Source organism: Papaver somniferum, chromosome 9, assembly GCF_003573695.1.
Source record: "Papaver somniferum cultivar HN1 chromosome 9, ASM357369v1, whole genome shotgun sequence".
Lineage (NCBI taxonomy): Eukaryota > Viridiplantae > Streptophyta > Magnoliopsida > Ranunculales > Papaveraceae > Papaver > Papaver somniferum.
This window is the reverse complement of record NC_039366.1, coordinates 26,279,650-26,423,828: the sequence shown is the minus strand read 5'-3', so window position 1 is coordinate 26,423,828 and position 144,179 is coordinate 26,279,650. Positions and strand designations below refer to the sequence as shown.

Here is a 144,179-nt window from a genome sequence, read left to right as displayed (position 1 = left end):
GAGGTTTAATGCAAGATGATCCGCTCTCGTCCTTCCTTTTTCTAATTGTTTCCGAAGCCTTGAACCTCCTTTTCCATGCAGGACACGAATCAGGTCACCTAGGGGGTTTTAGTATGAGCGTCAGCGGGAACAAAGTGATTCATCTTCAATTCGTGGATGATACTCTAGTATTTTTAGATGACTTGATCGAGCAGATAAATTACCTAAGGTATTATCTTGTGTGTTTTGAGATGGTATTGGGTCTAAGAATCAATTTTTCCAAGTGTGGGCTCTTTGGGGTGGAAGATGCAACTAATCTCGAAGTAATGTCGGCAATGATGGACTGTAAAACTGATTATCTTCTTTCTAATTAACTGGGTATGCCTCTGGGGGATAATACAACCAACACGCAAAAATGATAAAAAATAATTGAGAGATGCAAAAGGAGACTTTTTTCTTGGAAGAGATCTTCTCTTACAAAAGCTGGTAAGTTAACTCTAGCAAAGAGTGTTTTATCGAGTATTCCTATTTATATGCTCTCTCTCTTTATTGTTCTCAAAAGGTCTTCAAAGCGATTGAGAAGGTTATTCGTGACTTCTTATGGGACTCCTCTGATTCTAAAAAAGGGCATCATTATGTGAAATGGAAAATCTGTTGTACTCATTTGAAAAATGGGGGGCTTGGTTTCAAATCTTTGAAAAGCATGAATAGAGCCTTAGTTTCCAAATAGTGGTGACGTTTCAACAAAGAGAAAAGTGTAATGTGGAGAAATGCCATTGTTTCAAAACATAATCAGCAAACTTTGACAGAGAAACAAAGAAGCCTAAGCCACCAAACAAATGCGGAATCTGGAAAAGTATTTATTCGCTTTTAAACTCTTTCAATCTCTGTGCAAAGTTGAAAGTAGGGAATGAAAGTACTATTAGGTTTTGGGAAGACATGTGGGTGAGCGATGAAGTCTTTTTTTCAACATACCCCTCTCATTTTACGCCATCATTTCAGCAAAGAATTGGACAGTGATGAAATGCGCTACAACCATTTCAAATCGGGGTGCTTGGATTCTCGGCTTCGATAGAAGACTATCCTAGAATCAGATTACGGAAGTATCTTCCTTACTTTCAGTCATTGAAGAAATCGTGTTGGATACAAGTGAAGACTCAATTTTTTGGTCGATAGACAAGTCATGGAATTTCACCGTAAAGTCAGCATACTCTTGGTTTAATAAAGACCATGAATTGGAAATTTAAAACCTTAGTGTGTGGTCAAGGACTTGGCCACATAATATTGGATATAAGTACTATGGATTCGCTTCGTAAGAAAGGTACTTTAATCATTAACGGTTGTCCTTTATGTTGCAAAACGGGTGAATCTTCCACTCATTTACTTTTTCACTGCCCTACCTCTTCCAGTATTTGGTGTTACTTCCAGATGCGGTTGTTTCTTCACCTTCTGTTCTTGTTTCTGTAACTTATGTTGCAACATCAGCTCCTCCACAGATCTGTGATTGTAAATGTATTTATAGAGAATTTCTGCTAATTCTTCATCCTCATCAATTTCATCCAATCTCAGCTCTTGGTCTATTCCCAAGTTTGCTAGATGCCGAACAACTTGAGCTCTTGATAATCCAGTATAAGACAGATGAAAATATGGAGGGTCTCCTTGGCGTTCCAACTCCAAAGCATCATAGAACATTTCATCGAGTGGTAGATTTTTGTCTGCATTCTTTCCTTCACTAATTTGATCTAATCCACTCTTGAAACATTGGACACAATAATTCTTTTTCTCTTTAGGATTTTTGGGATTATCTCTTGGTGGACAACCACAATCTGAAAATGCAGGGGTCTAACAACCACACCCAACAATTCGTTTGGCAATCTGAGATGACTTACTCCAATACACTTTCTAGAGAATCAACTAGACAGTCAGACTCAATCTAGAATAAAGTATATCAAGGAGTTTAATATCTCTAACTCTTAATTCAATCCGCAATCAGCAAATAGAAATCTGCGAGCCCAATTGAATACAAGAGGAGTTACTACTTGAACGGTACCAAAGACCAATCTTCAAGTGTCAATCAATGTAAATCAACAACCAAAGGTTGGCTATTCTAATTGATTGATCTTAACGCACAACCTGTGATATTTCAATTATATAACAAAATATAATGCGGAAAAGAAATAACACAGACACCAGAATTTCGTTAACAAGGAAACCGCAAATGCAGAAAAACCCCGGGACCTAGTCCAGATTGAACACCACACTGAACTAATCCGCTACAGACACTAGCCTACTACCAATTAACTTCGGATTGGACTGTAGTTGAACCCTAATAAATCTCACACTGATTCAAGGTACAGTTGCGCTCCTTACGCCTCTGATCCCAGAAGTATGTTACGCACTTGATTCCCTTAGCTGATCTCACCCACAACCAAGAGTTACTACGACCCAAAGTCGAAGACTTGATAAACAAATCTGTCTCCCATAGAAAAGTCTATAGGATTGAATAAATCTGTCTCCCACATAAATACCCAAGAGTTTTTGTTCCGTCTTTTGATAATACAAGGTGAACATAAACCAATTGATAAACCGGTCTTATATTCCTGAAGAACATCCTAATATTATCAATCACCTCACAATAATCTAAATCGTATAATGGTGAAACTAGATATTGTGGAATCACAAACGATTAGATGAAGATGTTTGTGATTACTTTTTATCTTGCCTATCGGAGATATAAAATCTCAAGCCAATTTTATAATTATACTCGTACGATAGAAACATCAAGATCAGATCACACAACGACAAGAGAAGTAGTTTCGGCCTGGCTTCACAATACCAATGAAGTTTTTAAGTCGTTAACCTACAGGGTCTCGAGAATAAACCTAAGGTTAAAGGAGAATTAACTCTAGCAATACAACTAGTATCACACATGAGGTGTGGGTATTAGGTTTCCCAGTTGTTAGAGTTCTCCTTTATATAGTTTTCAAATCAGGATTTGCAATCTAAGTTACCTTGGTAACAAAGAATCCAATATTCACCGTTAGATGAAAACCTGATTCAACCAAGCTAATATCTTTTAACCGTTAGATCGAACTTAGCTTGTTACTGAAAAAGCGGGGGTCTAACAACCACACCCAATATTTCGCTTAGCAATCTGAATGGACTAACTCCAATATACTTTTAAGAGAATCAACTAGACTCAATCTTATTAATAGTATATCAAAGAGTTATGTTATCTCGATCTCTCGATTTAATTCTTACTCAAGCAAATGGAAATCTGCGAGTCTAATTAAATACAAGAGAGATAACTTGGATGGTACCAAAGACCAATATCCAAGTGTAAATCAATGTAAGTCAACAACCAAAGGTTGGATATTCTAATTGATTGATCTTAATGCACAACCTGTGATATTTCAATTGTATAACAAAATATAACGCGGAATAGAAATAACACACACACCAGAAGTTTTGTTAACGAGGAAACTGCAAATGCATAAAAACCATGGGACCTAGTCCAGATTGCACAACTAAGAGTTGTTACGACCCAAAGTCGAAGACTTTAATAAAAAAATCTGTATCACACAGAAAAGTCTATCGTAATAGATAAATCTGTCTCCCACAGAAATACCTACGAGTTTTATTCCGTCTTTTGATAAATCAAGGTGAACATGAACCAATTGATAACCCGGACTTATATTCCCGGAGAACAGCCTAGAATTATCAATCACCTCACAATAATCTTAATCGACGCGAAGAAAGAAGATATTGTGGAATCACAAACGATGAGAGGAATATGTTTTTAGCTACTTTTATATCTTGCCTATCGGAGATATCAATCTCAAGCCAATCGTTACGATTGTACTCAATATGATAGAATCAGCAAGATCAGGTCACAAAACTACAAAAAAGTAGTATCGGTCTGGCTTCACAATCCCAATGAAGTCTTCAAGTCGTTAACCTACAGGGTCTTGAGAAGAAACCTAAGGTTAAAGGAGAATCAACTCTAGCTATGCAACTAGTATCACACAGGAGGTGTGGGGATTAGGTTTCCCCGTTGCTAGAGTTCTCCCTTATATAGTCTTTCAAATCAGGGTTTGCAATCAATGTTAGCTTAGTAACAAAGCATTCAATTTTTACCGTTAGATGAAAACCTGATTAGATTCAAGATAATATCTTTCAACCGTTGGATCGAAAACTTAGCTTGTTACACACAAATGAAATGCACGTTTTTTAGGCTTGTATAACCGTACCCAAACATGTACATTTGTTGGTTCAACAGTAGTTAACCAAATGGTTAGCCATATGAGCACTTTCATATCAACCATGTTCTTCTTCACCATAACTAGTTCAAATGACTCAAATGAACTAGTTAGAGAGTTGTTCAATTGCTTAGATCTTATAGAAGTATACAAGACACAATCGAAGTAAAAACGATTTGATTCACTCGAATCGATTCATGAACTTTATAGCCACGGTTTGTAAACTTGCATTCCTTAGTTAATATAAGTATAAGTTCACGAATAATCGTTTTTAGATATAACCAACCTAAGTACGCGGACTGAGTACGCGGACTTAAGTACCAGAAATAAGTTTGTAAAAGTTTACAAACTCCAGCACATTTTCTCGGGAAGAGAACCTCCGACAGTAAGCGTGGGTTCGCGGACTCTTGTTCCGGTTTCCTGAGCATCAAAGTAAACAGACTTCGGTTCAAGGAATAAAGACTTATACATGTATGTGTTTCCACACAATGCTTATATCCAACAACGGTTATGTAATGTAAACTCTCATTTCAATCATTGAAACATTCTTAGAGGACGTTATATAGTTGTTATTCACAAACCATTTTTCATCAAAGCCATTTTCAAGTGATTGAAACATAACATGACTTTCGTCACTAGGTAAAGATGAACTTGGCCAAAACGAAAGCTTACCAACACATATTTCGAGAAATAGATACGCGAGATAAACTTGGCTCGAAATAGCAAATGTGTATAATCAAAATCTATATAGCAAAACGACTTTTGTCTCAAGATAGGAGATAGAGTATATAGACTTTTGAGTGATAGATAAGTTCAAGTCTCCACATACCTTTTAGTCGATGAAGTTCCACCAGTTCCTTGAGTAGTTCTTCGTCTTGTATGATGATCGCCATGGAGTTCTTGAGATCAACTACACTTTCTATCCTAGTCCGAGACTTAGCTATAGTAGACTAGAAATCAAGACTTATAGTTTTGATCACTAACATTGACAAACATGCTTGAGATAGCAACGCATGCAAGTTCGACCGAGCAGTGCTCTAACAATCTCCCCTTTTGTCAATTTTAGTGACAAAACTATCAATACATATGAAATACAAAAATAAATAAATAAATAAACTTTTGTAGCTCCTATTCCACATGCCTAATCTTCAACATTACTCGAAATCTTCGTCACTTCCAAGTACTCCAATGATCCCAAAGGTTGTAAGTTTAGCATCATCGTTTTTGGAAATCCGTAGCTATAACAATAAGAAAACAATAATTCTCAATCATTGTTATACAATATCATAGTATTATTATACAACATCAAAGTTCAATTGTATCACAACTTCGACAACAATACTGTGGTGATATGTATCACTCCCCCTTAGTCAATACTCCATCTCACATGGAAACCACTCACCCTTACATAATGATCCGAAAACCATATGTATTTGTAGTGCGAACTACATATTAATTCTCCCCCTTTTTTCCAATGAAATTGGCAAAGGTACGAAAACGGGATCCTAATGAAGATTTTCATAGAGACATTTCATGACAAAAAGTAAGCACATATCAACTTATTTAGATGCAATCATATAGCCGAATATAAATGCTTTCATCAAGGAGTTTATAAAGATACAAGATAACCCCTATAATATTCCACAACCGCACTCCCCACAAAAATTTGGCAATTAAGCACAAGTTCAATTAAGAACTCTCCCCCATGAAATGCCATTCCCGAAAGAAAACAAGAGCGGACTTAATTTCAAAAGAAAAAAAGGATTTCTTTGGACATAACAAATCACATACGAATATGAATTTGAATCCAAAATACTCAATTAAATTAAGCACAAGAAAACCCACGATTAACTTAATCGGAAATCTACAACCAAATTAACCACAAAAAGTGATAAATTTAATTGGTCATGCTCGACATAATAAAACTTACGGAGCCTCACAGTATATACATAAAATATGGATCATGGATGATCAATACTGCGGAATAACCAAGAATTCATTCTATTTTCCATCACTATTTGCACAATGGCATACAATAGACATAATCCTTGTAAACAAAAGTTCATCCTATCTTCCATCAATATTTTCATAATGACATAAAAGGCTTCAAACTTTTGTGATGTCAAAAGTTCATTCATTCTTTTATCAATATATGCATATCGACATACAAAAGATTTAACTTTGACAAGGTATGGGACAATCATAGTTCACGGACGCAAACACACATATCCCATAACAAATTGCAATATATAAAACCATAAAGATTAATACTGCGAAAATCATCTTCCAAACAATTTTTTAGAATTTAAATAAACCTAAAAATATGAAAATGAAAACGTTGGACATAGCTATGTGTAATCACAATAATGACTATTCCAAACTCTAGTTATTCTTCTAAATAAAACAAGAAAATAAAATTCTCATCCAAATATTTACTAGGAAAATAAAATCAACAAGCTAATAACCAAAAACAGACTCATATGCCAAAGCCGAACACGAACTGAAGTCAAATAGACGGTTCACTATTCTCATGAGTCTTGAGGTCTTTGAGCGTGTGATCGACAACATCCTCTGCAACTTCAGAGTGGATATCCTCATTGAGAAGTTCTTTAACACGTGTTTTCATCAGAACAAGGTCAGAGTTAACATTTTTCAACTCAGTTCTTACCACATCAAGATACTTTATTGTATCAACAAGTTGTTGTTTTGCATCCTCAAAGTTTTTGAGGAAATCAAGAACCACTTCAGCCGAAATCTCTTCAACCTCCTCAATATCCGAGTAGGAATCAGGAGATTGAGGAAAAGATCCTTTAACTTCAACAAAGGTTCCCTTCTTTTCATCGAATTCGAAATATACCGCATTATCAACGAAATCTTCAGGTAAATCCCAAGAGCAAGAAGAAGAAGCCATTGATAATAGTAAGCCTAGAGTGAGATAATTCAACTCAATAGGAAGGGTATATAAACAAGTTCGGAAACACTTAGGGTTTACAAGATCGTTTGTGAGAATGCTACGAAACCGTACGTGTACCCGTAAGTAGAGGGTCCTTAAAAACCCAAACAAGTTATTTGAAGAAGGTTTATACAACACCTTATTTCTTGAAAAAGTCCATGCATCTTAGCTCTAGATTGAAAGCATTAAAGAAAGAACAACCAGAAAATACTCATGTAAAAGTGCTAACTGACAATCCACTGGATAATCAAAGACATTTTTCCAATAAGTATACCTCATCAATTCTCACTCAACCAGGATTTTGTTGAGTGAGATTTCAACCTTGTGATTAATTAGCAAAAGTATAAGCTTTTGGCTCATTAAATGAAAATTGTTTTTGTTATCTTTCTTCCTCCGAGACTTTGGAGACAAACCATTATGATGTGAAAAGTTGTCATAAAATTTACTGTTATCAAAATATGACTCATTGTATCGATTCTTACCTGAAGAATTTTGTCTAGATATAGATGACCACCAGTTGACAGTTTCTTTACAACCTTCAAATAACTTCTTTAGGTTATTTCTTATATCATCATATTTGCCCTTTTCTTATGATGCCTTGTTCACATCAACTGAATCATTATCTTTCTTTTTGAAGAAGGAAAATTTCTGATCTTTTCTCATAAGGTTTTTGTTAAGATGTATGTTCTTCTTCTGAGCATTTGAGGAACTCATTGAACTGACCTTCCTGGTAGCATACACAGGGTAAGTACGAAAACCAATTGGTTTAGACATACGAATGTTAGTTACACCTTTGAGAATTAAATCTAAGGTGTGTTGAAGTTGAACAATGGGATTTTTATTCAACCTAGAGTTTCTCTTTTGTTTAATAGAACCTTTTGCCTCACAAAAGAGACATACTTTCTGATCACAAGGGTGATTAGATAGTACCGTCTTAACAGTCTCGTTAGGAGATTTCTTACTTCCATGTGATGTATAACTCCCTTGATTAGAGGAGGAGACTAACACATCCGTTGTGATAGGAAGGGATTTTGATTTTACTTCTAGAGCTGAGACTTTTTCAGTTGTAGTAGAAGTACATGGTATATTGGACTGCTTAAAGCATCCTTGAATAGAGAGTTTACTCAAGCGATGTTCTATTTCCAAAGCATTCTTTTTAAGGCTTGCCTCAAGAGTCACACATGAAGAATGATCTTCAGTATTTTCTTTGAAATTGCAGTCTCTTATTACACCAAGAAGAACATTGACATGGTGTTTTAACCGATTAAATCTATCAGCTTGGACTCTAACAAGATTTAGAATCAATTCACTCTCTTCAGCTGTTTCCCGTTCATTAATAGATATAAACTCTTTTAAAGGGTAATCGGAATAACACATGTCAGAGTCTGTCTGTCTTGTTTGAACACAAGGTTCGTCTATATTTGAGATTGAAGAATCTTTCTCTTTAATAGAAATAGACGAGACAGAACTTTTGTTTCTGATGACGCGTTTATCAGAGATAGTACTCTTGTCCATAGAGTCGGATTGCTACAAACACAGACTTATAAGGTCTTTAAACGTGTTTGCCTGCTCTGATACCAATTGAAAAAGCGGGGGTTTAACAACCACACCCAATATTTCGCTTAGGAATCTGTATGGACTAACTCCAATATACTATTAAGAGAATCAACTAGACTCAATCTTATTAATAGTATATCAAAGAGTTATATTATCTCGATTTCTCAATTTAATTCTTACTCAAGCAAATGGAAATCTGCGAGTCTAATTAGATACAAGAGAGATAACTTGGATGGTACCAAAGACCAATATCCAAGTGTCAATCAATGTAAGTCAATAACCAAAGGTTGGATATTCTAATTGTTTGATCTTAACGCAGAACCTGTGATATTTCAATTATATAACAAAACATAATACGGAATAGAAATAACACAGACACCAGAAGTTTTATTAACGAGGAAACCACAAATGCAGAAAAACCCCGGGACCTAGTCCAGATTGAACACACACTGTATTAAGCCGCTACAAACACTAGACCACTACAAACTACTACGGTCTGGACTGTAGTTGAACCCCAATCAATCTCACACTGATCCAAGGTACAGTTGCGCTCCTTACGTCTATGATCCCAGCAGGATACTAGGCACTTGATTCCCTTAGCTGATCTCACCCACAACTAAGAGTTGCTACGACCCAAAGTCGAAGACTTTAATAAACAAATATGTATCACAAAGAAAAGTCTACGGTAATAGATAAATCTCATTATTGGAAAATGGTGAAGTTAAACCACTGTCAGGACAAGAGGTAATATTGTTAAAAACGACTGTGCCTGTCAGTTGGATTCTAGAAGTGGTTTTCTCCAAAACGACTGTGTCTCACACATGTTGAATTCTTTAGAAAAACGACTTCCTTCATCTGTATATTTACAGTATGGACAAGACTCTGATCGGCACAGTGGTTTATATTGATAATTTTATAAAAAAAAAAAGGATTTGATTCAGCTGAATCATTAAGCTGATTCAGCTGAATTTTAAACTAACATTAAAACTGAGGTCAAAGTTAAACTAAAATTAATATATAGAAAGTTAAAAGTTAATATTAAAAGGTGGATTCAGTTACAACTTCAACATCTAAATATTACCCCAGTTCAACATATTAAAAATTTGAAATACACTCACTAACTTCAATTGTACAAACAAATCGGTAAACAACACCAGTATAGATTGGTTTCGTTGAATATCATGTCTGCAAGAGCACTTCCAGCAACAGCTTCATCCTCCTTAGTGAAGAAGTAAGCTTTCCCTTGAAATCTGACAAAAGGGCTCCAATACAAAGGATACTTCAAGCAAAGCACGTCTGCACATATATGGCCACAATATTACTAGTCAACAACAACATCAAAAATAAATGATACATCGCGGTAGACTGCATGCTCAAGTGTTCTCTGCAACAGTAATAACAACAAAAATGAGCACCAAGGATGACCATATCTCTCCTAAAGGTTAAGGTCTATGCTAGTCGAAGAGGTCATGTATATGGGAACTGTCCAGCATTATAAATTGTGCAGAATTCTAAATCTAATCAAATTGGTGCAGAAACTGTCACCAGAGAAAATAAGAGCAGGGAAACTTGACTTACATATGTGCATGAACAAGGAATGGACGATGATCGATACTATCCTGACTGTAATTTGACGTTCAGGATCCCAGATCAAGAACTGATCATTCACATACACCTGCTATCATAAATTCAAGTAATAAATCACTTACGGATCCTCAAACTTAACTATATATTCACTGACAATTAATGTCTTTCTCAAGGGACAAACAACTAAGGGATTCGTAGGCTGCGCACCATATCCAGGAAATTCAAGTAAGTGAATTCGTAGGTCACAATGTCTTCCATGAAGGAACCAGTAAGGAACCAGTAAGTGTATCCACCAACTCCTACAATCCGAAACACGAGTACCAAACCAACATATTAAGAAGCTGCATCAGTCTTTGAAAAGAGTAGGCCCAGGTAAACAACAAGCATATCACGAAGCAAACAACAAAGATTTTATAGATCTTTACACTGATGCTCCAAAAACTTATACAAGACGGTTATTTATCCATCAAAATCATATCACAGAACATACTTTCATAAATTAGAAAAAATGTATAAACATAAGCAACTAATGAATAAAGCAACATTTGCGTAAAAGTTATTAATTATTGAAGTTGAATTCTAAAATAAAATGATTCAAGCATAACTGCAAACGCAATGCTCTCCCATCATACCACCCTTCTTTAGGACCCTATAAATGTAAAATTAAATAGGTAAGAACATGATTGAGAAACATATACAAATATATCATTACCATTTTACAATGGAATTCATTCACATGCATGTGAATTGAAATTTAGATGAATTCTGCATAACAGAACTCTAGAGAGCGTATTAAACCAACATAGATTGTTGCTGTTTGTTATAAACACGCGTTACAACAGAAACAACTACTACCCATGTAAATGTAGCTTTCTAAAGTTAAACAAAACAGTGAATCAAGACCCGAGCCAAATTTTAATCATGAACAGAAATGTGCAGGAAGAACAACAAGGGCAACCCATGGAGGCAAAACAATCGCTTCCTATAAATTAAACATGGTAACAAATCCTCACCTAGATGTAAATTTGTTCAATCCATCATCCTTTATCAAATCCTCACCTGCTCAAATTGTAAAACTTTGATTTCTACAAATTAAACACGACCACAAATAGAATCACAATCAATTTATTAAAACCAAGTTTTGTAAAATCTGCTCAATCTATCATAATTCATCAAATCTTCACCTGCTCAGATTGTAAAACTTTGTCAATTACACCTTTAGTTTTTTGCTGGTTCTTGCAATTCCGCATCAAATTCAGCTAAAGTTGATGGGGCTGCGAAATTCCTTTCCTCTGGCTTTAAATCCTATATCATATAATACAATAAAATAAAACACCTTGATGCTAATCTGATCCATATAATACCAACAGCCTTACACAGACGATAAATTTCAAATTAAATAACGACAGTAGAATTTATCATCTATTACCTTGCTTGAAATCAAAAGATCATAGCCAAAGCAACCTACATACAAAATTATAAATTGCAAAATCCATCAACACAAAATTGAATTCTGCAAACACTGCCAACGAATCAGGTATTAAGCAAAACCAAATTTACCTGAACTTGTTCTGCTCAACATACAATTTATCGACCAGCTTCTTGTCCCTTCTCTCCGTAGCCACATCCCACATATGATTACCGATACACATCTGCTGTAAAATTAACATAATCAATAAAGTATAAGTCATCATAAGAAGAAAATCTCAGAAAATTAGGGTTTTTATTGTGTTTCTTACCCTTCCATTTGTAGATGTAATACTACCCATAACACAAAGAAACCCACTGATAATTCCTAGTAGAGAAGAATTACTTCAAACCAAAACCTCACTTCTTCGAGATACTACTGATGATGAAATCAAAAGATGTTCGACTTCTTTAGTTATATGACGAAATAGAATAAGAGTTGATTAGAACCGATCTAAGAAATTGATGAAAGAAGATGATGTTACAGATCGAACAAATTGAAGAAAGAAAAAAATATCACAGATCCACGAAATTGAAGAAAGAAGAAAACATTACAGATCAAAGAAATTTAAGAAAGAGAAACCATTACGGATCGAAGAAATTAGTGAAAGCTACAGATCGAATCATGGGTTCAGGGAAAAACGAATTAGGGGACAACGATTACAGTTTTGTTTGAATGAAGTATATCATCAAAACGAATTATAATGAAATGAGGGGTTCAGAGTTAAGCTTCGACAGTTTCAGTTTGGTAGAAAAGATGAAGAAGATGGAAGAGAGAGCGTCTGGATTAGATTTAAAAGAGAGAGAAAGCGATAAAGTTTAAGGAGAGATATCCAAGGATAAATCTGGGGCTATAGAAACTATTTGCTCCCCACAGTGGTTCTTTAAACGCTAAATATTTACATAAATACCCTCTAAGAATACCACTGTGAAAGAGACAAGTTTTATTTTTTATTTCTTTTCCCAATAAAATAACTGTTGCTCACAACACCTATAACTACGTCCTCCAAGCAGCAGTAGTATTTTTGAAGCCCAAGAAGCGGATAAAAACTCATTTTCCGATAGTGTCTGTCTCCCACAGAAATACCTACGAGTTTTATTCCGTCTTTTGATAAATCAAGGTGAACATGAACCAATTGATAACCCGGACTCATATTCCCGAAGAACAACCTAGAATTATCAATCACCTCACAATAATCTTAATCGACGCGACGAAAGAAAATATTGTGGAATCACAAACGATGAGACGAAGATGTTTGTGACTACTTTTATATCTTGCCTATCGGATATATCAATATCAAGCCAATCGTTACGATTGTACTCAATACGATAGAATCCGCAAGATCAGATCACACAACTACAAGAAAGTAGTATCGGTCTGGCTTCACAATCCCAATGAAATCTTCAAGTCGTTAACCTACATGGTCTCGAGAAGAAACCTAAGGTTAAAGGAGAATCGACTCTAGCTATGCAACTAGTATCACAAAGGAGGTGTGGGGATTAGGTTCCCGGTTGCTAGAGTTCTCCCTTATATAGTCTTCCAAATCAGGATTTGCAATCAATGTTAGCTTAGTAACAAAGCATTCAATATTCACCGTTAGATGAAAACCTGATTAGATACAAGCTAATATCTTTCAACCTTTGGATCGAAAACTTAGCTTGTTACACACAAATGAAATGCACGTTTTTTAGGTTTGTGTAACCGTACCCAAACATGTACATTTGTTGGTTCAACATTAGTTAACCAAATGGTTAGCCATATGAGCACTTTCATATCAACCATGTTCTTCTTCACCATAACTAGTTCAAATGACTCAAATGAACTAGTTAGAGAGTTGTTCAATTGCTTAGATCTTATAGAAGTATACAAGACACAATCGAAGCAAAAACGATTTGATTCACTCGAATCGATTCATGAACTTTATAGACACGGTTTGCAAACTTGCATTCCTTAGTTAATATAAGTATAAGTTCACGAATAATCGTTTTTGGATATAACCAACCTAAGTACGTGGACTGAGTACGCGGACTTAAGTACCCGGAATAAGTTTGTAAAAGTTTACAAACTCTAGCAGATTTTCTCGGGAAGAGAACCTCCGACAATACACGGACTGGGTTCGCGGACTCTTGTTCCGGTTTCCTGAGCAGCAAAGTACACAGACTTCAGTTCAAGGAATAAGGACTTGTACATGTATGTGTTTCCACACAATTCTTATATCCAACAACGGTTATGTAATCTAAACTCTCATTTCAATCATTAAAACATTCTTAGAGGACGTTATATAGTTGTTATTCACAAACCATTTTTCGTCAAATCCATTTTCAAGTGATTGAAACATAACATGACTTTCTTCACTACGTATAGATGAACTTGGCCAAAGCGAAATCTTACCAGCACATATTTCGAGAAATAGATACGCGAGATAAACTCGGCTCGAAATAGCAAATGTGTATAATCAAAGTCTATATAGCAAAACGACTTTTGTCTCAAGATATGAGATAGAGTAGATAGACTTTTGAGTGATCGATAAGTTCAAGTCTCCACATACCTTTTAGTCGATGAAGTTCCACCAGTTCCTTGAGTAGTTATTCGTCTTGTATGATGATCTCCATGGAGTTCTTGAGCTCAACTACACTTTCTATCCTAGTCCGAGACTTAGCTATAGTATACTAGAAATCAAGACTTATAGTTTTGGTCACTAACATTGATAAACATGCTTGAGATAGCAACGCATGAGAGTTCGACCGAGCAGCTCTAAAAGTTACACACAAATGAAATGTACCCTCATTTAGGTTATGTAACCGTACCTAAACGTGTACACCATGTTGGTTCACAAATAGTTAACCAAGGTTAGCCATATGTTTACTCTTGAAAATGCGGGGGTCTAACAACCTCACCCAATATTTCGATTAGCAATCTGTATGGACTAACTCCAATATACTTTTAAGAGAATCAACTAGACAGTCAAACTCAATCTTTATAAAAAGTATATCAAAGAGTTTATATCTCAATCCTTTGATTTAATCCTTATTCAAGTAAATTGAAATCTGTGAGTTTAATTAAAATCAATAGAGATAACTTGGATGGTACCAAAAACCAATATCCAAGGATCAATCAATTTCAATCAACAACCAAATGTTGGATTTCACAATTGATCGATACAACGCACAACATGTGATATTTCAATTATATAACAAAATATAATGTGGAATAGAAATAACACAGACACCAGAATTTTGTTAACGAGGAAAACCGCAAATGCATAAAAACCCCGGGACCTAGTCCAGATTGAACACACACTGTATTAAGCCGCTATAGACACTAGCTTAGTACAAACTAACTTCGGCATGGACTGTAATTGAACCCCAATCAATCTCACACTAATCCAAGGTATAATTCCGCACCTTATTTCTCTGATCCTAGCAGGATACTACGCACTTGATTCCCTTAGCTGATCTCACCCACAACTAAGAGTTTCTACGACCCAAAGTCGAAGACTTTAATAAACAAATATGTATCACACAGAAAAGTCTATAGGATTGAATAAATCTGTCTCCCACAGAAAAACTCAAGATCTTTTATTCTTTTGATAAATCAAGGTGAACAGGAACCAATCAATAAACCGGACTTATATTCCCGAAGAACAACCTAGAATTATCGATCACCTCATAATAATCTAATCGACTAGCGAAACAAGATATTGCGGAATCACAAACGATGAGACGAAGATGTTTGTGATTTCTTTTCTATCTTTCATATAGGATATATCAATCTCAAGCCAATCTTACGATTGTACTCGTACGATAGAAACACCAAGATCATATCACACAACTACAAGAGAAGTAGTATTGGTCTGGCTTCACAATCCCAATGAAGTATTTAAGTCATTAACCTACAGGGTCTCGAGAAGAAACCTAAGGTTAAAGTAGAAACGACTCTAGCTAACAAAACTAGTATCACACAGGAGGTGTGGGGATTAGTTTTCCCAGTTGCTATAGTTCTCCTTTATATAGTTTTCAAATCAGGGTTTGCAATCAATGTTATCTTAGTAACAAAGCATTAAATATCCACAGTTAGATGAAAACCTGATTAGATTCAAGCTAATATCTTTCAACCGTTAGATCGAATCTTAGCTTGTCATACACAAATTAAATGTATTTCATTTAGGTTTGAGTAACCGTACCTAAATGTATACACTTAGTTGGTTCACACCAGTTAACCAAATGGTTAGCCACATGAGTACTTTCATATCCACCATACTCATCTTCACCACAACTAGTTCTAATGACTCAAAATAACTAGTTATAGAGTTGTTCAATTGCTTAGATCTTTTGAAATACACAATTGAAACAAAATCGGTTTGATTCACTTGAATCGATTCATGAACATTATAGCCACGGTTTGCAAAAATTGGATTCGTTATTGTTTAAATGTTTAAGTTCATGAACTGACCGATGATAGACGCATTTATGTGTCTATTTTGTTCTCAATATTCTGTATTGTTAGACTTGAATAAGTACTTATTGTGTTATTTTGTGTTTTTGTAGATGTTTTTAGAGAAATAAGCCTTTGCGGCGAAATGAGCTCGAAAAGTAGTGTTTTACACCCCAAGATAATGTACCGGAGGCACCTCAGAAATGCACCGGAAGCGTCCCAGAAATGTACCGGAGGAACCCAGAAAAATTACTATTTCCACCCCAAAATTACTATTTCCACCCCAATTGCTAAAGGGACACACGTACAGGATTAGTGGGAGGACACTTTTCTTCTCATAATTCAAATTTTGGAAAAAGACGGGAAATTTCTAAACAGTTCTGGCAGAATTTCGATCGTCAAAATGAAGGGGTTATGGGTCGATTCAATGGCTGAAATTTGGTATAGAGATGTGATATAGGTTAAGGAACATAGTATGGGTGACATGATCGATCAAATTTGGCTGGAATTTTCGATATGATTCACACACCCAAAACAGAGCACGTGTAACACGAGCAAAATTGAAGTTCTTGTGTGCATGGGGGAGTTCTGCTGGCGTTGGAAGAGTGTTGAGGCGTGAATAAGTCGAATTGGAGCGTGATGGACCAGAGAAAACGCGTGAAAAGCTAAAACAGGAAAGAAAATATCCGAAAATATTTTCTTTCACTGCCGAGGATTTGTGGAGTTATGGAGGAGATTCGATGCATGCTTCGGGTTTAAATAGAGTCCTTGGAGGTCAGAGAAAGGTTGTCGAGAGTCTGGGGGGCTGAGGAGAGCCAGAGAAGAAGAAATTCGAGTTTTCCCAAACTCGGTTTCTGCTGCTGCTGCTGATGATGAACATGAAGAACACGAAGAACGGACCTGCAACAGCAGTCGTTTTTCAATAGTGAAAGAGACTCACAGGTGTGGGTCGTAGGTGTGGGTCTTAGAGCTACAATAACAATAGCACTTCTTCTGTGTCGTTCATTTTGGACGCTTTCTGTGGGTCGTACATTCACTGTTTTATTATTTCATCTCCATTTTCATCCTTGTAAACACCCCTTGAGCAATAAATAAATACTTTGAGCGTGTTTTTATCATGATGAGTTAAACCCCAACACTGGGGCGACGGAGGAAGCCTTATTTCACACTTGGGTAATTATATTTAATTCTTTTCATGACTTTTGCATTAATTTTAATTGAAATTATGATTTAAATTAATTAGTTGTGATTTGATTTGATGGGTCATGCTTAGCTTAGATGATTTGATGTCCCATGCTTAACATTTACACCTAATATTTTGAGAATCTATCTTGGCAATAAATTAGAGTCGATATATTTAATATATTTTTCGAGCTATTATTGATAAAAGAATTATTATTTGAACCTTAAGAAATGAATTTGGCGGAATCCTAGTCCCAGTACCTCTCTACCAATTTGTCAATATTTTTGTATATAATTTTTATAAATCTAAAAATCCTTCACCTTCACAAGTCTTAGAGTTTGAACCATCCTTACCACCACTACTACAACCCCCATTAAATTATTAATCAACCGATTTGATAAAGTAACCAGCTTAAGTATGCGTACTTAAGCAACCGAGTTTGAGTTGGTTTTGGTTTCCAAACTCAGCAGAAATTTTCGGTTAGAAAACTTTCTTCCAGTATGCGTACGGGTACGCATACTTAAGGTGACTAGTTAAGAGTTTGATAGTTCACAAACTCAGCAGTTATTCACGGACGTGAACTTCCGCCAATATGTGTACGGGTACACATACTTAACCTGTCTCCTTCACCAATTACGTATACACACATATGCATATACTTGGTTTCGGTTTATGGATTTATACAATAATGTGCGAACACACTATATATGCTTATATCCAAAGATGGTTACAAAATATCAACTCTACACTTCAATCATTGAAACATTCTTAGAGGATGTTATATAGTTGTTATTTACAAACTATTTTTTATCAAAGAAATTTTCAAGATATTGAAATGTCAACATGAATTTCGTCACAAGTAAAGATGAACTTGGCTAAAGCGAAAGCTTACCAACACATATTTCGAGAAATAGATAGGTGAGTTAAACTCGGATCGAAATAGCAAATGCGTATGATTGAAATCTATATACTTATACGAATTTTGTCGCAAGAGTAGGAGATAGAGTAGACTTTAAAGTGATAGATAAGTTCAAGTATCCACATACCTTTTAGCCGATGAAGTTCCACTGGTCCCTTGAGTAGTTTTTCGTCTTCATATGATGACCGCGGTGGAGTCTGGAGCTCAACTACACTTAACTATCCTAGTCCGAGACTTTAGCTATAAGTAGAATAGAAATCAAGACATATAGTTTTGACAACTAAATTTGAAAAACAAGCTTGAGATAGCAAAGCTTGCGAGTTCGACCGAGCAATACTCTAACAACTCTCATATTAACCTTATTCATCTTACCCATAACTAGTTCAAATGACTTCAAATGAACCTAGTTAATGAGTTGTTCAATTGCATAGAAGACACAATCGAAACAAAATAGGTTTAATTCACTTGAATCAATCATGAACATTATAGCCACGGTTTGCAAAGATTGCATTTCTTATGATTTAAGTGTTCAAGTTCATGAACAAACCGTTTTGATAAACTGACCAGATTAAGTATGCGTACGGGTATGCGTACTTAAGCAACCGGATTTTGAGTTTGTAAAGTTTCCAAACTAAGCAGAAATTTTCGGTATGAAAACTTCCTCCAGTATGCGTATGGGTATGCATACTTAAGGTGACTAGTTTAGGAGTTTGTAATTCCCAAACCCAACAAATATTTTCGGTTCGAAAACTTCCTCCAGCATGCGTATGGGTATGCATACTTAAGGTGACTAGTTTAGGAGTTTGTAATTGTAGTATTAGAATCTCGCAGCAATAATATTTCAGCGAAATTATCAACAACACGACACAATAGCGTCGCAGAACAATTTCAGAAATGATATAATAAACGACGTCAGCTAAAATCATGAGAAAGATGTGATGATCCTGCGAAAATTAGAGAGTTTGCGAGATTAACATTTGTAAGATTGCGATAATGTCGCAAGCCATATCCGAAAATAAAGGAAAGATTAGCTGTCATCCACTATGTATTTCCCTATAAATAGTCGTTCAACTGGGAAGAAAAGAGAGAGATCTTTTTTGAGAAAGAAACAAGTAAATAGGAGAGAGAAAGTCTAGAGCAGAGGTCATTCTTGATTCCTTTATCTTTTCTTGTAAGAATATTCAAAGATTCATCAATAAAATTAAGTTTGTAAATCTAAAAATGAGTTGAGTATTAATGAAATCATATGAGGGGCGTAGTGTAGGATTTCCTGCAACTACATAATGGCGCTAGAAACAGGGAGACGCTGAAGATCGAAAGTTAAAGATTGTTGTTGAGATTATTCAAATCAAGAAAGTGATTAAATAAATCAGTGGACCAGTTAAAAGAAAAATGATTAGAGTCAATGAAGATAAAAAAAGATTGGAGTATAATATGATAACAAAAACAATGGTTAATGAATTCCATGAAAACATCAAAGGAAGAATACACGAAATTTTGAAGGAAGGAAAGTTATGGCGGTAGAAAAGAGATCACCCTTGAAATATTGGGAAAAAAAAATCACATTCATGGCGGCAAAAATACCAAATGAAAATTTGAACCACAAATCTCCATTGGTTATTACAGTGCCCATTACGCGAAAAGAGAAGGAAACAACAACAAAATCCATGGGAGAATGGATATTGAACATAACTTTAATCGATACAGGAAGTTCAGTGGATATAATATTCTATCATGCATTCAGGGGAATGGGATTTAAAGATGAAGGAATGTCCAATTCGACATATTTTGTTCATGGCTTTGGAAAATCCACAACAAAACCTAAAGGAGAAATAGTGGTACGAATTCCACTAGGAGAGATCGAAACACATGTAACACTATGCGTGGTGGATATGGAATCGCCATATAATATGTTGCTAGGAAGACCATGGATACATGCGATAAAAGATGTAGTATCAACGTTGCATCAATGTATTAAATTCCCCACACCAAATGGAATAGGAGAAATTAGAGGAGACGCTGCTAATGCGAAATTATGTCATCAAATTGAAGTAAAGCATTATGAAGGACAAGCAAAAAGGAAAAATTTCGCAGAAAGTTGGCAAAGGAAGCAAAGAAAGAAGAAGAATTTAGAGTATATGATAAGGGCAAAAAAGGCAAGGAATACCCAGCGAAATTTCGGAAGAAGGAGAAGGACCTGTGAAAACAATAAAAGAACCAACACCAATGGGAGAACCGTCCAGTTACACTGCCGCAGAACCAACAAAAGAAATAAACGTTGGGACTATAGAAGAACCTCTAATATTGAGAATTGGAACCAAGATGGATGTAGAAGAAGAAGAAAGAACTGTTAACCTTTTGCGAGAATATAAATGTTTTCGCAGGAAGCATGGATGAGATACCGGGAATAGATCCATCAATTGCATGCCACAAGTTGGAGATTAACAAAATGTGAGACCATTTAAACAAAATAAGAAAAATCGCAACAACTTACCATTCCCAAATAGAAGAAGAACTACAGAAAATGCTTGATGCGGGAATCATAAGAGAAGCTAAATACCCAGAATGGATAGCGAATATGGTCATTGTCCCAAAGAAAAACAAAGGAATAGGATTTGCATAGATTTCACTGATTTAAACAAAGCTTGCCCCAAAGATAGTTTTCCGTTACCAGATATTCCTCAAATGGTGGAATCCGCAGCGGGAAATGATAGGGTATCGTCTTTAGATGGGTACAAAGGGTATAACCAAATCCCTCTCGCTGAAGAAGATCAAGAACATACTGCTTTCTTCGCCCCTAGAGGTTTATATTGTTACACGAAAATGCCATTTGGTTTGCGAAATGCGGGAGCGACATACCAAAGAATGGTAGAGAAGGTGTTCGCAAAATGGATACACAAAACATTAGAAGTATACGTGGATGACATGTTAGTAAAGAAGAAGTAAAGACCATGTACAGACCTGAGGGAGATTTTTGAACAAATGCGGCAGTATAACATTAAATTGAATCCTGAGAAGTGTACTATTGGAGTTGCATCGGGAAAATTTTTAGGCTACATTGTATCAAAGGAAGGACAGGTTGATCCAGAAAAAGTGCAAGCAGTTCGTGACATGCCAACACCAGCAACAATAAAAGATGTACAGAAGTTGAATGGGCTTCTAGCTTCGCTGGGGAGATTCATTTCGCGATCATCAGACAAATGCAAATATTTTTTCGATATACTCAAGAAGGGTGCGAAATTCAAATGGACTGATGAATGCGAAAAAGCTTTTCAAGGGATCAAAGAACATCTTATGAATACAACTATTTTACAAAAAGCAGAATCAGGAGAAGAATTATTGATCTATCTTGCGACGACGTCGCATGCATTAAGTGTTGTGTTATTGCGAGTAGACGCAGGAGTGGAGAAACCCATTTATTACATTAGCAAAACTTTTAATACTGCCGAGAAGAATTACTCAAAGATTGAGAAGTTTCTTAGCATTAGTTTATGCATCATTTAAGCTCCGCATATATTTTCAAGCGCACAAGATAAAGGTATTAACAAAAGTACCAATTGAATCAGTGATGAAGAATTCTAAAAGATCAGGAAGAGTGGAGAGATGGAATGCACAAGTAGGCCACTTTGATATTAAATATGAAATTTTGTCTTCACCAAAATCACAAGTTGTTGCAGATTTCTTGGCAGAATTTCCTTTAGAAGAAGATGAAGCAGAAGAAATGATGGATATAGAAGAAGAACACGGAGATCCAAAAGATTTATTAACAGAACCAAATAGATGGGAGATATTGGTAGATGGATCATCAAATGGAGAAGGAAATGGAGTTGGAATTGTTTTAATTTCGCCAGAAGGAATAAAGATGGCTTTTTCATTCAGATTGGAATTCGCATCCATACTAATAACGAAACGAATATGAAGCTGTGATACATGCCTTAAAATTCGCAATAGAAATGAAACTAGAAAATGCCAGGATCACTAGTGATTCGCAGCTAGTTATTCGCCAAATAAAGGGAGAGTATACTACAAATGAACCATCCTTGAAGAAATACAAGAAGCTCGTTGAAGAATTGTCAGCGAAAATCCCAAAAATAAAATGGAGGCACATTTCAAGAAGGATAACAGACTCGCAGACGCTTTTGCTTTCATCTCAAGCATGATGACAGATCCAACTGCGAGATGCATAAAAATACAAACACTTCTGTCACCATCAATCAATAAAGAAGAAGAAGAAGTGGACGTGATGATAATAGACAATGAAGAAGAAGAACAAACGAACAATATCGCAGACTGGAGAATGGAACTTCATGCATATTTGGCGAAAGGAGAAACACCAAGAAATAGATTGGAACACACAGTTAAAAGCCGTGCAACGAATTATGAATTAAGAGATGGGCTGCTATACCGAAAATCCTTTAATGGACCATCACTCAGATGTTTGACACGAGAGGAAGGAGAAAAAGTGCTAAAAATGTTACATAGTGGGGATGCTGGCAATCATAGCGGGGGAAGATCTTTGGCACATAGAGCAAAAATGCAAGGCTATTACTGGCCATACATGCACGAAGATGCAAAACAAATATCAAGACGTTGCGAAGATTGTCAGCGACATGGAAAATACATGCACCTGGAGCACCATTGTCATCTTCAACCAGTGTGTGGCCTTTTGGAAAGTGGGGCTTAGATATTGTGGGGCCATTTTTACCAGGTTCTGGACAAAGAAGATACTTAATAGTCGCAACAGATTATTTCACAAAATGGACAGAAGTGAAGGCAGTACAGCATATTCGCGACAAAGATATCTTTACATTCATATTCGAAAATATCATTTGCAGATTCGGAATTCCTGCGCAGTTGGTATCTGATAATGGGAAACATTTGAAGGACAAACATAGAAATGTTACTTAATGCATTTAAGATAAAATGTGGAAAGTCTACTCCTTTGTATCCACAAGCTAATGGGCAGGTAGAAGCAACAAACAAAACAATTGCAGATATATTAAAGAAGAAATTGGAAGGACATCACAGAGCATGGTGCGAACAAGTACATAATGCAGTATGGGCTTATAATACAACTAGAAGAGAAGCTACTGGAATGTCACCTTTTTGTTTAACATACGGAGTTGAAGCGGTGTTACCAACAGAAGTTGTTATTCCGACAACAAGAGAGAAGCTTGGGAGAAAAATCTTAGTGCGGGTTTGATCTTAAACAAACTTGATGAATTAGAAGAAAGAAGAGAAAAGCTTTACAACATATGGAGAATTATCAGCGAAGATTAGCCCGAGAATATAATAAACGTGTCAAAGTACGCGAATTCAACCAGGAGATTTAGTTCTGAGAGACACCAATATATCAGCGAGAATTTGGTGGAAAATTAGCGAAAAATGGGATGGACCTTACATCATTAAGGAGATAGTGGGAACATGAGCTTATAGATTAATGGATCCAGAAGGTACAGATGTTGGTCATAGACTTGACAGACCATGGAACAGGTTGTACTTAAAAAGATATTATCAGTAAAAAGCTTTAAGAAGTTATGGATTCTGAAAGAATAATTGCAAGATTTTTCATATCAAAATAAGATCATGATGTACGAAATTTTCCCAGAGATAATCACAGAACAATGACATAAAAGAAAGGGGCGAACCTTTATGGCGTACAACCTAGTTCGCGAATAAAATTTCGCAAGAGGCAAATGTAAGACCTAAAGTACGTCATATTAGGGGGTACCTGTTGCATGGATCAGGGAAAGGCTACACCGCCACCGGAACCTGAGTCATGGAGATTTGGGGTCAATAAAGCCCATCCGGGAGAGGCACCTTGGATTCTCAGCCTAAGCATATGACTTAGGTTGGGCGACTAAGGTAATAAGAACTCTCCCAAGGAGTGCAGATCTGATCAAGGCGCCGAGGTACACGGTTGAGTCAAGAGTTCCAGGGACGTTTGAAGCGTACTTTGCCATTCTTGACAAGTCTTGGCTTATACCGCACTCGACCTGAAGAAAACCCCACTTAGGGTGCAGTCTCGTAATCATAAGCCCTATAGGTAAAAAGGATAAGAGGCTGCGAAAACAACTGGTTGTTGTTAAGACCGGATGGGAGGAGCTAACCTTGTATGGTAGAAGTACGCCTCCTTGAAGGGGAAACCAGGGGGAGATAAGGGCGGCACCCTCCATTAGGGAGCTGATAAGTGCCTTAAGACGCAAATGTCATGAGGATTTTTATTCGCAAGAATATTAAGGCTTGTCATATTTGTGCAACAATCCTGAAGAGGCAATAATACAAAAGAAAAAGATAAGACGAGATCAATGTGTTTTCGCATGAAAGTGCAAAGACGTCCTGCGATTTCGTCGCAAGACGACAATGTCATGGGGCTTTATTTTCGCAAGAATATTTAGGCCTGTCATATTGTCGCAACAATCCTGAAGAGGCCATAATACAGAAGAAAAAGTTAAGGCAAGATCAATGGGTTTTTGCATGAAAGTGCAAGGACGTCCTGCGATTTTGTCGAAATGACAAGAGGTGGCATAATAAGACCTTTAATTAGGAAGGCAAAATATGACCACACGATAAAATTAAATATTCATAAATATTGATAACAGATTATTTTTTCGGAAGAAAGATAATGAGAGGCAAGTATGGGAATCAATAAACAAGAAACATTATCTTTCTCACCAGCAAAATACTAAAAGGGAAAATTGATTCCAAAGTTGGTTGAAGAATGTTATTCGCAAAAAAGTAATAAGAGAAGACAAGAAGCTCATGCTTCAATATTAATTCCAGCAGAAGAAGATAATAAACGTTCTTCGCCAATGTTCTCATTATCGCAAGCTTCTCCTTCATTTTGATTCTGATCTTCGCCTTGATTAGCACCTTGATTTTCGCCAGCAATTGCTTCTTCAGAAGAGATTTATTTTTCATTCTCATTTTGATTAACACCAGAAGATACTTCCTTAGAAGGAATTTCTTCTTCATCTTCCAAGAGATTATCCTTTGCACCACTTTCATAATCATAATCACTATCAACAGGACGAGGAACTTCATCATCATCTACTTCCAAAGGTTCGATTGATGTAGGAGGAAGAGATTTAGACAATAAGATATCATTTACCATGACTTCAGCCCGGAGATGAACTTGACGAAGAAGTGCTCTCTGATGATTCCTATCTTGAATATCTTTAAAGTAAGCAAGATAATCAAGTCTTCTTTCTGCTCGGTCGCGAGAACTAGTAAGGACAGAGACAAGTAATACATTTTCTTTGCAAATTTTGGCATATTTAGCCTCCAAAGCAGAAATGGAGGAATGAAGTTTCTTCTCAGACTCAACGAAAGGCAAAATACAAAATTTAAATAAGATGAAAAACTCAAAAAGATATGACAAAGAAAAGATAGTTAAGGAAGCCAAACTATTATGACTGCCTTCCTTTTGCGAAATAAGATGTTGAATCAAATTCAGACAACTATTCTCCCAACGGTACATCGCATCATCAAATTTATCTCCAACTAAACCTTTTAAGTCGAGACTGAAGATTTTTCTCTTTAGAAATAAGAAAGGCATTTTTCTTCGCAAGAGAAGAATAAGATTCTTCTAATTTGGAATTTTTTTCTTTAAGTTGATTCGCCTTTACACTTAAAGCTATTCTACCTTGAATGAGTGTATCTCTTTAAGCAATGGATGACTCTGTCACTTCTTTAAGTTCATTTCTTAAAGAGCTAAGAGATTGTTCTTGGTCATCACATACTTTCTGGAGAATGCTAAGTTGTTGTGAAGATATCGCTATCTTGTTTAAACAGGATCGCTTCTCTTGAGATAAGGTTTTATTCTCATCTGATAAAGTTTCCATCCCTAAATTAGCTTTAGTTAAAGAATAAGAAAGGCGAGATATTTCATTACTTAATAAATCTTGCTTCTGAACTAATTAGGTATTTTCATTAGTAAGATTATTTATATGATCAAGAGAATATGAATAAAGGTTATCTAGTTGGTTAAATTGATCCATCAAAATCTCTTTATCAACACGGGCTTCTTCAACAGCAGATTCAAATTGATATCTCTCCATTATTCGTTTCTGGTTTAAGGCTTAACATGCGAAGGAGGGATTTCAAAGATAATTAAATATGGGAAGGAAAAAACCATTAGAAAGGAAAACTGAAGACATAGATAAGAAAATCATACCTCTCAATTCATTATTCTTCTTGCGAAGGTTTTCATGATCCAGCAAAACATTCTGAAGCTTTTGATTTTCGAGGAGAAGAGCATTACACTCTTTTTCCAAAGCTGTTTGCAAAGCAGCTCTGTCAGAACCTAAATACTTACTCAGAATTTCGCAAATACTAGACTTGATAGGATCAATGGAAGACTTCTTGCCATCATCTAGGATTTCGGACAAAACTTTGAAAGCAATATCTATTCCTTCCACGATTTCTTTCGAAAAGGGAAGATATTCAGGTAGAGGACTGGCAATGATAGAAGGTTGAGAAATATTATCAATAGGAAGAGAAGAAGTTTCATTTACAAAGGGATCAATAATGGGGGTTTCAATCATTGAAAGGTCAGCTGAAGAAATGAAGTCCGAGGCAGCTTTTTCACGAATTGGAGATGATGGTTTATCTTGCGAAGATGTCGCAGGAGACTTAGAAGAGATAAGTAAGTGGAATGGAACAGAAGTTTAAACAGTTTTAAGGTGGAGAGATTTTTTGAGAGGTTTATTGACATCCTTATCACCCTGCGAATTACAATCCAGATAAGAAACATAGGCAACAATATTGTTATTAGAAAAGAATAATGTTTCTTACTACCTTCTGATTCACAGACTTTCTTTTATGCGCAACAATCTTATGCTGCGGTTTAGGAATATTAGGATTCTAAACTGTAAATTTAGTGTTGGAAGCGCTTTTACTGAAACAACAACAGTATGGGAATCACATAAACAACATCAAATAAGACCGTAAACAAGATCAATTTCAGCAAAACCCATAAAGAAGAAAAAAGAAAACTAACCTTGATGAATCAATGGAAAACACTAGCAGGAAGATTGCTTCGGAGAGAATTACGAATGATGAAGATCTGCAGAGGAAATAGTATGAAGATGAAGAAGAACTTAAAAAGATTGAAGAAAAAAGAAGAAAAGTTGCAATAATGGAATTTGCAGAAGAACGATGAAATTGCAGAGAAAATAAAAAGAAAGAAGAAGAGAGTGAGGAAGAGTATATATAGAGGGAATTTTTCCTCGAGAAGATAAACACGATTAATACGGAAAGATATAAGCGGTTAAAAAACAGCGGTTACAAAAGACGTGTCAAGAAACAGATGGAAAAAGAGTACGTGTGATAAATACATAATATCAAGAAATGAGCATCTGCGACATTTCTCACATCATTCTCCACTTTTCATGGAAGATATGAGAAGAGGCAAGATGTAGGATCAGAATCTCGCAGCAATAATATTTCAGTAAAATTATCAACAACACAACACAATAGCGTCGCAGAACAATTTCAGAAATGATATAATAAACGATGTCAGCTAAAATCATGAGAAAGATGTGATGATCCTGAGAAAATTAGAGATTTTGCGAGATTAACATTTGTAAGATTGCGAGAATGTCGCAAGCCATATCCGAAAATAAAGGACAGATTAGCTGTCATCCACTATGTATTTCCCTATAAATAGTCGTTCAACTAGGAAGAAAAGAGAGAGATCTTTTTTGAGAAAGAAACAAGTAAATAGGAGAGAGAAAGTCTAGAGCAGAGGTCATTCTTGATTCCTTTATCTTTTCTTGTAAGAATATTCAAAGATTCATCAATAAAATTAAGATTGTAAATCTAAAAATGAGTTGAGTATTAATGAAATCATATGAGGGGTGTAGTGTAGGATTTCCTGCAACTACAGTAATTCCCAAACCCAACAGATATTTTCGGTTCGAAAACTTCTACCAGTATGCGTACGGGTACACATACTTATCTTGTCTCCTTCACCAATTTGGTATACACACATATGCATACACTTGGCTCCCGGTTTATGAATTTATACACTAATGTGCGAACACACTATATATGCTTATATCCAAAGATGGTTATTTAATGAACTCTATATTCCTATCATTGAAACATTCTTAGAGGATGACAATAGCCGTTTTCACACACTATTAGCATCAAAGAAATTTTCAAGTATTGGAATGTCAACATGACTTTCGTCACGAGTAAAGATGAATATGGCTAAAGCAAAAGCTTGCGAACACATATTTCGAGAAATATGTCAGCTCGAAATCTCAATGTATAGATGAAAACTATAACGTAAATACGACTTATGTCTCAATATAGGAGATAGAGTAGAAATAGACTTTCCTAGTGATAGATGAGTTTAAGTCTCCACATACCTTTTTGTCGATGAAGTTCCACAAGCTCCCCTTAGTAGTTCTTCGTCTTCAACTGATGAACGCTGAGAGATCTAAGCTCAACTACACTATCTATGTCCTAGTCCGAGACATCTATAAATAGGTTAGAAATCAAGACATATAGTTTTGATCACTAACATTGACAAACATGCTTGAGATAGCAACGCATGCGAGTTCGACCGAGCAATGCTCAAACACAATCCTCTATCAATCCCAAACTATGCATATATAACGTATCCAGCCACATCTTCAAAAATGCAATCAAATTAAAATCAAAAATTTATACTTCAATGTGAGCTTTAAACCTAGAGACACTCCTTGTAACTCGTGGTGAAACGAAGAAACGTACTCATCAACAGCAGTGGCGGAACCAGGATTTCATAATCAGGGGGTAAAAAAAAATTCTTGCCGTACCTAAATCCGTGTCTAATTGATTTATTGGAATGGTAAACATAGAAGAGTGTAGCTGAGACTAGGAACTTAATTTTTGGGTGGAAATAATAATTTTTCTGGGTTCCTCCGGGACATTTCTGGGACGCTTCCGGTGCATTTATGGTGTGCCCTTAGTAATTTTCTCCGGGGTGTAAAACGCTACTTTTCGAGCCCATTTCGCCGCAAGGGATTATTTCTCTAAAAATTCCTACAAAGACATAAAATAACGAAATTAGTACAAAATCGAGTGGCAACAATATATAGTATTGAGATCAAATTAGACACAAAAATGCGTCTATCAAATACCCCCAAACTTATTATTTGCTAGTCCCGAGCAAAACTAAAAAATAAAACCGAGTTAATCTCGGGTGGGTTTAACAGAGGTGTACCCACAAAAACCATGACTTCTAATTGGTCACAAGTATCCAAAGAGTTATGAGGACATACATATTCTCAACCTATCTCCAAGTAACTAGAATGCCAGAGAATTTAAAGGTGTTAGCTCTAAAGCTGAATGAAGAAAAGGGGAGACACATCCGCACGACTGCTAGATAAAGAGATATCCGCTACACAGCTAGATAAACGTTGTAAGATGCGCCCGCTGCTTTACAGCTGGATAAGATTAGGAGAGAGATAAAGATGAGAGGGACATCTGCTACACAGCTTGACTAATTACGTGTGATGAGTTAAACCAGTGCTATAAAGATCTTGTGCCAGATTGAAAGCAGACTAACAAAGCAACCAAAATGCATCTTTCTTCGACTCTCTCACAGTGCTCAGTAGAAATAACGTCTTCTTCGGTCTTCAACTGTTGATGATAAACTCTCGAACCTCATAAAACCTTGACAATTAACTCTTCTCTTCGATTTCTTGCTTGACTTATAAATTTCTTCTTCCCTATGGCCTTATTGAACAAAAAGAACGTAATGATGTTTTTTTTTTTTTTTTTTTTTTTTTTTTTTTTTTTCATTTTTTTTTTGTTTTTTTACAAGACAAAAATTTACATGGCCATGAGAGAAGGACTTTAGAACTTGGATCTTCACAACTTGTGATGTCTTGGTATCATGAACTTCAACAACTTATATCATTTTCTCTTGTAACTTCTTGTAACTAAGTCTTCAACTTTGATTTTTGAATTTTTCTTTTCTATTGTTGCTTCTAAACCTTAAACGTCTTCAACTTTTTCATAAATTTTGATGTCACTCCGCTTGTTGATGATGATAAGTTTCTACTGAGAGAGAGTCGTAATCCAGTAACTAAGACTACATTGTGAGGTTGCTCTGTCTTTCTGGCATTTCCTTCTGACCTACTTTCCTTTCCATCATGGATGGTTAGGTCCATCACGGTTACCCTCTAAAAGGAACATGTTCTCTCCTGAATTTCAAGGATCTCAATGTCTTTTTCTCTAATGTCTCAATAGGTTGTTATCTCTAGCATTCCAATTTCTATCTTTTAGGTGAGAAACAGTATGTAAACTTAGCTAACCGGGTACTATGTGACGCTAGAAGTTTCAAAAATGCGACTAAAATGTTTCTACCATACCCCCAAACTTAAATCTAACATTGTCCTCGATGTTCTAAAGATAAAATTAAAAGCATGAACAAGGAGAAACTGTTACCAATGAAGCAAAAGAGATAAGGAAAGATATTACCATGTCGCATGAATATTGGGTTACCTCCCAAGAAGTGCTAAGTTTAAAGTCTTCAGCCAGACTAAGCAAGGATTAGTCACCACGTAGAATCATATAGTAGTAGCCGGAATAACTGTGGGTCATCTGGATCAAAAAGTGTTACCCACAAGAAGAGGAAACTGCAACAGACCAAGAAAATACCGAACATACCCTTGCTTAAGACAACTACATCTAGTTGTGGTTCAGGTTCAGGCTCTATAAAAGGGTCTAAATAAAAGGTTTTCATCGGTTGGATTTCCTCAAAGCTAAGAACCGGTTCAGGTATTAGAGTCTGGAAAAACTCAACTAAGAACTTATAAGCACATAACAACAACCTGAATAACTGGGGATCCTCTAAGTCAATCAGATTTGACTCACACAGCTGACCACAATGAAAGAGGTGGTCTTCCTTAAGAAAATGTGTCGACCCTAATATCCTAAAGTGATTAGGTTTAGTCTCAAAACTTAATAACCGACACATCTTAAAATCGAAAGTTCCCACAATTGGTAGAAACGTTTTTGGTGGGAAAACAAAGTCAATCTTGGTATTATTGCCTGGGTTAACCACATCAACCAGAGGATGGGTTTCTAACAGTTGAGACTCGTGTTGAATATTATTAAGTTCGGGAAAACGAGTACGAATATAGTCTCGTAAGATGGTTGAGGCATTGATGTCAAGTCCCAAGTGAGGGATATTTTTAAGAGTTAAAGAACATGGAGAATGATAATCACCCCCAAACTTAGAGTTTTCGGCGTCTCTAGGTAGACTGGTCATAATCTCCCTAATTTCTAGGTCACCAGATTCCTGAAAGTGGGCAATTGATTTTTCTAAGTCAGGTTCATCCCCACTAATCTCTACGAGTTCTTCTAAGACTATTGTTTCTAAATCGTTTGACTCGAAAAGAGTACTCTCAAGATAAACTGGTTCCTCTAAACCATCATCGGTTTCGTAATCATCGTCTAAAACGGGGGTATTTCTAGTCAAATCCTCGTCCTTTTGAATAGGTAAATAATTATTAAAATTATTTGTATTTGAACTAGAAATATCATTATAATCAGCATCACCATCCTCCTCCTCATCATCATCACAATATAATTTTTGATATTCACGAATTCTCAAGCTTTGTTCCCAACTACATGGTCTATGTTTATAATATTTCTCATAGATCGTTAGAGGTGATTCCTCAATAAAAGTTGGAGTATCCATATATCGCTGCCCACGCATATATTCACCAAGAGTCATTTCCGAAGACGTCTCTTGATAACGAGAATTTCTAGACATATATTCTCGCAACGTCATCGCAGGTGGCGTCTCCTCAAAAGGATTCATCACCGAAGAAATATAAACTACAGAGGGATTCTATACAATCACAAACAAGGCCGACTCGACTCCACCAAAGAAAACCTAAAGATTTCTAGCAAACAAAAAGCATGATGGCTCCACTTAGATTGTTTCTAGACCAACTTCTATCTCTCTAAGGGGAATTCGTTACAGTTTGAGCAACCCCTCTGGATCAATCCGAGCTAATGTGAGATGAAACTGAGGCGAGGGAATCTCAATGGAGCTTTCATACCCAAGGCCTCACCGGCGTTACAAGGCGGCTTGTTTCAACTCCCAGAAGTCATCATAAACTTTGAAGTTGCTCAAAAGGTAACCAATATCCTTCGAAAATTTTTCCTAACAAGCTCGATACCATATAGGTCTCTTTCTAATCAGATTTTAAAGCTTGGGTTCGCGTTAGGTTTTGTTTTCCTAAAACGGGAAAGAAGGGAACGGTGATGAAATCCGAACCCTTATCTTGTTTAGGCCAGGCCTTTCCCTTTACTAGGAAAATAAAGACAATCCGGTTCGTCCTCAAACAATTATCACCTTAAGGCATACAGTAACTCGCTTGCAGGGGATTCGCGAGTGTTTCGATTGGACTTACCTCCCGTACCAGACGGGGGATGAACCGTTGTCGTCGACTCGGGCCACGACTCCTATGCCGTGTACGAACCCGAGGGGCCGAGACGATATAGTAATCGTCGTCCTTCCATGCACGCAGTTTATATAATTTTTTTTTTAATAATAATACCCTTCTGTAGGGTTAAAAAAAGAATAAAGTCCAATTGTCCAGAATAAAGTCCAAATAAAAAGTCCAAAAATTACAAAAATTATGAAAGATAAAGCCTATTTACAAATCCTAAAAAAAAAATTATGTCTTTTTTTTTCTTCTGTTTTAGCTTTTAGCTTTAAGCTTTTTGTTCCCAAGTCCTTAGTATTCCACTTTAAACCTGTAAATCAAAGACACAAAAAGAAACGTAAAAAGGAACAAATAATATTAAAAAATAAATAAAATAATAAAAACCTAACGCGAACACCTTCATTTTCTCGATCACAAATCTGCCAGTTTTGAATATATTTTTCCCGCCAAAAAGCTGCTTTTGAATTTAAAGAGAAGACGGATGCCCCTTAACCAGAGATTGGGTGCGAATAGCAATTGGGGTGGAAATAGTAATTTTTGGGTGGAAATAGTAATTTTCTGGGTTCCTACGGGAAATTTCTGGGACGCTTCCGGTGCATTTCTGGTGTGCCCTTAGTAATTTTCTCCGGGGTGTAAAACGCTACTTTTCGAGCCCATTTCGCCGCAAGGGATTGTTTCTCTAAAAATTCATACAAAGACATAAAATAACGAAATTAGTACAAAATCGAGTGCCAACAATATATAATATTGAGATCAAATTAGACACAAAAATGCGTCTATCAGAACTTTACCTTTTGATGTAAGTGAATACGCAATCAATTTGAGCAAAGAAAACTGGCACAATTTAGGCATCAAAACCAAATGAGAAGTTCCATATTCTATTTAGAGGTAAGAAAATAGAAACTTTTCGGTGCAAGCGAGAGAAAATAATTGATACTACCACTTCCTAATGGAGATCCAATGCTACTGGAAATTATAGTTTAGCAAAAGAGAAACACTTCTTCTGAAAAATTGATATGTGGTTTGAAAACATAAACAGTAATATAAATAAAACAAAACAGCAAGTGCCCCTTGATTGATGGAGGTGATAATTAGATTATAATATCACCTGGACAGGTACATAATCATGGTGTTGTGGTAGAGGGGATGGTGCAGTCATTCTTAGTGGAGGCATGGGGTATCGTCCATGTGGATCATATGGTGGAGGAGGTGGAACAATCATTCAATTTTTAGGTGTCATTAACCTTCTCCTCGCCTAAGCATGCACTGTTAGCTAGTATGATGCTCATCTATAGGTGTACTCAATCCCAGTGGTGTACTAATCACTTTGGCGCACACTTGTGTATCAACAAAAAGAAAAATTCAGTCAACAATGAGCCTTTGTCGCAGCTAAGTTAATGTCGAGTTGTTTCTTTAAATGGTTAACATAGAAGGGAAACTGAGAATACGAACCACTGTAAGAATATTTCTACACATAAATATCCTCTTGGGCCATCTAGTAACTTGGTTAATTATGAATATTGATAAATATGTAGGTTACAATTTTGGGATCCTTTCATATTCCCTCTTCCTTGATGGACGGTCGAGATTGAATGTTAGTTCTAAATCCTATGAACCTTGATCCTCCTTCTACCTATAAAAGGAACTCAATAACCATCAATATTGTTTCAAGAATTTTCATTATTCATTACATAAAAGGTCAAGAAAGAGAAACTAATAGTTTCTTAAGGTATTTTGTTATACGGTTGTTCTTGCCAGACATTTTGGATTCAATCAAATAGCATCTTTAGATACCCTTCCTAACATAACTATGTTTATGATGTGATTATCATGTTTGTTCAAAGATTCTTTATGTATAAAATAAATCTTATATTTGGCATCAAGAGCTTGGTTTAGAACTCCATGATTTTCGATTATATTATATGTTATTTTGTGTTGATAAAGTTTCATGATCATGTCGTAATCAATCAATTTGTTACTGTTCCCCTTTTTTTTTGTGTGTGCTTTCTGTTCACATGATTTGATATGTTTGGGTGACGTGATTCATGAATTAATAATCAAAATGATGTCTTTGATTCTCTCTGGATAAGTTTAGATTGATGATTGGTACCATTTTTTTGTTTTAAAACATATTTTTTTAAATCAATCAATCCAAAGACAGAAAAACATGTGTAGTGTCTGATATGTATGGAAAATGACATGATTTTGTGTAAACTTTGGCTTAACATGATATGATGCGACTAGTTCATGATTAACATAGACTGTTTTATTTGATTCATGCATAAAGCAATCAAAATGTCTGTATAATGTGCGTAACATATGCGGTTAGGTTACACAGTAGTGCATGAAATTGATGTCTTTTTCTTTTGATTCTGAAACTGTATATGGGCTCACTATGATGTTATGTTAGATATGTTGGGCTTGGCCCAATAGGTTATGTGCAATTGTTTTCAAAGGTCGGACATGAATGTTTGTTTGACATAAAGGAAAACTTTGACCACCTGACTGTTTGACATCTTAATGTTTGACCTTGATTGTCTGTTTGACTTCCACATGTCTGATTTTGATTGATTGTTTGACTTCTGATGTTGACTGTTTGACTATTTAACTCTGATTGTTTGACCATTGATTGATTTTAACTATGACTGGCCGTTTGACTTTACCATTTGACCTTTGACAAGTCAATAACATTGACCTTGACTGTTATGCTTGTTTTTCTTTTGTTGCGTTTTGACCGGATTGGTTGCAGAAGTGATGGCTTGCTCTAGCTCAAAATATTATTTTTTTAAAAAATGAATCAATGTATTTTTATGAAAGCAATTTAAATAAAAAATCCATTATAAATAGAGTCAGTGTATGAATAAAACCAATTCAGTTGAAAATGTTAAGAAATTATGATGTGGTTTTTCACTAAAGAAATATGAACCAATTAATGCGCTTACGCTTTATCGAAACGCTAAAACCATGTTTTGTCGAATTTTATTATAAACTTTATGATCAAAATCATTTCTTTGCGCTGTAAAATAATTGTGTGCGCGTTATGGTATGATTTTTCTCCCAATACTGTTTTATGTTTTAATTGTATGAGATTATTGTTCATAAGAATATTATGTTGGGATTCTTTAGCTATCACCACAGTGAGCTAGAGTATTTCTTTTTATCTTACCAATAATCATAATGTTATTATAAGCATGAATTCGCAAAACCGTAAAAGTAAGGTTTAGTGATTATCGAATTATTATGGTAATGGAATTCTTATTAAGTTGTTTGGCAATCACCACGGTGATTTCAAATAATTTTTGATCCATAATATTGTCAAGTGCTTATAATATTGTTTTGCTTAAATAATTAAAACGAAAATTACCCACGGGTGATTTGAATTCACATATTTAAGAAAACTACTGACGGGAATGATCGTTATTTGATCATACATAATAGATCTGAATCACTTTACATTTGAATGAGTGTCTAATGTCATTTCTCTTCATTTTCTAACTTGAATGCTTCATCATTTTTTATAAAATGCATAAAAGAAAATTTACTTAAATAAAATCATTGTCGAGTTGAGTAACCCATTATGGATATATTTTTTTTTTAAGATTTTCATGAAAATTGTCATTATGTTGTTTTATATCCAAAAATGTATTGCATCCTCTAAAGAAATTAGTTTTTTTTGTTTTTGGATGCATTCTCAAATATTTTGGAAATAATATTTATTGCCTATCCAAAACATCCTTTATTTTTATCTACACTATAACCCTTATCTATTATGATCCTTAAAACTAGTATAAATTTAAATTAGCGACGCATCAAAGAATTTTCTTCAATGAAATTCCGTTATTAAATCATACTTATATACTTGCTTAATGCTCAATTTTGGGTTAAGAAAGGTTCGCCATATTGGGATATTTTTCAATTAAAGGGTGTTGATATTTTCTCACAATTTATTGATGACATGTTTTTATAATAAATGTTTATGATTATTGTTTTAGGGTTGCTCATAATTGTTTATAATAGACTAAATTTATGATCAGATCAAGTATGTCCATATTATTGAGTGGGACTATGCAATATCGCAAGAAAAGTTAGTGTGATATTTACATTTGCACATGTTTGCTGAATATTGTAGTTATCACCACAGTGATACTAAACTCCTATCTTGTAAGTATCGTATATGTTGAGTCCTCTTAGATTGATTAATGACTAGAACAAATGCTGCTCACAAGTAGTTTTGGTTCACACAATTAAACAAGCATTAAGGTTATCTAAATGTTTCATATACATGTGAGACAATAATCGACCACAGGTGACTACAATTCACATTGTATTAGGTTGAAAATATTTAGAATTATTTGAGTCTTGTTTATACATTTTAGGATGTGAATCGCCCACAGGTGATTCTAGTTATGGTATTTAACAGACATGTTGTTGTATCATGAGAATGTAAAATATCCACATATATTTTTCATGTCTCACTTTCATTCTTGATAAGATTTTACCCACGGGAGAATCTTATTGAATGTGTGAAACTAGTGTAAGTATATTTTTTATGTATCTCTATTATAAATACTATCTTTGTTCTTAAATTAATGATTATGATTATTTTTTAGATTTTTATGGTCCAATTTTTGGAAGATAAAATTGTTTATCACCTAATGATTTTTCGGGTTATTGTCTACATCTATCAATTGCATTATGAATCTCAATTCGTGGATGTTTTCTCAAAAATTCATTATTGAAATTGAGAGGCAATTGTAGAGAAAGTGAAAATCATAAATTCTGACAAAGGTGGTGAATATTTTGAAAGATATGACAAAACAGGATAATTAATATCCTAAATCTTTTGCGCGGTATCTCCAAAAGTTTGGAATTGTTGCTCAATACACAAGGCAAATTTATCTTTGGAATAATGGTGTATGTCAAAAGGCTAAATCATACTCTTATGGAAATAGTTAGAAGCATTATGAGTCATCCATAATGGTCATACATTTGTGAGCGTATGTTCTTTCTACAACTGTGTAATTTAAATAGATTTCCTAGTAGCCGTTTCAAAGACACACTTTGGACTGTAGAAAGGCTGGAAACCTAGTTTAAACCACCTTTAAGTTATGGTTGATCAGTTGGAGGAGACGGTTTACATTCCCAAAGAATAGACTTGGATTTGAAGACTATTAATGGTTCGTTAGTTTTCCTAAATAATCCAAAAGATATACTTTAATGTTCTATCCATAGTATAATCAGATTTATTGAAACAATGTAAACTCATTAATGATGGTATTAATATGTGGGAGTACATGGATATATCTGTTTGAGAAGTCATGATAATGATCCCTTTATCTAAGACTTGTACAGATGTTGTGAACCTTATCATTGTTGAACTGTTAGATAATGAAAGATTACAAATTATTGATCATATATTGCATAATAAAACTACTGCCAATAAATAAATTATTGATAACCACATGAATCATCATTAAGATGGTCTCAAAGAGATTGAAAGTAAGTTGTTCATGTTGTTTCAGTAATTTACTTACAAGAATTTGATTTTGATATGGGATGGTAAAGATTCGGTTTCCAATTCTCAAACTATGATGTAATAATTTTGATTAATGGATTGATGCTATGAGAGCTAAAATCAATGGTTGAACATCAAGTCTGGGGTATTTTTTAATTGCTCCAAAGACACAAATCAGTTGTATGTAAATGGGTCTTGGAGACCTAGTACGATTGTAATGGCAATATTAAACGATATAAAGCTTAGACTTGTATCCATAGATTTTACGCAAAAATGAGGCATTAATTATAAATAAGTTTTCTCTCGTGTTAAAGAAAGACATATTCAGAATTATCATAGTGCTATTTGTAGCTCAGTACCTAAGAGTTGCATTATTTAAATGTGAAAATAGTCTTTTTTAATAATAAATTTTAGTCTACAAATTTTAGAAATCAAAGTATGAAATTTAAGTAACTTCCATATGAAATTCAACAAAACTATAAATGTTTCTAGGTTTGAATGAAATTATAATAGATTTATGCATATACCTCAAGATCATTGGGAGAAATTCATACTCTTGGTGTAGTATGTTAAGACATACTACTTACGAGTAGTGATCTTGACTTTATGCATATTTCTATATTTTTTGAAATAAAATATATCAATGAAGCTTACCATGTGATAGTACATATCATATGGATTACTAAAGCTCTCATATAAAGCATATATTGAATATTCAAAGAATTTAGAGATAATAACATATTTAACAAATTTTGTTTCATGTTGGTTATAAGATATAAATTTAATCTTCATTATGTCTTATAATTTTGATATGGAACATATAAGAAGATGTTGATATGTTAACTAAATGCCAGAAATTATGGGAAAGTTATCAAGAATCTTGAGATACTAATCTTGAATTATGTCTTACAATTATTTAATCTATCCAATTTGAGTTGATTGGATTTTAAAACTTCAATTTTGGTGGATTTACGGATTCTATAAAGAAAAAAACCATTAATACTAGTCCCAAAATTAAGTTTGAATATTTATATATGTCTGTGAGACTCGGAGCCTTAAGGTTCGTCTCCACATTGCTGAGATTTACCGTCTTAGCTTCGCAGCATTAAAGCACGATATGATACAAAAGGAACAAAAAACATGAACCTTGAGTATATATGTGTCAAGAAATTCAGAACCAATAGGTGTTCATTATCACTTAAGCACAATTGCACCGGAGATGCACTTATTGAACAATTACCTTTTAAGATCTCTTAAGAAAATATTAAAATCTTAGGTCCGTGGAAGTAATTGATTACTGAATCAACTAATTTATGTGCTTCATTTTGAACACTTATTGATCTCTTATTAATGTCATTCTGAATTATTTCTGTATCCATGTTGAGTATAGATTTATGTGAATGGATGAATATTAGCAGAAATTGTGTTTTTTTTGAAGACATCACTGTACCATTAAGATATCCCTATTTAAGGCCTAATTAAGTAAGTTGTTTGTGTTGTGGTACATGGAAGGGTGTGCAACCATCTTTTGTCAACCTGTGCTTCCGCACCTGATTATTGGGATTCTCGTTTCGTCACGTAGAATAATCCCATATACCAACCACAAACTTCAATACCGAATAGATGCATCTGATGGGAAGCTATGGAAGCTCTAATTTCTGTCAAATGCTTGAAATCCATCCATCCTTTCTTAGCTTTACACTTCTTCACAGAGTGAACTAGCTCATGTGGTGTAGCAACATTATTTGTAACTAACCAACCATGTAGTTGTAAGTTTTCTTACTACTACGTTCCACTCAAACTAATCCAATTACTAAGTGATCATTATGAATTCTTATTTAATTAATTGAGTCTTGAGAATGTTTACAAGATAAATTCAAGTATTACAACAATATTACTTGAAACCTAGAGTCACTTTCTCTCTCTCTATTTCTTGACCAAGACTCACTCTAAAACCCCCTTACAAGTAATGAACTCTCTCCTTTATATAGGATTTTACGTAGTTGATGACAGCTAAGAAACTCATTATTTTCGGGATCACTATGTGACACCTTCGCTCATATACAATCGCTCATCTTCGCATAGCGTACCTCTTCGCACAGTTCTTCACACTTTACTCGTGACTTTGCTGACATCATCTGGTGCGTCATCTCAACCTTGCAGGGTGTGATGCTCTTCGCTTAGATTGTATTCTTTACTTCGCTTGATTACTTACGTGGTGATATTTTACTCCTACATTTTGCCTCTTATCATTTCGCTTATCCTTTCGAGTGAGCGATATGAAAAACTTCCATCTTATGTCATCGCACATGTTAATCCTTTTATGTTTTATTTTACCGACAATTTACCTTATTTCAAGCTCTCTTTATGTGCGCGTTTCTTTTTAACCACTCATCTTTCGACACGTCCTTTTTAACCGTATGTTTCTACCCGTTCAATTCTTCGCATTAATGAGAATAAATCTTGAAAAACGGGTCGCTCTTTCCTATATATTCTCCTCTACCTTACTCCTTTTATTTCTTTTATTCTTCTTCACCTTCTCTGCAAGTTTATACTCTTCATCCCATTCTTCAATGGCTCCTGCTGAGAAAAAGATGAAGATTGAATTTAACAGATTAAAAACTAAATTCAATCATATGGGTTATGAACTCTCTATTCCTCCTTCATCTAATTTCGCATCAAAACTTAACCTTAATCCAATCAAATTTGTCCAATGGAATAATCAAAATATCATCGTTGCGTTAGGTCAACTTTAATTTCTACCAATTCCTCTATATAACCCTGAAATTCCTCTCTTCTATAGAATTCTTTCTGACGATAGATTCGCACGAGGAATATTTCAGTTGAATGGTGATGCTACTAGGATACCATTAGGATATGCTCGTCGCGCAGCTGGTCTTGGAAATTCTTACCCTGATGAAGTGCGAAAAGAGGATCATCGTGATAAAATTATAAATCCTGCTGATTATACCCTCAATAATTTCTTTAATAACTATTACGTTGCTGTTATGAAAAGTAACATAACTAAATGGGTTGTTCGCATAAGGAGAGTAGATGGTATCGATGAAGATAAGAAAATTATGCGAGATGTTGATTGGAATTCAAATTCTAACCGTTCTGCTCGCAGGTCCAATGATTCTAGTTGGCTTAATTTCCCTGTCATCTTAGAAGGTTCCTTTGTATCTGGTAAAGCTGAGGACGGTTCTGAAATCCTCTGCCCAAATATTTCCCTCTTTACCAACCTTGGGAGTTTAAATTACTCGCAAATGAGGAAAAGAAAGTAGCGGTATGTGATCATCTTGATCCAATTTGTAAACTCTCATAACTTTCCTTCTTATCTCTTATTTCTTCTCCTTCGCATGATGCCAAAAAGGTCAGCATTTCGCGCAAGGTATCAACTTCGTAGAATAAGGAAGTAAGAAACACACTTTCTATTTTTAACAATATTGTTGCCTCTGTTTCTTATCTTGATTATTCGCGTAGGTGAATCCTTTGAATGACAAAACTTTAGGCAAAGGCAAGAGCACTCCTAAGAAACCCACATCGAAATCTATATCCAAAATAACCTCGTTAAAAGATGATGTCTCTAGGAAGCGTGCGAGATATGATTCTTATTCAAGTTAAAAATCTTCAGATGGAGATACTTTTGTTTCTGAAGAAGAGGTATCAATCGATTTGTATCGGAAGAAGTTGTCTGATCTCTTTTCTGGAGATGCTTTTGCTACTCTTGAGGATGATGAAACGGATCGTGCCTTCAAGATGGTCTCAAGGATCTGTACTGCTTCTGATTGGGGAGATCGATCTCTTCGTGGAGCTGCCTCTGCGATAAACCCAGATTTTCAATTTGCGATGAATGGATTGGTAATATTCTGCAACATTTTGTTTTTTAATCTTTTACTTATAATGCTTATTTTATATTTTTACAGAATGCCCGCATATCTTATGCAATTTCTTTAGATAATGAAAGAAAGCTTCGCAAGTTGCAAGATGAGAATGCCAAGTTGAGACATGAGAATTCTAATCTTTCGGATGCAAATGCGAATCTTACAGGCGAGAATACAAAACTTAGAAATGAGAATTTAACTAATTCTCAATTGGTTCTCCAAACTCGAGAAAGGAACAAGGAACTCATTGGTATGTAACTTATATTTTCTCACTCTTTTTATTTTATGCGATTGTTCGCACCTCTTATTTAGTTACCTTCACAGACCTGTATGACCTTTCAGATGAAGCGGCTAATCTTCCCGATGCTGAATTTTTTTTAGAGCACCTCAATTCCTCTTTAAATAATTACCCTACTCGAGGATTTGAAAACCTTAGCTTGGAATAATTAAAATTAAAATATACTACCCTACACAATGCCATAAAAGTGCATTATCCTCTGCCAATAATTTTAAACAACGTTTTTATGAGAGGAGAGAAGCAATTCAAGTATTGGAGGCGAAGAAGAACAAACTTATTATTGAACAAGATGAAATCACTCTTAGGGGTGCTAAGGCACTAGAGCATTTTCAAGAATCTATTGTTGAAGTTAAAATAGAACGTGATTCAACTTTTCGTCAGAGGGACACGCTTATTGAGGAAAGAAACTTAATTCGATCTCAACTCCTTATAGAAAGTGAAGTTGAATTTAATTGGGCTGCAACAGTTTTGAACGATGCTAGAAATAATTTAGGTGTAAATGTTAGCCTTCACAATGAGCATTCCACACTGGTCGCAGACATTATTTCCAATTATGAAGGTCATTTGTTGTTATTTGATCTTCACTCATACTCTTAAGAATAATTGTATGTTGTTTTAACTCATTTGTTGATATTTCGTAGAGAAAGAGAAGGAGTATAAAAAGAAAATTACGGATTTAGAAACTCGCTTAGCTGCTAAAGAAGAAGAATCATCTGCTCGTAATTCCAAGTATCAACAATTGAAGGAAAATTGGTTCAACTTAGTCCAAAACAACAGCAACGATGCTAATCGCTCTTGAGAGGCTGTTGTTAAAAGAGTTTGTCTGGAGAATGGTATTTTTCAAAGTACAGTTTTCCTGTGATTCCTGAAAATGTACCCATTCCTGATATCCAAGTTACTGATGGAGAAGAAGATTCTGAAGAAGAAACTAGTGATTCTGAAACTGAGCGAAATGAGGAAGATGAAAATTGATCGCTTCTTCTTGTTGCAACTTTTTGTTGTAAATTCAGCTTTCATCTTTTTTAGTATAATTCTTCTTTTCTTCGCTTCATATTTATGACCTCTTCATATGCATATAAGACTATCAAAATGGGGAAAATAACACTTTCTTTGCATTCCCATTCTTGCCTCTTGTTATTTGGAATATCTTGATAGACCAAATATGATTGTTATCCTTTATCATAAACTTCTCTTGGTGCGAGCACATGTGAAACTTTATGAATAATTTCTTTTCTTTTATTATCTATGAGGTCTTATTTTTTGCCTTCCTATGTAAAGGTCTTATCCTGCATTATTCTTATGCGACGAGATCGCAGGCGGTCTTTGCATTTTAGTACATCGGCCCATTGATCTCGTCTTATCTTGTTCGCTTGTATTATTTCCTCTTCAGGTTTGTCGCATAAATATCACAAGTCTTAATACTCCCATAAGTAAAAGCCTTATGATATTTACGTCTTTTGACACAATTCAGCTCCCTAATGGAGGGTGTCGTCCTTATCTTCCCATATGATTGCCCCTTCAAGGAAGCTTACCTCTATAGGGTTAAGATTATGGCTCTTCCCATCCAGTTATTCAACAACCAGTTGATTTCGCAGTCTCGCATACCCTACCGATAAGGTTTATGGCAGCAAGACCGCACCCTAAGTGGGGTATCTTCGGACCGAGTGCATCATAGTCAGGACTTGTCAAGAGTGGCAAGGTACGCTCCAGACGCCCCGGGCACTCTTGACTCAACCGTGTACCTCGGCGTCCTGATCGAGTTTCTGCACACCTTGGGAGAGCCTTTCTCACCTTAGGCTCTCAATCTAAGATTAACATCTTAGACTGAAAATTTAAGGTGTCTCTCCCGGATGGGAATTATCGTTTTATTCTCACCCCAAATCTCAAAAACTCAAGTTCCGGGGTCGGTGTAGCCTTCCCTTGAGTCATGCCTTCTAGGTTTCTCCAACTATGACGTGCGATAGGTCTTACTATATTGCCTCTTGCATATAAGCGAACTAGGGTGCACGCCACATTTGGATTCCTAGCCAATCTGATAATAAATATCGTTTTTTGTAGCCTTTTATAAAGGTCTTATTATAAATATTTCTCTTTTTGTTTTCTTGTTATGGATTTACCATATGAAATTAAAATTTCTCATTCCAATCTTTTAAATCGTACAATTCTAGTGCATAAATGCTTTTATTGAATCATCTTTCTTAAAGAAAATCAGATACATTATTCATTGTACTCATTGAATCTTCGCGTATGTTTTCCAGAATATTTATTCACATAACCATTCAGTTGACTTTGTACGAAAGTCATTGTACCCTCCAATTTTTGATATTTTGCCTCCACGCTTTTTCTTTCCATAGAAACTGTGTTGCTAACTTTGATTAACATTTTTTATTCGCAGAAGAATCTATTCCAACACTTCGCATACTTGTTTCTCCAACCTCGGACACCGCATCAACCATCAGTCTCTCTGCTCTTTGACTATCTGCCGCATATTTTTTGAAATTTTTTCGCTTGAATTCTCTTTCTTCGTTGCATGTGCGATCATATCGATGTCTTGATATTTCTCTTTCTTGTGGTGTAACTCGACCTTGTTCTGTATCATCTATATGATGACGCTTGCGTTTCCTAACTCGATTATCATAATCAATATGACGCAATCAGTTTTGTAATTCTCTCTCTTCTAATTCTTCCCTTCTCTGTCTATCTCTTGCACGTGCAGTCTCTCGTTCGCGCTCATATTCGTCTCTTAATATTTCTCTGCCATGTAATATCATCTGTCCTTGCCTTGGATCTTCTTCTTCCCTTTCAAGATTAGTATGTGCACGACGAAGAAGTTCCCTTGGATGTGCATACCGATTAGTTGCTTAGTCAACTATACGTCTCCTTTCTCTTTGTTCTTACAAATTTTCATTTTCTTGTGAGTTTTCTTCAATGACTTCCATGTGTTGCCTTCGCCTATCATTTCCTTGATTAGATTGACTTTTTCTGGAAGAACTTCTACTTGATCTTGACCTTGAACGTGTAACACTCCTTGACCTTTGTTCCTGTAGTCTAAGATTCTCTTCTCGTAAATCATCATTTTGACGGATTAAATTCGCACGCTCTTCTTCTTCTTCTCTCTTTCGTTCAATTAGTAATCTTTGCCTAAGATCTGCATTCGTCATATTTCCTTCACTCGCTGTAACTGGTCCTTCGTTCCCAATTCCCTGTCCTTCCTCTGTAGAATCTGTCATTGCAGTATGGACACTCACCCTATCATAATCTATGTCATTATTATGTCCTTGTTCTCGCTGAGATCCAATTGGAATTTCTGTCCTTTGATGTTCTTCCTTTCTTTCCTCTTGTTGCTCAAGATTTGTAATTCTTCTTCGTTCAACAATTATGTTGCTTCTTCTAGTCGTCATCCCTTGTTCAACAGCAGACTCAATCCTTACCATTTCTAAATTTTTAGATCTCACTTTTTCCCTTAAAATCTATGATGTACTATCAGGAATTATCATCCAGAACTGTTTCTGGCGTCAAAAATGTAGTTGTAAGTTTTTTTACAACTACACTCCACTCAAACTAATCCAATTACTAAGTGATTATTATGAATTCTTATTTGATTAATTGAGTCTTGAGAATGTTTACAAGATAGATTCAAGTATTACAACAATCTTACTTGAAACCTAGATTCACTTTCTCTCTCTTTATTTCTTGACCAAGACTCACTCTAGAACCCCCTTACAAGTAATGACCTCTCTCCTTTATATAGGATTTTACATAGTGGATGACAGCTAAGAAACCCATTATTTTCGGGATCACTATGCAACACATTCGCTCATATACAATCTCTCATCTTCGTATAGCGTACCTCTTCTTCACACTTTACTCGTGACTTTGCTGACATCATCTAGTGCGTCATCTCAACCTTGCAGTGTGCGATGCTCTTCGCTTAGATTGTATTCTTTACTTCGCTTGATTACTTACATGTGCGATATTTTACTCCTACAAACCAGACAAGAGTTTTTTAAAAATGAAATATTAATCTTCTGAAGAATAGACTTAAGGCTAGTAGCTAACAACTTAAAGATATCTTATTTGCAACATTGCAAAGGACAATAGGTCTATGCCCCGCAACATCATTTGGACAATTACTTTTTCAAGGATAAGGGTAGTGAAGTTATAGTTTATCTGCTTAAACAAGAATTTAGAGTGAAAGAAAGACTGCATGTACTATAGAAATTGTGTTATAAAAACTGTGTCCCATATTTCCGGGTAAAAACCAGGTGAATCCATCTGAAGTAGGTGTTCTAGTTAACATTCAAGGAGTAATGAAATTCAAATAATCTTTGGGATCGGGTGGAGATGATGATCAGCATTCTTATGAGTGAGTCATAATCCTAACTCATTCTGAGTGCATTCAATATTGGTTAAAGTTTATTGTATTTCTGACACCTAACCTGGAAGCTTCATCCTTGCCTCTTTTCCTCACTGGTCCTCTTCAGTATCATTCCATTTGTTGAGATCCTTGTTCAGAGCAATGATATTAGGGGAGCTTATATTAGATCCATCAACAGGCAAATGGTTAGTTTGAGATCCATCAAAAGCAAAATGATATTATATTTTTCGATCATGATCATTGTATAATCCATGAACAAAATTGTATGGTACAATTGAATTGAATTGAATTGAATTAAAATCATGATCGAAAAATAAGTAGAGTATCTCCTCACAGTACTAAGATCTTTTAGATACAAACCCCACCCGTAAGCACGACAAAACATCAAACAGGTCTTATCTGCTACAAACTTATATTAAGTACATAAAAATCATGGAGCCGTTATGGTCACATGCAACAATGGTCATTTTGAGCATAAACAAAGTAGATTGCTCAAGGACCACTTTCTTGGACGTACGTGTTGAGTTCACTGTTCATATTTTCTTCTTATAGAAAAAAATAAACAAGCTAAATCCATCATGAGGAGTTATGCGATCGCATATCATACAATAATACGCATGCAATCCCTAAACTTTTGGGATTTAGAATACGAGGCTTTTCTCGACCAAAACACTTGTAGTAATGAGATTGGCAGATGCATTTTAATGCACCACCCATGATTTTACTGGCAGGTATTTCCCCCGGATCCCTGGCTGATTGAGATGCTCGCCTTTTCCCGGCTCGTTCCTTCCTACTAATTCAAAACAAGAGTTCATGTCCTATAAATAGATCAATACCTCTTCTTTTAATCTCATCAGTACACCACAAAAGAAGAAGAAGAAGAAGAAGAAGAAGAAGAAGAAGAAGAAGAAGAAGAAGAAGAAGAAGAAGAAGAAGAAGAAGAAGAAGAAGAAGAAGAAGAAGAAGAAGAAGAAGAAGAAGAAGAAGAAGAAGAAGAAGAAGAAGAAGAAGAAGAAGAAGAAGAAGAAGAAGAAGAAGAAGAAGAAGAAGAAGAAGAAGAAGAAGAAGAAGAAGAAGAAGAAGAAGAAGAAGAAGAAGAAGAAGAAGAAGAAGAAGAAGAAGAAGAAGAAGAAGAAGAAGAAGAAGAAGAAGAAGAAGAAGAAGAAGAAGAAGAAGAAGAAGAAGAAGAAGAAGAAGAAACATACATATATGTTGCTATACCATTACTAGCTAAAAATCCTAAAAATCTTTCTTATATACGAGTATTTTTGTTGATTGATCTTTTTGTTATGCAGAAACGGTAGCAGCCCAGTCCAATGACCAATGTGAATTATGGTCTCCAGATATTGCTGGAGAATATTGGGGATCTTCTTGTGATGATTCCACAGAGGTTTATAAGACACAATGTTTGAAAAAGGGTTGGCCAACCTTCAATATCGGAAATTGCGTACCAGTCTGGGGGTTGCCAGCCTTCAAAAGGCCATGTTGTTGTGCGGGCCCCAAATCTCCACCACCCTCACCCCCACCTCCTCCCCCATCTCCACCTCCACCTCCACCATTGCCCCCTCCGCCATCTCCACCTCCACCTCCACCATCATCTCCTCCACCACCTTCTCCCTCTCCACCTCCTCCACAATCGCCATCTCCTCCGTGTCCATCTCCAGAAAGGGTGTGTAAACTCGAGGAGACATATGTAGATTTTCATGTGGTGGACACCGGTAATTGCAGATCTTGTAGAAGTGGTTGTAAGAAAATATGCAAGTCATTGGATAGTATAGTGGCAAGGCAAATGTGCTCAAACGAAGATGAATCTGCTACACTGTTTTGCACATGTTGTTGTAAAAAGAACAACACACCCACCTCTGCCACCTCAAGGATCGACTTCATGTAAAGTCGGGGATGGAGTGAACTATTTGATGTTGTAACACCCTGCTCTTGCAGTCTTTGACAAAGTGAGTGTAAAGGCTGAATGTTCACCAAGAATACATCAATTGTGAGCTAAGCATGGTGCTTGACACTCAATGGGGGCGTGAACCACCTGCTTGCGTTCATGCTAACCTATTGATTTTAATAGAGTTTTCTCCCTCTCTTTATCTTTTTTTCTTTTTGTTGGAGGTTTTGGCCCTAAGTCCCCCTCTATTTTGTTTTCCTTTGTTTTTATCAATAAATTACTACTCCTTGTGAGTTTTGCCAAAAATAAATCTATCTATACGTTGAGCCTGTGCAAGTGCATCAAACTAGTCTTATTCGTATTCTGAGAAACAATAAAAATGAAAGAACATAAATCATGATATCATGATGTCTTCAATGTCAAAGAGAGAGGGACACGAGCTAGCTTGTGCACACACTTTAGAATTTTCTGTTTGAAGCAGTAGTTGGAAACTTGGAATAGAAGCATTTCATTAGATGTCTTATTAAAATTACTCCAAGAAAAAGAAAAAAGTACAATGGTTCTGCTGAAAGGCTCTGGTAAAAATTCAAGACTGCTCGGTTAAGTTGACATCACCAAGATTGCTCATGTGAGCCTCACATATCTCAAGGCTCCGAGAACTGACCAGCCTTTTCAGCGGCCATTTCCCTATCCAGATACAGTTGTTCCTTCGCCTCCCATTCTTGGTTCTTCCACTTATGTAGCAACATCAGCTCCTGCACAGTTCCATGACCGTAAACGTCTTTATAGAGAATCTCTGCTAATTCTTCATCCCCATGAACTTCGTCTAATCTCAGCTCCTGGTCTATTCCCAAGTTTGCTAGATGCCAAACAGCTTGAGCTCTTGATAATTTAGTAGTAGAACAGATCAAAGCATGGAGAAACTCCTTCGCGTTCCAACTCCAAAGCATCATAAAAGATTTCATCAAGGAGAGGTAAAATTTTGTCTCCATTCTTTCCTTCACCAAGTTGATCTAATCTACTCTTGGAACATTGGACACAATAATTCTTTTTGTCTCTTGGATTTTTGGGATTATCTCTTGGTGGACAACCACAATCCTCCATCCATTCCCAACTGTGCATAACATATCCAGCAACATCTTCAGAAATGCAATCAAATTCAAAATTAAAAAATTTATATTTCAATGCGAGCTTCAAACCCAGAGACACTCCTTGCAACTCGTGATGAAACGGAGAAACGTACTCATCAAAAACCTTAGATATCACAATTATTGGGTTTCTCATAACGTCGCGTAGAATAACCCCATATCCCATATGCCAACCACAAACTTCGATTCCAAATAGATGCATCTGATGGGAAGCAATGGAAGCTTTAATTTCGTCATCAGTAGTTCCCCAATTGTCACGAACCATGCTTAGCCAATATGACCGTGTTGGAATGAAATGGTACTCTATAGTACCCTCGTCACTGTTAAACATAAACTAGTTGTAAGCAACAATCAAAACTTGGGTTACATTTCATAATATATATGCTAACAAAATGAGACACATGACATGCATAAAAGCTTTAATTATATAATTGTGTATATATCGTTCTCATTATTATTAAAAATTTGCCTCATTTGCTTCCTATCAGTTGCCCAATCTCATCGGTTGTCATTTTTTATGTTTTATTAACAAGGGGGCTCGTCTTAATTGCATTGAGGTTACCAAAATGAGGTATTTGTCGAACCTTTCTTCTCGAACTACATAGGATTTTTGTCTCGCTTTATAACCTGCATCACTAAGAAAAGCAACATTCGAGCTAAGAACTATAATTTACCTTATCTTCTCAGCCACCCGAAGCTCCCATGTGGGCTGATCAAAATGTATAGGAGGTTCCTCCTGCACAAGCTATTGTAGATTAAACGATTAAAACACAAAATTCAAGCATGCATGGAACTGAAATTCTCACGGCATCAAGTTGAAAGAAAAATAGATGCTTTTGCTTACAGAGTTATCTTTTTTCTCAATTATTGTTGTAGACTCTTGTTGGTCCTGCAAATTTGGCATTGTATAAGAATCAAATGCAGAAATTTAATGCGACGATTATTCATCATTAAAAAAAAACTAAGATACAACAGGAGCTTACTGGATGAGTTCGGCACTGATCTTTACTCGTATCTAGCAGACTCTTCTTTTTATTTCTACGTTTCTGCCAAGGGGGTTTCAAAAAGTATAAATAAATAAGAATCAAAATACAAAACCAGTTGTAATTGATTTTTGACAACCTTAATAAACTTAAAACAAAATCAGATGATATGTACATAGAAGTTTACTCTTGGCTTTCGCTTCTGCTGATGTTCCATGATGGTGTCAGAAAGTACACAACTTCAAAGGTTTTCTCAGACCTCTCAGAACTCACGCGATGCTAAAACCAAAGGGTTATGTCGACTCCTATTTATAGGTTTTGATAATTACTAGAAAGCCAATAGAGAACGGTATCAGAAATTGATTTAGGAAATAGTTGATGTTTCCTTAAACCAATCCAACTTGCAGAAATAGTGACCAACATTGTTGCTGTTGGTTTTAGTTGTTCCTGCAAAATTTACCATATAGTTAAAGAATCAAAAACTATGTGTTGTGTGTCTCAAGGCCTACACCTCGACTTGCAAGAATAAAGAAACACAAAATATGCAGAAACAACCAGATTACTTTAACATCCAAACAAGTCTACTAAACAGGAAATTGGGAAGTATCCTATCATGTTTCTGAATGACTGGAAGATACGAAATTTCAAGGCATCACTAATACACTTTGGTTTTAGTTTTCTGGAGGGTTTTCCAGAAAACCCCAGTTTTGGAGGAATATTTTGAGACAATGACCAGAAAAATGCATATGAGCCAAAGCACATTCAATTGGTCCATCTCATGCATGTTTTTTAGGGTTGAAAAACCAAAACCAATTATGAATTCTGCGAAGTTTACAGTGAATATAGCGTCATTAATAAACATAACTAACAGAAATACATCACACGTACATCACCTGGAGATAATAAATTAAGCTGTAAACTAAACTCTTATCCTTCACTGCTGCACATCCTTAACCTGCACCACAGCATTATCCCCCACCACAATTAATACTATGTCAATATCCCCAACCTTCTACCAATTTCCTGAAATGCGAGATACATTTAATTAAAAAGCAAAAAGATTTTGAAGCAACACAGTTACGCAGATATCAAAGACCAAATTTCGGGTTCTGATAATGAACGGTAGGTGCATTGACTCGAAACAAGAAGACTTGACTTGTTTATTGCATCCGACACGGATGCCTCTAATGCGTCACTAACCCACTACAATGCTTCCGTGTAATCCGTTGATCAATATTATACACATTTACAATTTGAATATTTGTAACACTAAAAGCAAGAGAGAGTGTTAATTCACCAAACAACAGAGACTTGTAGAAGAAGATCAAGATCTGGCTATGAAGAACACCAACACCATAGAAGAGGAAGGGTTAACAGCGAAAACATTCATAACCAACAAGAGAACAAGGATTCTGTAAAGGTAATGAAATGGGGACTACTCTTACTAAGCTGCACCTTTAATTTAATAGGATTGACAGGAGGACCTTTACTACTTAGATTATACTTCTTACATGGTGGTAATCGAAAATGGTTATCTAGCTTGTTACAAGTAGCTGGCTTCCCTATACTCATCATCCCACTCATTATCCTTTATCGTCAGCGCGATCCAGGTCAACCTAGTGTCAAGTTTTTTGCTTCTCGAAAGCTATTACTCTATGCTGCTTTAATAGGATTAGCACAAGGAGTAGACAGATTTATGTATTGTTATGGTTTGTCCTTCCTTCCTGTATCGAATTCGTCTCTCCTTGTTGCAACTCAACTTGTTTTCACTGCCTTTATATCATTCATTTGGGTTAAGCAGAAGTTTACACCTTACTCGATTAATGCTATTGTGGTGATAATCATGGGTGTTATACTACTTGGTATAAGAAGAGCTGGGGATCGTCCGCGTGGTGTTACAAATTCTCAGTACTTGCTGGGATTCTTTATCAGTATAGCTGATGCATCAATTACAGGATTCATTTTAGTGAGTACACAAGTTGCTTATGCTAAGGCTAATCAAGCCATGACTTATCCTATTGTGTTGCAGTTTCAAGTTTGCTTGTCCTTCTTTGCTACAGTGTGTTGCACCATTGGATGCCTCATAAACAATGATTTTTCGGTAAGAATGCTAAATAAAATGCAGTATGTACAAGACGCTACTACACACATTAATGCTAGATTGTGAAACTTGACTTTTTGCATGTTCTTCTCTTTTGCAGGCAATACGAAGAGAAGCAAGTGAATTTGACTTGGGTATGAAAAGATACTACATCGTGTTAGTTTCGATTATGATAGTTTGACAGCTAATGTTTATAGGAAGAGTGGGGATTATTTTTTGTACCTCTTCTCTCTTTGCTGGAGTTATGAGCGCGACGTTCCTTCCCATTTCACAGATAGCTGCTGTGATAACGTTTCATGAGAATTTTGCAGCAGAGAAAGGAATGGCCATGGCTCTAACACTCTGGGGATTCACTTCTTACTTCTATGGCTCCTACAGGAGGACTAAATAACAAAGGCAAGGGTACATTTTGGCCCAGTAAGTATGTGTTATTACTTGATGATTGTACGGTAGACAACTAAGTGGCTGTAGTTTAGTGGTAAGAATTCCACGTTGTGGCCGTGGAGACCTGGGCTCGAATCCCAGCAGCCACATTCTTTTTTAATTTTTTTTTGTTTTGCTATTAATTCTAATGGAGGTTAGGTTGAACCCCTTTATAACTGGGTACATGTTTCAAGCCTTCTGCTTCATGATAATCTTTATTCATAGAGATTCTTTTTTGCTTCTTCAGTATTTTAATTTTTTTGTTTTGCTATGATTTCTAATGGAGGTCAGGTTGAACCCCTTTATAACTGGGTACATGTTTCAAGCCTTCTGCTTCATGATAATCTTTATTCATAGAGATTGAATCATGAAAACTAGAAACCATTATTCTTACGGTCCGCGAGTTATAAACCCAGAGGTGTCACCATCCTTCCACAAAAAACCCATCAAAACAAAAGTAACACAAAAACCCCATCAAAACAAAATTAACACAAAAACCCCAAATTTAAATGTTGGTTTCATCAAATTTTATTTTGGTTTCATCATAAATTTTGGGGTTTTTATATCAATTTAGTTTACGATGGAGTTTTAATGGATCCCAACATTTGAGTGGGGTTTTTGTACCACCAGTTTGGTCACCTTGAGTTTTTATGACTAGTTTTGTTATTCTTATGAGAAAATCACAAAGATCTAAAAATGAAATAATTATGGAGTTATATGTTGTTATGTTGATAGTATATCCTCAAAAAAGTTTTGCCTGTGATTCAAGTTCTTTCTTCAAATTTTTTTGTTTGTGTTTCTATATTAGGGATCTAGTTCAGTTTTGAATACTCTCATAATTAAGCCGCTATACAAAGACTACCACCAACTTCTTAAAGTTGAGACCAAGTAAACTAACTCCAAGTTATTTAGTTCCTTTAATATACCTGTGCTACTACCAATCTGGTCTATGCACGTGAATCTTAAGATAGAGTCCACTATCTTAAATCGGTCCATCTGCTGTGAAGACTTCTATCACTCAGCACCTTTTGGATCATATTCCAAAGCGGTAAGTGACTAATCTGTTTCAATGGCCACTCTATAAATCCCCCAGATCAACAAGTTAATTAGAGATACGTTGAGTTAGAAAGGTTCTTCCGTTTAATCAATTTAAACTCTTTTGTATTAGTTTTGATCAACTAAAATATAAAGACTATCAAAGATAATCAATCTTAGTTCACAGTCTATCAAGTTCGGTTCCTAAAGAGAAACACCAAGTGATTGATTGTCGATCTATACAACAAGCTATAAAAGGTCTATCAAGATAAACAAGCTTGTCGGATCCTAGTCCACCAAGTGTGCATGTAGTATCAAAAGATCAAAATACCAAAAAAAAAAATTAGTCTTCAAATCTTCAAATCTTCAGTCTTGAAAGTACCTGCACAAACAACTTGATTCCCTTATGAACGATCATACACAGAACGAAGCCTTTTAACAGTGAAATGATCACAAGTCTTGTCTTCAGATCTTGAATCGACAAAACAGATCTGAAATCGTCGATCCTTGATCTAGTTCGAATGACCTTACATCAGAATAGAATGATCATGGAATAAACAAACAAGATAATATCAAGGTTCAACTATACCGTTAATTAGTCAATCAAATAAATAATCGAAATCTAGATAAAAATACGATTATAATTTCCCACCAATGATACTGCTAGCCGCTTCTTGATCCCAAAGAAGTCTTTAAATGAAGCGAACGTAAGAGATTTTGTGAGGGTAAAATACCCGATAGCCACGTGTCAACATCCTAAGGGATGAATACATGATAAGATGATCGGATAGGAACATCGAATCCTAGTCTAAAAGGTGAGTTCATCTGAATGGAGGCGCCTGCTACAAACACCACATGAATGACGTGTGTGATGAGTGGTCTAATCCGCTCGGACATTCAAGTCTAAAAAGAAGGACTGTATTTAATGAAGGATAAGAACAGATGTGGATAAATATGCATCGCAGTGGAAGGATCGGACGATCTATACTACGACCCAGAGGTTATAAAGCACGAGGTTGCCCAGAGAAGGGACACACGATGATGAGCAAGGAAAGACGATTCGGAGGGAGAACCAAGCAAGCCATCACGAGGGATAGTATAGAACCAGTCTGAAGCGGTGAAGGCGATGTACGACAACTCCACCAGTTCGGCAAGACCAGGCCTTCACGAGTCTGATTTTCCTATAAATACCAGTCCATGTAGAAGGAGAGGGACAACTAATGTAACATTTTAGATGGTCTTTCTACAGAGAATTCATGAGAGAGATATAGAGAAAGAGAGAGTAAGAATTCTAAGTGACATTTGGAGTTCTTTCAAGGGTAAGACCTTATAATCAATAAAGAAAACATCTTCTTTCCCGTGGACGTAGGTCTTCATGGTCGAACCACGTTATATACTTGTGTCAATCTTTACTTTTCATGTTCTTTACATCTTGATCATCTGGAATCTTGAATATTTGGGTAGTTTATATCCTTTAGATTTACATGGGTGTAGTCATCAGAAAAGATGCAACTACATTTTGGCGCTAGAAACAGGGAGGTATGAAGATTTATTCAACCTCCCTAACAACAACTCTATATCATTTTCTTAATATCCATGAGAGAAATGGATTTCATACCACTATGTAGAGTTCTGTTAGAATTTATGAGTAAAGCTCGGACTCAATCACGATCCATGCGATCTGTGGAGTCTTGAAGAGCCTCAAAATCAACAGATCTACTTCCTTTTCATCGATTTTCTTTAAGATTTTTGTTCTTTTAAGATCTCTACATCTTCCTCAAGATTCTCAGGAGAGTTGTAGATTGGAGTAAAAATGGAGTTTTAAACACTTTGGTGCTCAAACGATCTCCTCCATGAAGGAGCTGGGAAGAAATACTAGTCAGTAAGCTTCATAAGAGAAATACTATCCTATGAAAGTTGAAAAGACGGATTTTTTTCATGATGTTCATCATCAAACTCACAACAACACAAGATCTCCTTCTTAGAAACCTAGCTCTAAGTCAAGGGGAAGGATTAATGAGTACATAATCATTCATCAAACTCAAGGTTTGTTCAAAATCAAAAGTTTAAAGATGATGAGAGATATTTCCTAGAATGGGAGGATATGATCAATCGTCCTAATTTGGTTTTTTCCCAATAGAGGTAAAACGTGTAAGAGGAGGTATTTTTCTCAAAAAGAGAGACATATAAAACACCTTTCCTCCATCATTTGAAACCTCATGCAAGTAGGGAATGTTTTGACATCTTCACATGTCTCCAAAATGTACTAAAAAGTTTTCCTGCATAAAAGTTGTCCAGTCTGAACTCTGACTTAGTAATTGCACGTGACCTGCAAACATAGGGTCCCACTTTTCTAGAAGAATAAACAAATTAAGCATTATTGCGTATATCGCAGGTAAGGCGATGGTGACAAGACGATCTACTCGTGTGAGCCAAGGCAAAACTGGTGGAACCCACTAAGAAGGTCTCGACGACATGGAGCTAGGCGAGACGATGCACAACGGTGCACTCCCCGGAGAGGGACAACCCGATAATCCATATCGGAAGGGGTTAACAGGTAACTCCACCTCCGACGAAGAGGGAAACCCCTTCGTCGGACAAGATGATATTCATTTAACTCAACCAGGAGCGTTGAACAGTTTTCCAAAGCAAACAGTGAACTATGAAACAAAGAAGGACAAACCTTCTAACCATGGCGATACCACTACGACCATCGCAGCCATACTGAAGGCGCAGGATGAGAGAATGAAAAAACTAGAAAGACGTAACAAGAGACTAGAATGGAGAAACCGCAGGCTGAAACACAAAGCAAAGAAAAATGTGCCACTTGCTACCATAGAGGAGGCCCCCGAGGAGGAGAATACATTTGAAAACTTGCAAGCGAGTCAATATCCCTGAAACCTCAAACGAGGAAACAACGGATCGCTTTCCCAAGGGAAGCAAAGGCGTCCTAAACGAGGAGGATATTCCATCCGAGGGATCATCCGATGTTGATCCCAAGCATAAGCGAGAAAGGAATAAAAAATGAAACTAGATGTGTGGTCGAGAATCTCGCCACCGCTAATCCCAAGCGAGGGGAGACATCGAGGTCAATTCTTTCTAAGATCGTATCATACGCCGAACAATCGGATGAGGACTCAGGGCGATCTAGATATCGCCGTCGAGAGATTTTTTTCTCACCCGAGAGAGCACAGGGAAGAAATAAGAAGGCCAAAACGAGGCACATGGACGATCAATTACAGGCCCGACTCTGCCATTTAGAGGCCATGTGTTGAGAAGCCACGGGAAAACAAGAAAGCAAGAATTTGGCAGAGTTAATGCAAGAGGCATGACAATCTCCCTTTTCCAAGAACCTACTAACACAACAATTTCCAAGGAAATGTTCCATTCCGACGTTCACAACCCCATTCACTGGGATCGGGGACGCAGTTGAACATCTTAGAACTTACCGTATGACACTCACCCAATGGGATCAGTACGATGTGGTGTTGTGTAAGTTTTTCCCAGTAAGTCTAAGAGATGAGGCCCTAATGTGGTTTAACAATTTACCAAGAGGATCGGTTAAGTCATTGGCTCACCTATCCTAGTTGTTCTTAGAAACATATATATTCACAATAGCAGAGTCAAACCTGAAGTTGACGCACTATTCCAGTTATCCATAGGACCAAACGAGTCACTCCGCTCTCTTGTAACACGTTGGAGAAAATTGTGCACCGATATCGGAAGAGTCCCCGAGGCCTACGCGATCTTGGGCTTCAAAAATAGTCTGAGAAAGACAGACCCCATATTCGTCCGCATGTATGAAACCATGCCAAAGAATTTAGGAAAGCTGAGAGAAATCCAGGAGGACTACGTGGCCCTTGAAGAACTTCAAGACGGTACTTACGATAAGCTGGTAAAAGGAACCAGTAGAGGAGCAAATGTGGTAGAACCACAGAACCCCCAGGTGCCAGCCCAAGGAGCAGGGCGACCCAGCAACGGGTCACCCCAGTTCGATAAACATCAGAGTGGAGGATGGAAAGGGCGAGACCAAGCCCAACAAAAGAAGGGAAAGTTTGTAGACCCAGTATACACAAAACTAAACACCCCCATATCCGAGATCCTCAAGAATATCGACGGAAAATAAAAAATCACTTACCCATGGAACAGAGGTCAGCAGCCAGAGCGGGCCAAAAATAGAACTGACTTCTACGAGTTCCATCAATTCCAAGTGACACGACAGACTCGTGCAGAGACTTGAAAAATATGGTGCAGGATATGATCGATGAAGGTAAGATCCAAGAGTACGTCGCGCAACCAGCAATCCAACCATCCACTGGGGCACCCATACATCGTGTGGAGATCCCTTGTGAGGCACAATATCTAGGATGCAATATGATATCACACCCAGCTATCATAGCTCCCACTCCTGAAGGAAATATCACAGGACGAATTCACAAACGAAACTTCGAAGGAGACGAAGTCTTCAGTGTAGCTAGAGATCCCCCCCATTGAGGAGTGGATGAATTTCCTATTAGGTTTTCAGCCTCGGAGGCACCTGATGGAGGTCGGAACCATAACGACCCACTACTGGTCACGATGACCATCGCACTTCCTGAACATGAAGGCGAGGAAGAAAAACCTAAGGCGTTTTCATATGGGCCATGCCTAAAACGACGGAGGAAGCTCTGTAGAGATCTTATTTTATGAAACATTCAAACAAATGGGTCTTAGAGACGACTGCCTAATACCCTCCACCTACAACATATTTGTCTTCAACGGCTCGGGCGAGGTGACATTGGAAATTCGGGTAGGAAAAATCCTTACCTTAACCACTTTATGTATAGTGGATGTGCTTTCGCGCTACACAACTATTGTCGGGCGATCCTGGGTCCATGGGATCAAAGGAGTTGCCTCGACTTACCATCAGAGGCTAAGGTTCCCTACGCCCGATGGAGTTGCAGAAATCATCCGACACTTCGGTGAGGAAAAATGTTGCTACAAGATGGAAGTTCAGAACGACGAAAATAAAGTAAATTCCGCAAGGGAAAAAAAGAAAAGGGCCAAGAATGCTAAGAGCCAGGCTGAAATCGATGCCTATATCGCGGTAAAAAACGAGGCAAGGTGCTCAAATGATGTACCGATCTCGGATGATGTTCCCATGTCAGACTCGCCCATGGGGCCCATACAAAACCTCTCCGACGTCGAAGAACTTAAGTCAAACTTCTCGGCCTCAGATCCAACAAAAGAGGTAAACATCAGAACACACGAAAATCCGGGTATGGTTAGAATTGGAACTCTCCTTGACAAGGAGGAAGAAGAAAAATTAATGCAAGTATTAAGAGAGTATTCTGATGTCTTCGCATGGAAGACATGCCTGTAATAGATCCAGAAGTCTGCTGCCATCATTTGAAAATCAATCCTACATATAAACCTGTGAGGCAAAAGATGCGAAAGGTGGTACCAGAATACCGAATTGAAAAATATGGAGGATCAGGAGTCATCCGAGAAGTACAATATCCGAAATGGATATCTAACATGGTGATAGTACCAAAGAAAAATGGAGGAGTGCGGATTTGCATTGATTTTAGTGATCTTAATAAAGCCTGTCCGAAGGACAGCTTCCCACTCCCCAACATTGACCAGCTCGTACAAGCAACATCCGGATATGGACTACTATCCCTAATGGATGGATACTCGGGATACAACCAGATCCCACTCGCCGAGGAATACCAAGAGCATACCGCCTTCTTCACTACCCGAGGTCTATATTGTTAAACTAAGATGTCGTTCGGACTAAAGAACGCATCCGCGACTTACCAAAGAATGGTAGAAAAAATGTTTGATAATTGGATACATAAAACCCTAGAGGTATATATGGATGATATGCTTGTCAAGAGCAAGCTTCCACAGGACCACACAAGCGATCTCAAAGAGCTATTCGAACAAATGCGAAGGTTTAATATGAAAATTAACCCAGAAAAATGCACATTTGGAGTAACCTCAGGAAAATTCTTGGGATATTTGGTCACCAAACGAGGGATCAAAGTCGACCCAGATAAAGTGCGGGCCATACTAGAAATGCCGTCTTCCGCCACGGTCAAGGACGTGCATAGGTTAAATGATCCATTGACGGCCTTGGGAAGGTTCATCGCCAGATCGTCCGATAAACTCGAAGACTTCTTCAACACTTTGAAGAAGGGATAAAAATTCTCATGGAGCGTTGAGTGCGAAAAAGCCTTCCAGAGGATTAAGGAGCATCTAGCTACCTTACCAATTCTACAGAAGCCTAACCCAGGCGAGAACCTTTACATTTATCTGTCAGCAACTAACACCTCGATTAGTGCGGTGCTAACTCGGATAAATAAAGAAGTAGAACTCCCCATTTACTTCATAAGCAAGACTTTAACTTCGGCGGAGAAGAACTACTCCAAGATCGAGAAGATAGTCTTATCTCTGGTCTACGCAACACAAAAGTTGCGAACATATTTTCATGCTCATATTGTGACAGTCATCACAAAAGCTTCGATATAATCTGTGCTAGACCATGCCGACAGGGTAGGCAAAAACTCAAAATGGGGGGCACAAATTAAACAATTTGGGGTGAAATATCAAGCCCAAACAATAATAAAAACCCAGGTGGTCGCAGATTTCTTAGCCGATTTCCCTCTAGACGATGCCGACGAAATCGAAGAAATCCCCGGAATGGAGGACGAGCTAGAAGATCCCCCCGAGCTGCGTCGCTCGGAGAACCCAAGACGATGGGAAGTCTTTGTAGACGGATCATGCAATTCAGAAGGATCTGGCATCGGAATGGTCTTTACGACCCCGACAGGCCGAAGGACCGTTTATAGCTTAAGGCTAGAATTCCCTGCTACAAACAACATAGCTGAATACGAGGCAGTAATACATGCCCTCCGGGTAATCATTGCGCTCGGAATCACTGAAGTCAGGCTTACGAGCGACTCACAGCTTATTGTCTAACAGATCGATGGGAGATGTCAGGCTGCTGACCCATGTTTGCAGCGATGTCTCCAACTAGCCAAACACTACATCGAACAAATACCAAATATCACGTTCCGACATTTGAACAGGAACAACAATAGGCACGCAGATGCCTTAGCATTCGTAGCCTCCATGACAATAGATCCGGAGGCTACAAAAGTTCGAATCGAAAGGGTCATGCTTCCCTCCATCCCCCTAGAAGGAGACATGGCAATACTCAATGTAGACTCAGCCACCCAAGCAGAAGCTCTGCCTGAGGACGATTGGGGAACACCAATCAGAAATTATCTAGCCAACGATGATCTCCCAAGTGACCAGCAGCTCGTACACAAAATAATATCACGATCTGGGAATTACCAGCTCAGGGATGACATTCTATATAGACAGTCATACCTAGGACCCCTATTCAGATGCCTTTCCTTTGCTGAAGGCCAATAGATACTAAGGGAGATACACTACAGTTACGCAGGGAATCATAGTGGGGGGCGATCCCTAGCTCACAAAGCGAGATGGCAAGGATACTTTTGGCCTCGCATGAACGAGGACTCAAAGCAAATGGCAAAATCCTGCATAGAATGCCAAAAATTTGGCAAAAGAAGGCATGCACCATCAATGGATCTAAAGTATGACCTAAGCCCCTGGACATTCGCCAAATGGGGAGTCGACATCGTTGGACCCCTACGAGCAGGAACAAGACAACGAAAATACTTGATCGTTGCCACAGACTACTTTACAAAGTGGGTAGAAGCTTCATCCCTAAGGCACATCCGAGACCATGATGTCTTTAAATTTCTTTTCGAACATATCATATGTCGCTTTGGTATCCCAGCCGCCATCGTATCAGATAATGGGGCCCAACTCCGAGGGAAAAATATTGATCTTCTCTTCAACTGTTTCATGATCAGGAAAAATAAATCCACACCCATCTATCCCGAGAGCAATGCCCAGGCAGAGGCGACTAATAAAACCATTGCCGACATGCTCAAGAAGAAGCTAGATGGATATGGTGCCAGTTGGTGCGAATAGTTACATAACGTTCTTTGGGCCTACCGAACCACTCAGAGAGAAGCAACAGGGATGACTCCCTTCTCCCTCACATATGGCACAGAAGCGATCATCCTAACCGAAGAAATGATCCCTACAACCAAGACCGAGGCATGGGAGAAAAACCTAACCTCAGACATGATACTCTCCAAGTTAGACGATCTGGAGGAGACCAGAGAAATAGATCTTCAAAAAATAGAAAACTATCATCGGAGGTTAGCCCGAGAATACAACAAACGTGTCCACCAGAGACAATTTAGCCCAGGCGATAAAGTTTGGCGCGAGATTCCGCCATATCATCGCGAGTCAGGCAAATTTGCACCCACATGGGAAGGACCACTAACAGTAAGGCAGGCGCTGGAGCATACAGATTACTCAAATCCAATGGCGAAGAGCTCGAATGCCCACGAAACATCAGATACCTAAAAGCGTACAATGCTTAACAAGCCTTATGATTATACAACCAATATCCGAGAATAGGGCATAACCCCCACTTGTAAAAGGTCATGAAACCTTCCTCAAATGTACTAAGGGTTCATAAACCCTCTTTTGAGATTAATAAAAAATACCCCTTTTGTGCACATTCATCCATTTGCTTTAATTTTTGTTTATTTTTGTTTGTTTTTGTTTTTATTCTTTTTCTTTATTTTTTGATTTCTTGCTTTATATTTGCATATAGAATAATCATATCATATTTGCATTGTCATAAAATCCCATCAAGATTATGGCACGGTACTAGCCACACCTTACATTCATTAACGAATGATGCGGGGAACACCCTAAGCTATCTAATACGGACACAGACCTAAGGTAATGCCAACACGATCATGAAATCGGGTGATGTCCTTCTATAACAGGAGATATCCTGAATCAAGGTACTTACCTCTGGCTAAGGCAAGAATCACTTGACCGATATATCGCCCTACAAAGCATGGTTAAATAGAAAGTGACTCAAACATCTGAGAACTCAACCAAGGGGCAGGTGTAACCTAAACATGACACCATTCAAAAAAATGCAATCCAACTGTGGCACATGGCGTGAAAAGGATTATACTATACTTAAAATCCAACACCGTAAGAGATTCCTTATCCGATCTAGGAACTGATCACTTCTCGGCTCTGTCACCCATGATTGGATCAAAAACGCGTATAAAAAACCCTCAGAGCATGTAACATAAACACAACATGCGAGATATTTTAACAAGGAAAGCTATTATCCATTCCAATAAAATGTGCCAGTTACACAAGGGCATCTAACCTAAAGAACCTAAGGGGTCATCAAACAAAAAACAAAGGAGTATTACAATTATGCCTCGCCAACACACTATCCACTCGAGCTGGGGCAACCGCTGTCAGGAGCAACTACATCACCCGTGTGGGGCATTTTCAACTCCAATCTCGGATCGGCACAACCATCACGAGTAGGAGCAATCCTTTAATCCCCAACAACTTTGAATCACCAGTAGCTTCCCTCACTACACACAAAACACCAACGGATGCTAAGGCATAAAACAGGGGCAAGGTATATATATACGTTTAAATATTAAAATAATATTTTATACCTCGGCATCCTCAGCAGCTCAGGCGATATACAACCACCAGATGAAAGCATAAAAATATTTGTTTGTTAACTACTAAACAACAACTCACACAGCAGCAGGAAATGTTTCTAAGACAAAACGGGTGAAAAAACACATGGTGCAAAGTGTTCCCAAGAACAATCGCCAGAAGAAACACTCTATATAAAGTGTTTCCAAGCTTGCCCATGAAAAGAAATACAACGGAGAACACGAAATCTTCCAGCAAAAAGTTCAATGCACTAGCACACAAATCAATCCCCTTAAACCGTCAATAAGCTAAAGACGATATGGAAAAAGTTATGTCTTTCCGAGGAGACGTCGGTGATGATCTAGAAACCGGAGCAAGAAAAACCGGAGTAACACATAAATGAGAGGATATACCGTCATGTTGAAGAAAACATGAATGAATATCTTGTTTCCATGGAGGGACGAGGACGAAACACTCACTGAACATGGAAAACTTTTGCAAAAAAGGCTCTTAATTCCTACAGAGGGGAAAAAGAGAATGAAACTCATTTCTCCGCCACAAGAGGATTTTTATAAGGATAAAAATTATCAAAAAGACAACTTGCATTTTCAAACCCAAGATGGTCAAGACACGGTAAACAAGGTGATGAAAATCTTGAAAAACGACCACAAAAGGAAGATATCCCCCCCCTCTCTCTCTCTCTCTCAAAAAGTCTAAATGAAGCCAACAGGCACCTCAAGACCCACAGACAAGTACACACGCGGCGATAAAGACAGGGCCGTTATGAAGTTTTCTTCCCAACATTCCCTTGCCAAGTTGCAAAGAAAAAGAGAAAAATGTGAGGGTAAAATACCTGATATCCACGTGTCAACATCCTAAGGTATGAATACATGATAAGATGATGGGATAGGAACATCGAATCCTACTCTAAAAGGTGAGTTCGTCTGAATCGAGGGGCCTGCCACAAACACCACACGAATGACGCGTGTGAGGAGTGGTTTAATCCGCTCAGACGGTCAAGTCTAAAAAGAAGGACTGCATTTAATGAAGGATAAGAACGGATGTGGATGAATCTGCATCGCAGTGGAAATATCAAACGATTTATACTACGACCCAGAGGTGATAGAGAACGAGGTTCCCCAGAGAAGGGCTACACGATGACGAGCAAGGCGAGACGATTCGGAGGGAGAACCAAGCAATCCATCACGAGGGATAGTATAGAACTAGTCCGAAGCTGTGAAGGCGATGTACGACAACTCCACCAGCTCGGCAAGACCAGGCCTTCGCGAGTCTAATTTTCCTATAAATACCAATCCATGTAGAAGGAGAGGGACAACTTATGTAACATTTTAGATGGTCTTTCTACAGAGAATTCCTGAGAGAGATCTAGAGAAAGAGAGAGTAAGAAGTCTAAGTGACATTTGTTTTTCTTTCAAGGGTAAGACCTTATAATCAATAAAGAAAACATCTTCTTTCCCGTGGACGTAGGTCTTCATGGCCGAACCACGTTATATACTTGTGTCAATCTTTACTTTTCATGTTTTTTACATCTTTCTCATCTTGAATCTTGAATATTTTGGTAGTTTATAGCTTTTAGATTTACATGGGTGTGGTCATCAGAAAAGATGCAACTAAAGATTTCACCTAATTATGATACTTTCCTCTCCGATGAGTATAACGAGAACACTGCTAGGCATCTTGTCTCACACGAACTACAAATGAATAAAGTACTCTGTGTCATGGGACGAATTTGCAAGAAATACAAACTTCACGATTTATGACCAAGGTAGTTTGGATGCCAAGGAATTTCTAAATTACTAAAAGATATGCTTTAAATACCAATTTTCGGTTTTGTATAATTCCAAATTGTAATCCAACTAATATACCGAAATCTCTCATGCATGACAAATCAATATTAGCAACATACAAGTGTAGTTTACTAATATAATATTCAAAGATGTGCTTTAATTACTGGAAAATTAAAGACATATAAATTATGAATATCAAAAACGATATTATGAAATATTTTGGTTTGAGATATCACCTTGAGTACCAAGAAAAATACTTGAAAATTAAGAAATGAGAGTTTAGCACATGTTCAAAGTATTATGTCGACATTGTGAACTTTCCACCAAACCGTATTTCCAATAGATATCCAAAATTTTAAGCTTATAGCCGGATCAGAAAAAGGTTTTATCGGTTAATACTAGAGATTGGTCCTGCTATAGATACCCAGGTAAAGTATCGGTCCTGCTATAGATCCTCATGTAAGGGTCGATCCTGTTATAGATCCATGGGACCTGTCCTAGTATAGATCCTTGTTTAAGGGATTGGTCATGGCATAGATCCATTGATTCCTTTGAACCACGAAATAAGTTTCACAAGTCCACTTCCTTAAATCATATAGTTAAACATAGTTTTCTTCGTGTGGATTCAACCCAAAGTTCAACACACTAATTAGTAACAAATTACAAAGGTAGTGTCATGTCGTAATTACGAAGTTCAAAAGATAAACGTTATACTTCGTAATTCAATATACCAAAGTTGTATGAATCAATAAGTATATTCTTACTTTACACTTTGATTATAATGGAATGATCAAGTCACCAATGCTAGACATATGTATATATACTACGTTTGTTATGTTTTCAATCTAAACGAATTGAAAGAAACATAGATAAAATGGAAACAAGTCAAGTTTGTATTACTAACCTCGAACATAAGGATGATGTGTACGTAGATGCCGACACGTCTTCAGGTTCTTCAGAGTAACACGAGTTTTTATGAACATTTATAATGTTTCTAGTCTAACCTAACGAAGTTGACTTTAGTAATCTAATCAAGCAGCTTCGAGTTTGAGAGCTAAAATATGACAACGAAACTTAACATACCAACGCTTGGTTGAACAATACTCTAACAAAACAACAATTAACTTCAAATTCTCACACCACTAGTATCAAATCATCTTTGATAATATCCCTCACATGCTTAATTTTTTTAATAGAGAAACCGTCAGAACCTGAACTTTTGTTGCAACTGAAATGACTAATGACAATATTTACCTCTTATTCAGAGAAAGGTTTTTCCAAATTTATACTATACATAAAAAAAACATACTAAGAAAGTCAAGATTATCAAAAATAGGTCTTAAAGGATTATGTTCGATAAAAGAGAAGAATAAAACTTAACAACTTCATCAACAATCTTTTCATTGTCATGACACAAAAATCCGTCTATTTTCAGGCAGTTACATTATTAAGGATACATTTGGTGATACTTTTCTTTCTTAAAAAGCACTTTGAAAATTTAATTTAGGTAAAATTTTCTTATATTGATGTTAGGTAAAAAAAATTGAAAGTGATTTATTTGAAAAGTGCTTTCATTTTAGACTAGCTTTTAGAAGCTGGCAGAGAGGAACTTTTAGAAGCTATAAAAAGAAACTACATATCCACTTTTATTTTTCTACATGATTTCTTTTTATACCCCTATTATTTTTTATAAGAGACAAAACTTACCCTTGTTTTTAATTATTTTAAATTTTCTAACTAATATTTTTTAAATATTAATATTTAATTTTCTTCGAAATATCTCTTTATTTGATTACAAAAAAAGAATTACAATAATATATATATATATATTAAAACGGCAGCGCGATTCAACTCCTTCTTTTACATCTCCCTGCTCACCTCCCTCCCTACATCTGGGGAATAATGAAGCCCACCGGAACCTAAATGCGTGGTTTAGATTTGAGGGAGGTGAAGAGGGAGGAGAAAAAGAGGGAGTTGAATAGCATTTTCGTTTTTAAAATACTTATACAATTATTAAGATTTAATATTTTTAATATATAAAACTAAATTATTTCTGAATCAATAAATTAGAACAAAACTATTTCGGATGATATGTTTATTTTTGTCATTTGCTATAAAAACAACACTGAATGCGATAATCTTCCAAACACAATTTAATTAACTTTTAAATCCACTATACCATTTTGATTATAGTATACCAAACGCTCAACTACCTTTTTCCCACATCACAATACGACAAAGCACAACAGGAAAATGCTTCTGCAAGAACCACATCAATACCAAGTAAGTCTGACTGTACCTGAAAAAAGCTATTTCTCACTATCTTCCACTCGTTTCTCGTTATTTAAGCTAATTTACTAGCCATATTCAGATAGACAGCGGCATGTAGACTCTTAAGTTTCCATCATACCAAGACATAATCTGCGTAACTTTCCATCCCCTTGCCTAGTAAGCAATATTTGTTAGAGCATTGCTCGGTCGAATTCGCATGCGTTGCTATCTCAAGCATGTTTTTCAATGTTAGTGATCAAAACCATATGTCTTGATTTCTAGTTTATTTATGACTAAATCTCGGTCTATGATAGTTATAGTTGAGCTCCAGACTCCATGGCGATTATCTTACGAAGACGAAGAACTACTCAAGGAACCAGTGGAACTTCATCCGCCCAAAGGTATGTGGAGACTTGAACTCATATGTCACTCAAAAGTCTATCTACTCTATCTCCTACTCTTGAGACAAAAGTCGTATAAATATGATAGTTTTCATACATACACATTTGCTATTTCGAGCCGAGTTTACTCGCTTATATTTTTCTCGAAATATGTGTTGGTAAGCTTTTGCTTTGACCATTTTCATCTTTACGCGTGATGAAAGTCATGATGACGTTTCAATCTTGAAAATAACTTTGATGACGATAGTCGATTCTTTTTGTCTAACGACTATTATAACATTATAGAAGAATGTTTCAATGATTGAAATGTGGAGTTGAGATTACATAACCAACTATGGATATAAGCATATATAGTATGTTCACACATTAGTGTATAAGTCCATGTGCCGGAAACCAAGTGCGTGCATATGTGTGCATGCGGTATTGGTGAAGGCGATAGGTTAGGTACGCGTACCCGTACACGTACTGGCGGAAGTTTTTCATACCGAAAATTTCTACTGTAGTTTGTGAAGTCTGCAAACTGAAAACCAGTCACCTTAGGTATGCGTACCCGTACGCGTACCCACAGAACTTTTCAAACCGAAAATTTCTGCTGAGTTTCCAAACTCAAGTCCGGTAGCTATGGTACACGTACCCGTACGCGTACCTAAGCTGGTTATATTTCTCAAATCGGTAGTTTCATGAACTTAAACAATAAATCAATAAGGAATGAAATCTTTGCAAACCGTGGCTATATTGTTTATGAATTGATTCAAGTGAATCAAACCGATTTTGTTTCAATTGTGCCTATATATAAAGATCTAAACAATTGAACTACTCTTGAACTAGTTCTTATGAGTCATTTGAACTAGTTATGAGAAAGATGAATACGGTTAATATGAAAGTTCTCATATGGCTAACCATTGGTTAACTATTCGTGAACCAACCCAATGTACACGTTTAGGTACGGTTACTCAAACCTAAATGAATACATTTCATTTGTGTGTTAGACAAGCTAAGTTTCGAACTAACGGTTGAAAGATATTAGCTTGGATAAGTCAGGTTTTTCATCTAACGGTGAATATTGAATGCTCTATAACCAAGGTAACTTAGATTGCAAACTCTGATTTGAAACCTATATAAGGGAGACGTCTAGCAACTGGAAAAACTAATCCCCACACCTCCTATGTGATACTAGTTGGTTTTGCTAGAATCGATTCTCTTTTAACCGTAGGTTTCTTCTCGAGACCCTGTCGGTTAACGACTTAAAGACTTCATTGGGATTGTGAAGCCAGACGAAACTACTTCCCTTGTAGTTGAGCGATCTGATCTTGCTATTTAATATCGTACGAGTTCAATTGAATGATTGACTTGAGATTATATCTCCGATAGGGAAAGATAAAAAGAAATCACAAACATCTTCGTCTCATCGTTTGCGATTGCACAATATCTAGTTTCGATACCATACGATTTAGATTATTGTGAGGTGATTGATAATACTAGGTTGTTCTTCGGGAATATAAGTCTGTTTTATCAATTAGTTCTTGTTCACCTTGATTTTATCAAAAGACAGAACAAACTTGTAGGTTTATCTGTGGGAGACAGATTCATCTATTATCGTAGACTTTTCTGTGTGATACAGATTTGTTTATTAAAGTCGTCGACTTTGAGTCGTAGCAACTTTTGGCTGTGGGTGAGATCAGCTAAGGGAATCAAGTGTGTAGTATTCTGCGGGGATCAGAGACGTAAGGAGCACAACTGTACCTTAAATAAGTGTGATATTGATTAGGGTTCAATTACAGTCCAGACCGAAGTTAGTTTGTAGTAGACTAGTGTCTGTAGCGGCTTAATACAGTGTGGTGTTCAATCTGGACTAGGTCCCAGGGTTTTTCTGCATTTGCGGTTTCCTCGTTAACAAAATTTTTGGTGTCTGTGTTATTTCTATTCCGCATTATATTTTGTTATATAATTGAAATATCACAGGTTGTGTGTTATATCGATCAATTGTGAAATCCAACCTTTGGTTGTTGATTGGAAATTGATTGATCCTTGGATATTGGTCTTTGGTACCATCCAAGTTTATTATCCTTGTATTTGATAAAGACTCGCAAATTCTTATTTTCTTGAGTAAAGATCAAATCAAGTGAGAGAGATAATAACTCCTCGATATACTTTTCTCTAGATTGAGTCTGACTGTCTAGTTGATTCTCTAGAAAGTATATTGGAGTTAATCCATACAGATTGCTAATCGAAATATTGGGTGTGGTTGTTAGATCCCCGCTTTTTCAATTGATATCAGAGCAGGAAAACACGTTCAAGACCTTACAAGTATGTGTTTGTGGCGATCTGACTCTATGGACAGAGGTGTTATCTCTATTAACGTACCACCAGTCTTCGATGGCTCTAATTACTTATGGTGGAAAATTTCTATGCGAGCTTTTCTTCAAGCGCGTGATTTTCAATCATGGGTATATGTTGTTAATGGCTATGATTCTCCCGTTTTTGCAGTAGGTAACGTTAATGTTCCAAAAAATATTGGCGAATACGATGCTGCTGAGATACTTTCTGCAAAGCAAAACTCTGACGGTTTGAATGCCATCATACATGCCATTACCCCATATCTTCAGTACCATGTGTCAAATTGCACTAGGTATAAAGATGCATGGGATATCTTAAAAACCGTATTCGAAGGAAATACCAGTGAAAATGAAGCTAGGCTTCAAAACCTTAATTCCGATTGGGAAAACCTTCGTATGGCAGATGAAGATTCATTTGATGAGTTTAATCACAAAGTGTCTGAAATTGTTAATGCATCTTTTGCATTGGGTAAGACTATTCATGAAAAGGACATTGTGATGAAAATTCTCAGATCGCTGCCATCTAGATACGATTCTAAGAAGCATGCCATCATTGAGGGAAATAAACTTGATAAACTCTCCAAAAATGCGCTGGTTTGGAAGCTTAAGATATTTGATCACGAACATTCGTTCAAATCAAAGGATGTTGCGTTCAAAGCACTGAAAGACACAAAATTACTTGATAAAAGTAAAAATGTGTATATCTCTGAAGATGATCACTCTGAGATGGATTCATCAGATGAAGATTTTGACAAATCAGTCTCGATGATCACAAGACAGTTTAGAGATCTTCTGTTGAAGAGAAGTAAACGGTTTTCTAGAGATAAGCCTAAAGTTTCAGTCAAGCCTCATAATCGCATTCCTCCTAAAAACAGGGACATAGATGAAACTGATGACGAGGATATGCCTCAGTGCTTTAAGTGTAAAGGATTTGGTCATTTTGCAAACGAGTGCCCAAATCGCAGAAAATACACTGGGAACAAAGGTCTTGCTGCGACACTTGATGAGATGTCTGACAATTATGATTCTGATGAAGACAAAAAATCAAGTGTTGCTCTTCTATGTGAAAATATTGATTTTGATAATTGTAGCAATACATACATAAATCTTGATAATATTTTAGAAGAGATCCCAATCAGGATGGAAGAATCAATTGAACCCTCTGTTGGAAACCCTTCATTTAATGTTTCAGGATCTACCTTGTGCCTAGCATCTTGCGTTTCAAAGGCGCCTGAGTCATCTTTTGCGTTGACATGCTCTTATTGTTCTCTCAAGGGACATGAGTTTTCAAAGTGTTTCAAGTACAAACACAAGATGAGATATGTCAACAAGCTTCAATGAAGAGCAGATCGTCTAGCCACCAAGCTTAAACTCGCGGAGAAAACAATTGAGGTATGTAAGATCTTATCTTCCTCGAAGAGATTAGTTTCCAAAGATATAACTAGGCCATTAGAGAAGAAAACATGGTCTAAACATACGGAAAGGCAGGGTTCCATGAATTCCAACCAAAAGGGTCATGGTGGACAAATTGTTATTCACCATGGCACAACTTGATTGTGTTGTAATGTGCATCTTGTCTCATGCGCCTGTTCAAAAGAGACAAGATCTTGCACACCTCAGGCTTTAAAATAAAAAAAATTATTATATAGTTTTTGTTTTGTTTTCTAGCTTTGTGTTGCTTGGTTTTTGGAATTCCTTCATATCACTGTTGATATTGAAAAGCACCTGTTTGCCAAAATAAGAGGGTTATTATCGACAACTCTACTCTTTATAGGGTTGTGAGTTGAATGTGTACGAACCTATATAAAGGTTTTGAAACCCTACATTCCTTTTTCCTTCTCTGATACTCTTTATATCTTAAGACTGCCTGTTGAGTTTTGATTGTGAATTCCTCTCACAAAACCGTTCTTGCATGGAAACTCCAAGCATCATGTCTTCTGATGGAAAATATGTCAATATGATTGTTAAGCCATCAATCACTAAGGAAAAAGAGAAATCTTAATTGCCTCCAACTTTAAGAAGAAAAAGAAGGAATGTGAGGAAGCCAAGAGATGTCCCTTCAAACTCTCAGAAGTTTTCTGATGTTCTTGAAGAGTTGAAGCTAGCAAGAAAAGAGATTCAACAAATAAAGGCTTGTGTTTTAAGATCATTGAAAACTCAGAAGGCCCTGGTTCGACATCATCAACCAAGAAGGTTTACTGGTATTGACTCCTTCCTCCATGAACCATATGTTCCAATGGCTGTTGACGACAAGGAGTTCGGGGACGACAAGGAATTTTTCAAAGATCTTAATGACTAGTAAATCTTCTATTTTCGTGTTTTGTTTAGAAGAATAACTAGAGTTTGGAATAGCCATTATTGTGAGTACACATAACTATGTCCAACGTTTCATATTGCAATGTTTTTAGATTTATTTATTTAAATTCTAAAGTTGTTTTGGAAGATGATGATTACAATATTAATTTTTATAGTTTTATATATTGCAATATGTTATGGGATATGTGTATTTGCGTCCGTGAACTGTTATTGTCCCATACGATGTCAAAAGTTATCTCTTTTATATGTCGATATGCAAGTATTGATACAAGATCGATGAATTTTTGACAAACAAAAGTTAAGCCTATTATGTCAATTTTTGATGGAATAGGTTAAAATCTTTTGTTAACAAAGATTATGTCTATTATAAGTCGTTATGCAAATAGTGATGAAAATAGAATGAATCTTTGTATATGCCGCAGTATTGATCTTTCCCTGATCCATATGTTATGTGTATACTGCAATGCTCCGTAAGTTCTCTTATGTCGAGCATGTTCAATTAAATTTATCACTTTTGTGTTTAATTTGGTTGAGTATTCCGATTAAATTAATCATGGGTTTACTTGTGGTTAGTTTAATTGAGAGTTTTGGATATAGAAAATCATTTAATTATGGTTTTTGGTGTCTAATAAAATCCTTATTTTCTTGTAAAAGTAAGGTCGCTCTTGTTGTTCTTTCGGGAATGACATCAAATGGGGGAGAGTTCTTTTGAACTTGCGCTTAATTTCCATATCTTTGTGGGGTTATCTTGTATCTTTATAAAATCCTTGATGAATGCATTTAGCTTCGGCTTTATGATTGCATCTAAATAAGTTGATATGACTTTTCTTTGGTCTTGAAGCGTCTTCATGGAAACTTCATTAGGATCCCTTTTTCGTACCTTTGCCAATTTTATTGACAAAAAAGGAGAGAATTAATATGTAGTTCATACTACAAATACATATGATTTACGTGTTTTACGGGTCATTCTGTAAGGGGGAGTGATTTTCATGTTGAGACGGAAGTATTGACTAAGGGCGAGTGATACATATCACCATAGTATTGTTGTCGAAGTTGTGATATAATAACTTTGATGTTGTGTAATAATACTATGACATTGTATGACAATGATCGAGAGCTTTTGTTTTCTCATTGTTATGGCTACGAAACTTCAACAACTATGATGTTGAATTGAACATCTATAGAATCATGGGAGTACTTGGAAAAGACGAAGTTTTCGAGTAATGTTGAAGCACCAAGGAGATCAAGCATGTGGATGAGAAGCTACAAAGTTTTATCTATTTTGTAATCTATATGTATTGATAGTTTTGTCACTAAAAAGGACAAAGGGGGAGATTGTTAGAGCATTGCTCGGTCGAACTCGCATGTGTTGCTATCTCAAGCATGTTTGTCAATGTTAGTTATCAAAACTATATGTCTTGATTTCTAGTTTACTTATCACTAAGTCTCGGTCTAGGATAGTTAAGTATATTTGAGCTCCAGACTTCATGGAGATTATCTTACGAAGACGAAGAACTACTCAAGGAACCAGTGGAACTTCATCCGACCAAAAGGTATGTGGAGACTTGAACTCATCTGTCAGTCAAAAGTCTATCTACTCTATCTCCTACTCTTGAGACAAAAGTCGTATAAGTATGATAGTTTTCATGCATACACATTTACTATTTCGAGCCGAGTTTACTCGCCTATCTTTTTCTCGAAATATGTGTTGGTAAGCTTTTGCTTTGACCATTTTCATCTTTACCCGTGACGAAAGTCATGATGACGTTTCAATCTTGAAAATAGCTTTGATGACGATAGTCGATTCTTTTTGTCTAACGACTATTATAACATTATAGAAGAATGTTTCAATGATTGAAATGTGAAGTTGAAATTACGTAACCAACTACGGATATAAGCATATATAGTATGTTCGCACATTAGTGTATAAGTCCATGTGCCGGAAACCAAGTGCGTGCATATGTGTGCATGCGGTATTGGTGAAGGAGACAGGTTAGGTACGCGTACCCGTACGCGTACTGGCGGAAGTTTTTATACCGAAAATTTCTGCTGTAGTTTGTGAAGTTTGCAAACTGAAAACCAGTCACCTTCGGGTACGGGTACCCACAGAAGTTTTCAAACCGAAAATTTCTGCTGAGTTTCCAAACTCAAGTATGGTAGCTATGGTACACGTACCCATACGCGTACCTAAGCTGGTTATATTTCTCAAATCGGTAGTTTCATGAACTTAAACAATAAATCAATAAGGAATGCAATCTTTGCAAACCTTACATGGCTATATTATTCATGAATTGATTCAAGTGAATCAAACCGATTTTGTTTCAATTGTGTCTATGTATAAAGATATAAGCAATTGGACAAATCTTGAACTAGTTATGAGAAAGATGAATACGGTTAATATGAAAGTGCTCATATGGCTAACCATTGGTTAACTATTTGTGAATCAACCCAATGTACACGTTTAGGTGTAGTTACTCAAACCTAAATGAATACATTTCATTTGTGTGTGAGACAAGCTAAGTTTCGATCTAACGGTTGAAAGATATTAGCTTGGATAAGTCAGGTTTTTCATCTAACGGTGAATATTGAATGTTCTGTTACCAAGGTAACTTAGATTGCAAACCCTGGTTTGAAAACTATATAAGGAAGATGTCTAGCAACTGGAAAAACTAATCCCCACACCTCCTATGTGATACTAGTTGGTATTGCTAGAGCCGATTCTCCTTTAACCGTAGGTTTCTTCTCGAGACCCTGTCGGTTAACGACTTAAAGACTTCATTTGGATTGTGAAGCCAGACGAAACTACTTTTCTTGTAGCTGAGCGATCTGATCTTGCCATTTTCTATCGTACGAGTTCAACTGAATAATTGACTTGAGATTATATCTCCGATAGGGAAAGATAAAAAGAAATCATAAACACCTTCGTCTCATCGTTTGTGATTCCGGAATATCTAGTTTCTCTACCATACGATTTAGATTATTGTGAGGTGATTGGTAATACTAGACTGTTCTTCGGGAATACAAGTTTGGTTTATCAATTGGTTCATGTTCACCTTGATTTTTATCAAAAGACGGAACAAACTTGTAGGTTTATCTGTGGGAGACATATTTATCTATTATCGTAGACTTTTCTGTGTGATACAGATTTTTTTATTAAAGTCTTCGACTTTGGGTCGTAGCAACTCTTGGTTGTGGGTGAGATCAGCTAAGAAAATCAAGTGCGTAGTATCCTGCTGGGATCAGAGACGCAAGGAGCGCAACTATACCTTGAATCAGTGTGATATTGATTAGGGTTCAACTACAGTCCAGACCGAAGTTAGTTTGTAGTAGCCTAGTGTCTGGAGCGGCTTAATACAGTGTGGTGTTCAATCTGGACTAGGTCCCGGGGTTTTTCTGCATTTGCGGTTTCCTCGTTAACAAAATTTCTGGTGTCTGTGTTATTTCTATTCCGCGTTATATTTTTTTATATATTTGAAATATCACAGGTTGTGCGTTGTATCGATCAATTGTGAAATCCAACCTTTGGTGGTTGATTGGAAATTGATTGATCCTTGGATATTGGTCTTTGGTACCATCCAAGTTTATTATCCTTGTATTTGATAAAGACTCGCAAATTCTTATTTGCTTGAGTAAAGATCAAATCAAGTGAGAGAGATAATAACTCCTCGATATACTTTTCTCTAGATTGAGTCTGACTGTCTAGTTGATTCTCTAGAAAGTATATTGGAGTTAGTCCATACAGATTGCTAATCGAAATATTGAGTTTGGTTGTTAGACCCCCGCTTTTTCAATATTTATTACCATGAACATGCCGATTCGATTAGGTCGAATCCACATGAGGGTCCAACTACGTCGCATATTAGAAATAGGTTGACCTCCTTGTTTTTCTAATGGTATAATCCTCTTCCCGATGAGCCCTTTTACTCCTCGGTCCGGTAAACCCATTTTTCTCATGTATCTACTATAGTAAAACCTATGCACAGACTCGGACACGTGACTCGGTTACGAGAACAGGCCAACTCTCAGGAAAGGGGGTCACAGGGGCACATTATATGTACTACACACACCATTAAAATGAGATTATACGACAATCTATGTAACAAAATAATTATACTTATTTTTAAAATACTAAATTATTAATTAGTAATAATGAAATAATGATCAAGTTTTTCATAAATAATGCTTGAATTTAAGTAGAAGAAGAATAGCTTAGCTTCACATTTAATTTATTTTTATTTTCCAAACAAAAATAAATTATATATGGTGCATCCGAAAATGTCCATTAACATTATGTGGCATGCTCATTAAGTGTCGTACTCGTATCGTGTCCGGTCGTGTGTCCGATACGGTTATGACATTTTTCTAGCCGTGTCCGTGCAACATAGAGTAAAACTTTCTCGGCCCCTTGGCCTTGACCCCCCCACCACCCACCCACCCCCACTTCATTGATGCGGGAGAGAGAACTCAATCTTTCGTAGGAGAAGGAAATTTTTGATTAGACTCATTTTTGGATTGTCTTTCTAATTTCTATCCTCACCAGCTTGCTGACTTACACACGTCAGCTACTGAACAAGAAAGAACACTTTCTTTCTTTCTTTCTTTAAGAAAGAGATAGATAGATATAAATGCTGACTCACATACTAATCTTCAGCTCAAAATTCAGTAAATCACACTTTCATTACTAGTTGATAAATACTACTAACAAAGAATCAATCACAACTCAAAACATTAGCTAGGGTTTTCAGTTCAAACCATACATTAACCTACTTCTACATCTACTTTACTTCCTAGAAAGATTCAATTGTGTGGAAAAATTAAGATTGACGATGTACAGATTATTTTCATCTTCTTCAGTGAAATCACTTGCTGTAATCAGAAACCAAGTACAGAAATGCTGTTTTTCAACTTCTTTACTCTTTGATGATACCCAAATTCAGGTACTTATTTTCATTATCACATATATTTCATATTTTATTTTTCTTGATTCATCATTTAGATTCAAATTCTGGTGTGGGTTTTTCAAATTTGTTTCAATTCTGAACTAATTTTATCTGAAAACAAGTAAAATTTTCATTTTTTGGATCATTTAGTTGACAACCTATTGTATGTGTTATGGTTGCAGTTTAAAGAAAGTGTTGCACAATTTGCTAAAGAGCACATTGCTCCTCATTCAGCAAATATTGACAAATCGAACTATTTTCCAAAGGTAATAGCTTCAGAGATTGTAGGGTATTCGATAAGACCCGGTTATTTGTTTTTGTTAGGGATGTTCACAGCTTCATCATGTTCCTTCTTGCAGGAGGTTAACTTATGGAAGCTCATGGGGGAGTTTAATCTCCATGGCATTACTGCACCAGGTATAGATCAGCTTTAAATTCCCATACTCTACTTTATAGTTTGCTCAAATTTGTGCTAGAATGTAGTTGATCGAAGGAAAATTGCTTGAAAATGGTTATTCTGCTCAGCAACAAAAGGTTCCACCTCTTGGGTTGTCTATATGGCTTTAATGGAGTTTTTGTTGTAGAGGAATATGGTGGACTTGGACTTGGTTATTTATACCACTGCATAGCAATGGAGGAAATTAGCCGTGCATCTGGATCCGTCGGCCTTTCTTATGGTGCTCATTCGAACCTGTGCATTAATCAATTGGTAAATTGGAGAACTTAAATTTGCAAACCATCTTATGTTTGTCATGCTTAATAAGTTCGTAGTAATATGATTTTGATGTGTTGTAGGTGAGGCATGGAAACCCTGCTCAGAAAAAGAAGTATTTACCCAAGGTTTGGTTTCTGCTTTAGAAACACCAATGCACTTTGGAATGTAGTGTTTCTTTGCTTGAATAATTTACACGAACTAAACTGTGTGCTTTCTGTTGAACGTGAAGTTGATCAGTGGGGAACACGTTGGAGCTTTGGCTATGAGTGAACCCAATGGTAACTTCATTTCCAAACTGGAGAACTATATCTTAGTTTCCAGGGCTAGCTGTTCTGTTAACAATCTAACGTTTTTGTAATGACCAGCTGGATCTGATGTTGTTAGCATGAAATGCAAAGCTGATCGCGTAGATGGTGGTTATGTTATTAATGGAAACAAGATGTGGTGCACGAATGGCCCAGTTGCTCAAACATTGGTATTATCATTATCCTGTTTTATACTTCTGCAATGCATGAAAATTGTCTCCACAGCTTCTTGCTGCCTATTTCTCATTTAGTACGATTTCTAAAACTTGTTAGAGAAACTTTTCAAGATATACTTCATGGGAAAGTAGTTTACTTACATTATGAGTTCCAGTGCCTTGTCCTAATACTCAAGCTCACGAAAGACAACGCACTATTTCAAGCACGATTAGAAAGTCTAGATACTCAATTATGTTCTAGAACCATATCCTCTGTGTGGCATTTTTGTCAATGTATAAGGTATCCTTGCAGTTGCAGGCCTACTGTGGTAACATTGTGACTCAAGAGAAATTGCTGTTCTTCCATTTACTGTGTGTTGTGGTGTGGTATGGAAATAAGACAATTGAACCCTTGGTAAACTATAAGATCCCAAATGGGGTCTTAGTCCTGTAGTATGAAATCACTTAGGAAAAGGCTGTTGTTTTCATTCATAGCACGGTACTTGCATAATCTCTTGAACATATAGCTTTATACTTCCTGTGTGAATTTGCTGTTTTCTGTGCATTACTCTTTCCAAAATAGGGTTCTGGTAGTTTTGATTAGACAGAGAAGGAGGATCCATAACATGTTAACTGCTTGATCTCTTTTTTGTGGCCATGGAAGCTTATTCGAAGCTTTTTTCCAGTGATAAAATAATTACTGATGCTAATGAGTTGCAAAACAGGTGGTTTATGCAAAAACTGACGCTAAAGCAGGATCAAAAGGAATCACAGCATTTATAATTGAGAAGGGGATGACAGGGTACTGTTTTTACACAAAATCCTATTGTGATAAACACAACAATGTCAACTGAAAATATATCCGTACTTCAATGTTATTATACATAAGACCTGAAATTGTTTTTGCAGCTTCAGCACAGCCCAGAAGTTAGACAAACTTGGAATGCGAGGAAGTGACACGTAGGTGCACTTTACTCATCCACGATCTCGGTCTTGTGCTGTATATGATGCAGCCTTGACAATGTATTCATGTTCTAAAAGCCAATACTGATGCAGGTGCGAGTTGGTTTTTGAAAATTGTTTTGTGCCTGAAGAAAATATCCTTGGACAGGAAGGGAAAGGTATTAACATGATCTCAGCCTCTAAATATGGAACCAAATTCATAGCACATTTAATATTGTAACAAATATAGCAGGATTGTGTGAAATAATAATATTTGGATTATGAATGAACCACCTTTGATAATCTTCAATGTTCAACAACTTTTTTCATTGTCTCAGGAGTTTACGTCATGATGTCGGGGCTAGATTTGGAGAGACTTGTTCTGGCAGGTGGACCTCTTGGTCTGATGCAGGCATGCCTTGATGAGGTTCTTCCGTATGTCCGCCAGAGAGAACAATTTGGTCGTCCAATAGGAGAATTCCAGCTAATACAGGTTTGTATGTGTTTCTTTCATATGCTATATGGATTCACTCCCCTGCAGTGTGCATGAACTAGATCCCACTTCACCACTGACTGACTTATTTCCATTTGCGAAAATAGGGGAAAATAGCGGACATGTATACTTCTCTGCAATCTTCAAGGTACGATTATGATCCCAAAATGTAGTCAATTGTCACACCATGGGATATTATTTGACTCAACTAGATGGTTTTTTTTGTTGGGCAGATCATATGTGTATTCCGTTGCTAGGGACTGTGATAATGGCAAGATCGACCGAAAGGTTCTTGACTAATCTTTGTTTTTTCATTGAGTCTCTGATTTGGTATGTCTTTAGTTGTTTGACCTATGTCCAAAAGAAAGAGCTAAGTACCATATACCGGTTTTTTCTCAGTGTAGTATGTGCATTTAGATGATCAGAGGTATATTGAAGTTGGTTTCCCAAATTGAATTCTCAGGATTGTGCTGGAGTTATACTGTTATCAGCTGAAAATGCCACTCAAGTTGCTCTACAGGTGAGAATAACCTACTCTGGATTCTGTATATCCGTGCACAATTTGGTTCAGATGCTGCTGCATCATGTTATGGCCCATTTTCCCACTTGAATTTAGTCGATCATCAGCCTGAATTTGGGTACGGGGCCTCATTTGTGCTTCGGAAGGCGGCCAATTGTCAATTTGGTTGATGAATGATCCCTTAGTGCCGGCATAACCATTTTCAGCTTTGGATTTCTACTAAATGTCCTTCGACATTATTGTTATTTACTAACAAATCATGTGTTTAAAATATATGGCAGGCAATCCAGTGTCTAGGAGGGAATGGTTACGTGAACGAGTACCCAACAGGCCGTCTTCTCCGAGATGCAAAATTGTTTGAGATTGGTGCAGGTACCAGTGAAATAAGGAGAATGATTATTGGTCGTGAACTCTTCAAAGAAGAATGAAGCATATGAAGCAACTCACACCTCATATTCTTCCATACAGTATTAAATGTCCTAGTTTCACCCTAATGTCAGTAACTACATCACTAATACTGTAAATTTGTCATGGTTCACCACGAGAAGAAAATCGTCAGACTCTTGTTATTCACTGCTTCTTTTCTCGTACAGTAATTACAAAATGTGCACTTAACTAATCTAATCTAGTATAACTCCTCGAGGAGTAACATTGTGACAATTTCAACCATCGCCTGCGAATTTGGTTCAGTCCATGAATTTTGATTTTACAACGTAATTGCATGATTTTCTTTAAGAGACCACTACACTTTTTCCTAAGAAGTTTAGCTTTTGGGAGTCTTCCGAATATCTTCATGCGTCTATGCCCTGCAGTAAACCATTCTGTAACATGGTAACTTGTTCCGGTACCTAAGAAAAACTCAAAATGAAAACTTTAAGTTTGTACCTTGGTTCTTCATGGAGCTAGATTCATGTTGTTTTGCTAACGCTGGATTCAATAGCATCTGAAATTTATGCACGAAAACAGACATCAGATGGAGAGGTTTTAGAGATGCGTCAATAAAAATACGAGCATGTAGGTAGTCGTGGTTTGGCACCTCTGATAGACTTTCCACGCGCTTTCGCATGCTCCTTTGCACAAAACCTCGAGTGCACTGAGCATTTTGGGTTTCAAATCCTGTTAGCTTTAAGGATTTCACAATATCCAAATGCACTGCGTACACTGTACAAGTTTTAGCACCATGCCAAACTTACCTTCACGTAGTGTCTCACATAAGCTTGAAAATTTGACAAATTCCAGACGGTCTTGTCAATTCTTGAACGTTTAATGTGCCGTGAAAGAACATCTGTAAACATTGCCTACTCCACGAGTTAAAACCCGTGAATCCAAATCCAAATTTCCAGCAACTACTGATAATATCAAAAAAGAACTATGAACATACCAAAAGACATAAACCCTCCATTGGTGGTTAAATCTTCGAAATACTCTCCTCGTAATTCCGCAGGAGGAATTGGTGACCAAGTACAAGGAGGTGCTTTAGCGCAAGATTTTGAACTACCCAAAACCACGAGTTCCTGTATGACAAAATATCTATGACAGTTCACTAAGCAAAAATATGTGCTGAAATGAATTAAGAAACCATGAGAAATGGAACCTGAAATAAAGTTGCTGCAATAATCACATCCGAGTCATCTCCAAAGCGCATCGGGAATACCACCGCGGTTTTCTCTGGCTTAAGAACACAACAAACGAATGAAGTCAGGTCACTTCCCATGTACGTTCTCGAAATCAGTTTGACTGAAGTTTTTTATGATACCTGTGTGATTACGAAGAAATGGTCTTTGGCATCAAGTACAACTTTGATGGGCTTGTTGTACATTCCTTGAGAGGTGTTTTTAAAACTTGTGACGCATAGCATTTCTTTTAGTTGTGAGCACACTATATCAGCATGCAGTGATGAAATACTTGTGACTAGCTTCAGACAATTTTCTGGAAAACAAAAATCCATTAGTTACACTTTTTGAAACTAGTTCCTTGGTAGAGTGGATAAATTACCTATGTTTTGTGGGAATTTAGACAAGTCGATTCGTATAGTCAATGGATATCCTGTTTTAGGGGTTTCTGCAACCTCCATGACATTCGAATAGCTTCGTTGTGAGATACATTTCGAAAGTCCATTTGATAAAAATGTTCCTTGGGTTAACAATGGGCTTGATACTGATAAGTATATATGATGAGAATCTTGAGGATAAACCTGCATTATAAACAAGAGTTGGCTCAAACAAACTTTTTTAGCTACTCTACGACAGTGTCATGCATATCAGTAAGTACGTAGGAATCTACCTGGATATGGTATTGCACTGATCCAAATTCATTTAATTGGTAATCCGTAACGGATTGCTTTTCATGGCTGCTATAATAGAACTTGAGCAAGATTTCCTTGAGTGCTGGTGATGCCCTGTCAAAACAACCAGTTTCTCGCTTCGTCTTCATAAAATCCCAACTTCGGAGTGGAAATGAAGATAAGAGCAGCACACAGTGGAAGCAAGGACTTCCTGGCCTAAGCGCTTAATATATATAGGAGGATGTCATGGGCCATAAGATGGAGTGCAATGTAAATCACGTCCAACAATGATAGCAACATTTTTGAAAAGATATTGGCATTCATTTGAAGCAAAATTGATGACGCACAAATCTTGTTTCTTACTTTAACTCAACAATTACGCCAACATCATTACTTCCTTGCTTTTCACTCTTACCAACTCAAAATCACGTCAATAACATTGCCTACTGGCTCTTGGTTTTTCATCAAATTTGCGAAGTTTGAACAGGTAAGCACTTCGATTTGACAGTGAGGGTGTGTCCGTAAAAAAAATGTTGTTGTATAGTAAAGTCCATTGTAAGGAGGTTGTCCACTTGAGTGTACATGCATGTAAGTCAACCTCTTTATGAAAGGAGGTTTCCCAAGACGAGAGAAGAGAGGCTAATTTTGGGATTGCTTTGTGTATTGGGATTTGCGATTAGTCTTCTTGTAACCCTTCACTAATTTTGGGATTAGTTCACCTCGCAATATCTATCTAGAAAGCAAAAAAAAAAAGAAATATATATATATATATATGTGAAGATGGCAACCATCAAAACCAAACAATTCCCTTAAATAGAATCTTGCAGCAAATGTTCGACCAATATTGATTTTTTTTTTTAACACGGCACATCTAGGCCCATCCCCTGAACAAGACCAACATTAACCGCCACCTCGTCAACAAGACCCTAATCCCAGCTCCAGGGAGCTCTATCCATATAGATTTCCAATCTCTCCTTTAGAGATTCCTATCCATAGTGAAAATAGGGGATGCTTTCATCCTTAGTGGGAATTGATCCTCTACCTCCTCGCGTCTGTGCTATAGCCACTATACTAGACAGTTGTTGGCAACCAAAATTGAATTTTTCTGGGCTGTAAATATGCATGATTGCTAAAAGCGAGTACCAGAATTGGTGGGACTAGTACCATTTGAGTGATTCAACAGCTAGGAACGCCGTAAATTGTTTGTCTTGTATAAAAATGATATCATCCTTACTAATGTTGGTACCTGCCTTTAGCAATCGTGATGAATATGAGTTATCCATGAGATTTTAAAACAACTGAACCTAAAAATGCCTATTACCGGACCTAAAATCTTTAAAAAAACCAGTGAATATTCCGCACGAATTGGAGTATCTTTTAGAAAAAGAAAACCAGATAATCTGCATCCTCGATCGCTTAGACACGAGAACACCATACATAAATATAATCGAATTTCTCATCAAACAAAATTGTTTTTTTTTTTTAATGTCTAACATTTTGATGCAGCGTATAAGGACGAAACAAATGATGTTGGAATCGGTCTAATTCTATGAAATTTTACAATAATACAGATGGAGTCCGATATTGTAGGACCAAAGCGATAGATCCTGAACCTGAAGCTAAAATATTATTGGGAGCGACATTTTGGGCAAGAAGTAAAAGGAGTACAGGCATTGTATTTGGAGGGTGACTTAAAAATGTTATCACTTCTTTGAATGGTGAATTAGATGCAATCAAGTGACAAAAAGAAATTTAATTACCGATTGTAGTATTATTTTGAATTCTTGTGTAGCTTGGAAATGCGCACATGTGCATAGAGATGTAAATAATGTTGCTCACTCTCTGGCTAAACATGGTGTAGTTAGTATTTTAGCTGAAAAATAGTAAAAAAATATTCCGGATTGGATAACTCATCAGGATAATGATGTGTAATTTTTTTAATTTGATATATTTCCTTTCCTATTAGAGGAAAGACAAAAATAAATAAATAAATAAAGGTTTATACATGCTTGGGTAACAAGTTTTCCACATCTAATAAACACATAGAAACGTGAACCTATATTATTTTACATAACGTAATTTTTTTTAATCGGCAAAAGTAAAAAATATCATTAAACAAACTTACTTTAAGCAAGCCAAAAAAAGAAACAAGAGAAAAACCAAGTGCTTACAACAAGCCAAGCACTACCGGAGCCAAAACTCCCCAAGACAAACTATAAAGGCACACCCAAAAGAATCCCAGTTTGCTTAAAGGCACACAAAGGACTCTCCTGAAACAACAAAAACAACAACAACAAAAACACGAAAGAATAATTAAACAGTGAAGAAAGAATCCCAATTTGCTTTAATCTGATCTAAATGCAACTACCACAAAGGGTTAGTATTCTTCCCCCCTAAGAAAACCTGATTCTTGATTTGATCAATTATATGTTCAAAATCTTCCCTTTCGTCATTAAATACTATGTCGTTTCTACAATTCCAAATTTCCTAACATATTGCTGCCGGCAAAAGATTCCATAAAGCTTGACCAGTTGAAGAGAAGTTTTTCATACGCCATCCTTTGATGATTGAGTCGATACAATTCGGCATAACCCAATCTCTTTTTGTGAAGGATAAGAAGTACTGCCATATTCTCGAAGCAAAAGGACAATGGAAGAGGAGATGTGAAGTTGATTCTCCATGTTTACGACAAAACAAGCAACCATTCACTAGAAGTTTTCCTTTCTTGTATAAGATATCCATTGTGGGTAGTTTCTTATGGTAAGCATGCCAAAGGAAAAATCAATCTTGTGAGGCCATAATCTCGACCACACACTAAGGTTTTTATCTTCCAGTTGATGCTCCTTTTCCACCCAAGAATAAGCCGATTTAACCGAGAAAGTCCCATTTTTGTCGATTGCCCAAGAGACAACATCCTAATTGCCATCCATTCTGCATTGCTCTATGATTACAGAGAGGGATATGGATTCATCTATCTGAGCTTGATTGAGCCTTCTGTCCAACCCGAGGTTCCAAGAGCCACCATTAACCAGGATTTCAGCGCATCTACGGATATTCCAGTTTTTTGCTGAAGATATACGGTAAATGTTTGGAAAGGTGACATTAAGACGATGCTCCCCCACCCAATGGTCTTCCCAAAATCTGATTGAGTTTCCGTCCCTTACTTTTAGAATGGTGCACTGCTTGAAGGTGTTAAGAAGAGAGTAGACTCCTTTCCAAACGCCACAGTTATTCCGTTGCTTCGGTTTTTTAGTCTCCCTGTCCTGCTGGGTTGATTCATATTTGGATACAATACCATTCCTTCACAACGCTGTCTTTTCATGATTAAACCGCCACCACCATTTTGAGAGGAGTGCTCTATTCATACTCCTTACAGATTTGATACCTAGCCCCCTGCTTTAAGCGGTAAGCAACAAGTCTTCCATTTGACATAATGGTAACCTTTCTTGTTGTCTGAGGCGTCCCATAAAAAATCCCTTATGACCTTTTCAATTGCTTTAACAACTTTTGGAGGGGCTATAAAGAGAGAAAGCATGTATATGAGGATACTTAAAAGAACACTTTTGATTAACGTTAATTTACCCGCTTTAGAGAGGCTTGAACGTTTCCAAAAGGGTAGTCTATTCTTGATTCTTTCAATGATACTTTCCCACTTCTGAGCGCCCATTAAGGAGTCTTCCAGTGGGAGACCAAGGTACGAAGAAGGTAACACCTCCGGATTGCACCCTAATATCCTCGCCATTGGAGCCAAATTTACTGCACCTGCCACACCAAAAATGCTGCACTTCGAAAAATTTATATGCAAACCTGAGAGCAATTCAAAGCCAAGCATATAAAACCTCAAGAAGTTCATTTGTTCAATGGAGTCGTCCAGGAACACCAGCGTATCATCCGCGAACTGTAAGTGACTTATGTTCATACCATTTTGGCTCATCGAGAAACCTCCTAAGTAACCTTGATCAAATTAAAATTGGTATCAAATTAAAATTTGTTTCTGAACTAAAAATTAAACTATTGAATGGAAGAAATAGAACTTACCACACTCAAAATCCTTGAAAAAGAACGTATTTGCAGTGTTCCACCAACGTTCACAAATAACTCGCACAATTTGAGTCCTGTGGTTTTTTCCTTTCATGAAATATAAACGCTTCCAAGGATATCTTCTCATGGAACTCATAAATTTCATTTAGCTCAGACCACCCACCTCTTAATTTAGGTAACAAAACTCGCTTGGGATGGTTAGATAAATGCCTAGATGCTACACCAGATCCAACTAGTTGCCTGATATTAGCGAACTCGTGCTCTTTATCCTGAACCCATACGATATCACTATCTGCAATAGATTTTCCTTTTTGCTTCCTGTTTCTTTTCCTTAATTGTCTTTCTTTCTTGGAACTCATTTTTTAAAAATCGCTATGGTATGCTCTCTAGAGAAGGGGAGAAAGAATTTTATTTTTGTGAATGAAAACTGATGGGAATAGGGGTATTTATAGGCGGTAGACCACCGACAGTGAACGGTCGAGATTACACCTGGCGGTCGCCAAAAAACCTCTAGCAGTGCAGTCTCGACCGGTAGATGGAAACTCGATCGGTTATTTATTTTTCATAGTGGCGCGGCCAGTTTGCCAGGCCAGCTGGCATGGCAAATGGGTGGGTTAGCCATTTGCCATAGGAAGCGGCCTTATGATTTCTTTTTGGTGAATGGGATTAACAGTTCATAGTTAAACTTATAACTTCTGATTTTAACAAAACAAAAATTTAATTACCAGTAGAATTTGTGAATATAGGTGAGTGGCAAAATTATGGACTTCCAGATATAATAAAACCCTGAGAATTCATGCCGTTTACTGTATTCTTGAAACTTCGGGAGTTGCATTAACCTCTTTTAGATGCACTGCGATTTACAGCTGCTGTATAAGCAATCAGGAAAAGTGAAAATTTCCTAAGCACTGTAATCCCCAGAGCTCAATTATAACCAAAGCAAAATTAATAGCAGGGCAACAACTACGTACATCCAATCCCAAATGGTATCCTTCAAAATTCGTATCCATGAATCTTTCTGGTCGATACTAGTCTTCTGGGCCGTCCCAAAATTTTGGGTCCAATGCAATGGCTTTTGCATTAAAGATCACCGTCGGGTCTCGTATCCGCTTAGGGTGCAGTTATCTGTAATTTCCCCTGGAACTAGTAATTGGGTCTTGAAAATTTTCCTTTATTTTTCCATGCGATTTTAGCGTGTTTTATGCTTGATGCTGATAACCATAACGATCGCATTTGTTAGTGCAAAAAATAATGTGTGGTCCAAATTTGAAAGGGATTTTTCACCTGCTATGCCTATGCTCCAAGCTTGTTCTCTACTGTAAAAGCCACCACTAGTGTACCTTAAATGATATTGTAAGTTCAAACTTTCCAAAACACCTACATCTTCTACTTTTTCCAAAGGTATTATTATTGATTTAAAATTTGCAAAAGAAAAATATTGGAAAATATTAATAAAAGAGATAACACGTCAAATGCTGCAAAATTAAATTTGAAACGATGAGATAATGCCTACTAAAAAATAGAAATAGACAAACCACTAAAATGCGTTAGACAATGGAAGGAATTATTACGAGGGTACCAAATTCTACTGGAATAACAAATCCAAAACCTATCTGTCAAATAATTTATTAGAGCAAATCTCATGGTGGAATCCAACCTATTCCAAGTGTGGAAAATTCATGGAATGTCAAGTCTAATGATTTCCAAGTTGGGGTCTTTCACAGAAAATCCAAGCAGGATTCCACTCCGTGGAATTCATGGAAACGCTAATAAGAATGGCGTAAAACGCTATTAAGAATAGCGTGTTAAAAGACAAAAAACGCTAATAAGAATAGAGCTTAGCTCCATTAAGAATAGCGTTTTTTTTTCCGTAAATTTAAACTGAGTTGTTGAGAATCTAACGACTGAGAGAAAAGCTCTATTCTTAATGGAGTTTAGCTCCATTAAGAATAGCGTTTCTACTATTCCACCATTACACTTGCGCTTCCATCCACAGTTCCAAAAACTGAGGTGGCGTGAAGATGGATCCATCGTAAGACTTGCTCTTAGTTCGCAATATTTATATTTTCAAAACTGATTACCCAATTTGGGTGAATTATGCTTGTTGACTAGAGAGTCAATATTTCTTGTTGACTTCTCAACATTCTCTCAAGTCTTACCTGCTTCTTCCTTTGTATTTTACTCATAATAATTGAATTTTCCTTTTGTTTGCTTTATTATAAAGACTACTAGTACCACTCTGCGGTATCCTCTTCATTTCCTATTTCGGTATGGGAATTTTCTCAAGCCTGTGCAGGGGAGTTGGAAACACTCTTATTAGGATTTTATGTGGGATTTGTTTCAGCTCAACAACTGATGATCAAGATTTTGACACATCAACATCAGATCATCATGGTCATGCCGTCTCCCAACCTACTAATAGTGTTTCAGCTCTGGCTCTTGATCTTTTTCACTTTGACAACACTTGTCAGGTAAAATCCAGCAGTTTAGCTTAGCTCTTCCATTTTATAGTAGTTGATCACTATTTCAATGTCGATTAACATGGAATTTCTTGATTTTTTGAAGGTTCCTGAACAGCTCAGTGAGCATGTAACATCATCAAAGAAAGCTCAAGCTAGATGGTACTGTGCTACTTTCATCCAGCTTGTTTGATCTAAAATACCGATTTTAAACTTGTTTGATTTAGTTTGAAATGTTGAAGGTACCAAAAACTATTGAAGGCATGGAAAGATGCAAAGCCACCAACAAAAACACCTGAACAAGCATCTAGGCTTGTCATGCAGGCCTTGCACCAACACCAAAAGGCCGATGTAGAGGTGCATATACATTACTAGACATGCACAAGTTTTCATATTGTGTAGTGTTAAGAAACAAGACTAAGGGGTTTTCTTTTTGTTTTTGTCAAAGGGTTTATTAAAATTTTACGGTCTTCCGGTTCTACATGAGCATCAGATTGAAATTCCTGCAGTAGTAGTCTTTCCTCCTGATGAAGTGAAATTCAAATTACAGACAGTTCGGGTGAGATAATGCTGTTCTTTAAAATGATAGCAAAACTAGCTCATTTTATATTCTCTTGAAAAACTTTCAAGTTTAACAAGTAAAAATTACTACTAGGTGGATGCAAAAGCTGTTGATGGGGATGGCTTAACTGTTTATGTTGACGCTGCGGACCATAGGGAAGCTCTCAGTGTGCCAAGCCATGTATTAGAGGCAGTATTAGAACGATCAAGAGCACGTGCATCCAAGGATTATCCGAAGGCAGATGCGCTTCATAAGACCATTATTGATGCTGGTTACAGGTTCTCTTGCTTATCCTAAATTTCATGTGTTCAAACGTTAAAAGTCACTGAAGCCAATTGTTTTGTTATTATACATACAGAATGTTAAAAGGCTCAAACAATGTGGATATTCTTGCCAGGAAGTATCGGATTCGGTTGAGGTAGAACTAGAACGGAGTCTTATTTGATTTTGGTTGCATGAAACGGAAATTGTTCTGATCAGTAATCACATTATTGGATAAACAGGGGCATTGATGCACCAGAGAACAGACAACCATTTGGAAAAGAGGCCAAGGAAGAACTTACCTGCCTGGTTCAAGGCAAGTGTTTGAATGTTCATGTTTACGGGGAGGATCAATATGGCCGACTGGTAGGAGACGTTTATTGCAATGGAAAATTTGCACGGGTACGCCACAAACCCTCCTTTAAGGCTAGCATTTCCCTTGGATGCGTTACTTTCTAAGAATCATCCTTTTCATTTTCTTTGTGTCTTTGGTTTCCTTCTTGCAGGAGATAATGCTCAAGAAAGGGCTTGCCTGGCATTATGCAGCCTATGACAAGCGTCCGGAACTCATAGAGGTGAAATTCAATTTTCATTTTGTTCTCAAACTTAGTGCATCTTGCACTTTATTTGACGCAAGACCTCTATGCTTGGCATTAGTGGGCGAGGAAAGCTAGAGCTGCTGGTGTTGGATTATGGGCATCTTCGGATCCTAAAGAGCCATGGGAATGGAGAAAAAACAACAGTCGCAGTGGAAAACTAGAGAAACTGAATTGAGGATCAAAGATGTTCTTGCTAAAAAGAAAATCAGTTGCCAATAAAATTCGTGAATTTAACTGAGTTGCAAAATTACTGACTTTAGGATCAAAGATTCTCATGCCCTTTACTGAATTACGCATTCTACAACTCGAAAGCCCTTCCTTAAGTTGCATCAATCTCCCGTGGTCTATTATGCACTGCGATTTACATTAGCCGTAGTAGCGACCAGGAAAAGTGGAAATTTCTTGTGCACTGTAATCCCTGGAGCTTCTTGCATATCAATTCTCTTCTTTTTTCCTTTAAAATCAATGTTATTAATCAATGAATCTTTCTGGTCGATACTCTTCTGGTTCATCCCAATACTTTGGGTCCATTGCTATGGCTTTTGCATTAAAGATAACCCTTGTTCCTGCCGGGATCTCGTATCCATTTATTGTGCAGTTATCTGTAGTTTCCCTTGGAACTAGTAATGGAACTGGAGCATGAAGCCGCAGCGTCTCTTTTACCACAGATTTCAAGTAGTTTAGTTTGGGAAGATCAATTTCTTCTACCATGTCCTTATCGCCGAGGATGCTTTTCACTTCCTCCTGTGCTCTCTCCATCACTGTTGGGTTCTTGATAAGTTCTGTCATTGTCCACAAAACATGTCATTGTCTGCAGCATATAATGCAGGCCTGCCAGAAAATACCATATCATGACTTTTGCAAATTTCTTTTGCTACATCGGTAGAGGAAATCACCAAAGTGGGAATGGAGCCCAACTGGAGGAACATCAGAGGTCCATGTTTATTAGACGGCTTGAGAAGTGAACGAGATGTCAGGTCGCCGCCGAGTTGATGTAGATTTCCTATAATGGGAAGCTTCTTGGGACCTGGAGGTAATCTCCAAGTTTTGCTGTTCTTTCTTCTTTTCAGCAACACTAACAAAGGCGTTGCTAAGACAAGTAGGAGGATCATAAGCCAGAAAGCGTCTGTTGTAGGTAGTTGGTCTTGAAATATGAACAAGTACTACATCATTTGCAGATCCATTGATTGATTTTCTTGTTGAGAGATTGATTGATTAGCTGAGGATTCAATCTTGTTGAAATATCAATGAGCAGTACTCCACTCATTAAAATTCACAAAGTCAAAAGCTATCACTCGAGTCAAAGGCGGCCAGGGGCAATATTGGGTGTAAGTGGCATGTTGCATTAGCCTGATAACAACAGCTAAACAATCGACATGATAAGGTTGGACTATTTGGTTGAATTTTTAATGTAATGCACTAGCCATCCATTATCAGTTGTTCACACATAATTGGTCAAAATTTCCATTTCAAACAAAAACTCGAAACTTATCACTAACATGGATGGGAAACAGTGTCAGCACTAGCACTCTAGAAGAACAGAAGGGAAATGAAAAGTTAGTGAAAAAATAGAAGCCGCAAATTTAGTGTTTGATCATGGCATCAGATTAAATTACAGCTCCGTGGCACATAGTGAGATATTTTTTTCTTTGAATTCTCAGAATTGTGACCGGAATATATGCCACACAATTTAAAATTTAATGACGGCACATTTGACATTAAAATATAGGCCGTCATTAGATTTTGAGTTGCGTGACATATATTCGGGTCACATTGTAAAATTTGGAGCTTAAATTGGGGGTTTACTATCTAAAATGTTAAAAAGACCCATTTGACACCAAAATAATACTCCGCTTACATGTCATAGTGGTATTGGTTATTCGCATTGAGTCGTAGACTCTACCTCGGGCTTTAAAGGGTTCACAACTCCAGATCTAAGGTTTGAATATATGCCACATAGTGGTGTCAAACTTTGGGTTAAAAATGGGGGTCTCCTTGGCATTTTCTGTTTACTACTCAGTTGAATAAGTTCATGGATGAGTTTTTCTATCGAACGCGTATGTCTGAGTAAAGAGTCTAGGTGTGGACCAAAAACATGGTCCAAATGTGAACCAATCCCCTCCACCAGTGAAAACTATTGGGGATGGGGTTTTAAGATTGGAGTAAGGCATCCAAAAGAGCTTTGGATGGTTGGATTTCATTAGTCCACACTTGGAACATAAATTTTGGTCCTTCTGGACCTTTTCTGTTATATAATGGTATGTCAGCTTTTTAGTAATAATTCTGCTTATCCCACCAAAGTCAAACTTACTGTCAAACCCGCCGACTGATGATGTGTCGTTGAATTTTTTGGACTTTTTATTTTCTTGGTTATTCCGTTGAGTCCTCGTGTTTTGGTTTTTCCTTTTTCTTTTTCTCTTATTTTGTTCCGTTCTAGAAGAAGATCTCTGGACAGAAGGGTTTCCATATTTTATCGCTCTCTTTCAAAGTTTGGCACAAAAAGAGACATGGTTTTTGATCCCCTTGGCTAACTTTTACTGTGAAGTCCCAAACCGTACCAAAGAGAAGTAATACATGGAAGAAAATACCAGAATCCAAAAAAAAGAGAAGTGTCAGGAGGAAAAGGATACAATAATTCTTAAGAGAGATTTTAAAACAGATGGAAGTAACCATAGGCAAAGGGTTCTCCTTCATGTCAGAGACACTGAACCCTAATCTGAATTAAAAACCGATGGTGCAAATCATATCAATTGAAAAAAAAAATAACCAAGTTATGAAAAATTATGAATCAATATTAAACTTCAGCTTACAAACTCCTCGTAAGTCTCAAATACAAAGAGCCCAAAGAAAAAATAAATAAATTATGGTGTAGTAATCTTCCTCCTTCTTATTTAATATTTACTTCCTTCTTTTCGTTCATGTTGTTTGATGGTAGGGACATGGAGAGAGTAACGAAGATAAAAAAAAGAAGACTGTTTTGCCCTATCTCTAGTCAAAAACTCAATATAATAATAATAAAAAAGTCAGAACACGACAAGTCAGCGCCACGTCACCAGTGGTATGATGGTGGGTTTGACTTGGGGGCTAATAGCTTCTCCAATGATAATGTGGTCAGCTTCATACATGGAAGTGTGGGAAGACATCCTTTATCTTACATGACAAGCAAATTTCCTAAATATAAGGAATAAAAAAAAAATCTTCTCCAACCCACAATCGTTTTTATCAAGCTTTTTTGCAGTTATTATTCTCTTATATTTTTGTCATTAAAAATTATACAATATTTGATTTTTAACACTAAAAATAACCAAAGTTCTTTTGTTCATTAATTTACCGCGGAGATTTCCCGCCTATCTTGGCAAAAATAAATGTTGGCCACTGTTCAAACAGGTTAAAGTATGTCGTTCTATCAAGCATCATGAACCATGCTATCATTGAAGGTGCATATTTTTTATATTGACAGTCAATGGATACCTTATCATCATTTGGTATTTGTATTGATCAAACAAGATTATTTATTTTAGACTTTTCAAGGACTCAATTCCATTTAGAACGTGCTACCGCACATTTTGTTTCTGCAACTTGTATAATGGTTGAAAGATACTTCATGTAGTCCTAAAGTATGATCGACAATTATTCCAAACGGATTGTGATGATTTTTTTCTTTATGATTTAAAATAAGATCGGATATTATGATTCCCATTTAAAAACGGTTTTTAATCAATTATATTTATTTTTAATAAACAAAATGCTGATTAGGATACATAGATATCCTCTTGGTGAACCTCCAAAACAAGAGGTTGATTTAGAGGATGTCTATAGGAAAACATGCTACCTCGTCTCCGTATTAAAGGAAGAGGTTAGGATTGGAGAAAGATTTTAGGGAATATAGATGTGTATCCTACGTGGACGAAGATTTTTATCCCCACAAACATTCCATTGGAGAGTCTCTAAGAAGAATTGTGGTGTTTTTAGTGGGTATACTAGCTCCTAAATAGTTGGTCACGTCATTAGATTGTTTTTACAATTTAGTTATAAATAGAATCCCGTATGTGCCTTTCAAGTTATGGAAATCAAGCATTATTTTCTCAAGTTTCATACTCTTTCTATCTTTTACTTTGAGTTATGTAATTAGGAGTTAGCTTTTTAAAACCTGCACTTGGTATCAGAGCTTTGTGCTCGATCCTTAGTTTTTGCTGGTATTAGTCTTGCAGTTGTGGTGTTTAAAGAAAGGTTACAACGAAAGAATCAGCTCATCCCCACTTTCCACAGTTTAGAGGGAAAAATTATGATTGTAGAGCATCCGGATGAAGGTTTAGTTTGGTTTTCAGAACCTTACCGAGGTTGTTGAGGCTGGATTCTTCGATGTAAATGGTCTGGCAGTTGGCACAACTCTTTCTCAAACCCAGAAGGACGAATTGAGAGAGAGAAAAAAAAGACAAGAAAGCCTTGTACATCGTACACTAAGCCCTTGATGATGCAATCTTTGAAAAGATTGATGATGCTCAAACATCCATGAATGAATGAATTTGAATCCATTTCAGAATATTTTTTTCGAGTTCAAACTATTGTAAATCAATTAAGGAAAGTTTAAGCCGATTCTTGTGTTGTCGAGAAGATTATGTGATCATTAACAAAACCTTCTGATTATGTTATTGCTGCAATTGAAAAAGGTAAATATATGTCTGCTCTTACCATTGGTGGGTTGGAAGGTTCGTTATATGCTTATGAATTCAAGATGAAACAAAAAATATTGTAGGTACACATTTCATCTTCCGCCACGTGTCCACAAAGACACACGTGGAGGACATGCGGCTGAGAGCATCAAGATATGATATCACACGTGGACAGCCAAGAGACGCGCCTTGTCAAGATAGCGTCTCCACCCACCAGACCCAACGGTAGAGGATCGAGGAGACATAAACACTAGAACACTGCGAAGCACCGGAGGATAACCCAAGAGTCACTTTATCCTATCCCCAGAAAGATCTAAGATCTACGGCTGGGTATAGTCAGACTGACGCAGACAAGACAGGGGCAGAGGACAGCTGTCTACCGCGGACAGACATCTCAACTACCCACATTAAATACCCTCAAACAGCATACGTGTCAGTCAGCCTGTATTGGAAGCGCAGATAATACTGCGTATCCAGACAGAACACGCAGATGCAGCCGAGAACACGAAGACTTCTGCGTGAGTGGCACAAAACACAAGAGGATAAGGTTATAACGGGCTTCAGAAGTGGACCCCACGTAACCTCCCTATAAATACCCCTCTCCCCCAAGTGAAGAGGGGGGCGAAAAATATTGAGAGGATAATATGAGAGAGAGAGAGAGAAAGTGTAAGTGAAGTTCCTCCTGCTACGCAGGCTTATGTTGATCTCAAAGTCATTCGACTATTTCTGTAACCTTCATACATATAATGAAAAACCCAAACCCGCAGACAGAGAATCATATAAGTTAATCGCTTCGTCTATGTTCATGCATTTATACTTTATATGTTCAATTCGATACTTATGGTATATCATGTTCGTACATTTTATACTTCATCCATTATTTATCTTATTGTATGAGTTAAGAACAATGATTGTAGTTGATGAGACGAGGAAGAGTATTACAACTCTGAGTCAAGGATTCGACATAACCAATCCATTCCCCTCAGGCGCAGCTTATTTACTGTATTGTCATGAGTCTGCGCGCATTATTTGTGAATACTCATATGACATTGATCTCTGTGTTCACAATCTAGCGCTAGAAACAGGGATTTTCATCCCGGTAAAAGATTTATCTTCTCCTATGACTTGTTTCAGGCTTCGTTTTCTAAAAATAACGATGTATGGAACACTACAGTTTTTTCCGTTCATGATTTCAAAAACCAAAATTTTTAACAGATCCGCGTTTATCTAGGTAGATCTGATTCTTCATGCATTTTCTAAGTTTTCACATCTTTGAAAACCAAAATTATGAACAGATCCGCGTTTATCTAAGTAGATCTGATTTTTCATGCATTTTCTAAGTTTTCACATCTTTGAAAACCAAAATTATGAACAAATCCGCGTTTATCTAAGTAGGTCTGATTTTTCATGCATTTTCTAAGTTTTCACATCTTTGAAAACCAAAATTATGAACAGATCCACGTTTATCTAAGTAGATCTGATTTTTCATGCATTTTCTAAGTTTTCACGTCTTTGAAAATCAAAACTTCGAACAGATCTGCGGTCATCTACATAGATGGGTGCCTTTCGTATCTTCAAGATTCTACACCTTTGAGAACTCAAAACGCTAATAGATATCACGTGGGGCCCATTGTCTTCGTGATTTCTTCTCTCTCTTTCAGGAAAATATTAGAAGATGGAGAAAAGCAAAGATGTCGGGAAGGCAAAAGCTTCGTCAAAAGAGATGCCAAGGACAACCCCAATGGTAACTAGGAGTAAGCAGAGAGGTGAAAAGCTGAAGGCAGCGGATAGGGCGCAGGATAATGCAGAAAGTACGGCCCCCATCAATGCCAACATCATCACAGCAAACGCAGTAAGCCGCGGCAGCCAAAGCAGGAGCTTCAAGAGCTGGCGGATCCAAAGTTGGAGCTCCCAGAGTAACCAATGCTCAACTACAGGAACATCAGGAAGTCGTAGCAGAGTCAGGAATACAACAACCCCTCTATGGGATGCCCTTAACCAACGAACAGAACATACCTTTTCCGGCCAAGAAACCGCTTCTAATAGCAAGTCAACCCTCACAACAACCGTCGGGGTCCCAAGGTGCACGGTTAGATCCACTAGAACCAGTAATACAGATCGTGGATGAGGAACAAACCATAGCCGCTGATGAGCAATTGCGGGCAGGAACACCAAATCAAGGATCAAATCATTCCGCTCAGATGATGGCCGAGCTGGCAGAATTAAGGAAGAACCAGAAGGCATACGCAGATGTTGTGGCGATATTAACACAAGAGAACCAAACACTCAAGGAAAGAATCATTCATAGCGCAGAGGTAGAAAACCAATGCGACGAAGCTAACTCCAAGGCTGTAGCACCTAATCAAGATAGAAGAATGGTGATCGCAAACAACCCGCTTCCATTGAACCGAAGAGGAGCAAGGAGCAGCCAAAGATCATACCCTGATTACAATCCCGAGAACTCAGACTACTACGACGGTACCACCCTCCTAAGAGCAAAATCTACCATTCATGAAGAGCACTAGATCGCAATGGAAAATCTGCGTGCTGAGATGCTGGCAGAAATCAAGGAGCTAAAGACTAGGCAGGGAGGCGGAAGACTAGAGCAAGTGATGAAGGAAGCAAACACTACCCCACTGACGCCACACTTGTCCAGGGCTTCCATACCGCAAAAGTGTTCGGTTCCTGCTTTCGATTGCTATGACGGATCAACTGATCCTGCGGCTCATCTTCGATACTATAATCGAATGATGGCCCGTTGGGATAACGAAGACTCCATACTGTGCAGATACTTCCCATCAAGTTTAAAAGGGTCCGCGTTGTCATGGTTTGATAACTTGCCATCAAACTCCATCGACTCCTACGACCAACTCACGGAAAAATTTCTAGCAACATACATGTACAACAAGGTTGTCAATACCGGCATGGACAAACTATTCTCGCTGGAGATGAAATACAAAGAGACCATCAGAGAATATACTAATAGATGGCACAAGATTTGTCAAACTATTGGCAACGTAGATCCCGTGGTTAGTATCAACTGCTACAAATGGGGGATGGACAGGATGAGTCCTTTATTTGTCGAGATCCTAAAGAGCCATGGGTATGGTGAAACAACAGTCGCAATGGAAAACTAGACAAACTTAATTGAGGATTTGGTGTCTTTGTAATAGGATTATAAACATTAACAAAGATGTTCTTGCTAAAAAAAGAATTCAATTGCCAATAAAATTCGTTAATTTAACTGAGTAGCAAAATTACTGACTTTAGGATCTAAGATTCTTATGCCCTTTACTGAAGTACGCATTCTTACAACTCGAAAGCCCTTCCTTAAGTTGCATCAATCTCCCGTGGTCTATTATGCACTGCGATTTACATTAGCCGTAGTAGCGACCAGGAAAAGTGGAAATTTCTTGTGCACTGTAATCCCTGGAGCTTCTTGCATATCAATCTCTTCTTTTTTCATTCCAATGGGCATTTCCCAGTCAAACTGATGCAGAAGATTTGCAAGAACAAGCTCAATTACGACCAAAGCAAAGTTAATAGCAGGGAAACTCCTACGTCCAATCCCAAATGGTATCATCTCAAAGTCTTGCACTCCTTCAAAATCAATGTTATTAATCAATGAATCTTTCTGGTCGATACTCTTCTGGTTCATCCCAATACTTTGGGTCCATTGCTATGGCTTTTGCATTAAAGATAACCCTTGTTCCTGCCGGGATCTCGTATCCATTTATTGTGCAGTTATCTGTAGTTTCCCTTGGAACTAGTAATGGAACTGGAGCATGAAGCCGCAGCGTCTCTTTTACCAAAGATTTCAAGTAGTTTAGTTTGGGAAGATCAATTTCTTCTACCATGTCCTTATCGCCGAGGATGCTTCTCACTTCCTCCTGTGCTCTCTCCATCACTGTTGGGTTCTTGATTAGTTCTGTCATTGTCCACACCAGTGTCGAAGAAGACGTGTCCGTTCCAGCAGAGAACATGTCCTGCAGTTGATAGTAAAGCTCATGACAAGTTTAGTACACCAGTACTAACAACAATGAGGTAAAAGATAGATGAGCTATCATCACAAACCATGAGGAGTGCCTTGATTTGATCTCTACTAGACAAGATATGCTGATCAGGGTCATTTTGAAGCCGAAGCAGCACGTCAACAAAATCTTCGAATTCAGGGCAGGGCCTCTGGGGTTCGAGGTGTTCGTCTATTACACTCTCATAAAAACTGTCCAGTTCTTGAACATTTTCCTCTATTTTTGCATCTACTCCATCAAACTTGTGGATCCAACTCATCCATGGGAAGATATCTGCAGTCTTGGCCCCGGCTAGCATGTCAGTGGTTACTTGAAGAATACTGCGAAGCGTACCTCCGCCATGCCCGAATTTCCGACCAAAAGCAGATCGACAGATAACATCGTTTATGACACAAAACATCATTTCAGTTATGTTAATAGGAACCTTTGTAGCTGAAGCTTTGCGGATAAAATCCATGGCGATCGACACTTCTTCTTCCCTCACAGCTCTGAATGATGCAACTCTCTTTGGACTCAACAGTTCTAATATCGATATCTTCCCTCCAGTAATCACCATAAGGAGCAAATGTTATATCCTGGCACCCATACCAGATCTTATTTGCGGCATATAATGCCGCCCTGCCAGAAAATACAATATCATGACTTTTGCAGATTTCTTTTGCTATATCGGTAGATGAAATCACCAAAGTAGGAACCGAGCCTAACTGGAGGAACATCAGAGGTCCGTGTTTGTTAGAAAGCTTGAGAAGTGAACGAGATGTCAGGTCACCGCCAAGTTGGTGTAGATTTCCAATGATGGGAAGCTTTCTGGGACCCGGAGGTAATCTCCAAGGTTTGCTGTTCTTTCTTCTTTTCAGCAACACTAACAAATGCGTTGCTAAGACAAGTAGGAGGAGGATCATAAGCCAGAAAGCATCTGTCGTAGGTAGTTGGTCTTGAAATATGAACAAATACTTCATCATTTGCCGATCCATTTGATTTATTTTGTTGTTGAGAGATTGATTGATTAGCTGAGGATTCAATCTTGTTGAAATATCAATGAGCAGACTCCACTCATTAAAATTCCACAACAAAGTCAAAAGCTATCAATCGAGTCCAAAGGCGGCCAGGGGCAATATTGGGTGTACGTGGCATGTTGCATAAGTCCGACAACAACAGCTAAATAATCGACAAGATAAGGTTGGACTATCAATTTGATTGAATTTTTTTATTTAATGCACTAATCATCCATTATCAGTTGTTGACACATATATAATTGGCCAAATTTTGTCATTTCAAACAAAGACTTAAAATTTATCACCAACATGGATGGGAAAGAGTGTCAGCATCGAGAAGAAGAAACGGAAAGTGAAAATTTAGCAACAAAAAAAAGAATCCGGCAACTTTAGATCATGGCATCATATTAAAAATCACTGCTCTGTGACACAAAGACTGGGGAGATGTTTTCAACCCTGCTACACCCAGCGTAAAAATTCCCATGGTTCTCCCGTAGAATTCTTTTGGAATGCCATAGATCACAGCTCTGTGATGCAAGATTTGCGGTTTCAACTAGAAAATTGCCATTATGACCCAGAATTAGTCTAGTGAGCCAACATGTGTCATGTCTTTTTTTCTTTGGATTCACAGTATCTGTATTGTGATCCAAATTTTACATTGTGACCCGAATATATGCCACGCAACTCAAAATCTAACGACCGCCTATATTTTGCCATAAATCTCAGTTCGAATTTTAGAACTCAAACTAGGGGTTTACCAATGTTAGAAAGACCCATTTGACCCAAAATAATATCCCGCTTACGTGTCACATTGGTACTGGTTATTCACAATCAATCATGGACTCTACCTCGGGCCTCAAAGGGTTCAAGATAGCAGAAACGCTATAAAACTTAAAATGAAAAATACAATTCAATGTACCAATCCTAAGTATTAATAGTTCACAGCTCCAGATCGAAGGTTTAGATATAAGCCTAGTGGTGTCAAACTTTGGGGTTAAAAATCGGTGTCTCCTTGGCATTTTCTTGTTTACTACTCAGTTGAATAAGTCCATGGATAAGTTTTTCCATCAACTGTGTATGTAGTCATTATCTATCTGAAGCGTCTAGGTGTGGACCAAAAACTTGGTCCGAATGTGAACCAATCCCCTCCACCATTGAGAACTTTACGGGATGGGGTTTTAAGATTTGAGTAAGGCCTTCAAAAGAGCTTTGAATGGTTGGATTTCATTAGTCCACACTTGGACCATAAAATTTGGTCCATCTGTGGCTTTTCTGCTATATACAAGTGGTGTGTCAGCTTTTTAGCAATAATTCTGCTCATCCCACCAAAGTCAAACCTAGTGTCAAACCCATCGACTGATGATGTGTGGTTGAATTTTTTAGATTTTTTATTTTCTTGGTTTTCCGATGAGTTCCTCGTGTTTCGGTTTTTCTTTTTTCTCTTCTTTCGTTCGGTTCTAGAAGAAGATTTCTGGACAGTAGGGTTCCCATATTTTATTGCTCTCTTTCAAAGTTTGTGGCACAAAAAGAGACATGGTTTTTTATCCCCTTGGCTAACTTCAACTGTGAAGTCCCAAACCGTACCAAAGAGAAGTAATACATAGAAGAAAGTACCAGAAACCGAAAAAGAAAAGAGAAGTGTCGGGAGGAAAAGGATATAGTAATATTTAGGAGAGGTTTTAAAAAAGATGGAAGTAACCAGAGGAAAAGGTTTCTCCTTCATGTTATAAACACTGAGCCCTAATCTGAATTGAAAACCCATGATGAAGAAAAAATAACCAAGTTGTGAAAAATTTTGAATCAGTATTAAACCTCAGCTTACAAACTCAGATAAATTACGTTGTAGTAATCATCCTTCTTCATATTTAATATTTATCTCCTTCTTTTGATTCATGTCGTTTGATGGTAGGGGCATGGAGAGAGTAACGAAGGAAAAACAAATGTTTTGCCCTAACTATAGTCAAAAAGTCAATATAATAATAATAAAAAGTCATGACAAGACAAAATCAGCGCCACGTCATCAGTGGTACGATGATGGGTTTGACTTGGGGGGATAAGCAGAATTACTGTTTTTTTAGTGGGTGTATCAGCTCCTAAATAGTTGGTCAAGTCATTAGAGTTTTGTTACAATTTAGCTACAAATAGACGGTAAGTACCTTTCAAGTTATTGAAATCAAGCATTATTTTCTCAAGTTTCATAGTCTTTCTATCTTTTACTTTGAGTTATAATTAGGAGTTAGCTTTTTACTTCCTGCATTTGGTATCAGAGCTTTCAGCTCAATCCTTAGTTTTGATGGTATTAATCTTGCAGTTGTGGTGTTTGAAGAAAGGTTACAATGAAAGAACCAGTTTATCCCCATTTTCCGCAGTTTAGAGAGAAAAATTATGATTGGTAGAGCATCTGGATGAAGGTTTAGTTTGGTTTTCAGAAGCTTACTGAGGTTGTCGAGGATGAATTCTTCAATGTAAATGATCCTGCAGTTGGTAAAACTCTTTCTTAAACCCAGAAGGACGAATTGAGAAAGAAAAAAAGAAAGACAAGAAAGCCTTATACATCATACACTAAGCCCTTGATGACGCAATCATTGAAAATATTGATGATGCCAAAACATCTAATCAAGCATGGGAGATATTGTAGAAAGCTTTCAAATGCGATGAAAAAGTGAGAAGTGTAATGTTCCAAACCTTATGAGGTACGAGATGGTGAATTCTAGTCTTTATCCATGAATGAATCTGAATCCATTTCAGAATATTTTTCTCGAGTTCAAATTATTGTAAATCAATTAAGGAATAATAATAAAGTTTAAGTTATTCTCGTGTTGTCGAGAAGATTATGTGGTCACTAACAAAACCTTTTGGTTATGTTATTGCAGCAATCGAATAAGGTAAATATATGTCTACTCTTACCATTGATGGGTTGGAAGGTTCTTTATATGCTTATGAATTCAAGATGAAACAACAAAGACCGAGTTCGTTAGAACACGCTTTACAAAGCAAAGTTGTCATCACAGAGAAGGGAATCTCCAGCAAAGGCGTCTCTCCATGCAAGACATATAAATCCAATATTCAATATTATCTTTGCAGAATCAAATGACATTATCGATCTGAGTGAAGAGTGAAGTTGTCATAGAAAAATGTCGAACATGTTAACTATGTGAAGTTAGAAGTAAAGGAACATTTATTCCAATGTTGTTCTACTCGGGGATCGCATATGGATCGCCTGGAAGCCGATCCTCGATCCCAATCAAGTAACTCGCGATCCCCACACTTGAATTTTAGGACAGGTGTTCAATATTCTATGATAAAATATTGGAGAACACTGAACACCCTCAGCTATCGAAGAACAAATATTCAGTGAATATTCTATGTATTACTTCATATTAGAAAAAATAGTCCAGTTCATCGAATCTATCATAGTTGTGTTTACTATTTTGACCCTCCAACCGTGTTATAATAGATCAACCTTTTTTTAGGGATTTTTTCACTTATATAGAACTTTTTTGGCAGCTGTGTTGACAATTTTGGCCCTCCAACCGATTAAAATTTTGTACCTCCAACTGAGTTACCCAGGATCGAAACTCGGAACGAATCAATGATGACTAGGTGAGTCAACACTAAATACTCGACCCAAACGAGTACTGGAGGAACGTATGGCCTAGAGGCGATCCCCGAGTTACTCGCGAGTAACTTGGGTGACTCGGGCTGCATTGCCTCGACGAGCCTGCTCTGGCCCGATGCACCACAAAGTGTTACTTTGTTCTAGGACGACCACCCAACTTGCGTGTTGCACTATGATGGTGCGGCATTTTCAGGCCAATGCAGCCCATGTACTGCACCATAGTGGTGCGTTGTTAGCCCTAGACCAATGTTCCTCTTACTACGCAAAGTAAGCTTCATCTCAAACCAATGACGTATCTTTGAACATGCGCCATGTGAAAAATGCTGGTGTGACATATCTTCACAAAGTTATTAGGTGTTGAAGTATCTTACGAGATAAAACTGGGAGTCCGCGGAGTTGAGTAAGTTTGAGTTTTAGGGGGGTTGTTGTAGTTTTAAAACTCAAACTAGTGTTTTTGTGTTCGGCTGAATAAGTCCATGGAATAGTTTTTTCCAATGAACTAGTTTGTACGTAGTCATTATCTACTAGTAGTATATGTCAGTTTTCTTAGTCGGTGTATTGTCTGCTACTACCTCCGTCCCTAATTAGATGACCTAATTAAAATTTACTAGTAAATTTAGAAATGATTTATCTCTCAAACTATACAACGGATTTTCGTAAACTTTGTATCATCGGAAAGCATTTTGAAACACCTATCTAATGAATATAAATATGGCTATCAAATTTTACATATTTCTTATAATATTACTAATCTATCACTCCGCTTATTTATGATTTAAGTCATCTAATTAGGGACGGAGGGAGTATATAGTAAGACGCGTTATTATATTTTTTTTATTTTTATTTTTTACAATTCTAGCTGTAAATAGAGCCATGTGATTTGCTTTGAAGCCTTATTTTCTCAAATATTTTTTTGTAGTCTTGTTATCTTTTACTTTGCATTCTGCAATTAGGAGTTAGCTTTTTAATCTCTGCGCTCCCAAATTTGCAAGAAGACCTATTACATATATTGTACGATGGTTGCCAAAAAAAAAAAAAAAACTTTTTAATGAGATTTTCATCAAATATCAAAGACTTTTATCATAGAGGGAGCAAGGAGCTGAAAAATTCACACTAGCCAGTAGATTAGAATACAAACAACTAAAGGCATTCACGTGTTGAAACCCTAACTTAGTTCGTTTCCCCAAGGACAACAAAATTTATTCCCTTGAAAGAAAAAATCTATAGCCAAATTCCACTGTAGCTATCAGTCCAGTAGACAAATGAGGTAAAACCAAAGAAAAAATTCATATCTCAATTCTCTCGATGGAATCTTGCAGCAGCAACGTTTAACTAAAGTTGGACTTTTGTGAAATCATGAAAATGATTTGATGATGGCGTCTTTGAATAGACCATCCCTGCCACTGCAATCAAGGTTATGCAACACCACCCTCAATTTGGGTTAACACAATCGAGTATCAAACGTTACCGACAACCTGCAATGTCGGTTCTCCTAACAAACAAAATTACACACAAATTAAGCTCTGAAATTATCATAAATCGAGAAGAATAATCTTCTTGTTAATTCTGTAGAGTTGAGAAATGGTTTTGGATTTTATGAAAAATGTCAAATATATACGATTTTTGAGACTTGGAACTTGAACATAAACCAATAAGATTGCTGAGAAATATGACAGTTTTAAACAGGATCTTTTCACCCAAAAATGAGAAATGAAATCAGTACTTAATTTGATTTTCTAGGATAATTCAAAACCGTGGATGAGATTTTCATCCTGCACGGCTCCTAAATGATATTGACGTGTCACTGGTATTACCATTCAATAACTTTAACACCGTACTCCACTCCGGTGACATATACATACAGGGAAAATTTTCAACTCTAACTTTAACGTTGTACTGCAGTGACATCAATTTCTCCGATTCGGATTGGTTTGGTGGTGGGAGACTCTGTTCGGAATGGAATATCAAGAGTGCAACATCATAATCTTTTTTGCTAAAACAGTTCACTATTTTGAGACACTAAGAAATTTCAATGCTACAGCCTTTTTGATGTATTGACAATGGTGGAGAAATGGTCCTTCTTGGATTAATTAGCAACGCTTTTCTACCAACCTAATCTGAAAAGACTTCAATAAATAAAGACAAAGAAATTCAACAGTCATAAAAGGAAGTAACAGAAGAATTCTTGCTTTCTTAATTTCACAACCCCTTTTTTTCCTTTGTCCTACTTTACCAATTCTATACTCAAACTCTTTTCATTTGTGAATGCATATGATAAGATTATTTTCAAGGCAACCACCCACCTTTTCTACATACAAATCCAAAAAGAAGATAACAAAGAGTTCTTCTAGCATCATATGCACCTAACGTTTCTTGCACCATTGCTAGGCCTCATGCTACAGTGTTTGCAATCAATTACAAAATCCACACTGTCAAGATTGCCAAGTAGGGTTACAAAATCCCACATTGGAGCTGTATAGATGCATTGCACCTTGCAAAAGGAATTTGGTAACCCATGTAGCAGTCTTGGACAGCTGCAGCCACATTGGCTCGACTGTAGGATATCCTTGGAGATATGTTTAGGTTTATGGGTTCAAGTTGTTCCTTGCTTTTTACCATACAATGAGATAACACGAAAACATGAACTCAAAAAAGTCCCAAACTTTGTTGCTATAGAAAAGATGGTAACATTAAAAAATACATACATTAGCTTCTTCTTTTTTCCTTCATGTTATTGTGTTTTTACAGTCACAAATAAATGAATAAATATAACCTAAACACTACACTGACTGCAGTAATTAACTTGAGAAGATGTCCAGTAAAAAAAATCACAACCACTTCATTTCAAACTTGCAAAATACCATCAAAACTGTTTTCATCAGAAGAAGTAGAAATTCTATTCAACATCATCTCATTCTCATCGTCGTTAAAGTCAGAAACACTATCTTGTAATGTCATCAAAAGATGATCAGTACTAAAACCCATTGAAGGTTTTGATTTTGGAACAATGGGTACTTGAGTTTCACCAACAAGCATTTGCACAACTGATCTCATGGTAGGTCTAGAATGTTGGTCAGGATGTGAACAAACTAGTCCCACCAAAAGAATTTTCCGCATTTCTTCTATATCAAATTCAGTACCAAGTCTAAGATCAGCTGCACTCACCAGCCTTTCTTCTCTGTGTAAACTCCAAACCCAATCCACCAAATTACTACTGCCGCCGCCGCCACCATTTTTACCACCACCTACTACATTGTTGTTAGCTTCTTTCTGAATGGGTCTTCTACCTGTTGCAACTTCAAGAATTACAGCACCAAAACTAAAAACATCCGTCTTTTCGGTAGCTTTACCTGTTAAGAGATATTCAGGAGCCAAATACCCCATTGTGCCTGCAGTCACAGTTGCAACAGGCGATTTATCATGTTCAACCTGTCGCGCTAAACCGAAATCACCTAGTTTGCCATTAAACCCTTCATCAAGCATAATGTTACTAGTCTTAACATCTCTATGAATAACCTGGTTTTCGCATTCTTGGTGTAAATAAGCCAATGCAGATGCAACACCAATAAGAATTTTCCTTCTATGAACCCATTGCAACACAAATCTTGATTCAAACAATGCTTTATCTAAACTCCCATTAGCCATAAAATCATAAACAAGTAAGATTTCACCTTTCTCATGACACCATCCTTGAAGACTTAGAAGATTTCTGTGCCTTAATGTTCCGATTATCGATAACTCAGATAGAAATTCTTCTTTCCCTTGACCACCATTATGACTACATTTCTTCACAGCAACCAATTGTCCTGTCTCTGGAAGTATGCCTTTGTAAACAGTACCAAATGCACCATGACCAATAACTCTAACTGGACTAAATGTCCTGGTTGCCAATTTCAAGTCTTTGTAGCTAAATTCTCTGGGAGTTCTAATAATTTCTGATGTCAAATACTCGGATTTCTTCACTGATTTGAACTTTTTAGAGAAAACCCAGATGAAAACACCTGCAAATATCACAAAGACAAATGCACTTGCTGTTACTACACCTGCAACTGCACCAGGACCTTTTTTACATAGCTGGTTATGACAATTTGATGAAGATTCATGGCTTTCAGTATCTGAAGGAGGCAATGAAGGTGGTGTTGATGATGGATTAGAAGAATTCTCAATTGGTACATAAAAACTAGTCCTTGGTGGTGGTGGTGGTGCTGCTGCTGATGAAATTGCACCAACACCAGCACCGGGACCAGAGAGAGGAGCAGGACTAGAATTAGAATCAGATTTTCCATGGAATGAAGAAGAAAAACTCCACCAATCAATTGTATGAATCTCTGTACTTCCTTGAGTTGAAGCAGAAAAACCCACAAACATGAAATCATTGACATACTGGTCCAAATCAAGATGGAATGATAACAATGGATCAACTGGATGAAGAGTTGAATATGAAACAGAGATATTAAAAACTTTAGTTTCACCATCATATTCAATCCAAGCATTAATCAAATCCCCACTTTTAATATCAATATCAATAGAACTCAAATCACCAACTTGAGTAGAAACCAAATCATTTAGATCCAAACCCACATGATTCCCATTAATATCATTAAACTCGACATCCATTAACGTATCAAACTCAACTGCAACAAAAGAAGAAGAAACAGAGGAAGTAACAGTAGTAAAAGAAGAAATCCCAGAAATCTTCTCTTTATCTTGATTATTCAATAATCCAAGAAACCCACCAGCATCACCAATTGTTTGATCATCTGAAGACATCACAAAAGCTAATCCACCCCCAATTGAAGATGGGTTTAGATTCTTAACAGAGAATGTGAAGAATGATGAGAAAGTCAAAAAATTAGGTGTTTTTCCTGGTTCCTGTTTGAATCTAACTGGTTTACTGTAAAGAACTCTACCAGAACCAGAATTCGGAACAGGAAGATCAAGTGATAGACTAATTGTTCCATTGTTAAGATGTGCATCTCCTAATAACTTCAAACTTGTTAATGATAATGTACCAAAATCAAATACTGTACTTGAAGAATCACTCTTACTAGTACTACTAGTACCATGGACTAGAACTAAAGCTAGTAGTACTAGTAATTGAGGGATGAAGATAATGGGTTTCAACATTGTCAAATTCTTTGAGAACTCATTAGTTGCAGAGAGATGATGAGCTCAAGGAATTACAGAGAGAGAGAAATGAATGATGATGGAGATGAAGAGGAAGAGGATGGAAAAAGGATCCGAAGCAGCAGAGTGATGAAGACAGGTGGTGGGTTGATGACACGTGTCCATTCTAACGGTTAAATCTTTGGAGAGAGAAAGAATAGATAGATAGATAGATAAGAAAAACTCTTTGTTTGGAGTCAGAGAGATAGAGATAGAGAGAGTGAGAATGAATTAAGAATGAGAAAATGCGAAGTTTGATACACGTGAGTTTAGTCAGCAGCAACAATGGGAGAAGAAGAGAAAGTGAGAAAGTGCTAATGTAAGTAATGACTTATTAGTTTGTTTTTGTTTTTCACTAATAATTGAGCGAGGAGCTTCGTTAGTAACGTTTGGCAACTAGAAGTAGAAGTGTTTGTGTTATTCCGGAAACATTAATAGGTTTTAGAAGAAGTCGGAAATAAAAATTTGAGGAACTATTTTAAAATGTTTGGCAACTTAACCAGAGGTGTTTCGGCTGTTCCAAAGACGGTAATAATTTTCAGAAGTAGTGTTTTGGCATCTCAAATTTGACAACCTGAAGAAGAAGAAGTGTTTCGGCTGTTCCAGAAATAGGAATAGTTTTCAGATATCGGAAGAGGGATCTTATTAGTGTGTTTGGCAACTTAATCAGAGTGCTTTGGTTGTTCCAGAAACAGAAGTAGTTTCCAAGAGTCAGAAATAAAAATTTACGTTTTCAAAAATTAGAAATGAAATTTTGCTTCACACGTAATTATTTTATTTGTAGAAGTCATTTTGAACATGGTGCATAAAATGGATGGTTGGGGGTATATGAGGTTCTAAACTTGAGCATAATTGGAGTGTAAAAACAGCTCATTAAGGATATGAATTGCGCCAAATGAGTACATATATGGCTGTAAGAAGAGCAACAGCACATAATCTCAAGTGTACGAGTATGATGATGATGATGATGAGTAGTAGTAGTAGTGTAATGTTGCGAGTTGGTAGTAGTGGTGGTGGGTGCTTGTAGTATACTCAGAGTGTGCTTTACGCATACAATTGTCCTCCGGCCCTATAGACTAGGCCCCTCAATGTGTTTCATTTCATTCATTCACGAATCATTCGTGGATAACTTGGTTGTTTATTTATTTATTCAATTCAAGTTCCTCTTCTTTTATTTAGGTCGGCTGTGTTGGTGGCTTTTCTTTTTTGTGTGTGTGTGTCACTTTAAGTGTCTCTTCATCCTCTTCCTTTCTCTAGGATCACGTGGTCGTGAGGACTTTCATATTCCTCCTCCTTTGCTTCGTATTTTTTCTCCAAACTTTACAGTAAATTTCATGTCAGGATCGGAGGTAAAAAAAAAATCACATACTTGCCGACCCGGAACATAAAATAATCATTCAAATCAGGCCTCAAATCATATGACATGACATTTTCTATTACTTAAAATATTCAAAGCTTAAGCAAATTGAATACAAAGTTGGTTTCGGACGTGAAATTACACCATGTTTGTTTACTCCGGACTCATCTAAATCTTCTGAATCTGAGTGAAATCACCTGACTCATCTGGATCTGACTCGATACGTTTGTTTTGAGTCAGATCTGACTCATTTGACTCAAAAATATGTGAGTCAGGAGTTTGATCTCATGAGTCAGGAATATTTTGTTACCTGACTCAAATGGGTCCGATTCAGGGGTTATGTATGAGTCAGAGGTCGAATCAGATCTGACTCAAAATGAAAAACAAACGGTCTGACTGCTGACTCGGTCCGAATTATGAGTTATCTCCGGTCCAAACGCCGAGTCAGCTGCAAACAAATGGGTTGTTAGTTTCAGACCAAGTCGTGCAATGTAACTAGCATACATTCTACTTGTAGTGCTGCTGATCGGTATTATCGTAAATGACAGACCTCTGTAGGCGTCTAGGCGATGATGACGCCTCGGCTGATAATATTCAATTGAGAGATCAGAGAGGCAGATAAGTTGTAAAATATAAAAAGAAAAAATTGTTACAGTCTTGCAGACCGACAATTAAACCTCCTTTTTCATTCTGGATTCTGGAACAGTAAATAACCACTATTTAAAACAAGTCGGACAGCAGCAGCCACCAACTCTTGTAAGTTTTTATTTATTTTCTCCATCTCATCATCCCAGATTCCCACTGAATCTGAGTCCACTTACTTGACCATCTCTCTCAACTTCTCTTCAGAATCAGGTATATAGTTATTAAGGCTATACTTTTCCCGTTTGCAGTTCCACCAACTAACACTACATCTCTTTCCTGTGTGCATTACCTTTTGCAACGGTTACCTGTAACTGATAGTATTTTGCTTCAGAAAATATCCTGGGAGATATCCACTGTTTAGAATGGAATCTATAGAGAGAGAGGTCAGATTCAACACTATCCAAGCTCACAGGTTGGTGGTGCGCTGGTGGTCGTAGTGGTACCATAACTGGTGGGGACTCATCATCTGTTCTCCCCAGTCATGCGCCCATCAATCTATCCATGATCCATCCACATTCTACAGTAAGGTGAGAGTGATCTGGCTGTGTGGATGCACATGCTGACTGACTGACTGGCTCAATGCACAACAGTGAAAATGATAAAACAAAGCACAGAGAATACTCTCTCTGTCTCTTCATCTTCTTTGAGTTCAATCCACATAAACAGAAGATCAGAGAGTGAAAATGCTAAAATTATTAAATAACTCAGGGAATAGACATACAAAGCACTCCTTTTAAGCAAACACTTCTTTCTTTTTCCTCTCCCAAACTTCTTCCTCCTGTAGTTTTTTTTTCCATCATATCACCTTCATAATCTACAAGATACAACAAATATTGCATATACTGACTAGTACAAGCACTTTCAGACAAAAGAATGGACTTCCCATTTTTTGAAGGTTACAAAAAACACTAATATACAAGAGTCGCGCGAGTATATACCCGTTGTCGAGCAACATGATGCCTCACCACGGCCATCCAACCCCACCAGACCCAAAAACCATACTACTGAAAAAATTTCTAATCCCAATTGATGATCATGACGATCATCTTTCAAGATGCCCTATCACTGTTTCAGCGTTTCTCCCCCTACTACCTGCCTATGTCCCCTCCTCTCCAACACGGATCCTCTTCTCTCATCATCATCACACTCCCAACCTGCCCACCATATCGTTCTGCAGTGGAGGCTGCGTAATGCATTTTTATGGCCGCAACGGGATCTGAAACCCCTCTCACAAGGATCCCACCACCACCCATCACGTTCAACATTCCCACCACACCTCTCCCTTGAATTTGCTGCTGCTGCAGGTTTTCACACCCATTTGGTTTCTGTAACTGGGGGAACATATCATTTCGTTGCTTCATCACATCCTTGGAACCATCATGGCTTCTGTACACCTTATGATAATCTGCCAAACCCCTACTACTACTATTATTATTACTACTGCTACTATTGTTATGATGATTACTAGCACTACTAACGACATCCTTTGTAGGATAAACTGATACACATCCCAAATTCCGGTCCTTACTCTTCAACATTGTCTGCTGCTGCTTATCAATGCATGAAGATGTGGTAGAGAAATCACTAAATGCTACTGTCGGATATTTTGAAAACAAAATGGCAGAATCAGGTGGTATAGACGGAAGTCCCATCTGTATTTTGTTACCATCCCAGAAACCGTAACTCTGCATAGGGTATTCACTAGCTCCATAATGATTGCCTGCTGCATCATGCTTCAACGGCGAAGGAACTCCTTCATTCGCATGATCATTGATGAGCTTCAAGTTGGATGATGACTTGCTACTGCTCAATTTAGGGGTTTCAATCTTACTGTCAGTCAGCTGATTTGTAGTCAGTGGAGATGACAGTGGAACAGGCGAAGGATGGCTAAGAATCTGGCCAAAAAGTTTCACATCACCATTCCTACGAGAATGCTCTTCTGTATCAGAACTACTACGAGAACGAGATCTTGACCTTTGCTCATGACCGCCCCTAACAAGAAGTGGCATCTCAGACAACAACCTTGGGGCCTTTAAAGCATCGCCTGTATCATGATAAAGACCATGTAAAATCTGGTTAGACTCAGCAGCCCCATTGATCTCTTTCTTATTCAGTACCTTGAGTGGGTATCCTCTGAGAATCTGGGAGGACTCAACCTGGTTCAGTGTGCCATTTCCTAATAACTGTGGCTGATAAGCATCAACATTTTCAGATCTCTGACGCTTCCTGTTCTCGAAATTAAGTGTGGACGACGGCGTAGACTTCCCAAGATGGCCCTCACAATGAGCAGAAGCGGAATCCCTCGGGCACAAATTTGCTGAGATAGACGGAAAATTCTCCTTCTGCTGCCAAAACATGACCGGAGGGGCCTGCCCAGAAGAAATCAGATCTCGAGAATTCTCGCTATGGTAGTTGGGAGTCGGACATATGCCTGGGGTGAGAATTCCGTTTATCTTGGATTCTGGTACACTGCTATACGCACTACTTCTATTGCTTTTAATATCTACACCAGCATCCTTCACATATTGACCATCTCTGCCACCATTATGCAACTTTATGGATGATTCTGCAGTTATCTCAGCAGATACCACAGGGATGACCTTGAGTTGTTCTGCTGGTGCTCCACCGCATGCAGTATCATCATGTAGAGAAACAGGCTGACTAACTCCAAGTTCTTTTACAGTTTCAGTTTCAGTTTCAGCAGTAAAACTAGCACCTTCGTGGGCTTGAACAGGAAACTCACAACTTATTGTAGCTTCTTTCACCACTCCATTGCACTGCACAATCTTCTCGGTTGCCATAACTTTTCCTTCTGGCGTGACCATAGCCTGAAAATCATCTGGAACTTCCCTCCTAGGGTCACTATCCCCGTAATCTGATTGCTCCGTGTCACATAATTTGTGATGTTCAGCAAGAGTATGAGTGGTCTTATCACGCTCTAATGCTTTATCATCGGTGTTTGCCACAGACAGCGGTAAGTCCACATCCATCTTTGTACAGGACTGAGTGCTGCATATTGCAGACTCAATTTCCATACCACAAGCATCTTCTGTGTCACTTCTTCCTCCATTATCATCACTAAGTAGCGTCCCTGCATTGTCCGACCCAGGCTGAATTAAATCCAGCCCAAGAGACTTCCGAGCCTTACTGAAGAATATTCTGCACTGATCCCTTGATTTAGTTCTAACACACTTGGAGATCTTCGAAAAATTCTTATTGTAAGACCTAAAGGCCCTAATAAAAACCAACTTCTCTTCATCTGTCCAATCCACAGAATCAAATTCCCCACAGCTTTCATCTGAACAGGCTTCTTGACAATCAATTTTCTGCATGACCTCAGGAGTAAGAGAGCAATCATCAGCTACCAAATTCCTCCTTCGGAACTTCCAGTCCTGACAACCCTCTACGTGGTCAATGGAACTTGTGATACAAGAACTCACTGCTTCAGAAGACAAAGCACCACAGATGCCAGCCAAAACATCTGCAGCTACAACTTCCCTCTCATTCCCCAACATGTCTGAAGTGCTCGACTTGCTAACCGCAGCAAAATCAGAGGATGATGACGCTTTATATTCACAATGTCGTAACAAGAATGGCCTACCCACACTGGACTGTTGAGTCTTCTCACTGTCATCAGCATGAGATGCCTTCATTGAAGTTGCTCCCAACACATCAAGAGACACTGCATTTGCTTCACGATTCCACTTCTGACCTGATGTCATAAGGTACGTATTTGGAAGATTTCCCACTTGCTTTCTAGAATCCATCTTTTTCCTTATTTTTTCAAAACTTTCTGACTTATGGTTCTTGTAGTAGAACTCAACGCAATCAGCCGTAGTCTTGTGAGTAAGATAGGAAGCAATTCTATTGAAGTCCTTCCCAAAAGCAGCAAGCTTCTCCAAAAATACTTCCTTCTCTTCGGGGGTCCATGGGTTGACCATAAGCCTTTCTTTCTCAACAGAAAGAGGATCCTCAACTAAGCCATTATTTGAAACAAACATTGAGGATTTCCTTTGCTTCTCATCCAAAATTAACGCTGGCATCTTCAGACTAGATCGATGAACCTTCACTCGAGAATCTGACAAAAGTTTGCTGGTAAAATCAACGATATTTGCAGTCGGAACTAAAGTCGAATTACCTGATGCAGAGTAGAAACATCTTAGAAACAAAGCAATCCAACTATTTAAAAATAAAGATGCAAAAGCTTAATTTAAAAAGAGAGAGAGAGAGAGAGAGAGAGAGAAAGTAGCATAATCACGTACAATTATGGAAAATCACAGGGCAGTAAAAAAAAGCTTTATACAATAGCAAGCATGAAGAAAGCTCATACCAGGAGAAGTGAAACGAGACCGGATGGATGACCGATGCTTCTGTTGCCCATTGTGTAAAAATTTCAAACTGGATTCCACTCGCTTCTGTGACTTCAATTTACACTTCCTCACCGAAAGCAAAAGCATGTCTTCTTTCCACATGTGTTGAAGTGCCCTGTATTTGAGAGTCAGGGCTCTCTCTTTGAATCGCTGTAAACGCATTCTCGCCCTGACCTTTTCTTTGAGGATCACATTGTTCTGCGGGCATGAATCAAGATTCACTTCCCGTTTCTCAAGTTCAGGTCCATCAGCAGGCAATAAATTAGTAAATACCTCACAAGCATTTCTTGCAGAATCCTTATTAGCTGCCAAAATTGCTTCAACTAATTGCTCATGATCGTAGTTATGTCCAACCAACTCAGAGGAAGCATCACAGAAGGTACTCATTTCATTTACTGATTTAGTATCACCTATACAGAGTTCATCCTTGGACTTCTTCTCAGTGGAAGGCAAATTATTTTTCTCAGGCGACCTGCAACTTAATTCTTCAACAAGAGCAATAAGGTCTGCTTTCCCTGTAGAATGTTCAACAAACTTTGATGTAGCAGATCCTGGACTGTCAATCTCATCCTCTACTTCAGCATGACTTTCTCTCATAATATCATCACATAAGGTCTTTTCTGAGTGCAAATCATCTGAGGATACAACTTGCAATGGAGCAGGCTTCAGCAAAACTTTAGAATCTGCACCAACTACTTCAAAAGATTTTAATCCAGAATTTAGCTGCACCGCATCAGTTGTGTCTGGACTAACACTGACTGTATCAGGTTCAGAATTCAATTGCTTGAGTTCATTTTCAAACTTATCAATTTCTCCTTCTGTCTTTTCTACTGCTTTCAAAAATTCACTCTTTAGCAAAAGCAACTTATTCATGGCAGTAGACCTCAAATAGTTGGAATCCCCGGAGTTTACGTCTTCTGGTTGCGTCAGATCACTAAGCAGAGAGTTCAAGTTTAAAGGCAGAGTAAGCTCTAGATGCTGTAGATTTACTGAAAACCCCTCCACAAAATTCAGAAATCCACAACTCGGTGAACCTCTTGAACTACTTGTCTGATTATCATTTCTTTCACAACTGAGGAGATGCTTATCCTCGGGACCTGTTAACAAATGCCCACAATTGCTAATCAGAAACACAGTGTGACAATCAGAAACCTAACATTGTTATATCATACAGGACATATTCGAAGTACTACAAATTATTGACCCAGAAGATACAGTAGTGTCAATATGATGCAATAACCTTATGAACGAGAAAATATCCAGAAGAAAGAACCTTTATATTATTAACCAGAAAGCCTACAACCATATATCACATACAGATTTCCACCAGGTACAACAAACTAATTCTGCTAACAGACAAATTAAAATAGCACAAACACATGACAAAAGTCGCTAAAGATATAATATATATAGTTTACCAGCATCAAAGACACTGTTAGCAGATAAAATTGTTGAAGAGAAGGCAACAGGGGGGACAACCAAGCAGGACCATAACCGGGAAGGAAAAAGAAAGGACAGGGAAAGCATTCCAAACTTCAAAACTCATGATACAAACACCAAATGAGTAAGGGAAGGGGAAAAATGAACTATCCTATACATCTTTCCTGTAATATATCTACAAGCAAAACATAATGAAATCTGCATCACCCAAAGCCCGTTATAAATTAAAAGTCACTTCCAGCTGTTGTATTTGTAGGTGTTTTCTTGACAGGAGCAAAAGAAACTTAAAGACAAAGACTGAAAATAGAGATCGATGACATTTTAGAAGAATGTCATATCAATGGTAAAGCATCACCTATCAACAACCTAAAATGGATACTTTGACACAATGGCTCAACATTCACACACAAGGAACGCAACATGTAAATACCAGGTGTCCAATAAAATTAGAAAGTAAACCATGTCATACAATAGTGACATGGGGACACATATTGGAGTAGTTCTCAGCAAATGCATTGCTTAAAAGCTAGGCAGAAGCCACAAATTGAAACTAAAGAAACAGGTTCAAATATTTCGGATAAAATGTCATTAATAGCGAATATGGCTGAGTTCATCTATGCAACAAACATGGGTCCACAGAATAGAAAAAAAGCGTTCCTTGAAGCCTTTTGAAAATTTGTCTTACAAAAAAAATTGAAGGTATAATCGTACTGGATGGGACTTAACCACAGACTATGGAACCCTACTTTAAGATGTAATGAGGAAGTTAAACTGTTAGCCTGTTTGATATTGATCACAAATACAACTCCTACATGTTGTTCATATCAAATATGCCACAAGCCCACAACACTCTTTCACAAGCCAAACGACCAGGAACACTAAGGCTTAGACCAATGATGTATTTGGTTGGATATCACACGCCCAGCTTGCCATAAAAAACAAGGGTACAGGAAGCTACATGTGATAATAGGATGCCACCACAGAATCCTTAATGAATAGCGTGTGAAAATAGTAAGTTAGATAGATTTAGTGAAGTCGCTGAGCAAAATATAATGCATACTTAGTTGGTTCAACGGTTCAGCGGATTACTAGAGTGGTTCAATTTGGCATAGACAAACAGCACCTTCATATGATAGCTTCATATAATACAAAAGGATTCACTCCTGGAAGACAACAAATGATCATCGGTGACAACCAATATACAATGGAAATAAACAACATTCTCTAGCTGACGAGTGAAAGGCCCGACTTCCATGTATAATGAAACCAAAGTTGTTCAACATGAGTGCGTGATAAAGTATATATTTCCAATTTAGAAGGATATTCATGGGACATAGAAACTAATATCACCCAAAAAAAGATCTACAAAACCTTGTTCAGGGCTCAGTCACCAAACATGGTCAATAAGTTATAGGAAGAACAAATAAGCTCTTATGTCTAAAATGCAAGTGTAAACTGTGTTAATACTTTCTCAGAGACAGTAAAACATACCTTGGGAAGAGCTGCAAGCAAATGAAGATGGTGTTGGAGGAGATGAACATTCTGACAAGCCTGTGAGTCTAGGGCTCGTATCAGAGCTTGTTATTACTATGGTTGGAGTGGGTTTTTTGCTATTTGCGTTCTCATCAGGCTTCTCACCAGATTTTGCATTCTCGTCAGGCTTCTCAGCAGATTTCTCAACAGGATTCTCATCAGGCAACTCCTTGGGCAAGTCTTTTAGACTTGAAGCATCTTCAAGAACAAGCTCTTGCTCAGACTGTGTTCCAGTAGACCTCCGCACTTCCTGCAGAGAAGGAAAGAGGAGATAAAAGATGAGTACCCAACATATATATAAGTTAATATATGCAAAAAAAGCAAAGACTAGAGACTAATTTCTTTTTGGTCAACAAATAGAATTGATTAAGCTGTTTGCTTACATTGAATTCCTTCTCAACAGGCTTCTCATCAGTTTTCTCGACAGGTTCTTCAACAGAGTTCTCCACAAGCTTTTCTACGGGTTTCTCAACAAACTTCTCCACAAATTTTTCAACAAACTTCTCTGCAGGTTTTTCAACAGACTTCTCCACAAGTTTTTCAACAGGTTGTTGAACAGGGTTTTCAGCAGGCTTCCGTTCAGGGACTTCAACTTTCTGTTTCTCATACTTGGCCAACCCTTGCCCCCATCCAAGACGTGGTTTCTTCCTTGGACATGTTTCATCGTTCAAAGAAGTTGGTAAATCACCAGATGTCTCCACTGAAGGAGAGCGAAGTGGAGTCACTCTTCCAGGATGCAACTCAGTCTTACCTTCATCTGAATCTGTTCGGATACTCCTTGAGCTACTTGAATGGCTGAAACCCGAACCTCTGGAAGATAAGCTGCTAGAACGATTCCATTTCGAACGTTTCCACGGGATCGATCCTCCCAAAGAATGGTCTCTCTCATATCTGTGGCCTGTTCCCAAGGCATCCAAACCACCCATCTTATCATGCTCATCTCTGAAGGGATGTGGATCCAAGAGAGTATTTTCAGCATCAGAATGATGATGAGATGTCATAATATCACTGACTGACCTTTGAGTAGTTAAATCATGGTGCCGTCCAAAAGGGTTAAACGAGACATCGACTCCAGATTCCCGCGGATGTCCTCTCCACTCTCGTGGACTCCCATGGATGATAGATCCTCTTACTTCTCGGCTGCTTCTTCCATACTTGGACTCTCCCCCACGAGAACTAAAAGATCTGAAACTACTCTCATCTTCCACCATCCTCTCACTAGACCTTGATGGTGTACATCCATAACCAGATTCCTCGGGAAAAATTTGATATCCACCTTGCTTACCATGAGCTTCACCACAGGACAAAAACAAAAAAAAGGTCAAAAATCAACAACAAATTAAACAAAGCCAAATTTCATAACAATCTCTAGAAAGCACAAACCAAACCAAAAACATGTATTCCTACACAAACCCAGATCTCTAACAGTAAGAAGAAGAACAAAAGTCAAAAACCAGATTTTCAATTAACAGTTGGTTTCAGTAGTTTTCAATAGCAGGGGCAGATCCAGCTAAACCCATGAGAGTCAACAACCTCAACTGCCGCCGCCCATCAAATTTCAGTTAAATTTGAAACCCTAATTTCTCAGAGAGGAAAAAAAACCCAGAAAAATTTATCAAAGAAATTATCAAACAAACATACCTAATGGTCTTCGAAAATCCTCGTTACCACCTCCCCATCGAGTAAAATCCCCACCTCTATGTCCTCCAACTCCTCCCAAATAAGGGTCACCTCCTCCGCCTCTCCATCTTGAATTTACAGAATCCAATCTATCATACTTCTTCTCTTTGAAGAAATCTTTTCGATCCCAAGTTGAGGGTTCCGGCGGCATGAAATATAAATTACCTCTATAACATGGGGCAACACAATTACTTGTTCTTCGTCAACGCCCCAATAACATTAAGTTATATACTATGAACCCTAAATTAAAATCTCTGCCCACACCTTTAAATAACACCTTCAAGGTTTCTAATCCCAGATCCAGACTACTGTTAAACCTTTTTTGTGCCCTAAACAAGATAAATATGAGAGAATAAATTAAGGAAACAAAAACCAAAAAAAAAAAACCTAATAAATTCTTCAATCACGGGCTGCTTCTGGTGGTGGTGGTGGTGGTGGTGGTGGTGATATCACGGCGGCATTAATCAGAAAATTCAATCTTCTTCGTCTTCTTTGTGGCCGCTGCATAAATTATCCCTCCTCTTTCTGTTCTCTGCCTTTTTTTTTATTTTCTATATCTCTCTCTCTCTACTCTATCTTTCTTATTCTCTTTCTTTTTTCTTTTTCTTTAATTAAATTTCCCCCTTTCTTTTTGATTTACGGTTATGTCCTTTGCTTTCTTCGTAAATTACAAGGTGCTCACTTTCGGAGCTGTGATTACGTTCATACCCTTGTTTTTGTTGACTGTGGTTATTGTGGTCACGGGACAGTATGACCCAATTCTGGATTGCGGGCCTACGTGCTGGCCATCAAAGATATTGCTTTTTATTTATTTTTGAAAAGTAAATTCGGGGACCGTATTGCTTGGGGCATGAAGCTACAATGCCGGCTCTTTTAGACATGGAGAGGAGGCCTTTGGAACTTGGAGCGTGAGCTTGTGACAATGGAATCCGTCGAGATGACTCGTCATCTTTCCTGCAAATGGCATTGCATAAAAGTGCTACATTTAGTATCATATGTATTTTTTCAAACAGTGGTGATGCCACTACAAGGAGGAGAGGAGCATAATTTATTATCACTAATTCAGAAAAGGCGATATTTTTATGGGGATTTTGTATTTCCCCCTCAAAATAAATAGCAATTTTGCATTACTCCTGTACAAATCAATAATTTGTGAAACCCCCTGTCTGTTATCACAGACGTGACTGACCAGTTAACTATGCACGTGTATACCATAAATAAATAATTATTTTTAAACAACCTAATATGACGAAACCTTCCTTCACCATTTGATACCCTCGTCCCCTCTCCATCACCGACTCCATTTGGTTTTTCTGTAAGTGTAATCAAAATAGTGCAGTAAACCACTACCAACTCCTCTTTGATTTTCATTCACTCTCTTACTCTTTCTCTCATACACAGCTAAACATATCCCTGTTTTAAAAATCCTAAATTTCATGTAACCTAACCCTAATTTCAGAACTGATAAGAAATTGCTTGTGGATTTTTGAAATTAAAGTCATGGGTTTAAGTATTTTGTTGTTTTAGATGAAGGGTTTGAAAGATGAAAACGAATCAGACAAAGGATTTCAATAATTTGTAGTTTCAACCTTAAAGATTTTCGTTCTTCACTGCCTCCTCGAAGTTCCAACTCGAATTTTACAGAGAGAATTGATTCTTTGGGGTTGCACCAACTCAAATTGTACAGGGAATTGAGCTAATGTGCTTCAATATTTTCACATACTGTTGCTTCTTCCAGGGTTCCCTAAAATCGTTTCTTCACCAATTGGATTTTTTTTTGTGTACTAACAGGTCAAAATCAAAAGAAAGAAATGAGTTTTTTGGTTTTGTTTTGTTGTTGGGGGTTAGGTTTTTGTATCAGTTTGGGGATTCTTAGGTTTTCTGAACTTATATTAGGGATTTTGTTTTCGTTGTTAAGATGGAAAAGCATCTCTTTATGTTATGAAGAAATGACTGATAAATCATCTTCTTCCAATTGAATTTGTGATCGATTTTGAGAATTTTGAACGTGATTTAGTTAATTGGATCTCGGAATGGCGGTGGTTGTAGTGAAGGAGGAGCTGGTGGGCAGGGGTAAGTATGTTTTCTTAGAAAAATTAATTAATTAATGACACACACGCACTGCACGTGCATAGTTAACTGGCAGTCGCGGCTGTTATAACAGACGGGGGGTTTCACAAATTATTGGTTTGTAGAGGGGGTAATGCAAAATAGTTATTTATTTTGAGGGGAAAACACAAAATCCCCCTGTTTTCATTCTTTTTAAATTTTTGTCTAAAAGTAAGTCCGATTAAATCACTTTTTTGAAATTGAAAAAGTATAATTCGGAAAAATAATTGAACACTAATTTACTTTACCTTTTAAGGGGTTTAGGTCTGGGTAGGACATTTCGAACATTTTTAATCAAAAATGTGCTTAGTGCCTACCCTAATCATCAAATGCAGTGTCTTACCTTCCCTAAAAAGACACTTGATAACCTTGATAAGATCCAGAGCGATTTCTGGTGGCAAAAAAAAGAATAAGAAAAAGTGTTACTACCCTAAGGCGTGGCTAAGTATAACTAAAGACATTCTCCAGGGAGGGTTAGGGATAAGAAACCCTCATAAGCACAATCTTGCTTTAATAACTAAGTTGGCCTGGAGGCTTATCCATAATCAAGATCAGTTGTGGGCTAAAATTCTTAAGCATAAATATTTCAGAGACCAGAACCCGCTTAAGAAAACTATAAAGAATAGGATTTCCTGGATTTGGACTAGTATTCGCAGAGGCCTTGATATTATTAGTTCTAGCCATGTTTGCCGGATTAATGATGGGAAGTCAACTAATGTTTGGTCTGATTTTTGGCTTCCCAATCAGGTTCAGCTTTTATCGCCTATTTATATTGATAGTAATTTGCATGTACATGTTTGTGATTTAATGAATGCTGAAGGGAATTGGAACATGAACATCATCAGTAAATACATAGATTTGTCTTTCCATGGTGCTATTAATTCTGTAACTACTAACATTAATATGCATGATAAAATTAGATGGAAATCTACAACTTCTGGAAATCTCAATACTAAGTCAGTTTACAATTTTCTGACTAACTTGAACTTTGATAAGGATGAAGCAAAGTTTTGGAAACATTTATGGAATCTTAACATGCTGCCTAGAGTTAATATGTTTTGTTGGAAAGTTGTATCCTCTGCTTTAGCTCTGGGAAATAATATGTCTAAATATGTGAAAGATTCGGAACCTTATTGCTTACTATGTGATAATCTTGAATTAGAAAATGAAATGCATTTGTTTGTTCATTGTAATTTTGCAAAGAATGTGTGGGATGCTTTTGAGCTTAATAACGTTTACTGTTATATTGGGAATGCTGGCATCATGAATTGATTTAAATTTTGGATGAATAACAGGTTCCTAACTAGCAAGCATAATCTGATTACTTTCATTATCTGGTCCATCTGGAAGTTTAGGAATCGTGTCAAGTTTGATAACAATTCCCCTAATGTAAACAAGTTAGTTGATAGCATTAGAGCTTCCTACCAAAAGTTCAATTTTTGCAGTGACAGTAAAGCCAGTCAGGTTCATAATAGTACTAAGATGTCTTTAAGAAACAATCCTTTGGACACAAGAAAAGACTATGATTGGTTTATATTATTTGATGCATCCTATTCTGAAGATGATTACACAATGAGATATGCTATATCAATATTGGATAATGCAGGCAATCGGAAGCATTGGTGTGCAGGATGTGGCTGGGCCTCCTGCCCCTTAGAAGCTGAAACAAAAGCTGGAATTGAGGCCATCAGGTGGACGAAGGAACTGAAGCTCCAAAATTGTTGCATGATTAATGACTTCCAAGTTCTAATGAAGATTCTGAAAGGAGATGAAGACCCTGAAGTTCATCTATGGAGGTCTCAAAATAGCATCCTTAGATGCAAATTTTCTCTTGTAAATTATGATTCGGTTTCCTTTATGCATAAAACTAGGAAGTATGTTGATTTTGAAGACAATCTAGCTAAGGAAGTAAGATCTAGGAAGATTAACTACTTCTCTACGGATAATGTGAGCGAAAATGTAAGAAACAATATCCTAGAAAGAGTTAAGCTGGGTTTAACTCCCATCTTGTATATTTTGCAAACTTCAATATTACATAAATAAAAGTCGTCTTCCTATAAAAAAAAAAAAAGATATCCATGCCCTTACTTCTCAACAATTGCACTTGTGTCAGATCATGTATTATGTTTCGATGATTCATAAAAGCTGATGCCCTTACTTCTCAACAATTGCACTTGTGTCAGATCATGTATTATATTTCGATGACTTTTGAAAGCGGACCATGAAAGTACTTTCCAAGTAGGCTCCTACATCATCTATTACCAGAATGATTCAGTAAAAATTTTGGAACCTTTTGCAAGCATTCACTGGGCTGTTACTAGCTAACTTAAAAACTGGTCGAAGAGTTCCTATCACATTTAGGAACTAAAAAGGTTTCTAGTGTTGCTAAAGTTCTGATTTATCTCATTCATTTCTGATCAAGAACTTATTCGAGTTTAGCAACATGGCAAGCATATGAAATTTGGAATTCGCAATTTCCCAACTAGTTGTCGATTGTGATAATATACACCTTAGTATTCCTTTGGGGCTGCAGTGCCGAATAGTTCAAGTATATCTAATCCAGAGAATTAGTATAATTTTTGAATGTAATTCAAGGGCTTATTTACTAGTTGTAATTTCTATTTCATGATCTTAAGTAAATGAGAAAGCTTGAGCCAATATCAAATCAGAGGAAAATGTATGCATTGTAAAACAATTAATTAATCAAATAAAAATATATTAGTAAGAAAAACTTACAAAAAATACAAGTGTCAGTAAAGAAATTAGGGGTGGTTTGTTGCTCCATCTTTTAAACACCTCATAATTTCAAAACTACCTAAAAATTACTTTTAAAGAATATTTAGGCAAAAAGATTATAGCCTTTAAATTTGACTTTAAGCTCATGTTATTGTATTAGCGTATATTGACTTTCTATTTTATTTTCATCGCTAAAGATTATTGTCGATAATTTGTACCACTATTGGAATTTTACTTCCTTGAATCTTGTTGATATTCATGTATTTATTTTCTCGAAAATACAAATCACACTTGTTATATTTTATTCATCAGGTGTAAATATTTATTACAAGATACACATAAATTATCATTCTACGTCGAAATATTTAAAATCCTACAATAAAATGGAATTTATCAGGGAAAAACAAGAGAATATCATACATGATGCATGAATACCAACCATCAGAAAACTTATATATGAACTTTTTTTCGAAAAATACCTACCATTAGATTTCACTTTTCTTCACCGAGGAGATATCTTGATAGCTTTCACAGCAACAAAGTTTTCTGGCATTCTTTTTTTGCTAATCTACAACCAAAAATAAAAGTCGACAATGAATTTTAATTTTATACTACCTCCATTCCAAAAAGATAGTAGTTTACACATAAAACAAGCTTCTTCTTTTTTTATACAAATGGAGTAATATGTATAATGTTTAAGTTCTCGACATATCTTAAGGTCGTTGGAAACTATTTATTTGAGTTCTCGAGATATTCTAATAGCATGTTTGGATATCACTTAAGAAGTTATTTTTTTATTTCTGTAAGCAAAATAGTCAAAAGTTAATTTAAGCACTTAGTTTCAGGATAATTTCTGAAAACATAAAAGTTACTAACTTTATGTGAAGCGAAATGTTTTTACTTCTGATTTTTGGGATCAACTTTTGCATTTGGTATCCAAATACCTTAAACGTCTATTAACAACTATTGTCTAGTATATTTTGAACTTTGTTGGGCTTCTAAAGTATGCAAAACACTTAGACACTGTAAAAATATAAAATTATCTTTCTAAGTATTCTCGTTAGTCTATATTTTGCTCGATATTCAATTATTTTTCTTTTATTACATTCCCAGGTATTGATCAGGAGAAGGTTTTCTCATCGAGATTTTGTTCACCCGATTGGGGTGGTTTAGCCACTCCAAATTACTAAAACCTACCTAAAAAATAATTTATCAAGAGTGTTTATTTGGGAGATATTTTTTTTATAGCCTCCTGAATATTTGATTTTGTAGCGCATGTTATTGTTTTAACATACGACTTACAAGTTTTATCCTTCTTACATCGTTGAAGAGCATGTACAGTTACTGGCTATTGTTTTTATACTGAAAGTCCAGTGAATCATTTCCGTAATCATGTATTTATTTTCTCGACAATATTAATCGCATGTCTTAGTTTTCTTTTATTCATTGTGCGTAAAGGCTTCTTTTTAGAGAAAAGCCTGTAAATTATCTTATTAAATGATGAATATCAACCATCAGAAACTTCATACACAACCTTTTTCATTCAAAAATACCTACCATTAAAGTTTATTTTTCCCCTCAAAGAAATGTATGTTTTGACTGCTTTCATGGCAATGAAGTTTCGAGGCGTTTTTTTACACCAATTAACAACTAAAACTAGAAGTTGACAACCATTTTCAAATTTAAATTATTCTTTATTTATTTTTTTGTAGCAAAATTTTAGTTGTGAATATCACCACCATTTCCATTTTAAAAAGAAATAATTGCCTTATTTTTAAAATCACAAAAAAAAGGACTTCAACTTTTTAAAACGGAAGGGTTAGTAATTACCCGTTGATCCCGGATGGGCTACTAAAATATTCGCAAGGCACTTAAACGCCGACGACAGATAAACTAACCAATTCTGTCTAAGAGAAAGTGACGGAAATCAACTTCACCGGTCTTCGCCCGACTGACTTATCAAAATACAGTTCCGTGCTTCACAAAATAACTCACATCCTACCATTTTAATAAATTCGCACTCCACTGTTACAAGGAACAAAACAAAAACAGAAAGTCAAACTTGAAAAATGAAAAGAAAGAAATTGCTGTTTGTCCGTAGATTTATACTGATTTTTTATTTGTTTTGTAACTGAAGTGTTTTAAGTGGAAAAATTAAGTGTCAGTGGCAACCAAGTTTCAGTTAGTGAGGGGCATTAAGTGGCTTCGGTCAGTTCAGTTCAGTTGGTTCTCAGCAGCAGGTCTGAAACAAAGTTGGATTCCAACTTTGATTCTGATTCTATTTTGGTTCCTTTTTATTTCCGATTAGGATTACAAGTACACCCAATCAGAACGTCGGTCTTCCTGACACACGTTATTAAAAATTATGACGCACTTGATGGTGACTGCTGGTGCTACTGTCGCAAGAGAGTGAGACGATGATAAAAACAAAGAGGAAATCCAGCGGTTCACCCACTTTCACATGGGTGACGAAAATCAAACAAAAAGATAAACACGAGCTCATTCACACGTGACAGACCTTTACGTAAATTGAATATAATAAGATGGGTTTTTTGGTAAATAAGGTGAACTTACAAGTAGGTGGGTGTTTTTCAACCATGGGGCCAAGTCAAATTCACTAAGGGACAAGAGTCATCACGTCACCACTAACTTGTGCAAGTTGCACGTGTGCTACGGACGTCGACGTGGTGAGTTCTCCCACAATCTCACGTCGTCAAGTAACTAAACTTAGGGCTGACATAGCAAGACGATTTAAACCGGGAAACTAGCGATTTAATGCACAACATACTAGAAGATTCGTTTCCTTTGGAGTTATTTCATTATATAATTGCAATTTGGTTTCTAAAATATTCATTGAAATCAAGCCCGAAAAATATTTGAGATTTGAGCAAAATATTTTACCGCCTTTTCACGTTTTGTGGAGGGAATTTTGAGTTTTGATATTAGTTTGAATTTCATGGGATGGTTGGATTAAAAAAACATCTCACTAATTCAGAGAAAGATAATAAAAAACGTTTAGATCGCAGAAGAAAATTAAGAGGCTAGATTGGTTTCCATTCATCTCCCACCTGAGATTGCTTTGGGTGAACTTTTTGCACGGAGGGAAGGGCTTATCCTCGTTTAGTTAACCCTGTTGTTTACCAAAAATAAAATAAAATATAACTTTCTAATTTTCCAATGATGAAGTTTTTTAAAAATAATTTCATATTTTTCCAAACCAAATATGCCTCTGATTAGGAGTCATATTAATTTGACTGTATCTAAGACTGGGTCTTGTGGAGGTTCCCAGCCTCTGGGTGTCATACGAATTGAACAAAGAGACGTATGGCTGCATCTAAGCATAAACTTCGCAAGCCTACCCGCCAAACTATTACATTTTTAAAAAGCATTCAGCTCCAAAGCAAAAAGAGAGAGATAATCTGATGGATACTGTCTGTCTAAATCTATAACTAAAGATTGGCAAATTATAGCAGCACTGAACTTGATATACAATATAAACATGATGGATTCTTCGCCATCAAAATTGTAGCTTTGTTGCCACAATAAATCTCTGACCATACAACTTGAGTTTGGTGCAAGTCTGCCATTACACGACGTACCCAAATTGCTTGACAAGTAGCTGCAGATGCAGCCATATATTTACCTTTTGTTCCAACTTGATATATGCTATAAACAATGCTGAGAACAGCAAGAAGAGTCTAAAAATCCAAGGTTCCAGAAACAATCCTAGGTTCCAGACTATTATCAAACAATAGCCGAAGCCTGTTAAAGAATAAACAAGACAGCAGAGTTCACTTCACCTCCTTAAATCTGTTAGATGTTTTGCCACTTTGTGTTGCTTTGATCGGTTTCTGAGCAACATTTTGGCTTTTCTTGAAGTAACTGTGATGGGAAAGAACATAAAGCAGATCACACATAGATTCAGTCAATAAGGTCCCGTTTAGAGTTGATAAATGATATAAACATGCCGAGAACAGGGAAAATAGTACTTACCTTCGCACTATCTGTCTGGTTGAATTGAGCGGTGGATTTCTTGGCATTCCTCGACTACCTATGGTGGACATAAACATAACTCAGTCAACCAGCTCGCATTTCAAGTTCATATACGCTATAACCACGCCCAGAAGAAAATTTACCTTGATGTCATCATCAGGTTTCAATAAACACATACGCTCCAGTTGTAACAATACACACTTAACAGATTCCAATACTCGCAGGGAGTCAATGTAAATATGTAAATTGTCACCAATCTTTATCTCACTTGAGGCTTCATTTACTTTTTCCTCATAACCCTGTGATGAGCAAAAAGGTAAAGGGAAGATTAGAAATCATCTCAAAAAATTGAGAATCAGATGTACTCTATATTATGTACAGGAAACATATGTTGGATACCTTGAACTGATCTATAACGAGCTTTGGGTTGTCAAATTCTATTTCGTCGCCTTTAAATTCCGGAATCTGAACCTCTTCGCCATATTTTTTAGCTCGTCCCTTTGACAATACTTCTTCCTTACGGTCGGCGAACTCCAGCATATATTTCAAATACACACCCTCCAGTATCTGCCGAAAACAACGAATCATATCTGGAGTGATGGTACGGTGATGATTCTGTAAGGCAAGGTCAAGCTTACAAAGCATCTGTTGTAAGCCCAAATTAAGAAGAGTAAGCAAATCGACAACAAAAAAAAGGAACTTTTTATTATAATAGCAACAGAAACAAAGTAATGAACAGGGGCTGAGTTAAAAACTAATTATACCATAGCTCTTTTTTGGATAGCGTGGAGAAATGTGTACTGCTCTTTGTAGTGATTTTTTTCGGCCTCAGCAGATTTGTATTCCAATTTATCTCGCAGTTCCTAAAAGTAAGATGCACACAAACCACGTAAACAAAACTTACACCTCCTCAGTATCATATCAAACTAGTGTCTAGAATGGAAACAAAACAACACACCTTTAGTATGTTCAAATCGACAGATACGTCGCTCCAGATTTCATCACGCTTGAAAGGATAGCTATTCAGATGAGACACATAATCTGAAATACTAAATTGTTTCCAGTCTTGCTTCAAAAGATCTGTCAATTTATCCCTGAAATTATGAAGAATGTAGCAAATTGATTATAACCAAAGAAAATTTAATGTAATAACATTTAACCCAGAAAATTCCTCCAACAATTAATGATAAATAATTGAAAATCAAGGGTTGTAGCAAGGAAAAAACCCTAGTCACAAAAGATAAGACTAATTCTGGAGAACAACAAGAGATTTACCTCAGATCTACAAGTTGCTCTCGTGCCTCTTTTAATCTCTTTGCACGGGCTGCAGCAGGATCATGATCCCTCCATTCTTTAATCTATGCTCTTCTGGAAGGAAAATCATGAAGCATGAAGCAAATTGATTATAAACAAACAACTAATGAACAAGAACCCTATAATAACATTAAACCCTACAAATACCCAAAAATCTTATGATAAATAATCAAATAATAAAAAGACTAGATGACCGCTGCCACGGTGGGACGGTCGACCGAAAAAATTAACGTAAAACTAAATTTGTACTCACAATTTAGTTCCGCCATAATGCAACAGAGCCGGACTTGTAAATTTGTCCATTCCTTTTTCAGCCAATTACCAAGGAACTAATGCAAACATAGTTGTAACGAAAGACCAAAAATGGCCAAAATTTTGACGAGGTTCAGATGATGCAAAATTTTGACCAAGGACACTTCGAAATCTGCAATTTTCCTCCATCGTAATGTCCCATCTTTTCCATAATATCCCGTCGCAAGTCAGATGTTAAGTAATTGACACTAAAATACCTTCATCACATTCGTATTCTTCACACAGCTTCCACAAGCCTCGCACGAATTGAGTCCAAATCTGTAACTTTCCTAATACTGCAAATAACAAAAATATTATAGGTTAATTAAAATGCCACTGTAAGAACAAATAGGATATGATGGTCGCAGTAACCTCAATATAGGGATCACCCCAGATAGTTTCAGTTCACCGAAAATTGATAGCATAACTAAAAGATCATATAATATCGCCAAGAAATATTTACAGAACGAGTCCCTCACAGATTAATAAGCTATACATAAGCATGGTCTGGCTTAGTTGCTAATGGAATAGTACCAATTGTACTTCCGTAATAAAACTGACACTACTTAAAACCACCCAAACTTAGATATGCATGTTTAATATTGAATAGATACAAATGTGAAAAGCATAGTTCCTTAAGAAGAGAGCGCGAAATGTTGAACAAGAATTCATTCCCTTGGGTGCCTCAAGACGCTTTCACAATTACAAATCGTAAACATGTCTCAGTAAAGAAATGAACCCTTTCCCTATCTGACGGACTATGATACAAAAGGAACACGCATTGGAACCATGAGCCAAAAACCAATTTCTCAGTTACCACTGAACTCATCCAAGAAATAACATATAACTTCTTTTGAAAATATGACTGAAGATCTAACATCACTGCATGAGGATTAAGAGCAAGGAAGCAAAATTTCCATGCATAACTCGTTATCCGGACACACCACACCTATCACGTAAAGGATGATATTTACCTGTACAGCAGATCCCAAATGGAGTTGTCACCAATGCTAGTTGCAACCCACCATCCCCATGTGGCAGGAGCACCTACACCTTCTACTGGACCATCAACCACACTTCCAAGTTCAATTACTGCTCTTCCAGCTCCATTTGGGGACTCATCAACGCCAAAAGATTCAAGTATACTAAAAACGATGCAACCTTAGAATCTCCGACGGCAACAACACAAACCAAATGACTAAATACCCAGTACCACGCGTCCCTGCAATCCAATAACCAAAAATTCATAAGATCAGAGGCTTTTCGCATAAAAAAAAATAATTTCAAACCGATTGAGATACATTTTCAGATTATTTTGTTTTTTTTCAAAATGTTATGCAGCAACAAAGCTAGTTTAGGGATCACATATTTACATAAGCTGTGGTTTATGTCTTTCAAGAGATGAACACATTTGCGATAAAGGAAGTGGGTAAAGATGATCCGATCCACCTTAGATTTGTCAATCATTGTTAGAAAATGACCAAAACCTAGCCAGAAATCAATCCAAGATCAAACCCATTATTCAAGAACTAAAGATAAACTATAAAACAATGAATTTGAGACAGGTAATCCCAAATTTACGAATCACCTAAATTCAGTACCTGAGTACACAAAACAAAAACCCCTAAAACAGAAAATTTAAGCAAACAAACCTGAACAACGATTTCTTCAACAGCATCTCTAACAACTCCTCCTGTTTCAAATTCAAGACCAACAGCTAACTCAATTTCAAGACCAACAGCTAACTCAATTCACAACAGCGGTCATCATCAACACGAATCAAATTCAAAACCCCAATTGCAATTTCAGAACACTAAACTCAAAGTTCTTCCCCAATTCATCACCTTTATTGATTAAATTCGAGAACCCAATAACCTCTGTTCTAACATTCATCTAAACCTCTTCATCTTCTTCATCAACTGAGAACATCACCATCAATTTCTTCTCTGGTTTCTTCTTCCAAATCAAGTGATTCAAACACAAACTCATTCTCCATCTGTGGAAGATCTCTCTTCTTCATCTTCTCGATTTCTCTCTCTGAATGCTCTCGTTTTCTCCATTAACAGCGCCTCCCCTTTTTCTCTCGATTCTAATTCAATTTCAAACCCTAACACTGACCAAAACACTCTCCGTTCATCACATTTAACTGCTGCAACATCCAATTCAGGTAAAACCCATCCTTTCTTTGCGTTCTCGAACTCGAAATAATCTTCTCAAACTTGAACCAAAATCACCAGAAGTTCAGAGAGGAGAAATCGAGAAGAAACCGAGAGGAGGAGGAAGAAGAAGAAAGAAAGGGCAAAAAAGAAGGAATAAAAAGAAACAAATTAAAATTTGGAGGTGGTCGGGTTCGACCTTCTAACCTCTACCTCATTTTTTACCAAACACCCTCAACAATTAACATATTTCCAACCTCCGTGTACTTTTTTCAGTCTGCCAAATTTACGCCATTACCCTTCTGTTTCTGTTGTATTTACGCCAATTTCAGAGGTGATTGAAAATGTGGAAGATTACTTTGGTCCTTTCAATGTCGATTGAATTTTTTTTTTCTTTTTCCAAGAGAAAAGGAACTCGACAAAGTTCCACTTTATTAAATAACCTTGATATAGGGCCGGCATGGTTTAGCAGAGGAGCGGCATTCTAATAAGATATAAAGGGTCATTACATGATCATTCAAGGTGTCCCTTATAAAAGAAATTGGAAATGATAAATTAACCCTCATAATTGATAACCTAGTTTAGTGATGATAATCAAGTTTAATGTTAATGATTAAATTCACTTATATTAACTCAAAATCAAAACAAAATCAGATTTTAGAGTTTAAAAAAAAGGTTTGGAGATGGTAGAGAAGTTTTAACCCAAAGTGAAGGTCAATCTCAATCAATTGAAGAAATTAACCAACAAAGTGAAAACCCAATGCCTGAAAATGACCATGCATACTTCTAAATTAGTCCCAACTAGCTTTTTGTTGCTCAAGTACGTAAAAAGATTCAATTTCTTACATTTTCAGAGCTAATTACGGTTGGCATTTCGCTCGTAACCAACCGTAATTCATAGTTACGGTTCGTAAAAGACGAACTACCAACCGTAACTGGTTAAATTTGGGGGAAAACCCCATTGTAAAACCAGTTACGGTTGGTAACTAAATGCTCGATACCAACTGTAACTGAGTTACGGTTGGTAAATAAAAATGGTTACCAACCGTAACTGAAGAAAATTTTCAGATATAAGAACATACGATTGGTAATTGAACTATTACCAACCGTAACAACATCAAATTCTCCAGTTACGGTTCGTAATAGAGTTAAAATCAACCGTAGCTCACATAAACCCAGAATTTGAATTTTCACCTAAAACCCTAATTTCTGATAGAAATTAAACTTAAATCGAACAAAATAAACTAAACCCTACATGGGTTTTTCATAATATACCTCATATAAGTCATTATACTTGATTAATTTTCGAATCGCTGATTAATCGAAGACGATGAAATTTCCAGTTTTAATGGAGGTTAGAGTTGATGGAGGAGAAGAGAAGATGAAGAAGATGCAAAAAAAAAACTGATTTGATTTTTTCTGATTCATTAGGTTTTAAAAAAATTGATTTGATTTTGGTTGATTTAAGGTGAAAAGGGTAATCTAGTCAATTCACATCCCCTTTAGGTAGGGCTGTCAATGGGTGCCCATTACCCGGTATATCGGGTCCGGTTCCGGGTCCTAAAGTTGGACCCATTAGCTACTTAGGACCCGGCGGGTAATTACCCGATTGGACCCGAATTTAAACGGGTCCAAACGGGTAATACCCGTTGGGTACCCGCGGGTATCGGGTACCCGTTTATTCATTCTTTTATTCATGTTTTTAGCAAAATTACAAGTATTTTTGCTAGTTTTAGCTTTGATATTTTATTCATTTAAATTTTTTCTCTTACATTTAACCTTTATTTAGTACATTAATAAGAAATAATAATAAATTTTTATAAAAATTACTTAAATCCAAGCCAAAAAGAGAAGTATATTAAGTTTTTGAGGTTTTTTAAATAGTTTTATTAAGACCCAATGGGTACCCGGAACCGACGGGTACCCGGGTATTTAAACGGGTCCGGTTCTGGGTCCACAAGTTTAGGAACCGGACCTGGAACCGTTAGGAACCGGACCCGACCATTATAAGTAGGGTCCGGGTCCGGGTCTAGTGATACCCGGGAGGACCCGGACCCGTTGACAACCCTACCTTTAGGACATCTCCTAACCAACTAAAGAGACATTACTATCACAGTAGTGCCCCTCTACTGAATCATGCCGCCCCTATACCAAGGTTGTTATTAAAGGACCTCAAGAATAGAGGTTTGAAAGGATACAAAGAGGTGGAAAATCTGCATTCCACCACATATTTACATTGTCATGCATAACATGTTGGCATAATATATGTGCCAGATTGTTTGCTTTTTTAGGAACAGAAACGAAAATTACATTGACAAAAGATGATATCAAACTCCTGATTTCTAAAATCGTTGATCTAATGCTCCAAGGAATTTGAAAGACTTCTCCAAGCACCGCAGAAGTAACGTTAGCAGCGTCCCCTTCAATAATAATTTCTTTGAAACCAAATCTTAACCCTAATTCCGTTCCCAGTTTACATGCTAAAGATTCTGCTAATAATGAAGAAGTAGAATCAAAAGTACATGTGCCACATCCCAAGAACATTTCATTATGATCTCTTGCAATTGCTCCAACTGCACCATTGTTAGGAATAAAAGCTGCATCATCATTTATCTTAACATAAGGTTAGAAGGAGGAGACCAGTGAGGAGATCGAAAGTCCTGAGAAGTAACATTTGAATCTTCTGAAATCCCATAAAAGTACATATTAAAATCTTGTGTAGCATTCTCAGAATCAGATCTTCAAAGAAAGTCACTTGAGAGAAAACAATGTCGTTTCTCATCTTCCACAAATTCCAGATAATGCACATTTTCATTATAAAAGAGTTATTGATATCGACTTCCATCCAGTCTATTAAAAGCTTTTGAAAATTAAGCATCGGTGAAGGATAAGATATGTTTAAGTTGGCCTTATCAAAAACTGACTTTGCTTTTGGACAATCAAAGAGGAGATGTGCAATTGAATCATCTTCAAGACCACAGAACGAGCAGTTAACATCAATAGAAGAAACAAACCTGACGATATTTGCTTTTACTGCAATGCTACTGTGAAGTACTTTCCGCACAAATATATGAATTTTTAGGTTGAAGCTTGGTGAAGGACCAAAATTTCTTCCATGGGAAAGAACTCAAAGTTGATGAAGAAGGTAAATTGTTTGGCAGGAGATGATAACATGATTTAGTCGAGAATTTCCTTGAAGGAGTACAAGACCAAACTAATGTATCTTTCGATTCAGTTTCCTCACTTAAGTAGATGGATGTGATGAGTTGAACAATATCTGGAGAGAGTAGACTATTCAAGAGGGTGACGTTCCAATACCTTGTATTAGGGATCAACAAGTCAGAAACCTTGTTAATGTTGATCGGTATAGTTTTAGACCTACTGATAAGATGGTCCAAATTTTAATGAGGCCGCTGATCATTCCAAATATGCACCGATTTCCCATCATTGATTTGCCAGAAAATTCTATTTTCCAGGATATGACGAACTTCCAGTAAACTGCTCCAAGTCGCAGAACATATATTAGGTTTTTCAGCTAGCCAAAAAGAGGAATCTTGAAGATACTTTGCGCTCAGAAGTTGTACCCACAAAGCATCATCATTTTCTAAAAACCTCCATACCAGTTTGCAGATTAAAGCAATATTCATCAATTCTATTTTTTTGATCCCCAGACCACCAGATTCTTTTCTTAACTCCATCTTCGACCAATTTATAAAGTGGATCTTTCTTTCCTCGGTTGAGTGACCCCACCAGAAAGATCTTTGAATCTTTTCGATTTCATGAATAACACCTTGAGGCAGCAAACAAAATCCCATAAAATAAACTGGAATAGATGCAATGGTTGATTTAGACAAAACGGTTCTCCCTGCAGAGTTAACAAAGTGAACTCTCCATCCTGGCAGTCTAGAAGTTACCTTGTCCAATAGAAAATCAAAGCAAGATATTCTGTGGTCCGATTCTAAAGGATATATACCTAAATATTTATCCTCCTTTGTCATCTGCCTAACACCCAGATCTTGGATAGTGACTTGCTTCATCCAATCAAGGACTCCTTTACTAAAGTGGATTGAAGATTTATCATAATTGATAAGCTGGCCTGAACTTCCGCATATTCCCTGAGTAACTTCTTCAAGTTATGAACATTGACCCTGGTATTTTCTCCAAAGAAGAATAAATCATCTGCAAACATCAGATGTGATATTGTTGGTGCTCGGCTGTTAATTTTGTATCCCTGATAAAGGCCTTGATGTTCATACTGTTGCATAATCAGTAATAATCCTTGTAAATAGATTATAAAAAGGGTTGGAGATAAAGGACAACCCTGACGAATCCCACGTTCACTATAGAAGTTACCTTTTGGTGAGCAAGTCATGTGCCACATTGACACAAAGTCACCATATATAGAGTCCTCCCTCGCTTCGCTCGGTCGGCCTAATAAAAGACTAATACTGAAGAACAACAATAGACTTACATAAAATCCTTGAGTTCCTGTTGTGCCTTGAGTTCCTCTTCTGACTTTGAACAACAATCAATCATCATTCTTATTCTTCTCTCGCGTTTCTTCTAAGTTTTACTAGAAGGAAGAGGCACGACAGAATAACTCATTTATTTATCTTTATACATATGGGTGGTATAAGGTCTTGGCCCCATATTCTGCGGCCCATACTGGGTTATCACCAGTATCCGGTCCATCTAAATGGTGGGTTTGAAATTGTCATCCACGTTCAATCCATTACCGATGAATGATAAAAGCAGATTTGCGGATTTAAAAAATAAATAAACGAAAATAGACACTCTGAATATAGTCAACTCAGATAAAAATTGTTATTCAAAAATCTCCAGTTTCATGATCACTTCTGTGTTCTGATATGATTAATCCTTTATTTTTTTGACATAATCTTCACATTGTAGGGACATTTTTTCTTTTGAGCCCAGCCGGCAATGAATTTGAAGCTAATTTTTTGGTGACATGTTCCTCATATAAAACTCTACATTCCTACCAAAAATGAAAGTATTCCGAAATACAAAACTTCACCATCCACAAATTTTAATTTCAACCATTAATCTTCAACAACTAATATTCAAAATCGTAGATGATGGCTTTATACATCTTGGAATGCTCTCATTTTTGGTTGGAATGTATAGACTTATAAGAAGAACGTGTCACCAAAAAATTAGCTTTAAATTCATTGTCGGTTGGGCTCAGTAAAAAAATGGCGCTAAAATGTGAAGATTATGTCAATATAACCATGTCAACGGATCCCACCCCTCTTTATTTTTGACTATCCATCTCCTTTTCTTTTTTTTTACTATCTATCTCCTTTTATAATGTTCGGAGCACCACTGTACGAAGGTTTTGTTTAATCCTTTCATGGTTTTGCTTTTAGAAACTTCTCAAATTCTAGAAAATCGGTATTTTTTAATTGATTTTTATCAAATTTTAATCGAGTTTTTAACTCTCTTCTATATATTTCTATCCTTTTCTCTTTGTTTTTCTCTATAGTGGAAGCTTAATTTTTTTTACAGGTTCCCTCTGCTTGATTATGGAGAGTTTTCAACTATAAAACGTGGTATTTTTCTGATATTCTCAAGTTTTGAAGTGTTGCCCCATCGACAAACAGTTTTTCTACCCATGGTGGTCTATACTAGTATGTCACAAGTATATCATCATTGACAGATCAAGGACCGCTCATTTAATCGTGTCGTAGTTCATGATCATCAAACTCAACTCGGTTCAGTATGAAATCAATTCAAAATCCAAATTTCCCGTTTTCCCTTTAGCCAACCTAGCTAGTCAGCACCATTTTTTTACGGAATCAATTACTTATTCTCCAATTCACTGTGTTGATTGGATCCAATCATGCATGTGAAAAATATTTTAATTTTCAAGAGATTATGTTTCGATATTTAAGGAATATAGAATGCCTTAAAATTCTCACAGATATGCTAAAACCCTAATTTCTCTCCATATATCTGTCATGGTTTTTGGACTTTCAATATCAACATATTTTCTGGTACGTTTTCTCTCCGAATTTGCTTAGAAACCATGTCTTTATTCTTTGCAAATAAAATCTCTGGAATTAGTAAGAACATTAAAACTACTAGCATCAATGATCAACCACCAAGACAACCTAGGAAGGCTCTTGGATCAGCAAATGCTCTTAGTTCTGCAGCCGATGATTGGTCTGCCTGCCTCATCTGAAAAATTATGTCTGTTAATTTGATCGCTGTAGTTACAAAAGAGATCAATTTGTTGTGGACATAATATAAAATAAAGGAAATCAGGTATAGGGATAAAAATCTTTATGTTTTTAAGCTAAGAACTGATGAAGAATGTGATGATATCATCAAGAAGTCTCACCGGAATATAAATAAATGTCTTTTAAGTTTGCAAAAGTATACAACAAATTGCGATACCAAATTGGAAATTCACTACACAACAATGGAATGTGAAGTTCATGAAGTTATTGCTAGAACATCATAATGTTTCTACTATATATGAAGCAGATGAGGATTTGGGTAAGAACATAAAAGTCGAGTCAGAATACCATAAACCAGGATGGAGTAACGAGAGATTGTAATTAAAGTGGAAATAGACTAAACAAACCTTTGAAGAGGGGAGGTGAAATACTAATGCTGGAAAAGCAGTACGAATAAGGTATCACTAGGAAAGATACCCACACAACTTATGTTCAGCTTGTTATACAGTTGACCATGATGAAGTAAATTATGCCAGAATGGCTCCTGAATTGAATCAAGATGTAATGACAGACGAAAAATATGCTCTTCACTGTCGGAAGGAAGATGAAGCTAGTCTTAACCACACCACTTAAATGACTAACTCACAAGATGATGGTATCTCAGATTTTAGTAGTAATAAGAGATCTAAAAGTGAAGACCCTGAGCTTATTTTCAATCAGAATGTAAACAACACTCTTTTGATTATTATTGCGTCTCATTTTGACAATGATGATATACTTGTTAACCGCAACTACACAGTATGGATGAATGGAGTTCAAATGAATGGAGATGGAAACTCATCAGATTGCACCTATACTAACTCCCCAAATCAACAAGGAAATCATGCAAGTTTGTTAAAATCTTTTCCTTCACTTTTATTTTGAATTCACATTATCGTAGTCAAGTTCATATTTTACTATTTTCTTTGTTTTCACTAAATTCTTTTAGAATACTTGTTAACTTTAGTTTTTTTGGTTCTTTTCGTTGGCTACATAATTTTAATTTTTGCCTTCATTATAGTTTTTTTTTAACGATGGTGCTGTTTGTAGGTGGTGGTGCCGCCGCTTACATATCATTACATCGTATTCAGGATCGTTGTAACGCATTTAGGATTGTTAGAACGTATTCAGGGTCGTTACACCACATTAAAGATCGTTAGACAACATTCACCCAAAGGGTTCATTACTTTCCCCAGAGGGTTTAACAGAGATTTTAAACTTCTACAACCACCACCGCTTCATCACCACCACCTCAACCAATTAGTTAAATGAGAAGGGTATTTTGGGGAAAGTTAACACCGTTTTATTCAAAAGTATTAAATCAGATGGAAAAAAACCATTTTGTAAACGAATTACAAAAAATATGACCATTCTGTAATCGACCCATTTCATAATCATGTTGTTATCGACCCGATTGGTCGATCGGGAAGTTTAGTTTTGTTATGGAAAAGTGGCTTCACATGTGACATAATGAATACAACTAATAACGTGTTTAATATTGTGATTCAATTTGATCCTAGTAGACCAAATTTTTGTCGACATTAATGTATGGTCGTAAAAGTTATGATAGGAAATAAAAATCAGTGGTCAAGCATCAAAACTATTGGAGAAAATATTTCTCAGCCTTGGTTAGTTCTAGGAGACCTGAATTTTCATCTCACAGACAACTTTGCTAGTACTAGCTCTTCTTGTGATAGTTGGATTAACAATGTAGTAAATGATTGTGGTCTAGAGGATCTAGGTTTTATAGGAAAAGATTACACTTGGAGTAGTAATAATCTATGAACTAGAAGTAGAAGATCTAGGATTGACATGGCTTTAGGAAATGGGATTAGAGTATACCCTGATTCGAAATTGTTGCACCTAAATCATTTAGGCAGTGACCGCTCTCCAATTCTTCTTATAACTAATTACTCTCAGAATAATCACTGAATTCCTTTCAAGTTTTTCTTTACTTGGCTCAATGATTCTTATTCTGTTGAGATATTGCATGGAAAAGATTTAGCTAAGTAGATTTATAAGAGTTGATATGAGCAACAAAAGCTTTGTTGGAAGATTTAGTAAGTAAATGAGCATTCCTATCACTAATAACAACTTCTTCAATAAGTAAATTGTTATGAAGTTCAATACATGTAATAGGAGGATAACAATGGCGCATAAATGTAGCAAAAGGAATATAGTCAGAATTTAAAGCATCCAAACAACAAGCTCTTTGTCATAAATAATCTCACCAGTAGAAACAAGTTGATCAGAAGGATTCGATTTCACTGATAAAAGTGGGAATGGATTTATCACCTTGATTAAGGGAGAGAAGTTTAGTGTTAACCAGAACGGTTTCAAGGAACGAATGGATATGTTTTGTTTGACTTAGAGGTTTCACCTGCAGAGTTGAGGTTAAGAAGGATCCGTAGCTTTTGTTTTTAGGTGGGGAATGAGTTGTAGAGATTATTTTTATATAAAAGTCAAATATATTAACTAGCAAATGTAGTACAAGAGATTTACAGTTTCTTTTTTATCAAAAACATTTGAATTAAGGGAGAATTGGGAATATGCCCCAATAACTAGTGCCATCTTGGGAATATGTCCCAAGATTCCCGTTAATTTTTAGTAATATGCCCCACTGTCAAACTTTTTCATCCATCATAGTTAAAAAGTTAAACTATCACAGTTGACCAGTCAAAATGATTTTAACACATGACACGTGTTTTGAAAAATCCGCAAAATGACAGTTTTTCCCTCATCTTCTACAACCATCATGGCTAATCAGCAGCAACAATTCAATTTCTTCACTGATTTTACTTGACCAAATCTCACCAAAAATCTTAAACTTATGTGCAGCCATTTTCCTATATCTTATTAACTTCGATTTCTGGTTATTATCAGATCCTTAAACACTTTCCATTTCCTCCATCGATCACTTAAAATCAATGGAAACATATTCATATCTTGGCTAATTTGATATCAAAATCTCTAGATTCGTAGCATTAGTTCCTATAAAATCGAATTAGGCAACAACCCAACTTTTCTTAACCATCTCAAACTCTAAATCATCTCTTAATCTTCAACTTGCATTGTTTGTCTTTCTCTTCACATGTATGATCCCACACGTTTGCTAACTTGATTTTTAACTATCATGGATGAAAAAGTTGAACTGTGGGGCATATTACCAAAAACTGGAATCTCGGGGCATATTTCCAAGATGACACCAGATTTTGAGGTATATTCCCGGAATTAATGCTGGATTTCAGGACTTTTTGCAGAAAATTAGTAGACATATGCTGAAGACTTTTTATTCTTGTTTCTGTAGCTATGTAGTCTGCCGCTGAATTGTGCTTGCTTTTGATAAACTTTACCTGAGCTTGAGGGAGGTCTTTCAGAATATTCATGGACAACCCAAAAGAGGTTTTTCCATTATGTTTCATGGATAACCACAATCTTATGCAATGCTCTTGGATATATTCAAAGTGTCCGCGGAAAGGTTGTTCACACATCAGAATGGTGATTGAATCACAACCGGAAAAGCTCAAGTATTTGCAATATCAAGATCCCAACTGTCCATAAGAACCACATACGCTAGATGATACTATGAAGGTTAAAGAAGAACAATAAAAATGTACAACACTCTACAAAAACTTCAAACTTAAAGCCAAATTGAAGAAGAAGTTATTACACTGCAAGCATTGTGGATATGGAGATAACAAATACAAACATTGTGCACAGAGAATCAGTGGATGCTCAAAGCCCGGTTGCAGTACTTTTATACATTTGTGCAATTTTACTGAAGAAGACACATATGGAAGGCATTTATGGAAATGTCCTAGGTGTTTTTTGGTGGAGTGGGCTGATTAAAGTTGAAGGAAAAATCGATTCACTATGGTATTATATTATTTAGTTTGTTGTTTATTTTGTGTTATTATGATTATCTAAACCAAACATGTGGATGTTTTCACATCTGCACCATCTATATCATAAATAAAAACATTCTGCATTGGATTAAACAACTACATCATACATGAGAATAAAGGAAATATATTAGATTAAAACAACTACTACATAGACGTCAATTCTCGTCGGGTGGTGGAATTCCTAGGACAATGTAGGGATCGTATCTGTTGAGCACCCTAAGAATGTTGAAACAAGCTTGGAAGTCGAAAGGACGTCCGCCGTGAGATACTGCCCACATTGCTAGTGTTCTTGGTTCCACTTCATTTACAGCTTCACCGTTGAGTTTATTTTTGTGATTGTGCACTAGTACATCTAGGAATTCCGACATGCCGACTAATTACACTAAAACGATATCTGTGAGAATAACGCCCATAAATGTTCCATGTTTCAGCGGCGAACATTGTATGAAATTTCTCCCAGAAACACAACGTCGATTCAGCTACATTCCT

At 36.9% G+C, this 144,179-nt stretch overlaps 8 protein-coding genes, 1 non-coding gene and 1 pseudogene across 10 annotated transcripts; 4 read left to right on the top strand and 6 right to left on the bottom strand.

Annotated features, from left to right (window-relative positions):
• The first annotated feature begins 52,211 nt into the window (after window positions 1-52,211).
• LOC113308843 (purine permease 3-like) lies at window positions 52,212-53,643 on the top strand. Its single transcript, XM_026557290.1, has 2 exons — window positions 52,212-52,996; window positions 53,097-53,643. The coding sequence occupies exons 1-2, from the start codon at window positions 52,319-52,321 to the stop codon at window positions 53,175-53,177; spliced, it is 759 nt and encodes a 252-aa protein (XP_026413075.1). The 5' UTR covers window positions 52,212-52,318; the 3' UTR covers window positions 53,178-53,643.
• On the top strand, window positions 53,458-53,529 carry TRNAH-GUG. Its single transcript has one exon. It is a non-coding gene; the product is annotated as a tRNA-His (tRNA).
• Window positions 53,644-77,706: 24,063 nt separating the features above from the next.
• LOC113309767 (isovaleryl-CoA dehydrogenase, mitochondrial) lies at window positions 77,707-81,949 on the top strand. The gene is made up of 15 exons (XM_026558284.1): window positions 77,707-78,099; window positions 78,285-78,368; window positions 78,462-78,519; window positions 78,687-78,811; window positions 78,898-78,942; window positions 79,047-79,095; window positions 79,183-79,292; window positions 80,003-80,079; window positions 80,187-80,237; window positions 80,334-80,398; window positions 80,558-80,712; window positions 80,820-80,860; window positions 80,946-81,000; window positions 81,176-81,232; window positions 81,514-81,949. Exons 1-15 carry the CDS (start codon window positions 77,989-77,991, stop codon window positions 81,658-81,660), a joined length of 1,230 nt encoding a protein of 409 aa, XP_026414069.1. The 5' UTR covers window positions 77,707-77,988; the 3' UTR covers window positions 81,661-81,949.
• LOC113309768 (actin-related protein 2/3 complex subunit 2B) lies at window positions 81,765-83,711 on the bottom strand. The gene is made up of 9 exons (XM_026558285.1): window positions 83,516-83,711; window positions 83,228-83,426; window positions 82,989-83,161; window positions 82,827-82,904; window positions 82,614-82,746; window positions 82,426-82,517; window positions 82,269-82,325; window positions 82,118-82,175; window positions 81,765-82,038 (listed from the first exon to the last, which is right to left on the bottom strand). The coding sequence occupies exons 1-9, from the start codon at window positions 83,663-83,665 to the stop codon at window positions 81,848-81,850; spliced, it is 1,131 nt and encodes a 376-aa protein (XP_026414070.1). The 5' UTR covers window positions 83,666-83,711; the 3' UTR covers window positions 81,765-81,847.
• A 3,190-nt stretch (window positions 83,712-86,901) lies between these two features.
• LOC113311627 lies at window positions 86,902-87,916 on the bottom strand. The gene is made up of 2 exons (XM_026560440.1): window positions 87,721-87,916; window positions 86,902-87,323 (listed from the first exon to the last, which is right to left on the bottom strand). The coding sequence occupies exons 1-2, from the start codon at window positions 87,914-87,916 to the stop codon at window positions 86,902-86,904; spliced, it is 618 nt and encodes a 205-aa protein (XP_026416225.1).
• A 1,870-nt stretch (window positions 87,917-89,786) lies between these two features.
• On the top strand, window positions 89,787-92,882 carry LOC113310465 (uncharacterized 38.1 kDa protein-like). Of its 2 annotated transcripts, none has more exons than XM_026559159.1 (9): window positions 89,787-90,028; window positions 90,123-90,178; window positions 90,259-90,373; window positions 90,465-90,575; window positions 90,672-90,856; window positions 90,976-90,996; window positions 91,082-91,241; window positions 91,346-91,414; window positions 91,497-92,882. In XM_026559159.1, the coding sequence occupies exons 1-9, from the start codon at window positions 89,828-89,830 to the stop codon at window positions 91,611-91,613; spliced, it is 1,035 nt and encodes a 344-aa protein (XP_026414944.1). In that variant the 5' UTR covers window positions 89,787-89,827; the 3' UTR covers window positions 91,614-92,882. The 2 variants fall into 2 exon arrangements, with proteins under 2 accessions (XP_026414944.1, XP_026414943.1); XM_026559158.1 differs by having other exon boundaries at window positions 89,788-90,028; window positions 90,937-90,996.
• A 6,364-nt stretch (window positions 92,883-99,246) lies between these two features.
• On the bottom strand, window positions 99,247-101,258 carry LOC113310464 (annotated as a pseudogene).
• Window positions 101,259-107,397: 6,139 nt separating this feature from the next.
• On the bottom strand, window positions 107,398-110,194 carry LOC113310858 (L-type lectin-domain containing receptor kinase VIII.1-like). The gene has a single exon (XM_026559661.1). The coding sequence runs from the start codon at window positions 109,881-109,883 to the stop codon at window positions 107,601-107,603; it is 2,283 nt and encodes a 760-aa protein (XP_026415446.1). The 5' UTR covers window positions 109,884-110,194; the 3' UTR covers window positions 107,398-107,600.
• A 2,402-nt stretch (window positions 110,195-112,596) lies between these two features.
• Window positions 112,597-121,509, bottom strand: LOC113310857. The gene is made up of 5 exons (XM_026559660.1): window positions 120,909-121,509; window positions 119,651-120,558; window positions 119,226-119,517; window positions 116,255-117,391; window positions 112,597-116,062 (listed from the first exon to the last, which is right to left on the bottom strand). Exons 1-5 carry the CDS (start codon window positions 121,096-121,098, stop codon window positions 113,013-113,015), a joined length of 5,577 nt encoding a protein of 1,858 aa, XP_026415445.1. The 5' UTR covers window positions 121,099-121,509; the 3' UTR covers window positions 112,597-113,012.
• Window positions 121,510-129,100: 7,591 nt separating this feature from the next.
• Window positions 129,101-133,410, bottom strand: LOC113311626. Its single transcript, XM_026560439.1, has 14 exons — window positions 133,323-133,410; window positions 133,043-133,131; window positions 132,972-132,991; window positions 132,365-132,535; window positions 132,208-132,272; window positions 131,609-131,686; window positions 131,229-131,236; window positions 131,061-131,143; window positions 130,744-130,879; window positions 130,550-130,648; window positions 130,185-130,430; window positions 129,929-130,084; window positions 129,786-129,843; window positions 129,101-129,674 (listed from the first exon to the last, which is right to left on the bottom strand). Exons 1-13 carry the CDS (start codon window positions 133,408-133,410, stop codon window positions 129,793-129,795), a joined length of 1,290 nt encoding a protein of 429 aa, XP_026416224.1. The 3' UTR covers window positions 129,101-129,674; window positions 129,786-129,792.
• Between the last annotated feature and the right edge of the window lie 10,769 nt (window positions 133,411-144,179).

What these genes read in the sequence shown, in the direction of transcription:
- LOC113311627 (XM_026560440.1), bottom strand. Translation starts at nt 87,916, where the DNA reads ATGAGTTCCAAGAAAGAAAGACAATTAAGGAAAAGAAACAGGAAGCAA. An exon ending in TTTGTTACCTAAATTAAGAG is followed by an intron (nt 87,324 to 87,720) that starts GTGGGTGGTCTG and finishes AATTGCTCTCAG; the next exon opens with GTTTGCATATAAATTTTTCG.
- LOC113310857 (XM_026559660.1), bottom strand. Translation starts at nt 121,098, where the DNA reads ATGCCGCCGGAACCCTCAACTTGGGATCGAAAAGATTTCTTCAAAGAG. An exon ending in GGATTTTCGAAGACCATTAG is followed by an intron (nt 120,559 to 120,908) that starts GTATGTTTGTTT and finishes CCTGTGGTGAAG; the next exon opens with CTCATGGTAAGCAAGGTGGA. An exon ending in GTCTCGTTTCACTTCTCCTG is followed by an intron (nt 116,063 to 116,254) that starts GTATGAGCTTTC and finishes ACTCTGCATCAG; the next exon opens with GTAATTCGACTTTAGTTCCG.
- LOC113310858 (XM_026559661.1), bottom strand. Translation starts at nt 109,883, where the DNA reads ATGTTGAAACCCATTATCTTCATCCCTCAATTACTAGTACTACTAGCT.
- LOC113311626 (XM_026560439.1), bottom strand. Translation starts at nt 133,410, where the DNA reads ATGAAGAAGAGAGATCTTCCACAGATGGAGAATGAGTTTGTGTTTGAA. An exon ending in GTACTGAATTTAGGTGATTC is followed by an intron (nt 132,536 to 132,971) that starts GTAAATTTGGGA and finishes CATCGTTTTTAG; the next exon opens with TATACTTGAATCTTTTGGCG. An exon ending in TTTCTTGGATGAGTTCAGTG is followed by an intron (nt 131,687 to 132,207) that starts GTAACTGAGAAA and finishes TGTTATTTGCAG; the next exon opens with TATTAGGAAAGTTACAGATT.
- LOC113310465 (XM_026559158.1), top strand. Translation starts at nt 89,828, where the DNA reads ATGGGAATTTTCTCAAGCCTGTGCAGGGGAGTTGGAAACACTCTTATT. An exon ending in ATTATTGATGCTGGTTACAG is followed by an intron (nt 90,857 to 90,936) that starts GTTCTCTTGCTT and finishes TTATACATACAG; the next exon opens with AATGTTAAAAGGCTCAAACA. An exon ending in GCAATGGAAAATTTGCACGG is followed by an intron (nt 91,242 to 91,345) that starts GTACGCCACAAA and finishes TCCTTCTTGCAG; the next exon opens with GAGATAATGCTCAAGAAAGG.
- LOC113309768 (XM_026558285.1), bottom strand. Translation starts at nt 83,665, where the DNA reads ATGAAGACGAAGCGAGAAACTGGTTGTTTTGACAGGGCATCACCAGCA. An exon ending in TGGAGGGTTTATGTCTTTTG is followed by an intron (nt 82,518 to 82,613) that starts GTATGTTCATAG and finishes CAATGTTTACAG; the next exon opens with ATGTTCTTTCACGGCACATT. An exon ending in ATGTGAGACACTACGTGAAG is followed by an intron (nt 82,326 to 82,425) that starts GTAAGTTTGGCA and finishes CAAAATGCTCAG; the next exon opens with TGCACTCGAGGTTTTGTGCA.
- LOC113309767 (XM_026558284.1), top strand. Translation starts at nt 77,989, where the DNA reads ATGTACAGATTATTTTCATCTTCTTCAGTGAAATCACTTGCTGTAATC. An exon ending in AATCGAACTATTTTCCAAAG is followed by an intron (nt 78,369 to 78,461) that starts GTAATAGCTTCA and finishes TCCTTCTTGCAG; the next exon opens with GAGGTTAACTTATGGAAGCT. An exon ending in AAAAGAAGTATTTACCCAAG is followed by an intron (nt 78,943 to 79,046) that starts GTTTGGTTTCTG and finishes TTGAACGTGAAG; the next exon opens with TTGATCAGTGGGGAACACGT.
- LOC113308843 (XM_026557290.1), top strand. Translation starts at nt 52,319, where the DNA reads ATGAAATGGGGACTACTCTTACTAAGCTGCACCTTTAATTTAATAGGA. An exon ending in TCATAAACAATGATTTTTCG is followed by an intron (nt 52,997 to 53,096) that starts GTAAGAATGCTA and finishes TCTCTTTTGCAG; the next exon opens with GCAATACGAAGAGAAGCAAG.